Raw genomic sequence first — 144,179 nt, 5'->3', positions numbered from 1 at the left:
ACCAACATCTTGAATATGCATAAAATCCGGAGGTCAAATATTGATTTTGTTCATTGGAACTTGTGTAACTTCCTTGGTCTGTGTTGAATAGACCTTCGCCATTGGCTTGTTTCCACAGGATGGAGTTTGTAGGTTGAACTAACAGTTGGTCCATACATTCATTCATTTGATGATGTCACACCTTCACCCAGTCACTCAAGTTATCCTCAAAATATTTTTAATTCTGGACTAGTTTTAGACCACTATCAAGACTTTGGAATTTGAGGAGATCACTCCACAACAAAAGAACCTTGTAAATCCCATGCCTTCCCGTCGATTGTTGGAAGCCTCATGTGTTTGCAGAAGGAGCCCAGGTGCAAGGACGACCTGCTGCTTCACTGTGAGATTCAGAAATGCCCAATCAAGCCTGGGACTCAAGCTGACAAATCTGGAGAAGAACATTCTCAACATTCGAGCAACAGATGGCTTTGGCCCTCACACAGCTTTGGCCAAAGTGGTGGAATCAGTGGATGCTCTGTTCAGGAGAAATTGGGAACACTCTTGACATTCCTCCTTTGTTGCTAGGCCTCAGGTTTACACTGTTTTTTTTTTCCACTCTAACCTAGCATTCATCTGTGCAGTTTTCTGTGGAGCTTTTATCCCTTTCATTGACACAGCCTCTGGAAAACGACAAAGCGCAGCAATGAAAAAGAACACCTCCACACAGCATCTGTCACTCCAAGCCAAGACCTTCAAAATACTTCATTTACAGCATTCTGTACGCTGTGTATCCAAAACTTTTGAGAACACACATTCTACTGAGCACCTACAGCTGTGTTTGGGTCTAAGGCCATCATCTCCAATGCCAAGCATCTGCCAGAATTGTATACAGCCCCTGCATCTCCTTCAATGAACGGTGGAGCTCCACAAGAGGTAAGACTTGGTATTTTTGCTCCTGAGGTTCTTTTATAGCAACTGCCCCCAATATAAATATATGTATATATACACAGTGCAGTGTCTTGAGTGCTGAGTCTGGAGTAGCAAAGACAGTAGCTCTGTTCTTTTTATTATAGGTCAGCGGGGCATCACAAGGATTATGGAGTTGTGATTTTAAGGTAGAAATACTACCTAGTGTTACTTTAAAATAAATCTATTAAAATAATTTCTTCTGGTGGCCCCTATTGTCTTTTTTTGCCCCCTATAAAAGTATCTGTATGCAACCACAACAGTATATGTATAAAATATATATTTTTTCCTTTTAATTCATTTAATTATTTTTTTATACATTATTCATTAATTCATTTATTTAGTTTAATTGATTTTATTAACTCTATACCAATTAAAATTGGTTGGGGGGGGGGCTTTCTCTCCTAATCCAGGGGTCCATGAGTAGCCTTAACTATATGTGATACATTTCTCACATTGTATTAATGTTAATTTTAAATTATAGCAAAAAATAAAATAAAAAAAAATATTATTCCAGTAGGTTGTAAAAAAATAAGAATATCTGAGGATGAGAAGGAAAAGTTTTATGATACAGTCCTTGAGTCAGTTCCACCTTAAGTAGTGTAACCAACAGAAAATATAAGTCAGTGTTACCCACATATGGAGCAGGGATAGGGCAACGTCCTCATCTCTTTCTTGATTTTCAAGGTCTGGAGGTTTCCCCACTGTCCAAATGCCTCTACATGCCATTTCTCATGGAGACAGAGAGCTCCTGAACCAGTTCGAACTGTAGCTTAGATTGTTTCCCATTTACAGAGCCAGTGCTGGGTACAAAACGTACACTTTTTTTTTTCCAGGACACACAGAGGAGAGAACTAGCAAATGGTGAAGAAACATTCTGTTCCTTTTTGAAAAAGTGTATTGGATTTAAATTGTGAACATCACCTTTAATACCTTCCACTTCAGAAGAAATGTTGGAGTGTGACAAACCTCTTTTCCATTGTTTTATTACAACAGATACATGGAATTGTGGAATCGATTCCCAGTGTCTCGTATGAAAACAAATCTATGTTAATGAGTTCTCCCCCAAATGAACCTGAGATCAATGCTCTGGCCTCATATTGGAGCCAAGTGTTCAAGCGCCAATAAAACCGATTCAGATTCTGAATTTATGAAGCTATTCTGGAGTCTTCCTCATTGTCTGGCGGAGAGGTAGAACATATAGGCCGGGCTGATCTTACAAGATAAAAACTCGCTCCTTTTAGACGTCTAATCCCTTGCCGAGAATTTATGAAACACCTCGCAAATCTCCCGGTACTCTCCTGCTGCACAGGCAGCGATACGGCCACACAGTACATGCAGGAGAAAGAGCCTCGGAGGCTAGCTTAACTGAAATGGAGAATTGTTGTCATAGTCCCCTGGAGAGAGGGAGACTGAGAGAAGAAAAGAAAGCTCAGAGGAGAGAAATGCTGCAAGAAAATGCATCCAATTACCACACTGCATGACTTCAAACTAAGAACAAAATCATGCGCTCGCGGTGCCTTTGGTGGAACTGCAGAAATAAGACCAGCGATACTAGCGCATGTATAACAGACTGAGCTACTGGGGTAGTTATCTCATACCGGGGGCTTGATTAGTGGGCACAATTCTTTCTCCACAAAACGACAGTCCCCCAGTTTTTTGATGGACCCTGTTTTATCATGTGATACAACAAATGAGGGGTATCAATTGAGAGTGTGCCCCTCTTTGCTGTCAAGAGCCTTAACACCTGTGGGATTGATTTACACTGGAGTTTTGGAGAATTATGTCACAAAAATTTAATATTTATAATTGTTTTGGGAATAATGACACATTTTTTACTTTGCTCAGCCTTGTTATAAAAGTATTGCCACTTTTTTTATATAATATTTTCGTTGTATATTTTTTTTGTTTCTAAAAATTAAGAAATAATTCTTGAAATATTAAAAATAAAAAAATAAAAAATATATATATTAAAAAAGAGAGATTTATAGCATGATTTTGGTCAGTGCTATAGAATTATCTTCATCATGTGAAGTCTTTGTGACCTTCAAAGCTGGTTTAAAAATGTTATTATATTTCATATATTTGACTGTAAAACTAGTTCCATGCTTCCTACAAAGGTTTATGAAGACTAGTTTTCCATTCCTGGATGTACAGGTGCCTGTGCAAAAAGACTGGTGATTGGTTGACCGATTCATTGATTTTATTTAATTAAACACTTCACTATTTAACATTCATTCATTCATTCATCCATTCATTCATTATCTGTAAGCGCTTATCCAGTTCAGGGTCGCGGTGGGTCCAGAGCCTACCTGGAATCATTGGGCGCAAGGCGGGAATACACCCTGGAGGGGGCGCCAGTCCTTCACAGGGCAACATAGACACACACACACATTCACTCACACACTCGCACCTACGGACACTTTTGAGTTGCCAATCCACCTACCAACGTGTGTTTTTGGATTGTGGGAGGAAACCGGAGCACCCGGAGGTAACCCACGCAGACACAGGGAGAACACCACTATTTAACACATAGTGCTAAACCTGCAGTGTATAGGTACATACAACGCCAGCCAGATGTCTTTTTCTGTTGTGGTCCCTAATGCATCCCTGCATGTATTTGTCTAATGAGAACATAATTTGAAAGCTTAAATATCCAGGTAAGACCTGGAATTAAGAGACAGACTTTATGTAAAGGTTAAATAAACACCAGAAAGGATTCACCAATTAAACAAAGTGACAGTCTGATCTTGGCGCCAAATGTGAGACGGTAGTTTTCTATTACATGTATACAACACATTCTCCAGCGTTCTCCAATAATGATTTCACAGTGAAAGAAAACACCTGCGGTGGTGCAAGTAAAGTCAACAGTAACAGCTTCTGCAGAGGGAGTGGAAACTGTACATGAGGGACCAGGAGAACTGATAGATGCCTTTAAACCAAAAGATCAGATGATGGGACTGTTTGCCAATAGGGAATCCATTATTAAAGTACATCAATATAAAATGAGGAGCTCTGGGCCAACTGTAATGTTATGAAAGCCCATGAAAACATAATGTAAATGTGCATGGGCAAAAAAAAAGGCCTGACAGATGGGAAAACGTGTGTGTGTGAGTGTTAGTGTTGTGTGTGTTTCTGTGGTGAATAAGTGCAGCTTTGTGATCATCACAGTAAACACTTCCACCCACAGAGAAAAGGAACAGCAGCAAAAGGAGCGTTTTTCCTCCACACCGACGTAATGAATCTCCCTCATTTCCCTGTTGTAAGCACCGCACAGCTTTGTGGAAGCATCCAGGGAAGGCTTTGATATTGTAGCCTCAGATCTCTATTTACAGTGTGGCATTGTGGGACGAAGCGGGATGCAACACCCTGATGAGTTTGGTGCATCGCATTCTCTAATATGGAGCTGAGAAAACATGAAAAAATACATAAACACAGCCTCAGAAATGGTCCCCCTCCCCCCCCAAAAAAAAGATAATAATAATTAAAAAAAAGACAACAAAAGAAAAAATAAATCTCACTACATTGTGTCCAGTGATTCCAGGTAAGTTCTGGACCCACCACACATTTGAGGATGAAGTGGTTACCAAAGATGAATGAATGAGAGTAGTAGTTAGGTCTCCTTCAATCGCATGAAGCTACAAAACTAGGACGTGAATCTATTCTTGTCATTGCACAGCTGTATATTCTTGGAGAAGAATAACACTAAATACATAAAACTTGAATGGTGCACAGCTGACGTCAAACTGATCTACTTTTTAAACCAGAATGCCTTTTAAAACCCTGTGGACAATGGCGGACAACTCAACATTCAGCAGATAAGTCATATGAGGACACATTCATCAAGGTGAGTGTTTCTAAAAGCTCCCATAGACCAGCTTAAAAAAAAACAAAAAACAAATGCTGTGCATGACAGAACAAAAGCATCAACCCTACAGAATGATAACAAGAAATACATTATGTGGGCCAAAATGCTACAGCCTTCTCTTTCTTTTTTCCCCTTCAGTAAAGAGATTGTCATTATTGCTTTTATTACACTGTTATAATCATGTTCTAACTGAAAGGCTGGATTCTTTGGGGAATGATTTTAAGAAGTGCTTGTTACTGGCTCTAAGAAGTGTTTTAAAATTGCAGGGCCACTTCTGGAAGACTTGTCAGAAGAAATGTTCCTCAACAAGTTTCAATGTTTCCCAAGTTGACTAAGACTTAAAGAAAACTAGCTGACCTCTGGAAAGACCTGGAAACCACACTGGGATGTTGCTTACCTGACAGTGTCATACCTTTAGAGAAGAAATAATGTTTGTCAATGGACAGCCTTAGTCACTGAAGGTCTGTGTTGTACTTGACAACCCCGGTTGCAAGTCTCTCCAGGTTCTGAGTTTCTTATTTGAACTTGACCTTATGCTCCCAGTATGTGCACTTGAATCCAACTTATGTCTGTGAGAAATTGTTGATGTGAAAATCTTTCTGGTGCAACTTCATATCCTCCCATACCATCCTTTTTTATGCTCAGCTGTTCAGACCCCTATTAACTTCTCTAGCCACCAACCACCAGATGTGACATAGATATAGTTTTTGGGCTAAATCCAGTTGGTTCACCGTGGTCTTTATTTTGCCCAACAAAAGCAATTGAACTTTGTGCTGTGGTTGGTCCATTTTGTCCAAATTTAGCCAAAGACAGATGTCAATTTTCAAGGCATTCCTCACTTTTTAACCAAATTTAGACATAGAGGGCTATGTTTGTGTAGATGTCTTTTCAGCTTACACCTTTTCACCAAGTTTCAATGTTCTTACAATATCTGGCCATCTTTGGAAAAAACATTTCAATGTCAACAGTTGTTTTCTGGGTCGGTAGAATCTTAGTCAAATCTTGAAAACCTAACCTGAACTTGTTCAAGCTCTAGCTAACTCCCCTCTGTCCATTAATTAGATCACTTTTTATACTGACAATGGGCAGTTCATTCAATGGATGGACCGTTGCTGGGAAGTAGAGCCTAGTATCAACACTCACAGCAAACCACCCACAGAAGCTGGGCTGAGTTACATGTCACATTTGACTCTACTACTCACCATTTTGGCTGTTCTCTAACATCTAATATCTAGCAGCAGGGTGGAATTTCTGAGCGAGTGGCCTTCACACCATACACCATACTTTTATGATGAGGAAGGAAGACAGAAATATCCTCTGACATCTTCAGTTCAGAGATAATGACAGTAACAATGTCTAGCTATTACCAAAGCAGCCCCTGACCTTCTGCAGCAAGAACATAGGCTTGAAAAGAGTTTGGCACATAAGCAAACAAAGGTAGGGTTACAACTTGCTGTACAGATCTCTAGAACCTAGTGGACCACCCCCCTGTGGAATACTGCTGGGATAGTTCCCTATCTTAAGAACAGGATGGGTTTCTACTCTTCTGATTGAAGAAAGGATAGACTGGAAGTGAAATCCATATGATTCCACATTACCTGAATGAACGGACGAACGGAAAAGCAAAACCAAGTGTCCGTACTATGGACAATGAAATGCATGATCTACAGTGGTCTCTTCCAGACTGATTAATATTCTAGAATGGTTTCTAACCCTGTTGCCTTCAAACTGTAGAAATGATTTCAACAGCTGCCTTTATTGCAGTGGTGTGTGTAGTGAGGTTTGAAATTTGCTTTCCCAAAAAGAATCAGTTTTATTATAACTGTACCAAACATAAAGCAGCCTTTGCAAACCAAATAACAGACCAAACCAGAGTCAGTCCAGCACAGATTTTATTATATTAATGCAACATTTGATAGGCTCAAAACAAGAGAAATACTCAAGCACTAGTTCTAGATCCCTAGCAACAAGTATTGAAACTCATATAGGTCTATCTTTGTGAAATGAAGTAACCACTGTCAACAGAATTACATTACACTGGAATGGTACTAAAAAGCATGCCAATATCTCATCACTAGGATCATGGCTAAAATTGTCAAGGTCATGCAACACAGCTGTCTTATTTGTGTTCATCAAGGATGCATCAGTAGAGTTAACTGTCTGTCTGTCCGACTTCTGGAAGATACAAAAACAGCTAGAGTCTCTTGTTTTGTCTGCGCTGTGAACATGATGAACACATGATGCTAGGCGTTTGTTAGAAACTGTTCAGAAACTGACAAACCTCAACAAACTTGGAGGAGAACACTCCACCACCAGTACACTTGCCTCAACAGATGCTGAGTAGTTTATATGGCTATCATGTGACTTTATGACACTAAACACACTGTAAATTTTTATTATTTATTTATTTTTTTTTGGTCAATCATAAATTTTACATTTAAGGACTGTTTTGTTTACAGTACATTTATGTTAAAGAGACAGATATACACTCTAAAAAAACATGGTATTTACATAAAAATAACAAAGAAACATTGTTTTGCTCTAAAATTAACATGTAAATTGTGTGACAAATTAGAGAAAGGAGATATAGCCGTATTTAGATAAAGCCAAACTGCATCCTGTATTCAGCCCTTAAAAGGAACTATGGCTGAAAGGACTAAAGAAATGTTCGGTATCTGTGTGCCACACGCGGAACACAGGCTGATGGTGAACTTTCCTGACCAACACACGTCTCGACATAATATCCACAGAAACACACACACACAGTGATCACCCCAAAATCAGTAAGTCTCAAAGACAGAAAAAAACAAAGAAACTATAGAAAATATGGAGAAGCAAAGCATGCTGGGAGCTCCGTAATGAGTCTCAGCTCCTCCCAGTCCTTGGACACTTGTACCGCCCCCTAATGGTTTGTGTGTTTAACAGTGAAATAATGTATTTTTTTACAGTAAAGAGATGTAAAAATGTGTATTTTGGCTGATACAAGTATTTACGGTATTTCACTGTTTTACAGAAACTGTTTTCAACCTTTTTAGAGTTTACTGTCATTTACTGTCATGGCTTTACAGTTTTCCACCGTAAAATTCACAGACATTTTTTACAGCGTACCAAACTGCCCCCCACCTTCTTAAGCTGCCCAGATGTTTCATTGTAGTTCCATATTTGTGTATTTGATTCCCAAAGCCATGGTGCTCAAGATCGCTAAGGTCTACTTCAGACTTTGTGCCATCATTTAATTTGTCCAGATATTCTATTTTAGACTTTTCAAGGCATGGGTCTTATTCTATATCATTAGTAGCACTCTGTTTGCCCTCTCTCACATATTCATAATAAGCTTTAGAATGGAATAAGCCTGAGATGACAATCTGTTCTCTATCTATTATGTGTCTGGCTCCCTTGATAAAACTGGACAAGAATAGGTCAGGAAAGGAAGGGGGCCACTCTTTCTGAATCTTCTTACATAACAGTTAGTGTGCACAAGTGGGAAGAATGTACTGAAAGACAGCTTTTGTAAGGCTACATGAGACAAACATGAACATCTCATGACCACTGACATATCGGCTCATTCCACTAAGTCTCAGCTGTGGTCAGCTTTGTGGTAGTTGTTATGGAGGTTGTGAGAGGTCCATCAAATAAATATTAGGAACGCTATATGTAAGTAATATATTTGTACACAAAACAGACATGAGCTCATGACATGGTTATGACATTAATTTGAGATGATTATTACAAGGCTATGGCATGTTTATGACATGGTTTTATATATATATATATTTTTTTTGATGTAAATTATTTTAATTAAAGTTTTAGTTTCTTTCATTTTTGTTGTTGTTGTAATACAGCTCTAATAATAACGTGTCACATTTAGAGACAGAAAAGAATTAAAGCTTTATAGGAATGAGAGTGCAGTGAAAATCCACGTGTTTGTGCGGTTTTATGCAGAAAATGATGATAATGTGTGGAACTGCGTGTTCTGTGGTAAATTGCGGCGGAGATCTCTATAACTACAGCAGCTGAACAACAGCCATTTGCATTCAGGAGTGAGCCAAAGAGGACTGCACTATTATTTTATCTAAGAAAACCTGTATTCTTTGCAATATGGACAATACTGTAGCTTTTCTCAATTATTCAGAACAAAACAATGTCAGAACAATATGAGCTTTTATCATTTGCTTTATTTTTGCTGCAGGATTTGAGCCAGATCATTTATATTTTCTTTATTATTGTTTTTAGGAAGGTAGTGTTTTTTTTTCGGTTTTTCATCCATTCTTCCCTGGATTAATTTATTTTATCTTTATGGACATTTCCAGCCCAAAACACACACTCCGCATCTCCTCTTCAAATAGCAGAAATTATAAAGCAGTTTGCTTTGGGCAACGTGGCCAAAAGAAAAAAAAAAAAAAAAAACTGCAGGCTCACAATAACTGATTATTTTTAATACTCGCTGTTTAAGGTTTTTTTTCTCCTTCTCACGATAGCCTTGAGGAATATTAAGCAGCACTTTCAAAAATGTGTGTTGTTCAGAATATGTGCAGGCATGAAGGATTTCTTCAAAGAGCCTCTGTTAATAGACGCCGTAACACTCTTCGTTTTGAATTTGGGAAATTTAGACGGCAGTGGAGTCTTGTTGCATCCAGTAGAAACCTCTGGTTAAATTAGGACAACACGGCTTTGTTGATTTTTCAAAGTGAAATAAAGCTAACAGGCAAGTGTCATGTTTTATTTTTGTTCATTTTTTTGTCCAGCAAACGTTCCTATCTCTCAGAAGATACAAGCCGTTTTGCATTTCAATATAATGTTACAGATTAATGACCCCCCCTTTCATTGAATAACAAACATGATTAACATGTCATTGTTAGTGAAATTATCAGTCAGGGCCATGGATGAGAATATTTGGCAGTCTCTACTACATGGATTCACAAAGTGAGTCTTTCTGATGTCATAAACATGGGTGGGGCTTGAGATGCAGGTTTGATGGTGGATGGTGATAGAAAAAAAGTAGTGTTATAGATAATTCCCTTCTGCATTAAGGGTTTGTTGTCTTTTGAATGTGTGTGTGTTTGATTGGGGGAAAAATATTGCAATGAAAGCACAATACACAGTTTGTATATATGTATATATATATTTTTTTTCTCAATTTGTTAAAGGGGTAGTGAGCACGGTGGTGCTGCAGGTAGTGGCACTGTCACACAACTCCAGGGTCCTTGGGTTGTGGGCTTGAGCCGCTCTGGATGACCCTCAGTCAGGGGTTTGATGTGTTCTCCCAGTGTCAGCATGGGTTTCCTCCCACAGTCCAGAAACAAACGTTGGTAGGTGGATTGGGGACTCAAAAGTGTTCGTAGGTTTGAGTGTGTGAGTGAATGTGTGAGTGTGTGTGTCGCCCTGTGAAGGACTGGTGCCCCCTCCAGGGTGTGTTCCTGCCTTGCTCCCAGTGATTCCGGGTAGGCTCCGGACCCACCGCGACCCTGAACTGGATAAGGGTTACAGATAATGAAATGAAAAATTAAAAAAGTTAAACTCGCCCCTTTTTCTAATGACTCTAATTTAAATAATTAAACATTTAAGCCATTACTCTGACACCTAGGGGTCTGGATGTGTCAGATATTCCATCCTGAACCTATTTGAAACATGACTGCCATCATCTGTGGGACCCACTCTAAGGAGCATAAACTGGTTCACTCAGGGACCACAAAGAAAATAGAAAACAAAACAAAACAAAAAACATACGAGTCATAAATTATTACTTTAAATCAATGTTCTCATTGCGTGGTTAAAATTACTTTTCGTTCTTTTAAACTCTTTTGAGCAGATGAACAGTCATAAATTTGTCATACTTATTTTTCACTTCACGACATCAACCAAACGTGTCCTCACCAAGGGACCCCCCAGTGTCCCAGCTGCCAGGACGCTCACAACTGTTATCTGCCGATGTAATGAAGTATTGGAAATCTTTCAGAAATAGACTCTTTAAACTGCTTTAAAACTCCTGCAAACTCAAGGTACCCCCTCCTCCAAACGTCCCCTCAGAATGAATAATGTCTCTTTTGGAAATGAGCTCACTGCAAAGATAATTAATTTTACTAATTGATAATTCATTTCGCATGCTGTTAAATTATTAAGTACTGCCCTCAGGTGGAAGAATCAATTACTGCAAATTTACTTCAGATTCTGCCACATGATGAGGAGTCTAAAGAAGGAGCCCCCCCACAGACACACACACACACACACACACACACACACACACACACAAGACACTCTGCTTATCTCACTGTTTCACTTCATGACTGAAAATGAACTGGAAAAAAAGGAAAATAAAATGATGAAATGATGCAACCCCTGCCTCATGCTTCATTCTGTTTGGCATTTTTAAAGCTTCGAATTTAGTGCAGGTACATTTTTATATAAAATATACACCAATCAGCCATAATATTAAAGCCACCTTTATATTTTCTCAGCTCCACTGACCACAGCAGCACTGTCTATTTCTACTATTACATACTCTAGTCCATCCACTGCTTTCCATTGTTTGACCCATTTCTCCCTGACTGGATCAGACACAGCAGTGCTGCTGGACTTTTTAAACCCTGTGTCCACTCTCTGTTCACTCTATGAGACACTCCTCCCTCGTTGGTCCACCTTGTAGATGCAAAGTCAGAGACAGTAGCTCATCTGTCGCTGCACAGTGTGTTGGTCATCCTCTAGTCCTTCATCAGTGGACAGTGGATGCCTCGGTGGACTTTTCTCAGTCCAGCAGTGCACAGCTGTGTCTGATCCAATCAGACAAACACAACACACTAATACTCCACCACATCATTCCTGCTCTGTTGTGGTCCTATGGAGGTCCTGATCTTTGAAGAACGGGGTGAAACAAAGGTGGCCAACAAAGTATGCAGAGCAACACGTGTAATTCTGTCTCTATCTGCGGAGCATCAAAGCGCTCCTGTGTGGTCAGTGGACTCTAATTGCTGTATATTTTGATCAGATGGGCTGAATTATGTTGTTTGTTGCTGTGGTAAAGTTAAAGAGCTCTGGGAATTGAAGGTGGGTTTGGGCATTAAAGCCCAACACGTTTGCGAGTTTGACTTATTTTGAGACGTGTTTTCAACAGTTTCCTCTGGAAAGTTGCTTTGAACGTTGCTTTGATCAGGCTTTGATCAGCGTTTCTTAACTTTGTCAAGCATCTAATTTCGCACAAGAAGTTCTTAGAGATTTGACAAGGTCTGATGTTGATGTGATGTTGGTCTGACGCTCTGGGAGTTCTCTTCAGCACCAGAAATAACAGAACTATCACATTAGCAAACTGTATTTATCCGTTCATTCATTTACCTTTGGTAAATATTTCATCTTTCTCGGGGTGTTATAGGTACGAAGCCTAGCCAGAGTCACTGGACACTAGGCAGGGTGCCAGCCCATTGCAGGGCATCACACAGTCACCCAGAGAAACCCATGCAGACACAGGGAGAACACCCCAAACTAACCTAAGCTGGGAATCAAACTGAGGATCTATGTTATTCTCAGTGACATTTTCTTTCTTTCTTCCTTATTTTTATTTATTTAAGAATGTATTGCTTATATGTGAGAATTGTTCATTCATTCATTCATTCATTCATTTATAGTCTGTAAGCGCTGATCCAGGTCAGGGTCATGGTGGATCCGGAGCCTACCCGGATTCAGACATATCCAGTATACTAGGTGTCAGTATAATGGCCACATCAGTGGAGTATATGACTGGTCTTTTCAAACTTTTGATACATAGATATCCTCATCGTCATATTCTGTTTCAGCATCATCTCCCCTTTTTCAGCTTCTTTTTTATCTACATCCTCATCTCCATCTTCATCCTCCTCTTCCTCAGAGGAAGCAGTGCGTTGAGATGATGATGATGGTGATGATGACGATGATGAGCTGCAGAAGAGTGAGGGTTCTCATGAGCACATCTTTTTTTCTGTTTCATTGAGAAGATTTTTTGTCTTTTTCTTCCAGCAGACACGATAACTCACCTCTGTGCAGATGCTCAGTGGCTCTAATTACCAGGAAAGGTACGCAGAGAGAGAGAGAGAGAGAGAGAGAGAGAGAGAGAGAGAGAGAGAGAGAGAGAGAGAGAGAGAAAGGGCAACAGCATGAGTGATGGAGTGATGCATAATTCAGGTGGAGATGGAGACGGAGGAAAAGGAGAGATGTGAGAAACGAGGGTGGTTGAGAGGAGTGTGAGAAAGAGCGGCGGTGGGTGAGAAAGCGAGGGTTAGAGAGGGAGGAGAGAGGGAGGGCGATGGCGTAATTTGGTGCATTTGGTTTGATTTGGTTTGCCGCCTGTGGGCCAGGATTGGTCGTGTGTGGCAGTGGAGTAGAGTGGAATCAACTTGCTGCAGAATGACACACGTGCACTTTTTGTATTCAGCACTGACGTTTGATTACAACTCTAAGACCCCCAGGGGCTTTCAGAATAGAAGAAAAATAAAAGTCTTTGGCTGGAAGTGAAAGAAGAAAGATGGAAAAAAGAAAAAAGGTCAGAGCGAGCTCCTGGTTTGGAACTTCACGTGGCATAGGGGTGCGATAGAGGAAACGCGTGTGTACGCCGAGGAATACGCCTACATAAGCTGCTGCTAATTGGCTCTGCAGCCACTTTTCCCAAGAACAGGCTAAAAAGTGTGAGCAGGGAGAAGAAGACGAAGAAGAAGAGGAAAAAAATTGGAGAAACCTTGGCCGTTGGCACTGGAGCGTTGCAAAAACCTAATTCCCGACTCCGGAACCGTTCCTGAAAATAGGAAAACACACATAAAGAAAGCCCTCATCTTTGTAAGATTACAGGTTGTTTGTTCTATTCATGGAAGCATCAGATAAGGCATTTGCTTTTATAAAACAGCAAAAAATACTAATAATAATTCCCCACTGCCAAAACCCCAGGACTAGCTTTGGGTGTTTTAAAATATTTCTTAATTTATTTATTTAATTTACTGTTTTCCAAAATCAAGATGAGGCCACACGCACGCTGTGTTTTATTCATGTATTATCAAATAATGCATGTGTATTAAAAGCCCACCGATGCCCCAGGTCTAGCTCAGGGTGGTAACAAATCAAAAAGCCTGCGAATGGTGTGCAACGAGCGCTTGATGTGCAAATGGGGTATTGTTTATGTTTATAAAGGTTTTACTGCTGAATGCAAACAGAGACCAGTGCTTGCTCTAATTCCTGGGGTTAGATCAAAAGTCAGTTTGCATAAACAATTGAATTTGAACCGTGTTTATTATATATATAAAAAAATGCTATTATTATAATACCCTTTGTTGTATTACTACAGTGATGAGTAGCAACAATATCTCGAAAAAAATATCAGTAAATATATCACTGACCAGGGCAGTACAGTCTCAGAAACGCTGTCACTGTGGTGTCGACCTTTCACATTGACTATGGTTTGACCCTCAAGGTCATGCCCATTCCCTTTCCCAAACCCATTTCAACTCCAGACGTTTATCTTTCAGTTTAAAACAGTTGTATGTTGTAATACGAAATGAGAGGAGTAGGCATCTGAGGTTATGGTAAGTGTTAGGTTTAAGGTTAGGGTTTCAACACTCTCTGGAGTGAGATATGCATACAGCCCCTGCTGTTTTATTTTTAGTCTGTTAGAAACTTATAGTTATGCTTAGGGTTATGTTTAAGGCAAAATAAAGGTGGAATATTTAATTGTTCACATTTTGCAGCCAGGAATGTAAGTAAACTTCCCAGAACATATTGAGTACATATATTCCATCCATCCATTCATTATCTGTAACCGCTTATCCAATTTAGGGTCGCGGGGGGTCCAGAGCCTACCTGGAATCATCGGGCACAAGGCGGGAATACACCCTGGAGGGGGCGCCAGTCCTTGAGTACATATATTATGAATACCAATAATTCTTTTTATACATGGTACAAAATCTGGGGATGATCTTTTAGTCAGATATGTGTACATTTACCCTGAGATCAAGCCATGCTTAACCTTGATTTGAATCTGTGTTTATTGCATATTTAGGTAATGCTTTATTCTGCTTTGATAATAATGTAGTAACTGTAAAAATCATAATATATACATGTTGAATATGCTGTTATATATATATATATATATATATATATATATATAAATATATATATATATATATATATATATATATATATATATATATATATATATATATATATATCAGTCACACAGCTCCAGCTCCTGGAGGTTGTGGGTTCAATTCCCGCTCCGGGTGACTGTCTGTGAGGAGTTGGTGTGTTCTCCCCGTGTCCGTGTGGGTTTCCTCCAGGTGACTGTCTGTGAGGAGTGTGGTGTGTTCTCCCTGTGTCTGCGTGGGCTTCCTCCGGGTGCTCCGGTTTCCTCCCACAGTCCAAAAACACACGTTGGTAGGTGGATTGGTGACTCAAAAGTATCCGTAGGTGTGAGTGTGTGAGTGAATGTGTGAGTGTGTGTTGCCCTGTGAAGGACTGGCGCCCCCTTCAGGGTGTATTCCTGCCTTGCGCCCAATGATTCCAGGTAGGCTCTGGACACACCGCGACCCTGAACTGGATAACTGGGTTACAGATAATGGATGAATGAATATATATATATATATATATATATATTCCATATTTATATATATGATACTTATTAGCACATTTAATATTGCCATTTCTAACAGTATTAACTATCACATAGTCATTGCACACTTTAGACACTACAGCCGAGTAAAACCAATGTTCATTTGTAAAGGTTTAATATGAATAATAACAAAAGCAAGAGAAAATGCACAAATTTCAAATCAATTTATGTAACTACTATGTAATAAATTAACTTGTTATACTTTATAGTGGATAAGGCTAACCATATAGTTTGGAATATGGACAGTACACATTGCAATATGAAGATAGGTTTGTTTAATTATATAATTGCACATATATTTATAGGCATTACATGGTTATTACTTAATACTATAACAAATAACTATAACACGCAATGTTTGATTTCATAAAGTATATTAGCATCAAAAAGAATGCTACTAATAAGATTCACAAGTGATAAGAATCATGACAAAAGCAAGTTCAAGATCAAAGAGTAATTATTTTGATATTTATTAATATTAAAATCCCTTTTCCCGAGCGGTAATTAGGTCTCACATGTGGCTGAGTGGAGGTAAACAGTGTCAGAACAGTTGGAAACACTTCACTATTCTTAAAAAGCACTAGTCCCACAATTTCCAACTGTCACCAGCAACATGACGGATGTGTGTTTGTAGATGGAGCTGTTTTATTTTCACAGGAGCTGGAGGCCTCTTTTCACTGCAGGTGTGTGAGGGAAGACGTCTCATTACACGTGAAATGTCCTCAGCCCGGCGTCCGGATCCTTTTGCACGGACGTGTGATGTCGGTAATTGACTGAGTTTGCGTCTCAGAGCAATTTGAGAGGCACAATAAAAAGGGGAAAGGAACAACTGGGTGTAAACAAGTCAATAAGCTGTCAGAGGAGCTACGTGTGAGTAGTTAGCGAGCAAACTATAATTGGCCAAGGAGCCCACGATGTCTGCCGATATTCTGACCAAAGCTAGCTACAAGTAGCATCCTTGACATCTTGCATCTCTCACCTGGAACCTTGGCAGTTCTAACAAAGAAGAAATGCGAGTGAGCTACAAGAGTCTCTAGTACACAACTACTATACAAATCTGCTATGTACATAACTTTATTTCTACAACTAAATCAGGTCAACTTAGTCCATGCCTGAAGTTTACAAAATCAATCAATTTTCCAACCCATACAGTCCATACACAGTATGTGCTGTGGCCTTATTATGTGATGTAACATTAGCTGACAGTCACATCTTCAGCTTTACAGCAGCTCACACAACAGCCCCACCCATTCACAACGGAGATTTCAGCCTGGTCTGCTTTCCTAGTGAGGACCAATGCAGAACACCCAATCCCGAATGTACTCTGCAGAGACCAAGTCGATGCTTGAGGCAAGTTGATCTTCCTCAGCTGGGACAGGAGCTCCACCCTCCACTGGACTTTCTCCATAATGCAGACGGTGCTGGTGTCCCACTTGGTCCCTGGTGGTTGTTCCTGGGAACATGAGGAACTCCACAGCCATCAGAGTCTTGTAAAGAATAGTGAGGGTTGACATGTAACCTACAACTGATTCACATATATGTTTAATATGTGTATGTTCATTGAAATCCAGAAAAGTGGATGAGAAGAAAACATTTGAATAATTGAAAAACTCCAACACCATGTTCTCGAAACATATTAAGATATTAGGATAGATGTCCATCCATGAGACCCTATAAAACAATGTCTGGTTAACTTTTAAAACAATTCTGAGAGTGTTTATGAATAACAGCTAGGAATGATCAAATACATATTACAGATTTCAATGTTTTCTAGCAAGATTTAGCTTAACTTTACAAAGGAGCAATCTCTAAATAAAAATGGTACTCGTAGATTTAGCATTTTGATAAAAATAACCATTATAAAACAACAACAACAATAGCAATACTAATATTATATTAGTATATATTATAATACTAATAATATATATCATGCTATTAAGTAAGAGTTAAAATTGGTAAAAAGGCTAAGTTTTTATACGCTCAGGTAACTCAGTTAGAGACTCAATTACTGGAAAACTAAAAAAAAAAATATTGCATTATATATATAGTTATAAACTGTTATTTCTGTATTAGTCTGTATTAGTTACATTAATCTTGACCGACCTGTTTTTAGGTTTTACTTTGCATACAAGTACTCTATAAATTTGTTTATTGCATCACGACTTTTTGACTTTGTCAGAAACTTCTATTTCAACAAAATAATTAAAAACATACTTTTTTCTAAATTATAAAATCCATCCATCCATTATCTGTAACCGCTTATCCAATTTAGGGTCGCGGGGGGTCCAGAGCCTACCTGGAATCATCGGGCGCAAGGCGGGAATACACCCTGGAGGGGACGCCAGTCCTTCACAGGGCGACACACTCACGGACACTTTCGAGTCACCAATCCACCTGCAACGTGTGTTTTTGGACTGTGGGAGGAAACCGGAGCACCCGGAGGAAACCCACGCGGACACGGGGAGAACACACCAACTCCTCACAGACAGTCACCCGGAGCGGGAATCGAACCCACAACCTCCAGGCCCCTGGAGCTGTGTGACTACGACACTACCTGCTGCGCCACCGTGCCGCCCCTAAATTATAAAATGATCTTATTAAAATTATGACTTTTCTGTTAGGGTCAATTTCGACCCAGGTATAATTTTAAATCAGAAAACAAAAACAAGTGCCAAATCTGGAATCATAAACACACTGTACACCAACAGCCTACAGCTGGCTCCTCCTACAACCACTCGAGCTTCAGTTAGGGGCTTCTATCTTTGACTGTTTCACCAAACAAGGAAAGACAGACATGTCCAGACATGTAAGGCCTAATCAGTTTAGAGTTGGTGTTTTGTAGAGTGTACATCTCCAGTTTACAGTGTGCAACAATGAACAATTAAAACCAATCCTTTCATGGATAAGAAATACTAACAAGGTCAACAAGAGGTTAAAAACAACTTGGTTGATAATTGTTTTTAGGGTGATCTTATGGCTGATTTAAGACACGGGTCAACATCGACTCATTAACAAAAGAGATAGTAACAGAAAAACACACAAGGAAGGTTAAAAACCAGGTTTATAATATAATAAGCATATTTCAAGTGTCATTCATGCGAGTAGTATATAACTGTTGAAACTGAAGTTCTTTACAGTGGACATTCAGGTCATTATTTTTCCCAATGTCACTGGCTCCTTTTCTGATGACTTAGTGATCTGGTCCCTTATGACTTTCTTTGAGAGTCTTCCATTATCTGTGTCCATTTGCACAGGGCTTTCCTTGTATCTGTACTGACCTTGACCTGACTGTATCTAAATCCCTGTGGAATTAGAATCCTGTCCAGCTTTATTGTATTAAGGTGATGGGAGGATGATTGTAGAGTCAGGCGTTTTCATTTTCTGTGGTAATCCAGAGAGGATAGCTCCCAAAAAATGAGTACATACATGATGAAAAGGAGGGCCTCGGATATTTGTACCATTTCTACATTATGATTCATAGAAATTGTATGAACATTAACCACTGGGGGTGGGATTTTGTTAAATGCTTGTAAACTTTCTGCTATAAACTTGGAGTGGAATTACAGAAACAGTGCTGTAAACTGCAAACTGGGAGAATGTTACACAGGAGAATGGGATTTCACACTGAGTAACTCTCAGAAATGTATGTCTATGTGCACAAACACATTAGTCAGATAGATGACCATTCAGGTTATGACTTGGCTGAATCCAGTCTTAAAAGAAGGAAACCATGATTTATACAGTGTCATGTGAATGTGATGCACTAGTTGTTTCTAGATCTGTTATTACTCGCTGGGTTCCAGCTTCTTTTTTTGTCAGATTGAAAATATTACAAGGTGACTCCTGGCACCCTGGCTGTTATTAGATTATTTAGAAAATGAAAGTGTGAAATTGCGTAGTCAAAACAGGTCTGTGGCCTTGGCCGCGCGGTCCAGATGGTCTGTAAATAACCGCTAAGGTGTGATGATTAGAGCCAGGAGCCGAGGCAATGTTAACGTTACATCTGTAAACACGACAGAGGGTGAATGTCGAATAAAGGTGAGCAGCCATTCAGAGCTCAAGGTTTGTCGTTTGGATAAGCTTTAAAGCACTTCTTTTTTTTTCTTTTTTTTTTTTTCAATGAAATGCAATTATTATGTGATTGCTTTCATACTCTCCCCTGCAGTGGGCTAACACTGAGTGTCCTTCAAAGGTCTGATGAAGACTTCTGTTAGCCTTGAACTTTGAATAATAATAATCATAATAATAATAATGAAAATAAATAATAATAATAAGAAAAAGACCCAATAGAATAATACTCCCACTGATTGGGTTCTGTACTTCAGAGCCTTGTTTATTCAGACTCACCCTATTCTGAGTAATATTTTTGCAGTAAGAAGCACACTACATTGTGTGCATTATGTATTTATGTAAAATATTAATTAAAACTTATCACTTGCAAAATATTCATAATTATTGTGTGGGAGGAGCTACGAGGTGCACGAGGGAGCTCCCAGAATGCATGATGGCTGCCCTTTTTGGCTAGTTTTTGGGTTGTTTGGGGGTTATTAAAGAGGTGTTTGTGTTGTGTCTGTTTTAGGATGGGAGGTGGGGGGGGGGTAGAGGTGGTGTGTTTCACCCTCCAGGAGTTTAGGATACAGAGAGGATACGAGTCTCAGCCAGTTCCTCCATACACCAAATTCAAATTGCTGCTTGTACACTTGCTCTGCCCTTGTAAGGGCACTAAATAAAGGTTGCTTTAGCAGTAATGGCTCAGACTTGTTTACCCTCCTCTGGTAGTGCTTTAATCATCAATCATTTAGAATTTAAATTACCTAATATTTAAAGGTATATTTATAAACTTCAGTGCAAATTGCTACCTCAAGTTTTTTGAGTGAATTCTTCAAATGTATTTCATGTACAGTCAAGATCTTCATGGTCGCTCAACTCCACAAAACCATAGCTACCAGTAGCAACCCTGATCCCGCATGACTCCACTTCAGGGATCCGTCAATTGGGCAGATGTTGGTAAAGTGACCCTTTTGAAAAGGGGAAGATATAAAGTTATAAAAAGGGGAAGATATAAAAAAAAAAAACTCTTCAGAATAAAATCTAGCCCAAACTGCATGATTGCAGGCTGCCTTGGATCTTGAGTGTCTGTCAGTTATGCTGCATTGTGCTCAAGGCCTTTTTGCCCCAGACCCCCCCCCCCCCCCCCCCTCCACACACACACACACACAAACCACATGGGCTCTCAATGGAAAGCCCAGCATGAAACTCACTGCTGGGTTCCCATTAGCTCACTCGGAAATTCAGATAAGTGTGGGATTAAATAAAAATAAATAAAACAAAACCAAATGAAAACAAAACCTTCCTAACAAATATTTAGAGGGCCTGACCCTCTCCTAATTCAGCTACTGATGGTATCCAAGCTCTTGGAGCTTCCTCCCGCAGAGGCAGATCATCTCTGTGGTTAGACAGTATGTCCTGATTTTGGGAGTACCTCTGCTTTTAGATACATCGTTCCTGTTGGGAAGTAATCAGACACTCACTGTTCACTTATTAGACACGCCTTTGTGGTCCACCTTGTAGATGTAAAGTCAGAGGCAGTAGCTCATCTGTGGCTAGTGTTTCTACTGCTGCATCTAATCCACTTGTAACATACAACACGGTGTGGCTTCCTTACACAACATTGGACAGTGTTAACTTGATGGTACATAGGTGGTCTGTTTACACCTGGCTTTAAGATACATTTTTGGTGATTGGATCATGTTCAGATTTCTTTCGTACACATTAAAAGCCAACTGTAAACATCCCCAAGGCGCAGTGTGATCAGATTACAATCAGATCACTCAAACCAAATCCAGCAGTCGTCAGAGGTGGTCAGACATGTTTAAACAGAGAGTATTTTCTGTGTCTGGAGAAAATAGACTTACACAAACATTGGTTGAGAGGAGGTACAGCGCAAGTGTGTTGATTTTCTGGAGACCAGTGGCTGGGCTTTTTCACAGATTAACTTGAATGTTCGGCATCATGTGTTGAAGGAATAAAAGGAAGTATGTGTGCTTAAATATGGACACATTACTTTCCCTCTAGTCTTGACTTCTCTATCATGTCCAAAAACACATCTGGAGAGTAGTTGTGCCAACCACTGCAGAAATCACAGCAGCTGCAGGACACAACCTCGTCCTCCGCCAGTGCAGATGATACCCTGCCTGTTTTAAACGTTTATTCCTGATGTTTGAGGGCATACAATACACTGGGAGCAGCAGGTGAGAACAGTTTTCAACTGGATAGAAGTTGGAAATGATGTTGTTGTGTTCATACATTGGGAAGTAAATTGGGAGATACATTTTAATGCAGAATAAACAGAATCTGTATTGTATCCATCCATCCATAAATAAAAATAAAAATTAGGGCGGCACGGTGGTGCAGCAGGTCGTGTCGCAGTCACACAGGGACCTGGAGGTTGTGGGTTCGATTCCCACTCCGGGTGACTGTCTGTGAGGAGTTGATGTGTTCTCCCTGTGTCTGTGTGGGTTTCCTCCAGGTGCTTCGGTTTCCTCCCACAGTCCCAAAACACACGTTGGTAGGTGGATTGGTGACTCAAAAGTAGGTGTGAGTGTGTGTGTGTGTGTGTCTGTGTTGCCCTGTGAAGGACTGGCGCTCCCTCCAGGATGTATTCCCGCCTTGCACCCAATGATTCCAGGTAGGCTCTGGACCCACCGCGACCCTGAACTGGATAAGGGTTACAGATAATGAATGAATGAATGAAATAAAAATTAGATACAATTACATAAATGTATGATAGATTATAGCAATATAAACAATATTTCATCATGCTTTATTTGCAAATGTAAATTTTATATTTACACACACAGACTGTAAATAACTCATAGCATTTATATTAAAAACCATGAGAGAAACATGGTTTTGCCATGCGTTCCATCTCTAAATATTGTGACAAATGCGAGGACTGAGATTGAGACGTAGCCATACTGCAAATAAGAGACTTTGATATAGCCCTTAAAAGGGTGTAGTGCAGAAAGGAGCAAAGAAGACAGGCAGTATTTGGGCTTGATGTGTGACAAGATTCAAGGGGTTCCACACTTCAGTACTCAAACACAGGCTGACAGTGAACATCCCTGACCGACAGACATCTTGTCAAACATCAATCTCAAACATGCACACAAAGACATAATAATGCCCCCCAGTGCAACCCAAAATCAAAAAGCCCCAATAAAAAGAAAAGCCCAGAATAAATCCCAGAAATAAAGCCCAGAAATGAAATTCACAGAAAATGTGGAGCTGCCCGACGTGCTGGGAGCTCCCCCATGTTCGACTAGTCTTTGGCCACTTGTGCAGTCCATAACAGTGTGTATTTAACAGTGGCATTTTGTATTTTTCACAAAAGATCAATGTAAAAAATGTAACTGTTGTCTGTTATATGAATATTATGGAATATTTACAGTATGAAGACAGTGCAAGTGAAGATTACAGAAACTGAATTCAAACTTTTTAGACTGTACACTGCACAATTTTACAGTCATAGTTTGGCTGTTTTTTCCACCAGTGACTTTTAAATGACTTGACCAGTTGAAACTGTTGAGGGCCCTGCATCTGCGGCTGAAACATGACCCGACCGGAGGCTAATCGCTTCACTGTGTGCAACATTAGTCGATGAACTGAAGAGATAATCCCATTATCCATTACTCATCCTCCCATATTTAACCTGTTAGTATGCTAATCCAAGCTGTTAAAGACTCTGTGGAAGTATTATTTATGCACCCATTAGTCCGACATGGGGACCAGTGGAAAACAGTGGCACGTCATTTGTAAAGTAGAGTATTCCTGGCTGCCAAGAGTGGAGTCTCTCTCTCCATTGCTAGACCTCAATTAAACAGAACAAGAAAATAAAGAAAAAAAAAAAAAAAAGGAAAAAAAAAACATAAATGGAAGGGGTTTGCACTGGAATACGAATGCATTAAGTATCAGAAAGCTTTTGCCTGATGCTCAGGAGAACCTAATCACACACTTACAGCGCCAAGGTTACTAAGCAACCAATGGAAGAAAACAATCCACTGCCCATGGCATTTATACATGGCATTAATGTTGTCTTGGACATATACGTGTTTTGAATTTGAAGTTGCGCAGTCTGTCATGCAGAGGGGTTATTTTCTTCTTGTATGTTCGGAGGGAGTGAAATACAAAGCAAATTACAATGGAAATTACATTTTAGGTTTTTAAAGGACACTCATTAGGAACAGGGTGGGGGGGGGTGATGAAACATCTTTGTTTATTAATACTCTAATCAGTTCTGCTTATGGTTGCTCTCGGCTAATGTTCAGCTCATGGAAGCAGAATGCTGGTGCTCCAGACTCAGGTCAATAGCGTGTTTGCTTTGTAATGGAATCGGGAAGTGAATGTCACTGCTCTTAACACACAGCTATTGTGTAACTGCCATCGTGACAAACTCTTATGAACCAGCCGTGGCTGAAAAGTTAAAGGAGAGGGAGAGGGAGTGGAGGGGCACTGGTTTGTTCTGCTGGACTGACAGGATAAATTAGGGTGGGGGTGGGGACAGTGATCTCTCCTCCCTCAACATTCACAGCTGAATTATTTTTGGGCATGACAGCCAACGCCACATTGCATCTTATATACAGGGGTTAGACTATGAAAGTGAAACACCTGTGATTTTAGTGTGGGAGGTGTCATGGCTAAACTGGAGCAGCCTGGTGGACAATCTTCATTAACTGCACATTGCACCAGTAAGACCATGTGCATCCAATGGTTCAAACATTGTGTCCTGAAGGCGGTGCCGTGTATCAGGACGACAATGCACCAATACACACAGCGAGACTGGTGGAAGACTGGTTTGATGAACATGAAAGTGAAGTTGAACATCTCCCATGGCCTGCACAGTCACCAGATCTAAATATTATTGAGCCACTTTGGGGTGTTTTGGAGGAGCGAGTCAGGAAACGTTTTCCTCCACCAGCATCATGTAGAGACCTGGCCACTATCCTGCAAGAAGAATGGCTTCAAATCCCTCTGACCACTGTGCAGGACTTGTGTATGTCATTCCCAAGACGAACTGACGCTGTATCGGCCGCAAAAGGAGGCCCTACACCATACTAATAAATTATTGTGGTCTAAAACCAGGTGTTTCAGTTTTATTGTCCAATCCCTGTATATATAGTGGGTCATTTATCAGTTTTTAATATTTGTAGTTTGTATTAATTCATTGATAAAAATTACAAAACATTTTGCCATAGTTCACATCTTCAAACCTATATTTTTATTTAGTTCTTGTCTAGCTTTCTTTGTGAAAAACAAGTAGTTTGTGAATATTTTTCAACATAGTTTTCATTAACAAAATTACACTGCTATCTATCCCTCTATCTGAAATTGTCACACAATGGAACACTCTTAAAAATAAAGGTGCTACAAAAGGATCTGTGAGCGATGCCTTAGACGAAGCACTATTGGTTCCCTAAATAACCATTTTTGTTGATATGTTTAAATAATTAAAAAACCTTAAGATTGAGTGATTTGTATTTAAACCTTTGAAAGGTTTTTCACATAAGCCTTTCTTAAACAAACATGGTTCTTTATGGAACCCAAAGTGGTTGTTTTATGACAATGCTCAAAGAAACCTTTGTAGCACCTTTATTTTTAAGAGACTAAGAGGGCATTTATTGGACATACATTCAGAAATAACAAACACTTTTATGTGCCTGTGGAAGAATTACAGAAACAGAGCTGTAATCTGTTTGTGAGAATGTTACACAAACACAACACACTGCAGTTTCCAATATTTTGGAGCTTACTTTAGGTTTAAAATTAAGTTTAGGGTTATGTTTAGGATTAAGGATAAGGTTTGGTTAACGTTTAGGGTTAAGTTGTTAGTGATAGTGTGAAACAAACAAGAATCACTGCAATTTCTAACCTTCTGTAGCTTAGATTTTGGTTTACATTTAGGGTTAGGGTTAGGGTTTGGGGTAGGGGTAGATTAATATGTAATGGTTGGGTTTAGGGTTTAGGGCTAGGGGCTGATTTTTCACGTTGAGTAGAAATTCATGTGAAACCTACATCAGATTTGACACTCACATTTTCATGTCCATAAAAAAACATCTTCTGAAAAAATAAGTAGGATCTGGACTCTCTTCAGAGTCCTAACCCCTAGCTTTTCCAGCATCAAGGTGAGAAAGCTCTAATTGGTGACCAAGTGTCTTTTGGACAGAGCTGGAGCCTCCAGAGACTTCAGACCTCCACTATGTGACCAGGAACACAAGACAAGTTTGAGTGGGAGATCCGTGTCCTGCTCCGGTCCACTGAGAACAGATGGGTCACCTTTGGCTCCACCAGCCTGTAAACAATGGAAGTGCTGTCAATCTCAATGAACATGGAAGCGATGGCCACAGCTGGTGGACAGCTTCTCATCTTCATGTAGCAATTGAGCCTCGCCATTTTCACCTGACACACTCCGCCAGCCATGATGGAATGATTAGAATTATGGCTCCTCTTTGACGTGCTTGTCAGGTGCCAGTCTCGAGCGTGTCTGGAAAACAAGGCCAGCAGATGAATTCACCTCCTCGTTTTGGGCATGAGAAAGTCTGGGAGGCTTTTTTGAACTCTACCTTCATCTATATTCCTTCAGTAACAATGAATCAATTTCTATGTAGCAACATCGAGGTTACATTCATTTTCCTATAAATCAAATGTAGAGTGGGTTTCCAGAACAATCTCATTTGTAAATGAAGCAAACCTCACATAGGGTCGCAACCCCTGGGCATTAAAGTGTATATAAACCCTCTTCAATTGAGTGGGGGAGTGTTTGAAAAATGCATGTTAGGGGGTGGAGTACAAGCGTACAAGGGGGCACAGGGCCTGTCAATTATTCATCACTCCAATTATCTTATGCTAAATATGGAGAGCTGTGGTTAACTAAGGCATGCAAAGGGAACAGTTTTGAGAATCTCTGGTTTAACGAAGGCCCACGTCCTCCTTCTTCAGTGCTGAACATGGAAAACACTGCATATCACAGGGACTTGGCTCTGACTGCAGGCAGAGTGTAGAAGCCAAGGAATAGCCAGGACTCATCACCACTCTGGTTTGCCCTTGCTGTAAACAACGGAACCAAGGAGGAACCTACAATAGAAATGTAACCGTAGCTAAAAATACACAATATTTGAATTAATTTGGGCTGCTATTTGTTTTTCCATTAGGCAAGTTTGGTCCCTTGTCTTTGAACCACATACTTTTTTGTACCTGCTTGTTCATGATTCAAAGATGAGTAAGGACTAAACATAAGGTGTAAATCTAGCAGAGTGCTGATTGGCCATAAACATTGTCAGTCACAACAAAATGCAGACATCCGGCATGAACTAGGCCTCTGTAAAACCTCCAAGCTACAGCAGAGATCATGTTTGTTTTTATCCGACACAATGGCTGCTCATAAAATCATGCCGTGGTCTTTTGAAGAGGTTCAAATACTCCTTGGATCAGTGGCTGATGAAAGAATCCAAGGAGAGCTGGACAGTGCAACAAGAATTTGTTGGTCACGGAACAAAAAAAAAAAAAAAAAAACATGCAAATATATATTAAGCAAACAATGCTTAAAGTTCTGCTGCAGTTGTTGTAGTTTCCAAAGCCCATTGTTCCTATTAGAGATGGTGTTTCTGAATGTCAATAACTACATTTCTGGGTGAGGGGAGCTAGTGGAAAATGAACCGGGTACCGGGTACCAAAACAAAAACCAATAAAAACAAGCTGAGCAGAGTGGTGTAGAGTAGGTACCATGCAGTGGAAAAAACTCAGTAATATTGTTAAGTATGAAGTATTTGTGTAATCCTTACATGTGGAGCATTTTATATATTATGTATATAGGATGTTTCCCAGCAGTCATCTAGCAACAATGTATTTGCCATTGCTCATAATGGAGCGTGCACATGTGTGTTAGGCTACTTATTTCATCATTTGTCTTTGTTTTTTTTGTTTTTTTTCCTGAGCAGCCAGTTGTTTGAAGAGATGAAACTGGAGAATAGTAGCATGTTAACTTTATGTCAACTCTAACTTTATTGCTACTGTACCTAGTAGCACAAATAAATTGTATTCAGTACTTCACCCCAAGCTGGGTTCAATCTGAATTTGGCAGTGGAACAACATCCATTCCCAAGTGACCTTAAGCTAGCACTGGCCTTAAGATAACTGCATGTGGACCTCATATTCCAAACTTCACTGCTGCAACATCCTCCACTCATGCATTAGCAGCTATTTAATAGATTTCCTTTGAAGAAATGAAAAAAGGGAACAAAGGAAGTGGGATAGAGCGTGAGAGAGAGAGATAGAGAGAGAGGAGGGAGGAAATCATATTTGTGGAAAATGGCCGTGGGCATGAAATGCTTCTGGCAAGTCACTTGTGCAGATCCTGTTTTCCTGGAAGGCCTTCCTGCAGACAGCATGGGTTTCATTCATCTGCCCATGCTCTATCTCTCTCTCACTCTCGCCTTTTTCTTTCCCCTCCAACCATCTGCAGAGTGCTACAAAACACAGCAGTTGATGCCACCGCCCGTGCTTCGGCGACTTTAGCCTCCCTGCTAAATTAAAACCATTAATTGGCTTCCTCCGTCATGTTACATCTCTAATCGACAACTCCACCGCTAGTTCGGCAAAAAAGACAAGCCCAAAATTATTCCCGTCATGCGACAACACCTCCGGCAATGACGGCAACAACAACCAAAAATAACACAGCGTCCAAAGTCGGGCACGTTAGCTTGCATAAACAGTCAATGATCTGAGTGAAGGTCATCTTGCCAGGACACGTGTGATCAATAATGCAGCAGCCATAAGTCATAAACCCGAAGAAAGTGGCGTCTGGCATCGCACAGATCCATCAAAGCCGACCAGCCTGAGACACGGAGTTTATCGAACTCATAAAAATAGTCGAATTGTTTTCAAGTGATTTATTCAAGAATCCAGCAGCAGTAGTCGGATCAATCACTCATAAATGCCTTAATAAAATCTTATCTTGTGAAGCTGCTGAGTAAAAAATATATAAATATATAAAAATATTAATGTGACAATAAAATAACACCATCCTTGGAGCTTTCACTAATCTGGATTAAGCATCAGCACTTTATTAACATCTCATATCACTCCATTTTCTCAAGGCTTGGAGTTTGATGGTGTTGCAGCATCATGTTTGATCATAATTCAAATTCCTAGCATGAGCTATACAGTGTATCTAATAACTGAGTAATTACACCATAACAACAAGTGTAAGAACAGGGAAAGTAGAGGCATATTCACAGTTCTAGATGCACTACAGTAGAGCAGCTAATTTAAAAACACATACCTCAATATACGCTTGTGTAAGTCAAAGAGCACACTTGATACACTGTTAGACATTTACAATTGTTGCATGAATCATTACTATGTTAGTACACCATTATTAGAGACAATTAACTTGAAGTGGGACGAGAGTTTCATTATGAACCCTTGAGTTGAAGATCCTGGGATACCTCCCAGTTCCTCCTGGATGGAATGTCCATTTTGGCCATTGTGAAGGCCAAAGCCATCTGTTGCTCAAGTGTTCATAATTTCCTCACCAGGCCCGTCATCTGGAGCTCCAGGCTTGATTGGACAATTCTGAATCTCACAGCGAGGCAGCAGGATGTCCCTGCACCTGGGCTCCTTCTGCAAACACACAATTACAGTTCCAATCAGCGGGGAGATGGCAGCCTGGTGGGGGATCCATTGTGGCGTGAGGGTTTTGTCTCATGTTTTTAGACGTTTTATGATTGAGGTTCTCTGTGGAGATGTCATATTTAAAGATCCTGCCGAAATATCATGGAAATAGCTTCATGAATATCAATCGTGTCACATGGAGATTGTTTGGGATGGAGCTGGATCCAACCACACTGATCCACTTGTAAATGCTTGGATCAGGAATGTGAGCTGGATACAATCAAAAGTCTTGCTTCCAATAATTGTTAGAAATAAGCAGATTACTAATCCAAGAGTAAGCCATTAGAGGCTGCGTGTTACAGTGACTTTTCATACAATGCATAGCTTAAGTGTATGGGTGGGGGGGGGGTGATAAAGGGGTGTGCAGAGGGTGATGCCTTCCTAGCATGGAAAACAAGCTTTAATTCCCATATCCTACCCCTAACATAACAGTGTAAAATACTTGTGAATGGGTAAAGGTTGGAATTACAAAACCTGAACCCCTCTGTGGTTGTGAACACACACTAGTCACACACAGCTGGAGCAGTGGGCAGCCAGTTCAGTACACAGATAGCAGATTGGGGTAAGGTGCTTTGCTCAAGGGCATTTTAGATATGGATGTTGAGGGGGGACAAAGCACTGTTTTATCACTCATGCTCTTATTTATTTATTTTTTTCCTGGCAGTCCTGGGAGTTAAAGAAGTGACTTTTTTAGCCCCAAGCTTGCTTCTCTAACCTTTAGGCAATGCTGCCCCTCAGTCTATGAATGATTACATAGAACTATCTGTGCTTGTTGACCTTGTTGGTGAAGTGGTTAATATTATTTTATTAAACATACAAAAAATACAATGCAGTAATGACATCTTTTCATTTGACTTTTCTAAAAACATTAGTTCCCCAAAAATAGGTCTAGCTTTGAGCATGAAATTTCACCACGTGGTAGCACTTAAAATAACAAAATATAAAGAGCAGAAGTAAAAAACTAAAATAAGCAACAGACAGTGGAGTAGATTAAAAAAAAAAAAAAGATAAAAGACATTAACAATAAATGAAACACCAATAATTCATAGTCATTTTATGATCACTGAACTCCTGTCCACTGGTGGTGCTGTTTCTCTAAATCTACAGTGAAGAAGATCTGAAGAAGAGCTACAGATATAGCTCTGTCTTTGAGAGAGTTACACAACCACACACTGCCGTCTGGAAATGGGTTTATGGTGAGGTTTCGGTTTAAGGTTTAGAGTTAGGGGATGTTTTAAGGGTGATGCTGAATACTGGGTTGCCAGAAATTGTATGAGTGCCAATTCAATTTAACACACATTGTAGAAATTCTTTATTTTGCAGCAGATCAATTTTTTTACTGATGTTTATGTAAGATTTTCGGTTTATTTTCTATTGTCTGCATTACGATGACACTCTCACACTGGGTATACACTGTTTCTGTATTAGAAACCCTGCAGGACTGCAAATATACCTGCAAATCTTTGGAAACTAAGTGCATTAGCATTCAGGTTAGACACTGAGAGCGGCCGGTTGGTCTGTTGGGGTGGAAATTCCAATATGTCCTAGTTCTTTCAGAATGTGATACAAAGTTCCTAAGATACTTTCCAACTGAGTGACACCTGTCCTCATTTCACCCTCGCCTCTGGCACCTCCCATATCAACATTTTGCAGCTTCCTAAATGTCAAAGAGACAGTTAGAATCAGGGCAGCTGAAATACTGCTGATTCATGGAAAATAATTTGTGTCTTGTGCACATTCAGTCAGCCCTGGACAGTTTCCTTTCAGAAAGCGTGGAAGGCTATTACCTTTGGAAGAATATTGTCCTTTATGTATGTATTTGTATATTTGTGTGTGTGTTTGTTTGTGTGTGTGTGGCATGTTAGAGCCAGTAGCAATGCCGTAGTCACACAGTGCCATGGTCTTGGGCTTGAGAGTTTGAGCCTTTGGACACAGTTACAGACAATGAAGGAATTTCCCACACACTCCATTAACACAATATTAACAGATCAAAGTGGATCAGACACAGCAGTTCTGCTAGAACTTGTATGCACCTCAGTGGACAGTGAGTGGACACCATGTTTAAAATCTCAAGGTGCACTGGTGTGTCTCATTCAGAGAATGATCCCCAACCCAAATCATACCTGACCTTTGAAGAGCATTGGATATGGAAGTGTACAGACAAACAGGTGCATTACAGTCTGTAACTGTAGAAATACAGAGTGCTTCTGTATGAACAGTGGAGCTGATAAAATGGACAATGAGTGTAGAAACAAGGAGGTGCTAGTATTATGGCTGAGTGGTTTACTTAATGCACCCTCTATGTCATCTACCTGTCCACCATTCAGATAATCTATGGTCACCAGTGCTGACCAGATGTATTCAGCAACAGATGGAACACAGTGATGCAGTGGATATATAAGGTGATGTTTCCTACTCAGGGTTTCCCACATGTGTAAATCAGGTTATAAAATTCAGCCAATTTATAACAGTTATTTAGAGCACACATTACAAAAGAAGGAGAGTGAATCCTGCATATTCAGAAGCAATTTTTTTGATAAATCTGGGATGAATTTGGAATAAAATGGCATGGCCAATGGAGTAAATTCACTGCCCAGCCCTGCTTACTCCAACATTGCAGAGGTGTACCCTTTAACTGGGTAGATTTGTGCCAGCTGTACCATTTGGCATGTAGGGCTTCCCTGAGGACACCACTGGCAGGCTTCCCATTGGCAGGAAGCTTGCTAGAGTTCTTCTCCTTCTTGTAGCTATGTGACTTTCTGCCCACTCAGGGGTATGAAATGGTCATAGGTTGTGGTGTTTGCAATCTCCTCCAAATGTGTTGAATCATTTAATTCACAATGTACAAAGATCATGGTGTAAACAACATGGGCCCAATAACAGGTTCCAACTAGCTGTTGGAGCTATTTAGAATAAGACCACCCTCATAAGCTCTTAGTTATTGGTTTACAATATATTTATTAATGTTATTAATTTACAATGTGAACATGTTCAAACTCATTAATAATCCTTTAAAACATAGAGAGAAAGACTTATGTTGACTTAATTGTTTGCTAAATTGTGAAAGTGGCAGATATCTTGAAAGTCAGTTTGTGAAATATCTAGGAGAGAATAAATATAAATAAAAAAAAACAAAAAAAATAAACAATCAAATCTACTGAAAGTCTTGTAAAGCAGCAGAAGAGCAGAAGCATTTAGGAACCACAGAAAATCAGCCACAAAATGGCAGAACACATAAAACAGAGCAGGGTCAAGTTGTCAAAAAAGTTGTCTCAACAACTGCAGAGTTCAAAATCTGCTGTTATAGCAACAAACAGGGGACCAATTACATATCACTGGTTGTGGGTATTGAAAGGGATGTCATATCGGCTTCTGTAGGTGTATTGTGTAGGTGTCTTAATACTTTTGTACATATAGTGTATGTTTCTGGCAAGATCCAAGTTCACTATTTAGCAAACAACAGGTCACTGGTGCCCTTTCTATCTAAGTGTTATATCTGAATATTAGTGTTTTTTATGTGTGTACAAATTATTTATTAACCCTTGAAAGTTTGATTTTAAATTATTTATAATAGTAGTCGTCTTATAAAGCAGTACCCCAAGAGAATACTCCCCAACATGAAACAATACCGGACTGGAAACAAAACAGAAATTTGACCATTATGTTAGACACTGTAAAAATGACAGGAACAAAGTGGGGATTTAATGTGCAATGTTTTTTTCCCAGATCATCATTAGTGTGTTTTCTGTCCCCATTACATTACTATGATACTCCGTCACGCACCTCATGTCCTCGTCACTCTAACCTCTGTTGACTGTTGCATTCTGTCGTTATTACAGCTGACGTGTGCACTTTGATACGTCTCGAGTGGCGCCTAGCCATGGTGTCGGGAATTTGAATCCATTAACATTTCATTCAGCCTTCACCTGCTGCCGACGCTTGATGCCATTTCCAATACGACGCCACTTACATCAGCAATGAGCGAGTTGAAAGACCCTGTGCGAGAGTGCAAAAAACAAGACAGGCACATCAGAGCATGTTCAAATGGAGGATTATTTCAGCGGGGCTTTGCTTGGTGTCGACTTTAATATATAGGAAGTGAATGGGGAAATTACTCGCAATTAATACACAGTACACACCTTGTCAGTTTCCATTCTTCACGACCAAGAAAGGAGCAACACTATCTTCTAAAATGAGTAGAGGTTTGACTGAAACTATTTTATATTTGTATTTATTTATTTATTTATTTATTTATTGTCGTTATTGAATGTTCACTGTACCAGATTCCAACATTTTGGGAGCTTAGTAATAGGGTTAGGTTTACGGTTAAGGGTAGGCTATTATTTTAAGTTTAGAGTAAGGTTTAGCTGAAGTTTTAAGGCTGAGGTTTCACTCTGGGTTGCCAGAAATTCACATGAACCTCCCCAAATTTAAGTAGTACACTTTTCACAAATTCCAATTGTATGTAATATACAATGTACAAAACCTGGGGCATGCACTGCATTCTTAAAACCCGGAGAATCTAGCACAGAGGCAAACATTTACGATGGACCCGATTTAGCCTGAGGTGAAAGATTCCGCACGCACCTTTATTTATTGATCTGTTCATCCTTTATCGTAATAGGTCGTATGCATGTGGCTCCAGAACCCCTCCCAGCATCTACGCCTTTGGACATTCATCTCAACGCTGTCTTTGATCCCCTCCTATACCACATCAAAGTAGCGCTCCATTCAAAAAGCAGTGTTTGCCATTCTCACCTTGGCTCAGGCTGAATTCCATCGGTTGCTCTCCTCTGTCTTTGGTCTTTGCTCTCTTCTTTCTCCAAATGCTTGTGCTCAGTTTCTGGAGCGCCTTTAGTTGGGTCTAACGACATTTGGAGCTAAGATTTTGAAATATGGCAGTCTCATCAGAGGCAGTGCAATAAGCAAACATTGTGCGGTTAGGTTTTGTACCAAAAGTGACAGTATTAATCCATTATATATAAACATAAAAAATTACAACAGACAATGTTTAGATTGACATCACTTGCTGGTAATTTCATGGCCATGAGGTCATTATCTAAACAGGTTTTGCTGATATGTTTACAGTAGACAAGACTTCAAATTGTAACTTGTCTTTTGGATATGAAGGCCATGTGCATGTTAATAGTTGGACTCAGTATTTTGATTGGCTAATGTGTGGGGGCCTAAAGCACTGATTGTTTGCCACTGGTAAGCCTGTGCTCAATTGCTTTAAATAAAAAAAAATATATACAAATAAAACCATAATAAAAATAATAATAATGACGTAAAGCATCAGCTGTCAGGTTTAATTTCTCGTTTTGTGGTTGGCTTTGTTCTGGTCTCATGTCCACTTCCCTCTTGTTTTCCTTAGCCACACCCTGCAGCTGTGAGCTCTTTGGTAGTCATGTGACTGAGCTGACATACATAGCCCATCATGTCTCCATATATAAGTTAAACTTAATTCATACACCATATCCCAGCTTGATTTGAAGACAATGCTGTAAGACAAAAGTACTTTTTACAATGTTTTTATCATGCTATTGTCTCAAACATTACATTCATAGTCACATTTTCATCACTAAAATAAATAAATAAATAAATAAAGTAAAAATTAAATAAGCCAATAGCATATAACCAGTGGTTTAGACACAACTACATTCACCAGTCAACATAATGAAGCCTTTGTTAGAAAATAAATAAATAAATTAATAAAAATAAATATTAGCTAATATTTCAAAGTCAGATTCAGTGAGAAAAATGTGTGAGATATTCAGGTGGCAAAATAAGAGAGTGAAAGTTTTAATTTTCTATGGACAGGTGCCCATCCATTGTTTCCCTGCTTAAAACACTGTACCACAGCTCACAGTCATTAGCATGTAGACACAACAACTGGTCTCAAACCAGTCCTTAGGGACAAACATCTGGAGCATGGTTTTTGCTCAAACCCAGCTCTGAGAACACGTGTGTAAAACCATAAAGAACATTCAGTACATAGTCCAGGTGTGCTGTGAGCAAGGTCGGCATGCAAAGCAGTAACAAGACTATGGTATGGTTGGTACTGATTTGTTTAGCTTTTAGACAGTGTTATTGATGTAAATGTAAGCAATAGCAGGATTATGTCCTCCATCTGAACCTCTGAACACTTCAAGTCAAATGTCATGTTTGGACAGAACCAATACAAAGAATTAACATAAAGATGAGCAGTTCTGTTTTGTTGCCAAGTTCTAATTAGGTACTGACTTTGATATAGACTTTAATATATTGGAAATGATTGCTCCAATGCTACAACTGCCAAATTGTAGTAGATGACATCATTTTAAGCAGTATGGCCTTTTAATATAAAACTCATAAATAAGTATATCCATTAAGGGTAATGGCAAATGGGATACCACTGGTCTACTGGCGATCCAATATACTAAGCAGATTTGTTGTTCATTGTGGACCTGTGTTCTGTGTTCTACCAGCTGAACAGTATCAATTAGAATCTACCTCTGACAAATTGATATTTGTCTCTCTAAATTGTGCATTTGGGTCCCACAGTGTGTAAGGCATTCACTTGCTTAAGGGCAATGTCACCCTCTTCCTCTCTGTTGAAGATTCCCCTTGCCATGTGTTCCCTTGTTTCAAAATTCCAATTTTCAGGAATTCCTTGGAGTCCAGCGGGGTTGAATCTGAGGTAGCGTAAGCAGAACAGTGGTATGTCACCGACAGATACTCTATGAGAAAACTATGTCAAGAAGTTTTACTTTGGTGACTTTATCGGCAAGTTGCTGAGCAATGGTTAAAAATAAAAGTGCTTACTGGGTGACTCATGTAGACTCTAATTTTGTCAGATTACTGAACGGCTTGTACAGTTGTTCAATAGAGTATTGGCTAAATCTTATGTCCTGAAGCTATCAGTTTATTTTGAGCATGTCTTTTGTCCAGGGGCATCTAACTGGATAAAACTGGATACATAAGACCTTCTGAATTTCACGGTGAGCTGCGCTTTGACTTTTCCTTGCTCGGAGGGACGACGCTTGGTCAGGGCTATCCCAGCTGAAGACACTTTGACAGTAATAGTGGTATTCTACAGTCTGTAACAGCAAAGTCAAGCTGACATGAGTTTCTTTGCTTTACCCCTCTGCTGACTGTTCGGACTAGAGACTGACCCAGTGGGCCAGCCCAGCTATCAGAACCTGTTTCCTCCTAACTAGGGAAGAAAAGAATAGCCACTGAACTTTTCTAACTGTGATCTAAGCAGAAATAGTTAGACACCTACACACATTCCTGCCGTTAGGAGTCCACAGAGGTGCCCACTGCAGTTGCGTAAAGGTTTTACTAGAGGAGAACATTGTGTTTCTTTGATTTTTTTGTATGATTCTTTTCTGTATGAAATTGCACCAAAGGCTCAGCACATAACAGCTTATATCCATTATACACTTTGACATGGCATAGGTATGACAGCTTCCACCATTGTGGGCTTTGATATTCTGTGCGTTTTGGTCATCTATAATTCAGCAGTCATGTATCCTTGGGTTTTACACAGGCAGTGAAAAAGAATCGCTCATGTGCCCATGGCCCATGTCATGCTCTGATTCTTGGTAACTGTCTTTGAAGGGATCTATCAGAAAGAAGAAAAAGCAAAACTATAGTTGTACCTTCCAATACAGCAATGGACAATGCTGGAAGATAATGGAGGCTGAAGTATTTGCCAAGTGAAGAAGTAGTTTTAAGGAAAGTAGTCCATAGTCAGTTTCAAAGAGGACATATTATCTAAAAAAAAATGTGCACATCCATTTGGGGAATCTGGAGCCCACCAATTGTCACGGATCACGAGGCAGACTGACAGAGGCGGACGCACTTGCTAAAACACGGAGGGTTTATTATAACGAAACAAAGACCACACGACAAGAAAAGGAAGCAAAACGAAAGGACTTAACTGGGAAATAACAAAGACTAGACTCGGGTTAGAAAGGAAACAAAACAACATGACTTAGAAAACAAAACGACTGGAATAGGAGAGGGAAAGAGACAACACGACAGGACTCGGAACATAGTATAAACACGACATGACGGGGCAACAATACCATACGAAGTGAAGTGAAATGTGAAATGAACGACAAACAGGACGTGAGACAAGAGGGCTTAAATGCTGACACAAACGAGACACACCTGGACAGATAACAAGGAGGACGGGTTAACACATGAGGCGGAACAAAGGCGGAGACTCGAACATAAACAAACATAGCCATGTGCTAAAAGGAGCACATGACCGGGGACAACAGACTTGACAGGACGAAGGCGTGACACCAATGCTCACACTATGATACAATGCCATCCAGTCTGTTTTTTTGTGATCTGGCTAAGTCTGTCAATATAGGACAGAATGAGTTGTCCCAATTGTGTGCTGCTTTTAATGTCTACTAGATCAAAAACTAGAATCATCCCACCTCCTTTTATGAGTCTCTCCGAACATTCCCATTTAAAGAAACAGGAAATGAAACCTGTCCTAATGAACAGGGCTATTTGGACAGGGGGAGAAGACACACTACACCAGCTACCCTCATTATTCTGAGGTACTGACATTATCACCTGATGTGAGATGCAGTCACTGAGAAATGTGATGGAGGTGAGCTGGTATTTTAAACCTTTACACTGTAGTTTCACTGTCATTTCACTCACTAAGAAGAATGAATATTTTACACAGAAACCACATTATTTCAGTAGTACCAGTGCCCTGTGTTTGGAGTAGTGACCCCCATAGTACATACCAACTGCATTTTTGGAACTATTATTTAAAACCAGCTAGGAAACTGGCATTTCATGTAAGTAAATACCAACCGTTAAGATACACTTACCATGTTATTACATATGTGTTACCATAGGTAAAGTGCATTCAACTTCTACTACACAAAATCATGACAAAGCATGAGTGTGTGAGTGAATGTGTGTCTGTGTTGCCCTGTGAAGGACTGGTGCCCCCTCCAGGGTGTATTCCTGCCTTGCGCCCAATGATTCCAGGTAGGCTCTGGACCCACCGCGACCCTGAATTGAATAAGCGGTTACAGATAATGGATGGATGGATGGATTTATTGGTGTGTTGGGGATGTCACTGCAATCAAATGGCTGGTGCTCGGCACTTCTAGTGAGACATCACATCCTATTGCTCCAGCCTATTTGTTCTCACCCTCCACTTCTGGAGTCATAGCAACTACACCTGTAGGACAACCCATGGTAGGGTCATGGTTTTGCTGCAAAAAAAAAAAAAAAAAAAAAGACACTTTTGCATATATAGGAAAAATTAATTGAAAAAAAAAGCAAAACAAAATGCTGTTAGTGTTTGAATCATTGTTTTCTTGGGTAGCATTATAGTAACAAATATATATGCAAAAAAATATGCATAAAGTTTAGTATTTTTCAAGACATATCAATAGTCACTGTGCTTAATAATATAAAATTTAGTGTAAAGTTTTTTGTTCATTTCGTACAGCCTTAGATTACATACATATTAAAACTAATCTAAATGTGGTCAAGTTTCATGTGTACAGAGAATATGCTGCCAGTACTGGCGTTCATAGTACAAATCTGTGAAATGGTACACTGCCATTCATCTGCAAAAATGATTCTTTTAAACATCTACTTTCTAATTTTATTTAGACTGAATCGTAAGCAAAGATGTGATTAATAGTGATTTACTATTTTCACTTTTATTTCTAGCCGTGTTTTTCTTAAACAAGATCTTGGAACAAATTCCCGGCCAAATCCTGGACAAATTCTTTGCCCTCACTAATGTGGCATCGTATATCAGCGCTGATATTTCTCACATGTCTACAAAGCTTGTTTCCAGCTACATGTAAATCATAAATAAACAAACAAACAAATAAACAAATAACCAAACAAAATCACAGAAAGTGCTCCCTGATGCCTTCGGAAACGAAAACCCTTCATGTATAAGTCATCATTCCTCGGTGCCCTAAACCCACTGTCCTGGTTTGAATACCTCAGTCAGCTGCCAAGATTGCCCTCCCTCCTTCCCCTTCCCCCTTCCTCCTCCCTCCTCTTTTCCCTTTCCCCATCACAGCCTTTATGAATGGCAGCCAATCAGAAAGCGACCCCCTCTGCAAACTGCATCCTTGTCTTGCAAAAGCAAGAGTGAGGATTGAGCGAGTGAGCGAGAAGGAGGGAGGGGGGGGGCGGGGGGGGGTTGAGCGGAGGAGCGAGGGAGCTACGGAGAGAAGGAGAGAGTGAGAGAGCGAGAAAGAGAGGGAGGCATGCAGCTGGAGCCTCACACACAACTGTAGCCAGTCTTGGAATCCAAGCGCTGCCAAGAGGCGAACAAAAAAAGAGAGAGGGAGCTAGTGTCGCACTTCAATGAGAATGACATGCACTTGAAAGAGCGAGGGGTGCTTTTGCTAAGGTAAGGACCACCGTGATCTCGGACCTTGGACTTGCAGCTTCACCTTTAGAGTCTAGGATTGGGGATTTGGGACTTATAAAGCTTTTGTGATATCATTTGTAGAGTTTTAAGAGGAAAGTATATGAGGTGTCTTAATGCTGTCACAGTGATGATGATGATGATGATGATGATGATGATGATGATGATGGGGTTCATAACAGCTAGAGGTTGATTGGCTGGTTGCTTAGTTCTTGCTGAGGTCCGTTGGTACTTGCCTGCACTCACTATTCCAAGATCAACTCTGAAACTTTTACCAACCTTCCGGTCTCGATGTTTTCCCAATCCTAGCAAGTGCAAATCCACAGTCTTGGGAATATTTGGGAATGTTCAGGGATGCATTCCAGCAAGCAAAGGCAGTGAAAGGATTTTGACAGTCTCTCCAAGCTCAAGCTTGAATCAGCAATTAAGTTGCGTAGCTGTGCCGTGTGAAAGAGCGCTGTTATCTTACCGACGGCTTCAGATTTCCTTCAGGTGTTGATTCGCAAAAATGCATGTGTGTGTGTGTGTCTGTGTGTGTGTGTGTGTGTGTATGTGTGTATGTGTGTATTTTCTTCCCCCTCCCAAAACCTGTTTGATGTTTTCCGCCGAGGATATTAGGCTAGGGGGACTGCTTTGATGAGTGAGTCACTACTGCCTCTTTCTCTCTCGCTCTCTCTCACTCTCAGTCTACGTCTCCCTCAATGAGACTCAGCCCAGGGTTTTATCTCGGGATGTACAAATGCGCAGACATGCTGGCAAAGCTGTTAAACACTCAACCTGCACTTGTAGACAGCCTCTCTCTCTCTAAATGCTCCAGAGTGTTCTTCTCTTTCTCTCTCTCTCTTTCTCTCTCTTCCAGGCAAAAAGATTGAGAGACTGGATTCTTTTGCCCGTTACTTATTGGAGTGGCTTTCAAGCAAAATAAAGTGCAGGGTCAAATAAGTGGTAGCTCCAGCAGATAAGGCTCCCCAGAGACTCTGACTATGTACAGAGGTTTGGGTATGTACAATTTGTTTCCCTTTGCAAAGCTACATGCTGTTAAGTGGCCCCACTCTGATATCCCTGGTGTAAATCTATCTCGGTTACTTCGGGCCCGGTTTACGCTGTTTGATGTTTTATTCCGCTCTGAGTATGAGCTGCCAGAAGCCGAGGAGTTGTGATTTATACATCTGAGCCCCGGCGCATAATGGCACGACTGTTTCGCCCAAATTAAAGTGCACATTTCCTCCCAGCCGGTGTCACTTGTATAATTGCCTTTCAACGCCGAGATGAAGCATGAGACAAAGTCACTTGCACTTCGATTCCGGATAGTATTCTCTCTCTCTCTCCCTCTCTCTCTCTCTCTTTCTCTCTCTTTCTCGATGACTCTGTCTTCTCTTCATACCCTCTCTCTCTCTCCTTCCCTCCCTCCCTCCTGCCCTCCCTTCTTCTGCCTCAGACTCTCCGTTATGAAGAGGAGCTTGGCAGTGAATGCAATTTGTCTCATAATGAGATAAAAGTCAGAGACAATCAATTTATTTCTTCCCAGAGCAATGCGATATTAAGTACCCCTCCCCTCGCCTCTCTTCCCAAAGCTCTTGCGGTGGTACACAACTGTGGAATGTTTCCTCTGCCTGATAAAGTGGCCGATTCATACATCTTACAGGAGGACGAGAAGCGACCACTTATGCATCCAGGCGAACTCATCATACTCAAGGATGTGGTTTAACCGTGCTAAAAGCAGTCACTAATTTCACTCTAAATCCATGGGTGCAGTACCACAGAGCGATCGCGGTGCAGTTAACAAGGGTTTTCTGTGTGCAACCTTTGAATACTGAGCACCCCGGAGGTTCCCTATAGTCCATGTTTTGGACACAGAGTCTATCATTTATTTAATGAGACAAGACCTCCTCAGCCTTCCAGGACTCTCAGGAATGGAAGGGGAAGTGGAATCAAGAGACAAGTGCCGCACCTCCAAACGATCGCCTTGATTCTATGAACCTGGCCATATCAAAGCCAGCTGCTCCAGGCAGGCCATCAACATGCAGCCGATTTGATCTGTATCAAAGTTTCCAAACAAAGGAGACAGGGGCATTAATATTACAGAGGAGGCAGCAGCTGTGAAAAGTGTCCAGTGTGAGAGATGGAGAGATGGGCGAGCCAGGTAGGGAGAGAGAGCAAGACACAGCAAGAGAGAGAGAAAGAGCCAGAGCACACAAGAAAAGCTCTTGGGCTCCACCAAGTGGACGCTACCAGTAGTGTAGTGTTACCAGCAAAGTGGAGACAGAAGTGAACAAGGAACTAGAGAGACATTCGAGCAGATAAATAGCAGGCATACCACTCATGTAACATCGCATTCCACCATCAAATAATTCTGCATTTGATGCAATAACATTACATATCCTAGCGTCCTACCAAGACCAACATTCTTGCACTCACGGTAGCTTTGTAAATGATTAACTGATGATTTGGATGATCTACCTTGCCGTACGCTGGTTTATCTCTAGGCTTTCAAAAGTATCTTCTCTGATTATTATGCTTATTATGCAAGCCACGTCCAGGATTAATATCCACTATGCTAATGACATTCATGGAAAGGGTTTAAACTATAGCCCTAATTAGAACATTCAATCATAATAATAATCAAAGAGGTTTAATTGTTACAAAAGGGAGTTGGTTTCACACAAGCCTGAGGCCAGAAAGAGATTAACAGTGGAGTCGTATTATGCATGTTGAAGGATATTTATACAAGCAGCCATTTAAAGCATTTTCACTCAGCAGAAAGTCATTAGGTGACGGCTAGGCTTTTTCAATTACAAAAGCAATCCCCACGTAATTTCAGGGGCTTTATTATTTCATCTCTCATTTTAACCCAGACAGCAACATTCGAACTTTCTTCTGGTATATATTGATAAATGATTTCAAATGGACACATCAAGTATGGACAAGAAATTGGGGGCAGGGGGAGGGAAGGAACAGCATTGTTTCCTCCCACAAAGTCCATGGCTGAGCTACACTTGGGCAAGGCACCAAACCACCAACTGCTCCTTGGGCCATTCTGGGCATGTGTGTGTGTGCTCACTGCCCATTGTGTTTGTGTGTTAGTGTGTATGTGTGTGTTCACTGCCAAGGCTGGGTTAACTGAAGAGGCACAATTTTTGGTGGTGACAAAATGTTATATATATTCTGATAAAAAAAAAGTGCAATTAGAATGTCAGGGAATAGAAACAAACGTCAGGGGCATAACACACATTTAGACATAATAGCAAACAACAGACAGTAAACAGTACAGACAATGAGGTCTACAATGAGGTCTTTTATATGAATGCCACATTTAGCAATACGAAGATATGACTGATATACTGACAATTCTTAAAATAGACCCATTAGTCTTTGTTCTTTGGCCCTCCTTTGTGGTCCATCTGTTTTCAGTTTTCTAAAGCAGCTGGTCAAGATGCCAATAACTTTCAGTGAAGTATTACAATCACAAAAAAAAAAAAAAAAAAAAAAAAAAAACTAAAACTTTGGCTAAAACAAATGTTAAACTACAGCCACTCTCCTCTGAAAGCTCAGTAACTGTGGGCAGATATGCTGAGAGGCTGTGGAGGAAGGTGCCATTCTGCGATTGACGCAGTTAAGATGTGGTGTGCTTCAGGGCTAAGTCTTAGGCCCCCCCTTGTTTTTTTTTTTTATTTTTATTTCAGCTTTCTCTCTATACTGCTTGAGGAAATGTAGAGAAAAAAAAGAAAAAAAGAGAAGAAAAACGACCCCACAGGAAAGGAAAAAAGAAAGGTAACGGCGAGGTGAGGGGTGTAAGTCGCCGTTAGCTGAGAATTGCACATGGTCTGTCATGCTGAGACGCCCCGTCTAAAGCCAGAGCAACAAACACAGTGGCAGGCCGCTCGGCCGGAGGCAATTACCGCATCAGGCAGGAAAGCTGCTCTGCTGTATTTTTTATATCATTATTGTTATTTATTTATTTATTTATTTTTTTACTTCGGAGTGAAACGAGGGGGTGGAGGGCATGGGATTTGAATCCGAACGCTAGACACGCTGCTCCACATAATCAAAGTCAACTGTATTGATTTGGTTTATATGAGCGGCTTTGCGCACACTCTAGTGCATTTATGCACCTGAGCTTTGCTTTCAGCAGCTTAATCCGCGGATGAAAAACTAGTACGCGAAAACAGATTTGACACCGGGGAAATGGCGGGGGGGGGGAGTGGGGGGTGTTGGTGTGGGTGGTGGGTGGCGGGAGGGGTACTGAGGCCTGATGCTCTGTGAATAAGATTTGTCTCATGGCTTTATTGAGTTGCGCCGCTTGTTTTCTTGGATTATTCATTGTTAGTGCTCAGCTCCTGCGGGGGTTTTGCATGAGGGGTGCGATGTCAATAGCTCTGACGGAGGATGAGGAGCAGCCCGCTTAGAAAAAGAAGAAGGAGAAGGAGTAAACAAAAAACTTGGTTGTGGATTTGGCTGGAGAAAACTCAGCGGTGTAATCAGCATCTTCCTTAATGGCCCTGACACCTGAATCGATGCGTTTTCTATGGGGCCATGCCACGGGCTTCATCTTCAATGGAGCAGGCTACACGTCAGGAGACTGTTATATTAAATTTTGATTTGATATCAAAGGGGCTCCATTGCAATAAATTTCACCATGAGCTCAGCTCAGCTCTGAAATCCAAGCTTGTTTCCTGATGTATATCCAGCAAGGTTAGGTGAGATATAATCAACTCTAGGGTATTAAAAAAGGTTAGTGTGCAAATGTGCTTTTTCTCTCTGGTTAAATTGAGTGGTAAGGGATAGTAGATAAACTCCTGCAAGTGGACATTTACACAAATCTGTTTTCACCAGTCTTGGATGGACTTAAGTCAATTCAATTGGAATATATATAGTCATTTCATCTATGTACAGTATGTACAGTACACAGTACTACGATGAGTAAGTATATGTATATATATATTAATTATAGATTCATTTCATGTAATAACCACTAGTTCAGTGCAAGTACCCATTAATTTGGAAACTTGGAGACCACCCCCCACACACTGTGAAGCAAGACCACCCTGTAGATTTTATGTGGGCTGCCTTTTCCATAGAGTGCAGACCCTTAAGAGTTGTCCCACCTCCTCATCTGAGTCTCTGAACACAGTGGTCTTTCATGTGACAGCTCAAAGGCAAGGTCAAAATAGAACAAAAACAGAACAGAAGTGGAGAATGTGAAGTAAGGATACTCATTAAAATGGTGAAAAGAGGTACACAGTGTAAAGAGAACAGAGTGAAAATTGCTACAAACCATTGCTGCTTCTTCTCGATCTTCACTCCTAGGCTTCTGCTCTGAATTGAGCTGGGGCTCATTCTCATTAAAATGAAGAGGCATTGAAACCTGTCCTTCTGAACAGGGCCATTTAAATGAGGAAGGGCTGGGATGGAGGGGTCAACAGTGCTGTGGTGTTAGATTCTTGTGGCATTTTATCAAAAGCAGGTCACAGGCATTTCATTAAGACCCATTAAGGGGGTATAATATATATCCTTTAAGCATTGTTCTTCTGTTTCTAAAATTTGCCTCTAGAACCAACAACTCAAGAATCCCCACTGATCAAAACAATATTTCATACATGAACTGAACTCCCTTCAGTCTTAGCTAAATAATCATTTGCAGAAGAAATACATAAGATCTTCATCTCATACCTCTTTAACACATCTCTCTGCACAGAAAGAGAAAAAAAAATGCTTTCCTCGTTTGTCCTCAGAACTCAATTAAAGGCTTATGTTAATCTCATCTGTTCTCTTCAGGGGGGTTAGGCAAAGAAACTTGGGATCCAGCAATCCTCCATTAATACAGTATTGAGCTGCTTTATTCCTTCAGAGTTGATCTTGAAGACACGTTCCCTTTGGGGTCAATCAGAAACCAGAAATACGGAAAAATACTAGTGCAACAAGTTCCGCAAAAATGAGCATGTATATTACTAAAAAAATATTTTACGTAATATTTGTGACTTATTTACTATGATTTGTAGCTATTTTACGTTTAGTAAATGAGCTCCCATCCATTGGTGCCGCTGTTTTAGGAAAATCATTTGAACTATATGTTATGTACCTTAGGTAGAGCTGTAGAAACAGTGCTCTAATCTGTCAGTGAGAGCATTAAACACATAAAACTGTTGTTTGTTATGTTTTTGAACATAGAGTTTTAGGGTTAAGCATACATTAGTGTTAGGATTAACTATGTTTAGGGGTGGGTTCTTCAAGAATGTTTTTTCAAGCTATAAGCCATCAGAATTTCTTGTGAACTCCTGTCATTTCGGATTTTTGGAAGCTTAGATTTAGGTTTAGAGTTAGGGCTAGGGGTTAGGTGAAATCAAGCTGAAACACGTTCTGATCATTTCTATTTGTCCATTCATCGTGAAATTGTCACATAAATTGAAGCATTTAGTAGACTGAAAATTGTGACACAAGTTTTTCTGTGGACAGTAACAATATATAACCAGTACATAACTGATATATCTTTTCATTAAAAGGAAGTTGCCCAAAAGGATTTTTAAGTGATGCCATTGTCCAGGCCTGTCCACAAGAGGTGACAAGGGGCATCCCTGTCTTTAGAGATTACCTTGCATTAAGGAATATTCAGTGGACACTCTGGATCTTGAACTCACCAGAAGCTGCTCTGTTAAAAGGTAGCATTATGTAAAGCAAAAGGAATTACCTAGAACCTGCTTTTTTAAATCTATCTAGTTCATGAATTGTAGAATATTATTACCCGTCATCATCAATTTTGAAAGCATCTGCTTGACTTCTTGAAGGCTGGAATGCATGCAACAAAAACATGACACACTTTTTTGTGTGTGATATCAAAGAGCTGCCATTAAACTTAATGGAACGTTGCCTCTTGACAGGAGTTGCCATGACCTTTAATAAATTCAGACTTCTACCCACTTTGATTTTTTTCTTTCTTCACAGGGAATCAAAGGAACATCAAAGTGAGCGTCTGCAATGCCAGAGTTGCTGATCCAACCGTTTAGACCCTTTGCCATTCAGTGCTGCCTTCTTTATTAGATTATTCATCCGGAATTGTGCCTGTCCCGAGGATCAATTGGATACAGCTGTTGATGATAGTGATGATGATGATGATTCACTTCCCCTGGCTGTTCCTGCTGTTCTGCCTCCTCCCTCTGGGCTCGCCCGTCATGCTGGTGGTGCGGAGTCGAGGGACAATCCTTCGCCCTAACGGCCAAATCCTGCAGCCAGAGGGTAGAGTTCTGCACAGATCCAAGCGTGACTGGATGTGGAGGCAGTTCTTCCTGTCAGAGGAGTACATGGGAAACAACTACCAATATGTCGGCAAGGTAAGGGAGACCAAGATAGGCAAGACATCGGGGGGAAAGATGTGAAGGATTGTGAGAGAAAAACGACAAGCTCCCTTTCTGAGGTCTATGTTGCATGGCGTAGTACTGAATATGAATGTGCCACTTAGAAAAATTTAAGATATTATGAAAGTAAAGCAAAGGAAATGTGAATTACACACTCACCCAGGCATGAATATTCAGGCGCAGAAAAAGGCAGAGAGACAGTAGAGGAGGGGTGGGGGTGAGAGGGGAGGGATTTGAAGCAGGATTTAGAGGGAGAGGGTGGGTGTTGTGTATTTTGTACCAGGCTTTGAGCTGGCTTTTTCCGGCTCTCATTTCTAGGACCAAAGTGGCTCCCTAGAGACCTGGCGGGAATTGACAATTATGGGCTATTTCATTGTGTCTCGCTCTCAGTTTTGCACCCATTGACTTCCTACTCATCCAATGGCAATAGTTGTGTGAAAGAAAAGGGCTTTCAATTCATCAAGCTGCAATTCACCAATGTGCCATATTTATGCCACATTAACCATAAAAGAGAAGCCAATACTGGTATCATCGGTGCACTCTCTGCCCCTCACATGGGCTGATCATGATGTATAACTCCCAATAAGGGAGTGAAAATGTCTGTCTGGTTGGTTCAGTGCCGCATTTAAGATACAACAACTCATAAAAATTTGTTGCATAGATCTGGCCTGGCCCAGTCTGTATTGTGCGAGTCCTGTGCAAGGCAGGATATAACTGCAAGCACGGGTGACTTTTTCTTTTTTCTTTTGAGAGGGAATTTGGCCCCTTAAATTAATGCTGAAGCCAGAAATAGACAAATGCCAGGGTGGCCCTGGGCAACAGTAGGTGTGCACAATTATTCTTTCTAGAATAATAAACAAATGCAAACCTTAGGGGTGCAGAGGAATTGATTTCGGCACTGGTTTTGTTTTTTTGGCAGATCCAGTGCATGGATATTGTTGCTGGGGGGAGGGGGAGGGGGGGGTCATAACAGATGTAGAAATGTTTATAACAGAATGAAATGTAGATTCTCTAAGACATGGTGTTAACATTATTTGTACTATAACTAAAAACAGAGTTCTACATTCCCAGTGTTTCATCACTGACCTGTTGCAGTCAGCACCACCACAAAACAACCCCCTGTAGGAAGGATAGCACTAAATGACGGAGAGGTATCTAGGTACCTCCGCCTGAGGGAAGCACAAAGATACAGAAAAACAAGTGTCCTGTATCGGTTCAAATCAGAAAATGGCTTTTAGTGTCCAAATACAGAATGGTTGGCAAAACTAATCACGTCCCCTCATGTTCCAGCTCTGAATCCAACTCTCTGCAGTGTGTGTTTGTGCGCCGCAGTCAGAAAGGAGTGTGTGTCCACGAACATACACTTGAACCCGAGCAATTAGCTCTGGCTGACTGGGTGGGCCTTGTTCCAATTTGAGTGTGCCCCTTTCATAAAATTGAAGTCAACTGGCCGGAAATATGGATTGTTTTCACATGTATTTAATTATTTTATTTATTTATTTATTTTATTTTTGGACCCCAATGGAAATTAGAATTTGTGAATTAGTTTTAATTTATTTTTAAGGCACTGTACTGAAATCAGTGGGAAGGGAGTGGGGGGTGGTTCCAACCTTCCTCCAAAATTAAATGCATTTTCTGTAGTGCTGAGCCCAGATTAGCAACAGCAAAGACACTAATCCCTCAATTACAGGTCAGTGGAGCATCACAATGATTTTAAAGCTGTAAATGTAAGGACTACATATTACATAGTACTCCTTTAATCATGGAATATGACAAAATACTAAAATTAAGCTGGGTTTGGTTTCCATGTGAAACGAATGCAAATAGAAAGACATTTACTCATTAAACAGTGATACACACTGGATAACATCTGCACCGTAGACACATGTGCTTCATGTGTCCCAGCTATGTACTTATTTGGTTTTATTCTTTATAAAATGCTGTGTTTGTTTAAAATGGTTGCCAGTCTCACTCATCTCCCAAATAGAAGTGATGCGGATTTGACCCCAAAAGATTCGATCAAAGACCATTCCTGCAACTCCAAGTGTAAAAGTTAAGATTGACTCTATAGAATCAAGAATCACGTGTCACTAAACAAAAAATTCAGAAAGGGTAACTATAGCAACAGTGTGTCAAGTTGTTATACTTATGAATATTGTACATGCAGATATACAGTTTGATGAGTTGGCTTGCCTGCCAACATCATTTTCAAATGTAACCCATGAGTGCGAGGTCTACGTTTGCCAGTCTAGAAAACGACCAGGAGGTTACTATGTATTATCCAACTTGAAATCAAATGGCTTATTATTCTGTAATTGCATATTATTTAAAAGGTCAGGGTCCTGGTTTCCTCTCCACCACACTACAGCCTGTGAAGGACAGTTTGCAATGGCCTTTGTTCAATAATCGGATAATAGGTCTTAAACTTGTGGCTTTAGGGGTTTGAGGTAGTTGTATTCAACTCACGCTCAAGGTTAGTGTACACCACTGTCCGCTGTTGTCCCTATTCATGCGTATCCACTAAACCTGGTTTTAAAAAAAGTTCACGGTTTAGTTGAACCATTTGGTATTCACTATTTATGCACACACTGCACTGTTTGTACACACTATACATTTTTCCTAGTTCACCATTTCTGACAAAGTGATTCAGTGGTGTGCAGCTTGTATAATCTCTATAGAAAAGTATGAACTGCAACGGGATGCTCTGGAGCAGTTGCACATGAGTCCAAGGTCACCATGGCATATGCCAACCCAGAAACAACCACGAAACAGAATTGATAGGGTTACAGAGAGTGACTCTGGTTGTAGAAGGGACATTAATTGATTAATTGTCTAATTAGCATGTCCTTTCTGATCTAGGCTTGGTCCATTAGAGCAGGGAAAAGAGTAGAACATTGAAGGTGATAGTACCCGGACTCTATAGTTAGGAATCATTGCTTTAATAAGCTTTTGAATCAGTAGATGTCAAAATGAAGTGGCTTTATATTAGTTTGGCGGCAAGAGTGGAGTAAAGTGTGAAATTCCTACATGTTTGAATATGTGACTTGGTGAATGTGTGAAACTGTCCACAGGCGTGAGGATGAGGGTGACTGGATGAGTGGGGTCCAGTGATTCAAGTTGGGGTTTTCCCTCCCCTCAAGCTATGACATAAAGATGCCTTAAAAATCTGGAAAGTTTTTATCTGTTTACAGTACACTGAGTCCTGCTACTTTTAGTTAGTTTGTTTTTTTCTTTTGTTTTGTATTGTTTTTAAACACAAATTCACCTGAAAGGACCCCGGGACTCCTTTGTCTGGAAAGTTCCATTGACCTGTGGTTTGCCGCTAATGACTGCTGGTGAAGTTTGGCATGCGATTTGCTTTGAGTGTGCTTGATGAGTGAGTGGCTGAATGGTACTGGACAGCTGGACAGTAATTAGGCCAGCCTGGACTAGCCAATGGCTCTTTCTAAGAATAGCCAAGCGAACTAACATCCTTTGGTTTACCCATCTGTAACTCTGCTGTCAGTCAGATTGAGAAGAAACTCTACTTCATCAGATTCAGCAAACATCTTTCTACATGGTCTTGTTTGCATTTTAAAACTCATTGTAGTGCATCATAGCATTTACCATGTTCTACACAAATAACTTGACATTCTTTTATGAAACCTGGCATTAAAAATGTATAAACATATATTTTTATGATGTTTTACGTAATTATAACTAGTTTTAAATAACTATATAATTCATTATACATTCATAAATCATAAATACTACATGTTACTCTATTCCAAGGAAAAATAGCATACATTCAAATGTTATTTTTCACTGGACACACAGTGTTTTATTAAAAACATAACAGATTTTACTAGGATGTGAAAACATAGATGTCCAGTGATATGCCCTGAAGGGGTTCTGAAACACAAAGGGCAGGGAGTGTGGGTTGTGTTAGGTGCAATGCTTTGTAGATTTGGGCTAGACTTGTTTGTGAATGCAGGAGACATTATTCTTTCTGTTCTTGTTGTTGCAGTAGAGAGAGTCTCCATCAGGTCAGTTGTGTAAGGTGCTGCTCCTTAGCGCCATGTTTGGTTCAGTGTCTTGGCTGGGATGTTGCGTGCATATACATAAATCATGGCTGCAGCCCACAGGCATGAGGTGAAATATATAGAGCATGGCTCTATATAGCAATAAATATATAGGAATATAGATATCTCTGAAAATGTCTCTATATAGCAAGCTGCACATCTTAAAAATAAAAGGATTGTTATTTTGGTGATATATATATAACCCTTTACAAAACACATATGGTGGACCATTTAAAACCTATTCTGCGATTTGCATATTCATTCATTCATTCATTCATTATCTGTAGCCGCTTATACAATTCAGGAATACACCCTGGAGGGGGCGCCATTCCTTCACAGGGCAACACACACACACACACATTCACTCACACACACACCTAAGGACACTTTGGAGTCACCAATCCACCTACCAACGTGTGTTTTTGGACCGTGGGAGGAAACCGGAGCACCCGGAGGAAACCCACGCGGACACGGGGAGAACACACCACACTCCTCACAGACAGTCACCCGGAGCGGGAATCGAACCCACGATTTGCATATTTCATTATGCAAATAATAGTTTTAAGCACAAAAAAGGCTTCCCTAGAAAATCCCTTGCTTTTTAATCATTTAAATATGCTAAAACTTTTAGATGTAAAGTAAGAGACAGTAGCTCATCTGTTGCTGCACAGTTTTTGTTGTTCGTCAGAGGACACAGGACACCATACACAGGATGCTGTTGGCAGGATATTATTGTGTTGGTGTACTATTCTCAGTCTAGAGACACTTAGGGCATCAAAAACTCAAGCTGCACTGCTGTGTCTGATCCAATTGCACCGGCACAATGCACATTGTCAGTGTCACCGCAAGTGTTCTTTACGGAACCAAAATTGAAGTAACGTAATAATATATTTTCAAGAGTAGGACCATGCTCAAACCCCTCCCTTCAGTCCTATGTATACCCTGCAAACTCACGTTGTTTCCATGTTGGACAAACTCGCTCCCACCACCTTCCCATTGATTCAGCCTTCATGGGTGGTCCATACTAGCAAAGTGGTTCTTCTATGGTTTGGTGAATCTTCCCTCTTGCCAGTAGTATTTGGCTTCCAGGCACTGCAATTAAAATGTAGTTAATCATTTAAAACAATGACATGTTGTGCAGACATGACTTTTCCAAATACATTTACCTTTAAATTAAAAAAAAAAATGTTTTTCAGAAGTTAAGGGACAAAAACAATAGATATGACAACAAAATAAGTACAGTTTGTAGGAAAATGTAAAACAAAAGTGCTTGAGAAGCCAAAACATGAAATACTCATAATGTACTTTGGTGGAAATTTAAGTTTTAGTCACTTTTTGACACCAGAAAACCGGCACAAAGTCTTAACAGATCCTCTAAAGATCTCAAAGTTATTTGTCTGTTATATATCTGAGAATATCTAGAAATTTCCATATCTCTCAGAGACAAAAGCTGACCCCCCCTGCAGCGTCTCTATTATTCTGTGTCTGAAAATATCATTTCTGATGTCAGATCTGCCAAAGTCCAATGGGGTTTCTTTGAAACAGCTGCTGGACACTTTTCTGAAATGGAGATGGTTCTTGTGATTTTGAAAATGGGCCTCTGTAACAGAAGTGTATCTGTGTTGATATCTGAAAATGCTTCTTTCGGCCCAAGAACTGACTGAAGTCTTGCACTTGACATAGCTTCTCGATTATGGAACCAGGCTTTGTAGTTCCTTTGGAGCAACTTCTGTCCTTCTAAGACTGCTGTTCCACCCAGTATTGGCAATTTCTGAGACGGAAATTGGACCATTGCTCAAGAAGAAGGCATTCGTCTTTGTGCCGGCCGCCTGGGACCAGATATTCCTTTAGTTCTGACAAAAAAAAAAAAAAAAAAAAAAAACCCTCAAACATCACAAACAACAACCTCATAGAAATGGAGGAAAGCAGATGTTTTCTCTTCGCCAAGGTCCAGGCTTTGTTCTAATTGCATAACAATGTTGTTATTGTTGTTGTTGTTGTTGTTGTTGTTATAACTTTCCCTTTCTTTACACAAGTTGCATAAATAAACAGCTGCAGAGCCAAGCTGAAGAGAGAGGCTTTTTGAAAATGGGTCAAGGAGGTGTGGATAGAATAATGCTGTAGATTTTAGGGTGTTCTCTGTTGCTTTTTTGGAATCTGTTCCAGAGAGGTAACTGCATTAAAATGTATGCACATGTGGTCCAATATTATCTCTATGGCATGTAATCATCCTATATCTCTTCTGAAATCATAGGTTTAAATTGGGGGATTGTCCCTTTTCAAAAACGTTTATTTGTGTTCAATTAGAAGCTCTGCATCTTTTAAGTTGGAACGGCACAAAACCAACTGTAACTTGTTCATTTTTTCTTGTTGTCTGTAAGGTTTTATTCACTGTTGGAATTACCGCGGAAACTCATTTGTAACTTGAGCTGTTTTATTTCATAGCACTTTCTGTCTGCGTCTGCTTTCATGCAGTTAGAGATCACCTGAATTTGGAGTGATGTTACCCAACTATGGAGCAGGAATAGAGCAACATCCTCGCCTCGTTTCATACTTTTTCACATTCCGAGGTCTCTTCGGTTTCCAAACACCTCCAGATAACATTCTTGCATGAGCAATATAGCTTCTGAGCCAGTTTGGACTGTGACCTTTTTTTCCCAGACATTTGTTTCCCATTTACCAAGCCAAGGGTGTGTACAGACACGGCACCATTTTCCATTGCACAGACAGACTTCATAAAGTTTTATCCAATCATGATGTGGTGTGCACAACACACACTAACACACAAAACCATATTAGTGTCACTGTAGCACTGAGAATGATTTACCACCCAAATCACACCTACTCTGTGCTGGTCCTGACAGGGTAAGAAAGTATTCAGAAAAATAGCTGGACTACAGTCTGTAACTATACAGCTAAGTGCTCCTGTGTGGTAAGTGGAGCTGATAAAATGGACAATGAGTGTAAATACAAGGTATATGTTCCCAATCTAGCGATTGTTCAGTGCATATAGACCTTAAATGAATTGTTGCCCAGATTGAGATGTCAGATTTTGTTTAGAGAGCATCATTAATAAAGACTCCATTGTTTGAAGCCTGCAGATGTGCAAACGGCTTGTACAAACCTGCAGAAAGAAGTGTTAAGTGTAGTATCGGATGCCACACTGGAGGTTTGGACACCAATTGTGCCCCGTGCCTTGGCCACTCGTCCCGTCCAGCACACACAAGAACTTAATCACGCATCGCTCCACAGAATGTGGCTGTGGCTTGAGCTTCAGGGTGAATCCGTTCTTTCCAGTCAGTGTCAGGTAACCACAGAAGAGACCTCACTTCACCCATGTGCTTATGGTTTCGTACACACTCAATATTCAGGGTGAATGGCGCACAGAGATATTGCACGTTTCTCCCTGTAGCCAGGCTTTTCTGTTTTTAGAGTGAAATGCAGTTGCGGACTTAGCGGATTATGCAACACGGATTTTAGCAGGCAGCTTTTTTGTCAAGCTAATCTGGTTATGATACTGAGAAACGGAACATAAATAAATAAATTGAGAGGGACTCTGCAATGGAAAATAAAGAGAGATAAGTCGCTGGCATTGAAAGACACCATTTTAAAAAAATATATAAACCAATAGCAACAAAGCTTAAAACATACAAATATTGAGATACGAAATGCTCCCTATACAATTCTAAATGGACTAAAAGCTTCATTAGTATTTAATGGAATAAGTCCCGAAGACATGTGCTTTGAAACTCTTATTAGCTGCTATTGTCCCCTGAGAGCTGCCTTTCTGAAAGCTTTTTCGCATAAGCCACAATATGAGTGCAAACCAGCACCAGGAGTCCATCAGGGGATACAAGAGAGCCAAACATCAAATTAGCATTTCCAACATTTGCTCCACAGCATGGGTAGAGAATCAAAAATACATAAATATCAGTGGAGGTTCATGCCTGAGAGGATGTCCCATGGTGGTAGCCTCACCTTTCTTAAGAAAACAGTACACACCAGCCTTGTCTAAAGGTGATTTCATACATATTTGACTTAAAGTGCATTTTTAGTGTTTGTATAATGTGAACCAAATATAGTTGACATTCATAGCATGTGTACAGTTTATATTGGTGGACATTCATTTGAATATTTGGCAACCCAAAAAATCAGCCTTAAAACATCATCTGTCCTAATCCCAAATTAAAACTTCAGCTTAAAACTTAATCATGAACTGAACAGAAATCCATATGAATCCAACAGTTTATAGCATTGTTTCTTTGGCTCTTCTTCAGGTACATAAGATAGTTAGACTGGGATTAATGAAACAGCACCACCAGTGGATGGGAGCCCATTTAGTGATCATAAAATTGCTACATGTTATAACAGAGCATAACATACAAATACTATGAATATGTTCATGAGTATTTAATGAGTATGTAATGAGTGCTGTTATTGGTAAAATACAACTCACATGTACGAATCTTTGGAGGTTTGCACAAAATAATATACAAAAACAAGCATAAAATGATACAACTTTTTAATATTTTCTGTTTTTAAATATATAGCTGTTTTGATGTATAACTCAAAAACATGGAAGAAGGGCATGTTTACCAATGTGTTGCATCACTTCTTGTTTTAACAGCACCTTAAGTGCCTGGGAACTGGGGAGACCAATTGCTGTAGTTTAACATTGAAATGGTTTTTAGTATCTTAAAAGCTTGGTTTTATTTGTCATATTACTTGTTTCATAATGAAGAAAACAAGAACAGAGACAAATGACAACTGAGCAAATACAACTGAGACCTACCGTTTCTACTCCTCATTCCTCACTCCTGGGCCCCCTGTCGTTTGGAGTAAACAGAGGCTCATACTTATTTAAAAGAACAGAAGCTGAAACTGGTCATTCTGAACAGGGCTTTGTTGACCCATTGGGTTCCCATGTGGTCCTCTTCATCAACTTTTAGGATGTTGTTTCTGGTCATGTTCATGCAGGAATGATTGACAAGTTTCCAAGTTTTAGTGCTCACTGAACCATAGACTGATGATCTCTTAAAATAGTTTAGAAGAAGGGGCAAGGACTCCATCCATGATGTGTCTCTTTTGTGTGTCTCTCTGCAGCTTCGCTCAGATAAGGACAAAGGGGATGGAACGGCGAGGTACGTCCTCTCTGGGGAAGGAGCGGGCACCATTTTCCGAATCGATGAAAAGTCTGGCGATCTCCACGCCACTCAGAGGCTGGACAGAGAAGAGAAGTCGTCCTACACACTTCAAGCTCAAGCTTTCAACAAGAACACCGGTCTCCCTCTGGAACCTGCCACAGAATTCATCGTCAAGATCCACGACATCAACGACAACGAGCCCAAGTTTACCAAGGACGTGTACACGGCCAGCGTGCCCGAGATGTCTGACGTGGGTGAGGGGCTTAATCATGCCTTTTCTGCTTTGTTTGTTGTATGTTTTTGGTTTTTCCTTTAATGTCAGGATTGGAGTTTCCTCTTGGGTGCCATGGCGCTGCACTGATCCCCCAGAGCTTATAAGGTCAAGGATGGCTCAGCGCCTTTCGCTTTGAGACTTTTATTTTCTTGACAAGCCCATGGAGCATGAAGAATGTCAGCGAGCTCAAGCGCTTGGACTAAAGTGTGATGCTAGAGTCTCACTGCAGTCCTTCAAAGCAGTCTCACGTCCACTAGGAGCACGTGAAGTGCATTTTGTTTATCTGCACCTGGCTCCATTACGGCATGACAACACACTCGAGTAGTTAGAAGGTCAAAGCTTAAAACAGGGGTGGTGAATATTTATGTAACAGCATGAAACAAATGGATTTCTCCTCTTTAGGAAATCTCCCTAGCTTTAACAAATGCTCTTTGCTTGTGTTTAAAGACTCTACAGCTGTCCATAAAGGTTCTGTATAATACATTCTAAAGTTTAAAAAATAAAAAATAAAAAAGGTTGCACCCAGAAGAGATCAACCAACTGGAATGAAACTTGGTGGGTAAGTTTGACATCGGGAGACATGCAAATGATTCAAGTCTCACGCTCGGCCGTGCATGTGACCTGAGCAAGGATGGGCCTTATCTCTCTACCTGACTGACTATATAAGGTCGTCCCATTGCATGTGCTTTTTTTCTTCTGACTTCTTATTGGTAGCATCTTTTGCGAACAAAATATACTTCGGAGAAGGCTTTAAAAGCAAATCGAGCAGTTAGAAGAGTTTGAAAAGGGTCACATCCAAAGGCTCCTGGAAGCGTGATGGTCATATTGACATATTGCGGCATACAGGTCGTGTGGATATAACCATGGGCAGCAGTGGATAGAAGACATGAACCAGTGACATGAAGGTTATGGGAGACCTACACTGACCACAGAGGGAGAACCAATGGATTGTTCAACGTGCGGAATGACCCATCGGTTACAATTACAGACATGCAGTAAACAGTGATGCCATCCATGCACCGTCCTGTGTTTGCCAGCACCTTTGGCAGATGGCTGCACGACGCAGGAACTCATTCACTCAGACTGTTATGATGAATGCCCTTAACACCATATCAAATTCGCCAAAGTCTGCAATGGTGTGGTGCTGGACTGTCATGGAGTCACTCAGAATGGCAGAGGGTTATCTGCGGTGAGCGTCAAGATTTTTTTCATGCGTCACACGTCCAGAAGGCCTGGTGTCATGGTGTGGGGTGTACTTTCATACAATGCCAGATCCCATTTGGTTTTACAGGCATGGGACTGACAATCACAGGACACCACTGGGAACTTCTACAACTCCATGCCGAGTCGTCTAATATGTTGCGTTAGCAAACAGAGCTGTCTGAAACTTTTTTTTTTCTTAAATAACTAATAACTAAAATGGAAAAAAACACATCCTTGAATGTTCTGTTTTCACAAAATTGCGTGTATTCCTTTATTCATTCTATAATTTTGTACATCTTCTGTAATAGTTTCATCATATTCAGGGTAAAGGGCATTCGTCCACTGCAGGGAATAAAACAGAGACTCGTCTCCTAGAAACCAAAACAGACTCTTCTGTGACATTGAAAGGCCTTGTTTTTAGAGCCTAAAGGCCTGACCAATAGAGGACCTAGATTATCAGTGCCTACCTAGGTGCTCCAGAAGTGTTATCATATATTATTACTTCTGCAACTATTACTGCTACTACTAATAACAATAATCAATATCATTATTGTCATTTTCATATTTATAATCATCTCCATCAATCAATATTTTAATAATCACCATCATCATCACATACTTCATTCCCATCAGCACCATCATCACATTCACAATCAGCATCACCTTTACCTTAATTAGATTACATCATCATCATCATCATCATCATCATCATTTTGTTCAGTATCTTCATCACCATCAACATCATCATCTTAATCATAAAATCCACCAACATCTATATCACTGACTTCATCATCATCCTCATCAATATCATTGTCATCCTCATAAGTGCTGTTGTGTCCTTCTTGTTGTTTTATGAGACAGAGGTGTTAGTGTTCATTAAGGCCCTTGGCCCCTGGCCCCTGCTTTGTTTCACTTTTGTAATTGGCTGTCTACACCTCTCGTTTAATGGAAGATTGATGGAAGGAATTAATGTGTGGACCAGAGGCCAGATGTTAACACATTTTTTTCTGAGCTAATGCTGTGCTCTTTAGGTGAGGGTCTTCTGTTTGAACAGGAGGTCTGAGATTAGTGCTGAGGAAAAAGTGTCAGCTGATTAATCTCTGGATAAAGACACTAGGAACACTGTTGTAGTGGGATGACCTGAGGTTACAGTTACATTGCAGCACTTTTTCTTTATGGTATGAATCAGACATTATCGTAACTCCTAGGGTCCTGGAAATGTAAGAGATGTGTTTTAAACACATTACTCTCCTGGGTAGGGGGCCTACTCTATGGAGCATAAACTAGTTCAGCCAAGAAAATCAAAGCAAAAAAAAAAAAAAAAAATTAAAATAAAAAGATATATTATTCCCTTTACACTGCTGCTACATTATAGTGATGGAAGTGAGTGGCTGTTCCTTTAAAGCCGTCACCTCTGAGCCGCTGTCCCTGATTGGGTGACGTTGTGGTGATAAGAAGGGAATTAAAATGAGATGTAAAGTAGAAAATGTGATAAGACAAGCAAATAGGATTGTCTTAGTTTAATACAGTGCACTTCGGCTTAAATGAGGCCACTGCACCTAAACTGGGTTTCCTTCATACATATATTTGCATGCATAAATAAAATTATGCGGGCCAATTTATCGAAGAAGTTCGCCGGCATCTGATGAACTGCACTCAGTGGTGGGTGAAAAAATAATGAAAATCTTCTATAAAACAATACTTACTTCCTTTTTTTATAATGAGTTACACTTTTAAATCCAGATTCTGAAACTGGGTCTTTGTGGGTTCAGTTTTCAAGAAATATCTCACTTATTCACTCCCCTACTGTTTACTTCTTTGGACACAGCCATCGCTGACCACATATGATGCACTTTAATGATGTGACATACCATGACCATGGTCAGCATCACACCCACCTGAAGTCTGGAAATGGAAGTGCAGTCTGTAATGCAGTTAGTCAGTTACACATAGATGCAAACTTGACTTTTTTAAAACAAGAAATGTGTCTTTCACCTTCATTATATAGATTTACATTCTAGGTTTTGATCATTTGGAAAAGGACAATGTGTCCTGCTGTGAGCAAAGACATTCCACAGCAACACACTGTGGTCATTTATTTGACCAATTACTGCTTATGTTTATTTTTAGAAGCAGCATGTGCATTTTATATATTATGGCACATGTGTATTATGTTCTTTACACACCTTCATACACTCCTTGAATGTATGAACACTAAAAAAAATATTTTCAATTCAGCAATCTGTGTCTATCCAATATATGATTAAATTGAATGTTGTAAATTGTTCTTTATCATTAATAATAAATAAATAATTAAATAAGCAAGTAAAAAAATGTGTGACTGAGTGAGTGTGTGAAATTGTCCACAGGTGTGTGTGTGTGTGTTTGTGAGAGAGTAACTAGGTGGTGGTGTGATGCTCTACAATGGACAGTGGTCCCATCCAGTGTTTGCCCCTGTCATGCGTTCTTATGGTCGTGGGTAAAGTCTGGGTCCATTGTGATTCTGATTAGAATGAAGCATTTATAGAAGATGAATGAATGAATTAATTAATGAAGGAACAAATGAGTGACTATGGATGGGTGGGTGGATGAATGAATGAATGTGATAATGATTATAAATTATTTTTATTTAGGTCAATGTGCTTACTATCATTTAGAATTCAAAACCTTATTCTGACTTTCATATTTCCAAAATCCTTTCCTTGCTCGGTGAAAGATGTGCCATTCCCTTTTGGCTCACCTCACTGAAGCGCTGTCTCCTTTGTTTCTAGGGACTTTTGTGATTGAAGTCAACGCCACAGATGCTGACGATGCCTCGTATGGGAACAGTGCTAGGCTTGTGTACAGCATCCTACAAGGTCAGCCATACTTCTCCGTGGAGCCTGAGACCGGTGAGTGTTTGGGACATATAGAACATATGGCTGATGTTTATCATACACTGCCATGATAGAGAAAAGGAAAATGAGATGAGTTCAAATTAGTCAAACGTGGCCATGACTTTGAATCCTACCTTGTGGCTTTTGGCAGTCACTGGACGCATGTTAATGCAGTAAATACCTTATATCTTATTAATGACAACATTCCTGGAGAGCCACACTTGACAAGGACACCTCTGAAAGCGAGTTAATGCTCTAATGTTGATGTTAAAAGAGATGTGTCACACTGTGTATAAACCTGTCATCTGTATTTGGACTGCTGTAAACTTCAGTGATTCTGTTGTGATAATTAAGAAGGCATCTTAATGTCTGAGTCTGCAGCTGGCTCTTTTCTTTGATTTAACCCAGTCATTCGAGTTCAGCTTGGTCTCAATGTGGATTCATACATATTTGACTTGAAGACCGTAGAAAGGATTTGTACAATGGGTACTACACTCTTCAAAATAAAAGTGCCACAAATGGTTCTTTCTGCAATGCCATAGAAAAAACACTTTTGGTTCCATACAGCGTGATTTTGAGTAATAATTTATAAATTGGTAAAGAGCATTTACATCAAGTGAAGGTTCTTTAAAACATTAAGAGGTTGTTCACACGTACAAACCCTTAAACACACATGTTTGTTTATTAATCAAAAGTGGTTCTTCATTTGCAACGCTCAAAGAACCCTTTGTAGCACCTTTATCTTTAAGAGTGTAAATACAATCCGCACTCAAATTGTGTACTACATATATATGTGAATGTTTACATTATTTTTGTTGGTTACCTAGTGTGAAAACATAGACAGTACACTCAGTGATCATAAAATAATTATGGATGATGATTAATCATAACAGTCCTTTACAATCATATATGTAATATCTGTAGATCTGGTTGAGGAGTTGCCATTGTATGGTACAGTTCGTGTTACTTTATCAAAACCTTACCACGTTGAAACCGAAAGGGAAAAATAAATAAATAAATAAATAAATAAATAAATAAAAATAGCATAGTATTTTCTTTCTTACTCAAAACCTTCTTGCTTCTTACTTCTTTCTTTTATTTTGACAAAGCCATCTTTACGGGCCTTTTATTTATTTATTTATTTTAAATAATGTTCTTGATTATTTTTATTCCTCATAAGATTTCCACTCAAAATTAAGAGCAGCTGATGCTGACAGAAATGGAGATACAAGGATTTATCTGTAGAGTCAGTGAGAGGTCTTGCAAAATCCAGAGGTGATTTTCCTCATACAGTGGATCCCACTGATTCCAAATCAATCCATGATTGATTGTCAGTCAGTGATGTTAGAATAACCTCTGAGGGGTGAGGGCCTTCAGTTCAGTGAAGAAAAGCAGACCACTTTCGCATTTAGAACTGGTGTGGTGATCTCAATCACAGTTCCCATATGAAGACATTAGCACTGCATTGAACTTCTGTAGAGCACATTTAATCAACATGATTGTTATGAAATATTAAAATGTGTTATATAATGGTATGATTAATTCAGTGCTGAAAATTGGACTGCACACTCTGCAAAAGCTGGTTTTTGATGGTTTATCAGTAACAGGGTTTTTTTTGTGAAATCCACAAAGTAGGAAGAAATAAGTGTGTGTGTGTATGTGGGGGGGGGGGTGTACACACACACACACACACATATATATATATATATATATATATATATATATATATATATATATATATATATATATATATATATATATGATATTTTGTGTGCTTTCATTAGGGTTTTGACTTGTTTTTAATATAAATAGAAAATTGTTGTTGTTTTTTACTATATTAATTAATCAATTAATATAATCAGTTCAGTGAAACACAGAGAAATAACTTGAAATTGCTTAAAAAAACTAAAAAAAGAGCTCCTGGTGAACAACGTGATGGAATATTGTCATTTAAAGAAACGTGCTGAATACTCCATTCTGAACAGTGCAGTTTAACAGGGGGGATAATTCAGCTCTGGTGTTTGATCCTTGTGGTATTTTAACCAATATATGTCACAGAGGTTTTATTAAGACCCCAGAACGGTGTTCACTTTAAGGAACATTAAGGAACAGGATCATTGAGACCCAGTGTTTTGACTTTTAAAGGTACATTTACATTGTGCATACACTTACTCCACAATCTTATGCCGTCTCTTTATCCTTATTTCCTGAGCAGGGATTGTGAGGATAGCTCTGTCCAACATGGACCGCGAGGTGCGAAAGGAGTACCAGGTGGTGATCCAGGCCAAGGACATGGCGGGACAGATGGGGGGTCTCTCCGGGACCACCATGGTCAATGTCACCCTCACAGATGTTAATGACAGTCCCCCTCGCTTTTCCTACAGTAAGATATGGGTGTATCATATTTCATTGATGTTTATAATCAGCATCAACTTTGTGACATATGTGATGTCTGAAATTTGCTTAATTAGCTTAACACTAGAGCTACGTGACTATGAATGAGTGGAAGTTAATAGCTACCAATTAGCATTGATCAAACTGTTAATCTAATTCACTAACACTTTATATGGGTCTTGTATACATACACATATTTGTCTCATTTTGTCTCATTTTAAAGGCTCCTACCATCTTAGCACTTATGAGTCGGCGGAGATCGGCTCCACTGTGGGTCGAATCAAAGCCATGGATGGAGACGAGGGAGAGAACGCTAAGCTGAAGTACAGGATTGTGGATGGAGATGGGAAAGACTCACTGGACATTATCACAGATGAAGAAACACAAGAGGGTGTTATTGTAGTCAAAAAGGTAAAAATGTTCAACACGGGCAAACATTTTGATTAGTAATCATTTTAAAATCACTATCCTGTACATTAACTGTGGGTCTAAAAAACTGTAATTACACAGTAACAACATGTGTAGCAACAATATAACAATAGCTAAGGTATCTGTTGAAGAGGGAATACAATAGAAATTAGAAATGTATGTATCCATGTGTATTGTGTGTACAGCAGGGTTTTGCAGAATAATATATATATATATATATATATATATATATATATATATGTGTGTGTGTGTTATTATACATTTATTATGTTTTAACCTGTAACTAATTGAGAGTGGGAACAGGTTTCTGGAAAGAAACTGATATTATTTATGTTCAAAAAATGATTATTTTTAATCACAGTTTCTGTAATAAATGGATAAAAAAAAGAAAAAAAAAAAAGAAAAAAAAAAACTCATTAACATGAGAGCCAAATTTGGATTTAGCTAAACCCACATTCCGTGCAAAAAATATCATTGTTATTCTTTATCCTTGCCAGCTGCTTCATTAAGACTTATTACTGTCACTGATATTATATATATATATACGTGTATCAAATGGGTTCCAATTCAAATGCCACAGTGTCCAAATCCTTAACTGTAATTCACTGTCACCTGTGTGTTTGTGACCATTCAGCAACTGGACTACGAGGACAGGAGGGTGTACCTAATCAAAGTGGAAGTGACCAACACACACACTGACCCCGAATTTCTGCACCTCGGACCCTTTTCAGACACGGCCACCGTTAAAGTCACGGCTAAAGATGTGGATGAGCCACCGGTCTTCAGCAGTCCTCAATTTGTTTTTGAGGTCAATGAGGACACACCCAAGGGGAAAATAATTGGGACAGTCTCCGCCAGGGACCCTGACTCTACTAATTACTCTCTACAGTAAGAGACGTTATTTTTTTATCCTATACTATATATATATATATATATATATATTGCTGTCTATTATATAAGCATTAGAAATGCTGCTTGTGTGGGTTTCCTCTCTTTTAATGATATATTGAAAGTATATTACCGTACATATTCACTGTTAATTATCAATCTCATTCCAAAAACATATTCTACTTCTAGGACATATTATTTATTATATACATGTTTAACATAATAGATTAAATTTATAAATAGATAAGGTTTACATTTATCAGGAATATAATTCCATGACATTGATGTTAAGATGCCATTTTCTCCACCACTTTCGAAGATACAAAGTTCTGTTACAATGCACTTGAATGCAGAAGCTGAAAATTAGTTTGACCTGCATCAAAGTCATTCCAGCTTAACAATTGTTTGCAGGTTCACTATAGACCAGCACACTGATCCTGAAAGACTCTTCCACATCGACCCCAGGAACGGATCCATCACCATGCTAAAGTCTCTGGACAGAGAGGTGTCAAAGTGGCACAACATCTCCGTGCTCGCCAGCGAAATAAGTGAGTTGACTCCAGGGAAAAGAAAACACAATCACCAACAGAGACACGCAGAGTATCATTTCCCCAGCCTCAACATTTTCCCTATTCCTCACCTGCCAATTTCCTCCTCTCCTCTGCAGATAACCCCCGTCAAAGGAGCAGAGTTCCCGTCCTGATAAAAGTACTGGATGTGAATGACAATGCGCCGGAGTTTGCCATGTCTTATGACACGTTTGTCTGCGAGAATGTAAAAGCTGGGCAGGTAAAAGGAGAAAAATGAATTATTTTATTAAATTGCATTTCCCTGGATCATTCGATGATACCTGTCCTAGTATAAAACTTTAGCCATCCTCTGCACCTGTTAACTCTTAGGCTTAAATGTGACTGAGCTCACAGGTGCATCCTATTTTGCTTTTTTATATAAGCTCTGTCCTGGTAGTCTGAAGTCACAGTTCAGTTTTTTTTTACTTGTATTTATTGATGTTAAACAATGGTCTTGCCAGCATTATTTAAGCTTGTGCAGCTCTAAATTGTCATTATGCATTTGTATCCATTTAACTTTGAGAACGGGAAAAGCTTCCACTTCCACATGCACCCATGCTTCAGTGTGACATACTTAAGATCTAAGGTCCAAAATTACAATCATTTTTACTTCCTCCATACATGGCAATCTTTCATTCACCTTGTACAATCCTGACAATCTTGAGACCAGGCTATAAATTTGCCCTCATCAGAGAATTCTGGTTTCAGTCTTGACTTGTTTTCATTAAACACAGTTCAAAACCTATTTAAAAGGTGAAAAAAAAAAATAATAATAAAAATAAAAATAAAAATGCATCTTAATTTGTAAATGTAGAGTCTACCAACAGATACACTATGCCACAAGACCACCCAGGTTATTTTCTGTGGTTTGCCCATGCCATAAAACATAGAATAAAGCAAAATATTATTGTGTTGTGCTGTGTTTGGGCGGCACGGTGGTGCAGCAGGTAGTGTCACAGTCACACAGCTCCAGGGGCCTGGAGGTTGTGGGTTCGATTCCCACTCCGGGTGACTGTCTGTGAGAAGTTGATGTGTTGTCCCTGTGTCTGCATGGGTTTCCTCAGGGTGCTCCGGTTTCCTCCCACAGTCCAAAAACACACGTTGGTAGGTGGATTGGCTACTCAAAAGGGTCCGTAGGTGAGTGAATGTGTGTGTGTGTGTGTCTGTGTTGCCCTGTGAAGGACTGGTGCCCCCTTCAGGGTGTATTCCCGCCTTGCGCCCAATGATTGCGGGTTCCGGTTAGGCTCGGGACCCACTGCAAACCTGAATTGGATAAGCGGTTATAGATAATAAATGAATGAATGAATGAATGTACTGGGTTTACATAGAGTGCGGACACTTTAAAATTGCCCTACATCAACTGCTGCTGGGGTTTTCAATCTTTGTGGCGTTTTGACCAAAGAATGTTACAAACCTTTTATTAAGTCCCTGGAATTCTGTTTACTTGTCGAATAATGGTTCAATTTGTCCCCTTTAAAAAAAATCACCACTTTTAGTTTCAAATTTGAATTTTACGTACTGTCAGAAGTTTTTGGAGCTGAGTTCACTTTATTACATAGAGTCAAACAGGGAGTAATTATAGGGCCCCTGAATATGGCTGTAGAAATTTTGAATATGTAAAAACACCAGGGCCTCTTCGCTTGAACAGCATTAAATACCCATGCAGACTCTGCCATAATGGAACTTTTCCATTAGTGGAAGTGGATTTGCAGTTGATGAAAGGTGGCCAGCAGGCAAATGGATGCCTGGTCTAAGACAATGATGTCCAATGCCCTCTGTGCTAAATTTATCAAAAGGGAATAAATTGAGACTGTTAATGCACTTTCAGTAGGAGGGCACACAGTCAATGTCATGCTATTATCACTCTGTCGACCTCTTGATGCAATTGTGTGGGAGGACGTTTCATCTAATCAAGACAGTGTTGGGACAGAAAACACGAGAGGACAGCTATGGGAAATTCTGGTCTATTCACTGCTCTACATCAATCCCATGTACATCTCCAAAACAAGTGAATATCTTACAAAAGAACACGCCAGATATACATAACTCAACCTCTTATGTGCCTGAAGAAGGGTTCAGAAGCAGTGTATTACACAAACACAACACAATGTTGGGGATTAAAAGATATATTTAGGATTCAAATTAAACTTAAGGCAAGGTTTAATAATATATTTAAAATTCTGGTTAGGTTTAGGGTTAAGATTAGGACTAAGTTTCAGCAATAGCTTAAAAAATGTTGCATTTATGATTAAGATTAGGATTAGCATTGTGTGTTAGGGTTAGTTTTAAGGTTAAGCTTAGGATTATTACCAATCATAGTGTTAGACTACATAGTTTTAACTCTGTTTTAGTAAAATATGTATGATTTCATCATCAGACCATGTTTTAAAATGATATTAAGTCACCTTAAGGCCAGGCCGTCAATCCAATGTCTTGTGAAGGTTTTACACAAAGTAGGGGTTTATTGTGTGCTTAGCAACATTATTCTAACCTTGGTAGGTGACCTAACCTTGTTAGATCAATGATGTGGCATAGTTTTAAATTCCCTAAAAAGGCTTTAAGCAAATAGAGAGCTAAAATTCACTGGCACTGAATTGCTTGGACCCGATAATTGCCAGTGAGATTTGTAATTGCCATATTCATATGTCTACAAAATAGACACTGGCTATTTGTATTCATAATGAAATTAAAAGTTCAAACATTTGCAGAATGAATGTTGTATACTAGTGTTACTTTTAAATAGATTTGACTACCATTTGTATTATTTGTTTTCCTTTCCAGATAATCCAAACCATCAGTGCCATAGACACAGACGAGCCTTTGATTGGTCACAAATTCGTATTCAGCTTGAGCTCCAGCAATCCAAACTTCACCATCTTTGACAATGAAGGTGAATCAGTATTCCCTTTGATGTCTGGCATGGGCTTCATGAAAAATGCATTGACCGTAATATGGTCCTTTTTTTCCTCAACTCTCTTCCAGACCGCAAGACTGTGTTTATTTGTTTTTCCTTGTCCGCAATCGATAGCGCTCTATGCTCACTGCCTGAACATTCCCGTTTCAGATAACACAGCGAGAGTTCTGACGAGGAGAAGTGGCTTCAGCAGGCAGGAAGCAAGCGTCTACTATCTGCCTGTGGTCATCTCGGACAACGACTATCCCATCCAGAGCAGCACAAGTACCCTGACTATCAGAGTATGTGGCTGTGACAGTGCGGGGAGCATGCGATCCTGCAGCGTGGACGCTCTACTGCTCTCCGCCGGACTCAGCACTGGAGCCCTAGTGGCCATCCTTCTCTGCATAGTCATCCTTCTTAGTACGTAGTGACCATAACAGGGTCATCTTCCCCAGTATATACTCACCTCTACAAAGTCATCCACCTCAGTATCCACTCACCTTTACAATAGAAATACTTTTCAGTACATTTTGACTGCAGTTTGTTGATCTTCTTCAGTATGTACTGACCACAACACGGTCATCCTCCTCAGCATGTGTAATCCTCCACATTGCCATCCACCTCAGTTTGTATGGTCCAAATATAATTTCATCCAGTCATAGGCTGTGTCCCAATTGTTTACTATACACTAATATTAGAGTATATACTATGCACATGTGTGTTTGATAGTGCACTCTGTAGGAAATAGGGCACTATTCGGGACAGAGTCAACATTTTTCAGATGAGAGAAGCTCCTCCCTTTCCATTTCCTGTTGGATTTTGGGACAAGGGTACCTATAATTGCCATAAAAGTTAGAAATAGTATTGAGTTAACAATTGGGACACAGCTATACACTCCCTAGTACAAGCTGATCTCAACATGGTCACCTTACTGACCACAGTTTGGTCATTCTCCTTAGTATGCACCGACTGCTTCATAGACGTTCTTGCACAATTGAAGGTTGGCTACAATATGTAATAACATACTTGTTCAACATGAATAAATCCTAAGAATGCGGAAGGGCTTGGTATGTGTTTCTTATAAATAGAAGACTATTTGTGTTGCATGTAAATTCATCTTCTGTAATCGCTTCATTCTGTGTCATAATCATAACTGTATTATTGGTTATTGGTCATAATTCTCTACCTGGAGTTATTGGGCATGAGGCAGGGACACCCCATGGACACAGATTGGAATTGCAATTTATTTTCTTGTTATTCTCATTCCAGTGATTGTGGTGCTGTTCTCAGCTCTACGAAAGCAGCGGCGGAAGGAACCCCTGATCATCTCCAAAGAGGATGTGAGGGACAATGTGGTCAGTTACAACGATGAAGGTGGTGGTGAGGAGGACACTCAGGCATTCGACATCGGCACACTGCGCCACCCAGAGGTCATGGAAAGCAACAAGGTGAGGAGGGACATCATCCCTGAGATGCTCTTCCCTTTCCACCGGCCTTCTCCCATGAACGAATTTTCGGACGTCAGGGACTTCATCAGCAGCCGGCTTCAGGAAAATGACAACGACCCTTCTGCACCTCCTTATGACTCTCTGGCCACTTACGCTTACGAAGGAAACGGGTCAATCGCAGAGTCGCTAAGCTCCTTGGAGTCTTCGGCAATGGAGGGGGATCACGATTACGATTACCTCGGCAACTGGGGGCCTCAGTTCAAAAAGCTGGCTGACATGTACATAGCGAAGGACACTGCTACATCCCATAATTAGCCCAATAGCCATGGAAACACTCGGTAAACATGGCTCTAATCATGGGCTAATCATGAGCTGACCTCCAGACTCTGGATGGATCTACGTCACTTGTTTTCTACTGACCCTTGCTGACTTTCACTTTTATTATATGACGGATTCTTTGTGGACAGTTTTTGTGCCGGTTTTGTGCTGATGAGAGGAGTGATAGTGATCTTTTGTCGATGCTATTTGTTCACTAGATGAATTTAAAAACTATTAATCATCACTTGAAGCAAGATGGATAGTTCTATGGTCTGACCTTGGCGAAAGAAAAGGAAGAAAATGAATCACGCAACAAATCCAGCTTCATTCGCTTGTGTGAAAGATTTCAATTACTTAATTTTACCAAACTGTGAATAACACTGAAAAGCAACTTCTAGATGTTATCATAGAAATGCTGCAAGAAAATCAAACCAACCAACAAACAAAACACACAAACACACACTCTGGCTTGTTTCTGAATGTTGTCCAAGTGTTTTATATCCATATTTTTTATGAATATATTTTAATAAAAAACACAAATGCACTTCTCTCCTCCATGTATTTTGTAAACCACTAGATTACCGTTCCTGAATTGTCCAGAGCCGGTACTAAGGGTATTTAAAATAAACAAGTGGATTTGGATTTGTGAAAAAAAACCCTCTCCTTTTCATAAACCTAGAGCCCTTCTAATGAAAACAGAGTGGAGTGAGTCAACAGGAAATCTAGACAAAAATAATTTAAAAGATTTAAAAAGATGCCACTGTTACAGACGCCCACGACAAAGTGTAGGCCTTAGCAATAAGTTTTCTAAAAGACCAAAGGGAAAGGTCAAGGGAAATGTCTTCTTTGAATTCACAGCCTGAGCTTTCAATCCTGTAAAAAAAGGACAAACAGAAATATTAAGAACCCCACTCACTAAAGCTCTGAATAACCTACTGATGTGCTTTTTACTTATTGCTTTGTCAGTTGCTTTATTTATTAAATATCTCTGTGAAAAAACTGTCCAATCTGACTCATGGTGAAATAGACTTGAAAGATATGGCCTTGCCCAAGAGTCTGCATTGGGAGCACTGGGTTGTGACAGATTTAGGGTCAATAGGAACCTGCTGAGATAAACCCTAATTGTGATTCATTAGTGAATGCTGCAAAGTCAAGAACTAAGATGCTTACCACTGGTTTTGCAATTCAAGTCAAGACTTGGGTTAATCCATGTGGGGAAAACACTCGGCGTGTTTAAAAATACCAACTACAAATCTTAGCAAATTGATCCAAATCAGAGGGAAGCTATTATGACTGTCTAGACCCAGGAGCTATTTATAATAATTCATTACCTAGGACATGTGGAAGAGGAAGAGTTTGGAGGTAGCATATAACGAGGTCTACAAGCCATAAGAATCCTGATTCTGTTACCATATCAGAAACATATATAAAACATTATAATGGGGACACAAAGGTAGTGTTACTGTCAGAGTGACCGTGTGGATTTCCCCCAGGTGCTCCAGTTTCCTGCCACAGTCTAAAAAACACAACCACACACACATATGTAAATTGGCCATGTAAATATGCCCATGGGTGTGAGTGTCTGATGCCCAGTGATGGACTGGTGCCTTGGCCAGACTGTGTTCCTGCCTTGCGACCAAGTGACTCAGGGTAGACTCCAGAGACACAGTCACCCTGGACTAGATAAATGGATACAGACAATGAATGTGAACAAGGAAACAGTAGATACAAAAAAATATATATATTTTTTTCTGAAGATAAAAAACAGCTTTAGAGTAACTAAAGTATTTAGAGTATTGTTCTTTTGAAGCCTTACCCACTGCGTAATTTTATTAGTTTAGCAGTGACAAGTAAAAAAGAGCAAATTTTCCAAATGCTTGCAATGTAATAGCCAGATGTCTTCATACAAATGTTATATTCATTAATTAAACTAGGTGCCCCGTTTCCATAAATCAACACAAGCTGTCTGTTATAAGCCTGAAAATGGGCTACAGAAACAGTGCTGTAAATTGTTGTTGGAGAACATTAAAATGGAGAAATATTTGCCACCTCTAATCTTTTGGAGGGACCTTAGAGTTAGTGTTTGGGTTAAGGTGCAGAGTTATGGTTAGGTTTGTGGTACAGGTTAGGGTTAGTAGGGTTAAGTTACTTGGGTGAAGAGATAGGAATAGTGTTAGGTTTAGAGTTAGGTCTGCATCAGAAATGTTTGTGTACATCCAAATATATGAACTATTTATTACACTGACCTTCTAGTCAAATATGCTGCACACAACTTTTTTATTATTATTTCAATAAATTTAAAGTCTCAGTATCCTGGTTTACAATGACAACGTAGATTTTACAGAAGGATAGTCAGGTTTAGCCCTGTGAAGGACTGGCGTCCCCTCCAGGGTGTATTCCCGCCTTGCGCCCGATGATTCCAGGTAGGCTCTGGACCCCCCGCGACCCTAAATTGGATAAGCGGTTACAGATAACGGATGGATGGATAGTCAGGTTTAATGACTCTTTAGAGAGGAATATTTTCTAATTGGCAACATTACCACGTATCAACAGGATTTGCATGTAACACTATCATAAGAAATACCTTATAAAGCCAGAGTTAGAGAATGTTATAATATAACAACATAACTGTAGCTGCAGGCAAACCTTCAGGGCATAACTAGGGTGTCATTAGAAGACAATTTTATTATTGTTTTTTTTTAAACCAAACAGGATTTTACACTAAGCACATGTGGCACCAAATGTGGCAAGTCCTTCAGATCCCTTCAGATATTTGCCGCTTTGAAATAATACATCTCATCTTGCTAAAATAATTGGACATGCTTCACATCTGGATGCGTTTTGAGGAAAAAAAAAAAAACAAAACAAAAAAAAACAAAAACTGAAAGGCCCCAGTAACAGCTGACGTCCCTCTTTTTAGTGTCTCATTTTAGAGCTGAACATCAAACTGGAACATAAGAGGCTTTTGTTTATGGACAACGTGTATGAAACCAGAGCGTTCTATAAAGCAAACATTTTGAAACTGAGCATATGTTAATTAACATAAGTATTATTTCATTATGGGAGGCATGGTGGTTCAGCAGGTAGTGTCGCTGTCACACAGCTTCAGGGTCCTGGGGTTGTGGGTTCAAGCCCTGCTCCAGTGACAATCTGTGAGGAGTTTGGTGTGTTCTCCTGGTGCCCATGTGGGTTTCCTCCGGTTTCCTTCCACAGTCCACATAACACCTGTTGGTAGGTGTATAGGCAACTCAAAAGTGAGAGGGTGTGTTGCCCAGTGATTTCAGGTAGGCTCCAGACCCACTATGACCCTGAACTGGATCAAATGAATGAATGAATGAATGAATGAGCATTACATTTACAAACATTTGTATGACTATTTCCTGATTTGTACTATGTGGAATAAATATTACTGGCACACGAATATATGTGCTTCACTAACATCTAACTCTGAACCTAATCCTAAATGTAAATGTACCACTCTCTCTAACTATAACCTTTTACTTAACCCCAAACCTAATAGTGCTGTGTTTGTGTAATCTCTTCACAAACAGTTTACAGCACTGTTTCTGTAGCACTTCTACAGGTTAGAGAAAAAACGTCTCTGTGGTGATACTTTTTTCTGTCACAGTGCAATATCTATCTATCTATCTATCTATCTACACTGTAAAATCTAATTAGTTAACCTTACTTAAAAAAAGCATGCAAACCGATTGCCTTAAAAAAAACTAAGTAAATTGGAATAGGAACTGTATCTTGTATTAGCAAATGCTTATTTAGTATAGTTTACTTACACTTCGGTTTAATTAACTTAAAAAAAAAAAAAAAAACTGTATATACTACTTAATAATATGTTTCATATGTACTTCAGATTTAGTATAGCCTACTCAGATTTACTATTTCAAACAGCTAAATAATTTCAATTAAAATGTATTATGTGTATATTCAAAATAACTCATTAATCAAAGTTGGGCTAACTACAGTGACATTTTCTGCAACTTAGAATTTGTCAGTTGTGTTTACTTGAACAGCAATCTGAATTACTTATTAAAACCATGCAAACCGATTGCCTTAAAAAGACCAAGTAAGTATTACTTGTGTAACTTAAGTACTTTACACATCCATAAAACATGAATGAAAAGCAGATTCCGTACACTTTAAAATAAGCCCATTTACACAATAAATCAAGGTTTTAAAGATTGTGAGACTGAGATTTTAAAGTTCAATTATACGTGTTTTTATTTGTTTTTGTTTTTTTTTTAGAATAAGAACAAAGGCTTAAAATAGGATTGGCATTGTTTTACAAGATGACAAGATGTGTACATACATGCCAGCAATTCAATAAATAAAATAAAAAAACAAAATTAACATATACAGACAAACATAAATTGCTGGTAAACCTGGGGCTGTTTATTTGAAAGGAGAGCCTTAATTTAGTTTAAACATTAGAAACGACATTAGAAAAAAAAAGAATCCACTTAAGTGAGCTGTCCTAGACTCACACTTGATTAGCCATTTAACTCAACAGGAGATTTTTAAGAGTTTGCAGCTTAGGTGGAAGTTTGTTCTCTCCCAAGCCAAGCATTGCTCTTTGAATGAAATTGAACGTGTTTTTCATGGCTTTAAGGTAATTTAAGTGCAAAGCATATGCCAACCCAAACAAGAGGCACATGGCTTGAGGCAGATTCTGTAAATTGTCCATTACAATACCTCCCTCAACAATGATGGCAGTAGACACTGAGTCAAGGTGGAGATGATTTGGAGAGGGAGGCATATCTTCACTGATGACAGTCAGCACCCCAGCAGACACTTGTGCCCAGGCCTCATCACTGTCAGAATCCTGTATAAAAAAACAAACAAAAAATAACATTACATCAGGGAAATGTTGATAGGCATAGCCATTTCTCAAAATATAAACTGCCCTGCCTATACAGCCTTCCAGCCTTTCCCATGAAGTTGTCATAAGCAACAAAAAACAAATGTGAGGAAAGTATACCTGGTCATTTGTTTATTAAAGAAATTGATCCAATATATATTTAAAATAAAGTGGCAACTGTATTTGAGCATTTATTTTCAGTGGTATGACCCCCTTGTGCAAATCTGATGGTATTTTAGGTGAAATTTTTGTCCGGAAATTCTAAAATGTTCAATCATACCTTGAGTGTGATATGGCCAACTTCAAACCAGCTTTTCAGTGAATAGCTCACCAACAACTGCCACATCCACTTCAGAGATTAGTAGAAATTTGTAGAAACATTCCTTGATATGTGCATGTTTTAAAAGTGCTAGTGAAAAATAAATGTTTTGATATGAATGTATATTTTTTTAAAATATCTATTCAAGGTTTAATACCTCAGGGTCTTGTTCACGAGTGAGGGAAAGATGGAGCGTGAGATTGACAGGCGGATCGGTGCAGCGTCAGCAGTAATGCGGGCTCTGTACCGGTCCGTTGTGGTGAAGAGAGAGCTGAGCAGAAAAGCAAAGCTCTTGATTTACCATTCGATCTACATCCCAACCCTCACCTGTGGTCACGAGCTTTGGGTAGTGACCGAAAGAACGAGATCGCGGGTACAAGCGGCTGAAATGAGTTTTCTCCTCAGGATGTCTGGACTCTCCCTTAGAGATAGGGTTAGGAGCTCGGACGTCCGGGAGAGACTCGGAGTGGAGCCGCTGCTCCTCCACGTCGAGAGGAGCCAGTTGAGGTGGTTCGGGCGTCTGGTTCGGATGCCTCCTGGACGCCTTCCTGGAGAGGTGTTCCGGGCATGTCCAACGGGGAGGAGGCCCCGGGGCAGACCAAGAACACGCTGGAGAGACTATATGTCTCGACTGGCCTGGGAACACCTCGGTATACCCCCGGAGGAGCTGGAGTCGGTGGCTGGGGAGAGGGAGGTCTGGGTTTCTTTGCTCCGACTGCTTCCCCCGCGACCCGGACCCGGATAAGCGGTGGATAATGGATGGATGGATCTATTCAAGGTCATAAAAAAATTTAAAGTAGCATTTCACTTGTTTCACCAGTACACAAAAGTAACAGTTCAGGGAAAAAAGCAATATAAAAGTTAAAAATTAAACTTTTTATTTACATTTCAGATGCTAATTACGACCTTGCGACGCAGGTCGTAGATTACAGGAGAACTTTGGAAGTGCGGCTAACCAGTTTTAAGGTGGAACCCCCGTACAGTGACTATTCGGGACGAATACACGTTGCGTTGTGAATGACTCTGAATGCGTTGTGAAAAAACATTGCACCTCCCCATGGAAAACTCATTGAGCTTAAGCCTTACAGGTCTTCTCAGTCTATTTCCCTTGGCATATCTATAAGACCTGCTGTTGAAACTAAATTTAATACTGAAACTAAAATGTTTTTCATAGCTAAACGTACTCTAATCAGTGGCAGAGGGCGGCGGGTAAACAAGTTATAGGCGGCTAACGTTTAGTCAATTTACTATCACTAAGTCGCATATGTGAGAGCTTAAATTGTTTCGCTTTATAATGTACAATATTCAATAATTTCCTAAAATATAGTAGATCTTATGTGAATAAGCGGATGCTGGAATCTAGTCTGTAAAGAATTTCAAAGCAGTTAAAAAAATGACCAACTTCACACAGTCTGGGGGAAGTTTTCCTTTAAATTTGGCTAAATGTATTCTCTGACTTGACTCCAGCATCTTCTTATTCACAGGCAATCTACTAAACTTAACTTTAAAATGTGTATTTTTCGTTTTATATTCTACAGTGTGACGATATGATAGCTAAACCCGTTTATGCTAGCTAACACATCCACGACTAGCTAGATAGAGCTGTGGGAGTATTCAGTAATAAAGTCACACAATTTTATTTCATTAAATAAATGAAAATAAAATAAATTTTAATTCGTTGCTTGCTTGACAACTTACCTTACTTCAAAAGACAAAAGCAGGCTCCACCGAAGTCATCCACCGGCCATTAAACCAGTTCTGGGCGGGAGACTGAACGTTGAGTCCTGCGCATGCTCACATCGCAGACTTTATTACTACTTGATTGTTTTAAGCTGTCTGCACTCAAGACAATAAGTTAATTGTTTTTTTTTTTGTCTCTACAATTAACGGTAACTTACAAAAAACTAGTAAGAAGTGCATTATCTTCATAACCAAGTAAAGTTAACTAATTAATTTAAGTCATCACGGCTATTACATTTTACAGTGTATCTATCTATCTATCTATCTATCTATCTATCTATCTATCTATCGTTTGAGTGGATTTAGTGAAATAGCACCACCGGTGGACAGAAGATTAGTTAGTATTCATATTTACTTTACATGCACATAATAAAAAATAATATACAAATCCTATGAATGTCTAGAGTGCTCTTTTTAAATAACATCTGTTCTCAGAAGGTTCCTATGTAGTGTAAGTTTTTCTTTACATACTTGCTGGCTGTTTTATTTGGAAAGCTGGTCTCTGACTTCTGCAGCGCTATACACTACACTAAAGGTAAGTGGAGATAAAAGGTTTAATTGTGTGTAGAGGTAGATTGTACTCACTGGAAATATTTGGCCTGATTAAACGTAGCTCATAAAACTTACTCCCAGCATCTTACTCCAAAGGATGACACCACTTGGATATCACGAGTAATACGTAGCACTACATTTCAGAGCCCTGGTGACCACGGTGAGGACACGGTTGTGTCTACGCTGGCGGACATGGAGCAGCACCTCCGAATCATGCCTTGATTGAGGCTGCAGAAGAGGGGGTGGAAATTGCTCTCTCTCGCCAAATATAGTGCATTAATAATGCACTTCAAAACATCGGATGGTGGTTGTGAAGGGTTCTTCCCAGCTGCACGCCCACCAGGAAAACACTTTAATCATGTTTGATGGTTTAGGCAAGAGCAGGAGCCCATTCCAAGCGAGTGTCACTCCAGTTGATGTGGCGCTTGGGAAGCTCTGGTCTTTTAACACGGTAAACACAAACAATGCTGCATTTTAATATTTCTATTAAACATTTATGATGCTTACCCTTCTGAAAGCAGAGCTAGGGATTCTACTGATGACAAGCATTCATGATTGGTGGACGACAACGTTTGTGAAGAAACTGGGAAAAATCAGTTGATAAAGGTATTTTCTACTGTAATATATGTGTAAGTTTGGTCTCAAAGTGAATTCATTTATTGATTGATTGATTGTTTAATTCATTCATTCATTCATCTTCTGCAACTGTAAAGCTAGAGCCTACCTGAAATAACTCGACACAAGACAGGAACACACCCATGTGACTCTCACTGACGGGCAATTCTCCACAGCAAATACACCTACCCCAAGGAAACCTAAGCAGATACAAAGAGAAAACACCACACTCTTCAGGGAGTATGACCTGAGACAGGTATCAATCAAGACTGTTGCTGTATAATTCTTTAACACACACAGCGTGTATTCGTTTTGGATTTGTAAAAGCAAACTTCCTCCCATCTTGTAATGTAAGTTAATGTAACCAGATTTATTTTGGATTTTAATGTGTCCCTTCATTATAAAATCTGAACCGCATCAACATCTGAAAAATAAAATTTGGAAACGCACAATGTGGTCACATTAAAAACATCAAGTAACTGTACAATTCAAGCCCGTAGTTACTCTGTCTATCCATCACTGCTCAGTCTTTGATTACATAAACACTACTGGACATTAATTATTTTGGTGGTAGACGATTCTCAGTCCAGTGCAACTATTTCAATATTTCAACATGTGCCAGTGTCACTGCTGTATTGAGAATGGTTCACTGCCCAAAACTTTCCAGCAAAATCTATCTCTGTAACAGGAGAAACTGTAAAATTGTGAATTAACCTGATGCCAGTTTCTAATCTGTAAATTCTAAATTATATAATGTACTTCAATGACATTGTGTATAATTATGCTATTTCATTCATAATTCAATTCAACGCACGATTTGATCTTTGGAATATGTTGATTCTGAACAGCATTCAAAGTGAATCTCTCTGTGAATCCTGAAATCATTTGAAAAGGGTTAGTGTTTGCATATGGCAGATTACAGCAGCAGAGGGCACCACTGACTGAGTATTGGACACATTTTTCAGTTCCAATCTCCTGCCAATGTATTCAACCTTTATTAAACCTAATTAATAACTTTAATCTTAGTTCAGTGGATGGGAATTGTTTGTAATCTGTGAACCCTTCACGTAGAGTATTCCAGAAGGTGGAATTTAAACTGTTAGCACTCCTCATTTGTCAATTCAAGTTATACATATTAAATAGTAATATACAGTCTTCACCACCAGGTGGTGGAAGGGAGAATGGCTCAGCCCTGATAAAGAAATCATAAATATATTTAAAGCAAATTAAAGTGCCAAACCACTTTAAAGACGGTAGATGCATTAATTCATTAATTAATTTTATTTACTCCCTTTTTTAAACCAAATAAATTCTTCAAATGGATCTAGGTCAGAAAAGGAATCCTTGAGATAAGACACATGTATTTTAATTATTGCAACATTATTTATGATCAAGCATATTTTTATTTTATTTTATCTTTTAAGAAGTGCCATTTGAGTTACGAAATCCAATTTCCGAATACATAGTGCATTTAATTGTCTTATTTTAGTGTAATTACACATTAACTAATGTGCATAGCCTCTGATAATAAAGTTAACAGGGCACATATAGCCTGGCCTATCTATTGTAAGTGAATTAATGTCCAAGCTCTTGTACTTTATGAAGCTAAGACAAATTTCTGCAGCTGTTCTTTATTTATCCTCTCAACCCGAGTCTCAAAAATAACACAAGGTGCGCACTCAGCAGGCCTGCGGTGGAGGAGCTAGTTACCTAGCCTAGCTGGATGCCTTCTGCACCTGTAGTCAGTCACTTTTTGTGATTTTTAGCTCTCATCTATCAACTCCAAGGTAATAAAATATTTCCTAGGGTTTTAGGGGTGAAGCTGCATTCATGAACTGATAGATTTCAGAAGCTGAGACTAGCCCTTGGCTCAATTTGACCAATGACCAGCGTCGCTAAAGTCATTCAGTAAGTAATTGATGATGTAGGGATTTTTTTCACCCTCTTAGAACTCCATAAACAAACAGAAACCATTAGAACTCTCTTCCTCCATCACGCTGCGCTGTTAGGAATGATGAAGCAGACGGAAGCAGCTGGTAGTGCCGGAGAAAAACTGCATCAAATCCTAAACTCTGAAGACCTCTCTCACTCAAGATGATGTGTTTATGAAGGCAATGTCACGACTCAGTTTTTGATGAGGATTAGGGTTTGAGCAATCAATTTCACATCACCATATGGCCATGTTTCATCTCTCCTCCAATATATTTAAAGGGTGGAAATGGGTCAGGAACCCTGTACTTGGTGCTTAGTGTGATTTTGATAGAACAGGTTTGTAATTGTACCTTTGTTTTTCCTGATTTAAAGAAGAAATAAACTGTACACATGAAATCTACACACCACACCAATTAGCATGGCAATTACCTCCTTATTTTTGCCCTCGTTGTCCATTCTCTCTGCTCCACTGATTATACAGGAGCACTTTGTAGTCTACCGGTTCCTCTGCATACCTTGTGAGCCCTCTGTTTTTCAATTATCAGGATCCCCAAAAAGCATCTGGTGAACTACTATCAGTTCGGCATTGACACTCATGTTTTGTGCTGATATGAGAGGATCAGACACAGAAGTGCTACTTGTCCACTCTACTTTGTAGATGTAAACTCAGAGACAGTAGCTCATCTGTTGATGCACAGTTTGTGTTGGTTGTCCTCAAGCCTTTAAGGTTGGATTTTGGTTGGTAACTGGAGTCCAACTGAGGTGTCACAACCATACTTGATTCCCATGGCTTCACTTGTAATTAGTATATTTAAAAACACAGAAAACTTGGCACAAACTTTGCATGCTTGGCATCATCTGTCTCCTGTTGCTGGATATAATTGTCTCTCTGAGAATGAACAGGGGCCGGCCTCTTTGTCCTGTCACTGTTGTGAATGCAGGGTTACCCTACCTCAAATATTCCCATCATACCCAAACCAAATTGCAGCACATTTTGGCCTGGTCCATACACGCATAGGGTTTTCCTTCATTGTCCCCAACATATCCACCCAATCAGTGCTGTAGAAAAACAATAGTGTTCTGTCCTTCACTCTGCAACTAAAGCAGCTCACTATACAGCAAAACAGATGTCCTCGCCATTGTTTTGCAACAACTACCTTTACAGTTCTGACTGGCTCTCCTGCAAATCTGGCAGCATTAGGAGTGGGGTTTGTGTGTTATGGGAGTGCTGGATGTAGCAGTAGCCATAATAGCACCCTCTGACAACAGTGTTCATCATAATATAAGAGAACATGGTATCAGGTTTAAATATATAAATTTAATACCGTAAGACCATATCTATTAATATGTCGTGTGTATAATGAGGATACTTTCCTCCAACATCATTTGTAGTTACTGTACATTCATTAAAGGGAACCCCCTAAACTGAACTGGTGGCTCAGTTTCACTGCATAGACTCAAAGTTTGTTTGGACCAAAAAGACAGGTACAAAAACAGAGTTGCAGCATTATACAAACACAAAACAATGCTTTTCTAACTTTCTGGACTTTGTGGTTAGGTTTTTAGTTAGATTTTTGGGCTAGGTTCATGTTTAGAGTTATATTTAGGTTTAAGGAATGTGTTAATGCAGATTTTGGTTCTGGGGTTGCCAGATATTCATGTCTCATTTGGATACAATTGACAAATCCTGAGAACGGTCTAATAGGAAAACACATACCTTTTACACCAGTTTGTAAACTGTTACTTTTATTTAAACATGTTATATTCATGTTAGCAACATTAAAAACAGCACTTTCAGCATCTGCCACCACCCAAAATACCCTCCTATAAACATAGGAGACAATGGCACATTTTCTGATGTCAAACCATAGGAGAGAGTCACACAGACTCTTTACAGGAGAATACAATTACAAAAGGGGTTTTTGAATATCTTTGCCATGGATCTGTTGGTTTTTAGTGATTGTACACACAGGTAATATTTGTATTTAAAGGGCCAAACGTATAGAAAACCTACATTTTAAAATGTACCTCTGTATGTGTGGAAAAGACCTCCACTTCTTTAACTTTCAATGTCACGCATAAGACACGAGACCAGAGTGAAGCAGATGTTCCCATGAGTAATGAAGGCAGAGCATGGTGTGGACAGTGTCCACCACAATCATATGCATGGAGCTGATAATGTTAAAGGTTACAGATTTGAAATGTCTCGCTCCTAGAGAACAAGCCGATTGGTGAGCCAATGTGTTGCAAGTCTCACGTTTGCTCACTGGCATTTGGGACCGTGTAAAAGGACGGTATCTCCAGGCTTGTGTTGACATTGCCCAGTTGACATTCCTATAAGAAACCTTTATGTTTTTGTTTTTTAACATTTCCTTGTTGGTTTTTCACCCGGAAGCAATTTATAGTGCAAACAGAGTGAAGAAGATTTGCTACAAATTGCTATACAGGATTACAGTCAGTGTCTTATAGGATTTACATGAGGGATCTGCATGCACGTCAGCGTATTTAATTAAGGTCGGGATGAAAATTCAAAAGCAAAGTGCTCCCTAAGGTAAGATTTCCGCTCACGTCCCTGCTGAGGAATGTCTTTATTATTGTGAATCCTTGGGCGCAAACACTTTTGCATTTCCATTGCAAATCACCAGCCAAACAGCTCTGCAACATGTGGATACAGTAGCTGTTGTCATCAAAAAATAAGATGCGTCTACTCTATTTCACAAGGACATCCAAAATCAATTCCAAAAGAATGAGACTAATTGACCCCAATGCTACCGATATAAGAAAAGGGAAATTTAACAGCATCAATCATATCAAACCACACCATGTACATTTTAAATCTTTGGTGCAGTGGAAGTTTCCACTCTCTTCGATCATTTACTGGTGAAACATTGAACAATCTCTTTGTTGATTTTGGCAAAACTAGCTATTTCTCCGTTTATCTCCTGGCACACCTCTGTGTTTGAAAGCGTTATGCAACATCCAAATCCACTAAACATCTTTAAACCTTTGCTAACAGCCTTTTTTTCTCACCAAGGACTGAACAGAGAATGGGATTTTTATAGGATTATGCTTGTTTGCATATTGTGTATATTATCAGGCTAGATTTGCATTCTTTGTAAGGTATGATGTTATATAACATTGCAGTGTTAAAGCACACTCCAATATCTGTTGGAAATGGAGACAGGATAAAATGCTTTCCTTGCTTTTGGCTGAATTTGAAAATTTTGAGTTTGGGTTTCATAACACCATCCATGGCAGACAATTTGAGAGAGCATGAGTTTTTTTTTTTTTTCTCAGCAAAGGTAAGATGTTCTTGAAACTTCATCATCGTCATCATCACAGGCTTCCGAAAGCAAACAAAAACTGAGCTAGTAGTTAGTGTTCTTAGTGTTTTCCTCCAAGTGTGCTGAGTTGGCCAATGTTTCTTTTTTTAAAGTCCTAATCCTTACATTGAAGGAACACTAGGTAAGACTTGATAACCCTAGGTTAAACACAGAGTTGCAGAGTGTTATTCACTCTGCTTTAACAGCATTTATTTATTTTGCATTTTGCTTAATATAGCACTGCAGAAACTGCACTGCTGAGTCTTGACTATACTCTAAACCTAGCAAAGACACATGATTATATATATATATATATATATTTTCTCCTTGTGTGAAGAGGGACAGAAAGAACCCCAATAGAGAGATCTTCAGAGATTCAAAAATAATATAGTAAGGGGGAGTGCAAACACTCTCAGACTGATATTAGCGGCTGTATCACATGACCCACATTTAAGACAAAAACACAGCAAGGCTTGGCTCCCTCTGAGCTCTTACAAACCTCTCTGCCCAGGTGTAGGGCATTGGGCTTGATTGGCCCTTGGATGTGCACGCCGTCTCCTTCTGCTGACTGGAGGTGCCCCAGGTGTGTGTTTATTTCTTACACCTTCAGTTATCTATAACACTGGCTGTACATGGAGAAACAAGCATGAAACTACATTTACTTTGCATTACTTTCTCAATTCCTGGTCAAGTCATTTACTAATGTTTACTTAATTAGAACATCCTTTATCAGAAGAGCAAGCAAAACTGTTACACCCTACACCCATGGCATTTCATGGCCCAGTTACCATGCTAACATGCTCTCAGAACCCGATTAGCATTGTATAAATGGAATCATGCTAATGCTAAAGCCTCTTCTCTAGCTTTTTTTATTCCAGATAAGTGCTTTTTGTTGAAGCAGTCCTTTAATATTCCTCCTGCAATGAGGCTGAGGACGAACTGGAGAAGTTTGGACTATGACTCACAGCAGATTAGTTCAGTAATAAGGCAGACCTATTAGGATTTTGACTCCTAAAGCTTTTTATTTCCCATATCTGTGACATGCGGTTTATTCAGCCTGGGGTCACTTGGATTTTCTTCCCTTTGGATGCAATTTAATACAATCCACTGAGATTTTAAATAATATAAAAGCAAGACAAACGTTGAGGTCAATTTCAGAAATCCAAGCTGAAATGTAAAATTCATTTGATTGATCCTTTCTCTGAACTGAATGTATTAAAGGGAAACTATTATGAAATAAAAAGAACATTCTCAAAGAATGTGCGCATTAATGTTGGGATTTGGAGAAAAAGACCACCCTGTCTGTGTTTAGTGGGTGGAATTAGAAAACATGATCAAATGAGCAGTTCTGATTTTATTTTAGGGGCGGCACGGTGGTGCAGCAGGTAGGTGTCGCAGTCACACAGCTCCAGGGACCTGGAGGTTGTGGGTTCGATTCCTGCTCCGGGTGACTGTCTGTGAGGAGTGTGGTGTGTTCTCTCTGTGTCTGCGTGGGTTTCCTCCGAGTGACTGTCTGTGAGGAGTGTGGTGTGTTCTCTCTGTGTCTGCATGGGTTTCCTCCGGGTGACTGTCTGTGAGGAGTGTGGTGTGTTCTCCCTGTGTCTGCGTGGGTTTCCTCCGGGTGACTGTCTGTGAAGGGTGTGGTGTGTTCTCTCTGTGTCTGCGTGGGTTTCCTCCGGGTGACTGTCTGTGAGGAGTGTGGTGTGTTCTCCCTGTGTCTGTGTGGGTTTCCTCCGGGTGACTGTCTGTGAGGAGTGTGGTGTGTTCTCTCTGTGTCTGTGTGGGTTTCCGGGTGCTCCGGTTTCCTCCCACAGTCCAAAAACACACGTTGGTAGGTGGATTGGCGACTCAAAAGTGTCCGTAGGTGTGAGTGTGTGAGTGAATGTGTGTGTTTGTCTGTGTTGCCCTGTGAAGGACTGGCAACCCCTATAGGGTGTTTTCCTGCCTTGCTCGCAATGATTCCAGGTAGGCTCTGGACCCATCGCGACCCTGAACTGGATAAGGGTTACAGATAATGAATGAATGAATGATTTTATTTTTTTGTTTTCCCTTTATTTTTTTTTTTCCTTTTATGATGCCAAGTGGGATGACTTTAGAATTGACTTGCCCCCTTTATCTGAACCTGTCCAATCACAGAACTGGACACAATGACAATGACAATGAAAATTGCAAAAAAAAAAAACAAAGGCAGGAAAGAAAGAGAACAGAGATAAAACAACACAAGTTTCTGTGTACCTCGCTCTATGCTGCCATTTGCTCAGGGGTGAGATGTTTGTGGCTTATTGTCATTTAAAAGGAACAGGAGCTGAAACAGGTCATTGTGAAGAGTTTGACAGGGGGCAAAATCCATTAGGCATTTTGATCAAACCTTGTCATACATTTAATTATGACCCACAGGAACTGTTTTATCTCGGGGGAAAATACCTACAAATGGCATTGCTGTCCAATCAAATATATGTGTTTTCAAAATCGCAATTTTACATGAGAAGGAAAAAAACAAAAACTAACTGCCAATTAAATGGAAATCAATGTAAAATGGCTATTTTCCAAATAATTAATCAATAAATATCTCACAAAATGTGAAGGACAGCTGCTGTAAACTAAAAATTGTCAAAGAAAAGATACATGTTTTGCATTGAACAGTGACGATAAGACCCCTTAAAATAATCAAGATAAACAATATTTTCACACACACTTGGCACATCCAGCTGCAAAGAACGCACACAGACTCCTGTGAAGTCAAAAGACACCCACCGTCTACTTGAAGTGGAAAAAAAGATGCCAGCAGGGAGCCTGAAATTACCAACATGAAATATGCATATGAAACTTTAATATTTCCTTGGCTTGTTTTCAAAGATAGGGGGAAAATAACCGCTGGAGTCAGGTGGGACTTAATGTTTTATGAGAGTAGCCCACAGTGACCTGGCGTCCCGGCAGGCAGAATACCAGGCACCTGGTGGGAAGAAGAATTCAAAGGACTGAAGGAGAGAGAGACAAAAAATAATGGAAATACAAAACACTTCAGAATGTGGTACTGGCACCCAGATCTGAAACAGACATTTTGTCTTCCTCAGTGGGGAAGATTTCCAACACGTCACTGATGTAGACCTAGTCTGCGCTCTGAAAAGATTTTCAAGATCCAGATTTGCCTCTTAAAAAAGTTATATGACTAATCCCTCATCAGGGGATCACACGTTTAGTCCCTGGTGTTGCCTCAGCCATCACAAGGCTGAAAGTCCAAAAATAAGGCTCTCCCACTCCACGTCTCTCAATTTGATGCTGGACAATGTGGGCGGCCATGTTGTTGACCACCAATGATGTTTTGTATTGCTGACATTTTCAACAGCACCAAATCTTACAAGGAATGGAAGCTTGCACCACCAGTTAGCATCGTGCTAACTTTATAAATTGGCCTATGTTGCTCTGCATACTTTGTTTGTCCCCTTTCACCCTGTTCTTCAATGCTCAGGACTGCCACAGGACCCCCACAGAGGAGGTATGATTTGGGGGGTGTATTGTTCTCAGTGCTGCAGCTAGTGGTGCATTACCAGTATACAAGTGGATCAGACACAGTTGTGCTGCTGGAGTTTTTCAATACCTCAGTGTTGCTGCTGGACTAAGAATGGCCCACCAACCAAAAACATCCAACTGACAGCGCCCTGTGTCACTGATGAAGGACTAAAGGAATGACGAGAGAGAATGGACCATGAGTGTAGAAGCAAGGAGGTGGACATGATGTTATGGCTGGATACATAGCAAATTCACCAGTGTTAAATCAACACTATTAGAGTTCAATTAACATTGTTAGTGTAATAATTTAACACTCTTTAGTGCTAAGTTAACACTAGTAGTGTTGATTTAACATTGAAGAATTTGCTGTGTATTTAATACACATTTTGTAAATACTTTAAAAGGTACCAAATCGCCTGGAGACCATTGTGGTTGTAAATCTGTCCATTTTCACAGCTTTAAAGCCCCACTGCAAAAGTTCAGAAGCAAACTTAAGACACTAGACATGTGTTAGTTAATGGACAACATTTGAAGTAAGGAAAAAAAAAAAACTAAAGCCTAATTATCATTTTAAGGTTATGGCTAGAGTCTTTTTTAATTTATTTAGTTTTTCATAATGACTAATTAAGCGATATACAAGAACATTACTGTATTTCTTTGTAAGTCCTGTGAATCCCTTTAGGAGATTTGATTGGTTACCTGCATACATGAGCCTCACATTCAAAACTCTGCTGGTATTTCATCAGCAGGTCATATATAAAGTCCTGTTTAAACTCTTATTTCAGCATAAATCACTGACATTGAACCTTTCTTGGGCTAATTAGGAGCGAGCGGTCCGGTGAAAAGTTGCCATGGGAACGGCCAGATTCATCAAAGTGACAGTGCTCGTCAGATCTATTCATCATCATAAACTGCGCTAATGGAAAAGAATATTAGTGGAAAAGAAAAGCTCCGGCAGAGTTTCACACAATGAAGAAATGATCGGGGGCTGGAGGCAGGTTAACGGCTAAAGGCCAAGAGTGAACTGGGTTTCAGGGTGGACTCTGACAGAAAGCCTTGAAGTGCTTGATTTTTCATGAAGTGAAAATGTGATTAATCATGATACATTTCAGAAAACTGTACGATTAATTACATCTTTTTTTTTTATCCATTGACAGCACTAGTTACAATCATTAGACTGGTTTTAAAGACACAAGAAATGATCAGTCTGTACTTTGTGAGCTCAGCCAAAAGCCTTTTCAAAAATGATGCCATTGGTGCCATTGAGATTGTTATTTGGCAAAACACAAGCAAACAAACTATATATATATATATATATATATATATATATAAATAATAATAATGATTCAAATACATCTTGAAATATTCAGTGTTCTCTCTTGTACTGTATTCATTTTTTTTATTTTTTGGCTTGACCTTCTTTCATGACTGATATTTACTGTAGAACAAACTATTACATTCAGTAATTCAATAATTTGTTTATGTTCTGGAAATTATTCATCTGCAACCTCTACATGACCAGCCCACCACAGGACATCACACTTTCACTCCAACTCACACACTCCTGCGAGCAATTTTACACACTCAATAGAAGCATACCTATGACCACATCTGTTATTCATTCATTCATTATCTGTAACCCTTATCCAGTTCAGGGTCGCAGTGGGTCCAGAGCCAAAGCGGAATCACTGGGCGCAAGGCGAGAACACACTCTGGAGGGGGTGCCAGTCCTTCACAGGGACACACACTCACACATTCACTCACACTCATGGACATTTTTGAGTCGCCAATCTACCTGCAAATATGTGTTTTTGGACTGTGGGAGGAAACCAGAGCATCCGGAGGAAACCCACGCAGACACCCACCCAGATTGGGACTTGAACCCACAACCTCCAGGTCCCTGGAGGTGTGTGACTGCGACACTACCTGCTGTGCTACCGAGTCGCCCATATTTACTTACTTTGTAAAAATTAATATATAACTCTTACATTTACAGTAGTAAATAAAAGGAACCTAGGGAGGTTCTGTACAGAACTACTCTGTAGCACTCCTTTGTCATGCTTCTGCTGTAGATGAGTGATTTTGTGAGAGTGTCGGGATGCCGTCAAAAGCAGCTGATCGACGAGTGGCAGTGGCGAAATAATCAAAACATTTTATTCCTAAAAATTGCTTTTGGGCTGACACTTAGCGGCAGTCAGATGGAGATGGGGTATTTCCAGCATTATTGCCAGAGTTGCATGGTAATTGCCAGCTAGGAGCTGCTGGGCCTTCCAAGCAAGATGAGAACAGGATTTATGATGGGGGTGTCATATTTCACGCATATTTATCTCCGGCCTGAAAATACGAGGGCACTCTGAATTAGGACACGTTGTGCAATTGAATAGCATGTCGATAGCATGGCACCATATCTATTTTCAGACATTCCCCTAGCTGTTAGATGTCCTGTGAGTTGTTGTATGCCTTGAGTGGACACTCTGGCACTAAAGAACAACAGCTAGAAGGTGTCCCGTAACATAATGGCTTTCTTAAGCTGTGCAGATACACTCAACTCAAGCATTAGAGTGAGAAATTGAGGGAAATAGCGTGTAATCCAGCAGGCTGCTAATGTTGTAGTAGGTTTGTTTTTGTTTTTTTGTTTTTTTCAAATTGAAATATGAACATTTATCACCTAAAAGCTGGATTGTACCTTTGAACTGTAATGTAGCACATGGTGGTCATGTGACATAAGTGTGAAATCTCTACTTAAACCCTTCATACCCATGTACACTCCAAATCTTAGCATAGGGGCTTATATCTCCATCAACTCCTGGTGTAGTAGGGCTTTCAAATAATTCCAAACACCAAAAAATGACTGAGATTTTAGAGAAATTAATAATATTCATTCATTCATTCATTCATTCATTATCTGTAACCCTTATCCAGTTCAGGGTCATGGTGGGTCCAGAGCCTACCTGGAATCATTGGGCGCAAGGCAGGAATACACCCTGGAGGGGGCGCAAGTCCTTCACAGGGCAACACAGACACACACACATTCACTCACACACTCACGCCTATGGACACTTTTGAGTCACCAATCCACCTACCAACGTGTGTTTTTGGACTGTGGGAGGAAACCGGAGCACCCGGAGGAAACACACGCAGACACAGGGAGAACACACCACACTCCTCACAGACAGTCACCCGGAGGAAACACACGCAGACACAGGGAGAACACACCACACTCCTCACAGACAGTCACCCGGAGGAAACCCACGTGGACACAGGGAGAACACACCACACTCCTCACAGACAGTCACCCGGAGGAAACCCACGTGGACACAGGGAGAACACACCACACTCCTCACAAACAGTCACCCGGAGCGGGAATCAAACCCACAACCTCCAGGCCCCTGGAGCTGTGTGACTGCGACACTAACCTGCTGCGCCACCGTGCCGCCCTGTTTAGATCATTCATAAATTCATAATGTGTGTACAAATGAGATGTGAATATCGGGCAACCCTGTTTGAAAAAGCAGATTTAAAAATGGCATTAAACCTAACCATAAACCTAACATTAAAGATAACCTAAAAAAGATCCAGAAAGTTCGAAAAGCAGTGTTTTGTGTTTTTAAATGTTATTGCTAACAGAAACCTTTTATGTTTTAGATCTTTTATTTTGTATGTCCACTTGTCATCAACATCAATGAAGGTAATGAAACTATGGCTTCTTTTGGCTTGTTCACTAAAATAATGCACCAAGCAGTGCAGATGATAACTGAATATGAATGTAAGGACATACATTGTGCACTGCACATGGCTTAGGGATACAGATACAGCTCACGTACATTTATGAATGTAAACAGAGAATATAATCAAATCAAATCTAAACCATAAAAACTGGAATTGATTAATGAGGCTTGTAATGTGAAAGTAGTTCTATTATATTCTATTCTAATAGCACTAATAATATCACAAAAATAAATAAAAAATACACTTATTTCAGCTCATTGTCCTCCCTGGAGTTACCCTAATGTTCATGTCTTGCGTCCTGTACCCTCATGGAGCTCTTATTAATGAGATGATGAGTTGGGTTAAGTGTGCTGGGAGCCCCAAAATCACAAAAGCAAAGTACAGGGCCATTTCAGACTCAGAAGGCTGTTGGGCCTTTCATTACTTTGGGGAATGTTTCTGCACAAAGCGCCTGGAAACAAGTTCCTCGGTGATAAAAGGAAAGCAAAGTCTCCTCAGGTTTGTCCTTGATTGAGTTAATAGAGCCTGACAGTGGAAGTGTGTCTGGCCTTTCATAGCCAATGGGCATAACATAGTGATGGTACGCTGCTGTATTTCTATTCTAATGTAGTGTAAGGCCATAAGGATTCCTATACCACCACCATACATTTACATATATAACAGTGGCTTCTCTGTACATGTTGCTACAGTGCAATCAAAAAACTTTTTTTAATTTTTTCTGCTGTGTGCTTGGTTTGTTTAATCTCGTTTTTCACAATTGTAATTAAAATAATGTATATATATATATATATATATATATATATATATATATATAATTCAGAACATGTTTCCTCACAATTCCACTCTTCAGTTTGTTTGCGTGTTCAAACCTGGTCTAATGTGTTTACAAAACCCCGGTGTCTGTAAATGAGTACAAAAACAAACCGTCTCTGTCCAGTATGCTAGGTTCTCTCTCTCTCTCTCTCTGCTCATGGCAGAGAAATCTGGAGTTTTTTAGACAACAAACATTGAAAAGCACAAACTGAAATGAGAATTGCTCAATTCCTGCTTCATTGATGGGTAATATTGACTGTTTTGGATCACTTAAGATGGAAATGTCTCCAAACTTGGGAAATGGCTAGCTACATTACCGAAGTCCTACAAAACTAAACAGCTCTACTTACAAATTAGTCTTTGTAAATGTACAAACAATTTATTTTCACTAAAATATACCGTTCCAACTTATAAGACATTGAGCTTACAACTGTTTTTTCCCCCCACAATCATAGACATTCCCTTTAAAGACTTTGACCCCAAGCACTTAATGATGACGATCCAATGGTGTCTAGTGCAGGTAGCAATGGCCAGATTGGTGGGTTGTTAGGACGTTATGGTACAAAAATAATATATCTACACTATGGTTTGTGTGAGTTATTTTAAAGAAATCTAGCAAAAGACACATCATTTTTTTGTAAACAATAGCTGTTGCAATCCTGTGACTCATGTCCATTGCCAAACTTCTGCCTGCCTCCGCTGAGAAGCGTCTGATTCTTCACTTTCTCGTCCCGCTGTGAACTCTTCAATTGCGTTGACAGTGTGTTTTTGGGGGTGATCGTTAGCCTTCTGCATGATGAAGCACTGGCAAATGAGTCCAGAGGCCTTTTCTAACACATAAGCAGTGACTGTTTGTTTATATTTCTGAGGTCCTTTCTGTTTGCATGCAGTCATTATTGGAGGCAGCCTTAAAGATGAACAGACTGGGGCCTGATGCAGTCGTGCAAATCTAATACACCACACCAAAACTCTGCTGTGTTCCACCGGAGGAAAAGATGTGATGTTGTTTTTATGAACGTTGCTATGGGTCTCTGTTTTTTTTTTTTACAGTGTGTGTTCATCACAGTTCCTTCTAGAACTGTACTGCCTCTCTTCTTGACGTGAGTAGTGTTTGTTTACAAAAAGCGTGGCTTTGTTAGAAACAGCACTTAAGGACAGCAGAAGGAATAAACAGTAAAGGACCATTTGTGTTCACTTTACAGTCATTACTGATACGTTGATACACACTGCTCACATACTACACTTTACCTGCAAATCAAATCATGAAAGACATATTGTAAATGTTAATAAGTTCAAGAATGTATGAGAATGACTCATACATTTAAAATGATCTAACCATCAAAGCAAATGTAACTATTTAATGTGTCCTTTATATTGGCATGGATTTTAAACAATACGTTCCCTAGGGAGCACAGCTCAGATAAAAACAAACACTGTGACAATGGCGGAGCTGGTTGTCTGTGAGACCAATAAAATACATTCTGACATGTTAATTAACATCACCAATGAGATGATCATCCATCCATCCATGATCTGTAACCCTTATCCAGTTCAGGGTCACAGTGGGTCCAGAGCCTACCTGGAATCATTGGGCACAAGGCGGGAAAACACCCTGGAGGGGGCGCCAGTCCTTCACAGGGCAACACAGACACACACACATTCACTCACACTTACGGACACTTTTGAGTCACCAATCCACCTACCAACGTGTGTTTTTGGACCGTGGGAGGAAACCGGAGCACCCGGAGGAAACCCACGCAGACACAGGGAAAACACACCACAGTCACCCAGAGCGGGAATCGAACCCACAACCTCCAAGTCCCTTGAGCTGTGTGACTGTGACACTACCTGCTAAATCTAAACCTGCTTAATCTAAACCTAATCCTTAGTCTAACCCTAAATCTAAACCTAAACCTTAGTCTAACCCTTAATCTAAACCTAAACCTTACTCTAACCCTTAATCTAAACCTAAACCTATCTCTAACCCTTAATCTAAACCTAAACCTTACTGCAAACTTGCATTTATCACTAAAACCAAACTGTAAACGTTAAAAAGTTTGAAACAGAAGTGTAATTTGTGAATGTGTTGTTGCCACAGCACCCCATTGTGGATAAACTCCCAATTCTGTAAGTGGGAAATAGTGGGTGTATTAATAGACCATTCATTAGCATGGGTTTCAGATAAATGCTGTGTACATTCCAAGCCAAATCTGTAAGAAATGTCTCAAAAGGGTGGAAAAGCAAAGGACAATGCGCTCATGTGTTTGATTTACCATCCAATTAAAGCCAAACGTCTAAAAGAACGGCAATATTACAACATTATAGCTGCACTTTGAAAGTGCTGGACGTCAAGCCTGGGTGAACCGTCACGCTTTGAATATTTATACTGAGATAAGTCATTAGTATGGCTTTAATAAAGAGTAATTGTGTTCTGCTTTTATGGCGAGTGTGGATCCTGAGAGGAGGCTCTGACCTTGCTGCTGTCCATCGGCATTCAGTTACGTTTGCGTTCTTATTTGCTCGCTGATGGGAGCACATCAATCACATTTAAAATCCAAAACCTCTTGTCTTCGCTGCTGCAGCTACAAATGAAACGTTAGCTGTGATCTTCTGCAGAACATCGAGGCCACTGGGTGGAGGATAGTGGGCTCTTTTGTGTCTGCGTGACTGTGTTTTTTTTTTTTTTGTTTTTTTTCGTTTGTCTCCATCCCTTTTTGCCAGTGGAATATGAATGTGGTCAGAGACTAGAGTCACGCTGTTTGCTTTTATTGTCGCGGCTGTACCGTCACACATGCCAAGCGGAACCGGTTTTTAGGAGATGATGAAGCAAATGATATCAGTCTCTGTGAATAGCCCTGGGTGCTTGGAGACTATTAAACACTGAGCGACAGATCACTGGACATGTTTGATGACCTTTTCGATAGGGAAAAAAAAAAAAAAAAATCATGAGGAAAAAAATATCAAGTGATGAACGATCTGACCCTCCAAATATGACACGTTTCACATTGAATCTGAAAGAGGACATTCTAGAGAAGGCCTTGTTTGGGTTCTGACCTTAAGTGAGTGGATGAGGCATTTGTCACTAGCAAAATGCCATTTTCTGGATATAGACAACCTGTATGGGTTATTATTATTATTATTTTAATATTCATTTATGTATGTATGTATTTATTATATATTTTAATGCATTCAATGTTTTTTTTTCTTTGCTTTTTATTATTTCCTACACTATAAATGAATATGGATGACATTAAAAGTATGAACGGTAGTCACGTCACCTGGAATGGTTTTCAGTGAACAGCTGTGGCCTCGTCAAGAGTTAATTTGTAGAACTGCTCCCTTCTTAATGTGTTTCAGACTGTAACTTTGGGTTGTGCAGAGGTAGGGGCTGGTACACAGTTCTACACCATCAAGGACAATGAATGGACCATTATCCAGATGAACAAATATCACGTTTCATGGATGAGAAAATGTCACTGCTATGAAAGGCATGTCTTATATATCAGAGGGGAAAGTAACATGGAAAGCAAGACAAGATGCTTAGAAGCTGTATCACCATCAAGAACCTCCATGGTGTTAACCCACTGAAAGGTGCTATGGTCTACATGTAGACCTAAGGGTATTACAGGTGTGTGAAATGGAAGTTAACATATCTCTTAACTGATTTATCTTCATTGGTCATTATTCTTCTCGTCCAAGTACGTTGAGCTGCAAACACATGCAAGTCCTCACCTTTCTCCCAGGGCTTGGTAGTACTGGGTAATAGAATCAGTCCCCGAGAGCAGATGGAACTGGACATGACTGAATTAGTTAATTCATTTATACCTTCATTTAAAATAACCAATTCATTCTTATCAGGGTTGTAGTTTTTCTAGAGCCTAAGCTCATTGGGTGTAAGGCTGAAACACACCATGAATAGGGTACTAGCCCATTACAAAGCATCACGCACTTAACCTTCCTCTTGTGTTAGGGTCTTGACTGACCTGTTGTAGGTTTTAAATGCACACCATAGATAAAAGTCCTCCATAGATTTGTTTATTGCATCAAGACATTTTGACTTTGTCAGGAACTTCTATTTAAACAAAACAATTATTTATTTATTTATTTTTACTAAATTATAAAATGTTCTTGTTAAAATTATGGCTTTTCTGTTGTTAGGGTCAATTTCGACCCAGGTATAATTTTAAATCAGAAAACAAAAACCAAGTGCCAAATCTGGACTCATAAACACACTGTACACCAACAGTCTACAGCTGGCTCCTCCTACAACCACTCAAGCTTCAGTTAGGGGCTTCTATCTTTGTCTGTTTCACAAAGCAAGGAAAGACAGACATGTCCAGACATGTAAGGCCCAGTCAGTGTAGAGTTGGTGTTTTGTAGAGTTTACATCTCCAGTTTACAGTCTGCAGCAAAACCAATCCTTTCATGGAGAAGAAATACTAACAAGGTCAACAAGAGGGAAGAAACAAATTGGTTGATAATTAATTGTTTTTAGGGGTTCCTATGGCTGATTTAAGACACGGGTCAAAACCGACCCATTAACATAAGAGATGGTAACAGAAAGCTAACACAGGAGGAAGGTTAAACACTTAGACCTGTGGACAGTTTCACAAACCCACTAATTCACACAAAAGTGTGTCACAAAAATGATTTGACTATTTACATATGTGTTTGGACTGGGAGAAAACCTGAGCGCCAATGGGAAACCCCTGCTGAAACAGGGAGAACACATAAATCTCCTCACCAAAAGTGACCTGAGGATCAGACCCTGGAGCCCTGGGATCTGGAGATGTCTGGAAGTGATGCTACCTGCAGCAACACTGCTGACCTGTGACTAGATTAAGGGGGAAAAAAAGATGCAAAGGGCAGCTAGCATTTTTCTCAAAAAAAAAAAAAATAGAAGTGAGAAGTGAAAAAGAAATCTTACACCTAGGAAAAAAGATGACAACTTTCTTTTCACCTTTCCCACACATCGGTAGAGGTCTGTATTTGTTTCATCTGTCCATACCACTTTGTTCCAGAGCTGCACCCCTGCTCACTTTTGGATGTTCTAACAGCGAGGTCATGGACTGGAGTCCAATTATGATTCCTGAAGTGTGTGTGTGTGTGTGTGTGTGTGTGTGTGTGTGTGTGTGTGTGTGTGTGTGTGTGTGGAGATGGTCTTAGAGATGAGCTCAGCGCCCAGCTTGCATTGCGATTTCTCTTTGTTTAACAGGAACGTGCGGGGGTCTGCAGTGCTGCCGAGATGAGGCCTAGCTGCTGCTGCCTGTGGGAGGATTTGGTCCTCTCATTATTTCTCCATATTCCCTCGCTCTACTTTTTTTTTCCCCTCTTTTCTCCTGAGGCAGGCCGGTGATGGTTGCTTATAGGTCCATTTGCAGTCCCGGCCAGATCGTCGGTGACAGGCCAAAGACAGGTGGAGGTGTTATGAAAGGATGGACTTGGACTCGTACATGACAGGTGAGCTCATGCTTAGCTGAAGACATGGCCGATAGCTGTATGGCTGAGAGAGCCGCTTTAGGCTCCTTGAAATACAAATGATCCACGCATCCACAGACACCTAAGACATTATCTCAGCGCATGCAGCAGCAAAACAATGCATCTAGCAAACAAACATTTTAAAAGCCCTGGCAAAAAACAAGGCTTTGTTTATCAGTGGTGATGATGGAGCTGAGCTCCAGAACTGTACCATTGTAAGGCAAATTATGAAGTGTAATTTATAGATTATTCTTTGCTGGCAATGTTTTTGAACTTATATTTCCCAGAATACGAGAAGAAATTATATAGCAATTATTTAATACTTGCAGAAAATCCAGTGCTATCATGCATTTATTTATTTATTTATTTATTTATTTATATTGCCCTAGGACCCTCTCATATTCCACCTTAAGTTCCGAACTGTGTTAAATGTAAATATTTAAGGTTGCAGTTTGCTTGAGGCTAATTGTTATAAGCTTCCATTTCCTGTTAGCCTCAATAGAGCCATGTCCCGGACACGGAAATTTGTGTAAATATGCTACTTTCCCCTAAACTAGCCTCATTTCTCCAAAGTGATCTGAAAATAACTGAAGACTCAATGAAACCTGTTATTACAGGTTTACCGCTGGGTCCAGTGTCACTGCCCTCCCTCTGACCATTGCTGTTAAGTCCTTGAGTGTGGCTCTTAACATTAAATTGTTCCAGGGCTGCTGCTTCTTCACCTATAATCATGCCTCCAGGTGCACTGGCCTTGAGAAAGCGTAATACTGCCCTACTGTGGTTTAATAAATGTTTAATATACAAATAATAAAGGTAGGAGCCATCGTTCTTGGTCGTAACTGTGCCTTCCGGCAAAGCAAGGTTCTTTCCTTTAGCCGCGAGAATTCCTAGAATGATGAATCCCATTAGTTTGCTTTAGACACCTGCTTTAGATTGTGGTTGTATTTCATCTTACAGGGACGTGTCAGCTTCCATTGGAACATGTACAGTCCTGAAATTACCTTGTTGGACAGAACCTTGACCTCTTGTGTCCAGAGTCCTGCCCTAGGCCTTCTGTACAAGCTCTAACAAGTCATTACATGGACTGTACTGGACACAGTTAAATGCTGTTGCCCTTGGAAACGATTCAGCACACACTAATGATATCAGTGCTACAATGCAGCCATGGGACTTTATGGAAGCAGAAGTGTAAGTAAGCTGACGAGCAACAGGAAATGTGGTAATGGTCAAGGTGTCAATTTTACCCACAGCTGGAAATGACCACAGCTAGGTATATGTGGCGTAGGAACAGTGGACCAGTCATTTTTGTCATTACATGAGATGTAGAAACTGATTTCCAATTTAGCATTTCTACCTACTATTGCTGTGAACTAGGAGGTATGAAGCTCCAGGGTCCTGGGGTTGTGGGTTCAAGCCCAACTCCAGCTGAGTGTCAGTGAGGAGTTTGGTGTGTTCTCTGTGTCTGTGTGGGTTTCTATAGATATTTCACATCATGGTCAGTAGGTTGAGCATGGTCCACAACTGAAGAAAGTCCAGGAATTGACCACTGACAAAGGCCTACAGAGAGATAAACTGCTTTAAAAGACACAACACCAGCAAAGGCGCATTCTAAAGAAGGACTCCCTAATGAAATGCTATAAAATGCTGTTTCCTTTTCACTTGAAATCATTGATTGACCATCATTTCACAGCAAATCACTCGTAAATCCCAGCACATCAAAGATTAATGTGCTTTAAGCCTTCGTTTATATGCTGGGGTGTGCTCTTTGATCTGCATAATCAGACTGTGCGAGGGGCGTGCAGATCAGCGCAACAATAGCAGACTGACTGCTTGCGTTTCCATGGCGATAAGCCCTGGTTCGTGGGGAGATCACGTCATGTCAGTGTAGGGCTCAACCCACAGCAGACTTACCTTTTACAATGGCCCTGACAAATTTGTCCTTTGCTTTTGACTTTGAGCCTAGGAATTTGCACCTGTATTGGAAGCTATCCATCTCCCTCATGCCTTCCAGGCAAGTTGTAGCTCTGGGACAACAACAGGAAACTAAACTCATGGAAGTTCAGGACCGCCAGGCTTTAAAAAAAAAAAACACAAAACATCCAACACAAAGAGGCCAAAAAAGTTTGCAGTCCTAGAAATGTGTGGGGCTCCAGTGACAGCAACAATTCATTCTTACACAGGCCATCGATCCCACCCAGTAATCAGAGCTCCCTCTCAGTAAAAAGCACAAAGCAATCCCGGCATGGAATGTACCGCAATTTAATGTGTGAGGGACAGCGGCAAATAGGAGTCAGGATGAGTAGATGGGTGATTTAATTGTGTAGTCACTGCAATGTCCCCAGTGGTCGCTGATGTGTCCTTATTTTGTGGCCAGCCAGAGGCAATTAACTCTGCTTAGGCGCTCGCTAACAGTTTGTCGTGCTGTAGCGCGAGATCGCTCAGTATGCCATGGCTCCCGCCGTCTTCACGCTACTGAGCTCTGCAATACGTTTTGTAGAGGGATTAGGGATGGGGCATTTTTCATTTAGGCCCCTTCATACAGCCATTCCACTGTTGTAGACAAATTGAGAAAATGACTTGACAAAATATGGGAGTGAAAGGGAATGTTAAACATTACAGCTACATCCTTGTATCTACATTCATTTTCTATTTGATCAGCTCCGAAGATCAAATAGGAACAATTTGTAATTCTATAATAACAGACTGTGGTCTGTCCATTGCTCTGCATGCTTTCTTGTTAGCCCCTTTCCATCTTGACTTCAATGCTCAGGGATCTTGTATTATTTGGTGGTGAATTATTCTCAGTTCTGCAGTGACACTGGCATGGTGGTGGTGTGGCAGTCTGTGTTGTGCTACATGAGTGGATCAGTCATAGCAGTGCTGCAGGTGTTTTAAAACACTTGGCCCACGCATGTTCCACTCTGGTAGACACATCTACTTTGCTGGTCCAGAGACTAGCTCATCTGTTGCTGCTTGAGTTGGTGTTAGTCGTTGTCTAGTGCTTGGTTAATGGTCACAGCTCAGAAAACTCTCGAGCAACTACACATGAGTCTAAGATCCCCATTCCTAATGCCATGGGTAATGCCCTATACATTCCCCTGTACTTAGCTGGAGAACAATGATCCAGAACAATTGAACATCAATATTAATTTGTGGCTGAATGCCATCAAATCATCACAACATTTGTAAAATATCTGGCATTAAACCTGTACAGAAGAGAAGAAGATACTGCTGTGGCAAAAAATGGGTCTTCTGAAATGGATTCACTGATTTGAATTCCCTTTTAAAGACCACTTTGAGATGAATGCCCCCTGTCTGGACTGACCTGATGGAGTTTACTGGACTCTATGTGCCCTAAATGACTTCCATTACAGAGTCCATTGCTCTCCCACTATGCTCAACCCATCAGTGCACCTCCATTTCTGCATCCTGCGTGAAAAGAGATAAAAACAAAATAACATGTGGAGGACTTTCTGGGCCCCCCTGAAGACTCCCATAGACCCCTGATAATTTCTTGCCTCTGTGGCTTCTTTATTTCTCTCCTGTTGCTGTACACAGTAGCAAACACGGCTGAGCACATTTAATCAGCACTCCTCTAAGAACCACAGATGTCCTGCCCCATCCCAGGTGGGCGTCAAGTCCAAGAATGCCGAATGGATCCTCAGGGGGATTTCAGCCATGGCTAATGTGCTAAGCCAAGTATTTGGAGAAAAACAAGGTCGGGATTTGCTCTTACCCGCAAAGGCCAATTTACTGCCCATAGTCTGATCGAGGGGAGGATACCAAGAGAAGCTCAGGCGGCAGGTGGTGGAGCTCATGTAAGTAAAGCCGTGAGACTTTAGTCCCCCTTCCCTTCCCCCCTTCTGTTAGCAGCACACTCGGAAAGACTTCAGAATGCTCCTGGACAAATACATTGAACACTTAATGAGACACGACAGCTACAGGCTGACCAGTCGTGAAAAGGAAGGAAGAGATGAGCCAAATGAAAGGGCTTGAGATGTAAAGACTGGGGAGGTTGAAAAGAAAGCCACACTCTTTTGATTCATGATGACTACAACATTTTTAGTTTGTTTAGTACTGCCTGACTTGCCTTGGACAACTTTAGAGTGCTTGGTATTGTACATCATCTGGTACTGATGCTAGCTATGTATTTAAAAAAAAAAAAAAGGCAGGCAAATAAGCATTTAAAACTGTGTTTATTCTTGAAACAACACACTTTAAGCATTTGGGAACTGAGGAGACCAGTAGTTTGTAGATGTATTTTTGAAAGTGAACCTTTATCTGATTCTTTCTTGTTATAGGATTTCAGCTGCTCAGTGGCCCAGGGAGTTTTTGCAACAGTTGTTTACATTGGAAGACAGGTCTGAACTAGTTTAGGTCCCATACTTTTTCACTGAGGAGCCATGCTTCTGTATTCCACAAAGAATGTGAATTGGCCTTGTATTACTGAAATAAACAAGGCCTTCCCTGAAAAAAAAAAAAAAATTGTCTAGATGGCAGCATTTTGATTCAAATCCTGTATTATATTATTCAGCATTAACGGTGCCTACACATATGTGATAGTTTTGTGTTCATTCATTCATCCCCTCATTTATTTCAATGACCACTTCAGCTTGTCCAGGGTTATGGTAGGAGTGGAGCCTACCTGGAATCACTTGGCACAAGGGAGGAACACACACTGGACCAAGCGCCAGTCCTTCATCATACACACACTCACACACAAATTCCCTCACACACTCACATGTATTCAAAAGTTATGTTTTTTTTTTGATTGAACTGGAGGGAGAACACACCAATCTCCTCAGCGAGTGACCCAAGGTGGGGTTTGAACCCACAACACCAGGACCCTAGAGCTATGTGACAGTAACACTGCCTACAAATGATTATTATTTATTATGCTCAAATATGACCATAGAATAAACACACACAAATGTCACTGATATTTGTTATTTGTTAATTGTATCTTCTGTGAATTCCCTCTACAATCTCACACCTTGCTGTTAAATAATAATATTAAAATAAAAATAGGACATAAGTTGTGAATAAGTTGATACAAATACATGCTCTGCAGTCTCCACACTCAGTTTAAAGGCAGATTATAGTGTATTTTTATTTTAAATTATTAAAATAAGCCAGCTTCAGGAAATCGATACCCTGTTAAATAAAATAAAATATAAATATATATCCTCTCGAAGGGTTGTGGCCATTGACTCATGACAGTCAACATTCCACCTTTTCCTTGGCTCCTTCCCAAACCATCTGCATGAATTAGGGTGTGCTTAATGTAAAGGATATGTAAATGAGGCCTGGTTGCCTAGTGCTTGATTTCACCCACTGAATCAGATTTATAAACACGTTTCGTATAAACATTTCGAGAATCAGACGATGATTCGATCATACGCCATTAAGCGTGGTCAAGCCCATGCTCCTTTTACACAGTTTTGATGAAGGCCCAGTGTGATTAGCGTTTAATGATCCCAGTAATACAGCAGGACTACCCCAGCCCATCACTGAGGTAAGGACGGGGGGAGTTATTTGTGTAATGAAAAAGCGGAACGGAATTGAATCAATGGTAATGTAGTGCAGTGGTATAATGACAATCATGTTGAATTGAATGGAGCTTCAGAGCTATAATGGTAATGTAATGTAGTGGTATAATGACAATAAACTGAAATTGGACTGGATTGATTGGAGCTGCAGTGGGGTGTGTATGTGTATATGTGTGTGTGTCACTGAGGAATGGAGTGATGAATGCAAGTGTGCTGGGTTGACAGAGTTTGAAGGGGTCTCTCTTGGACTTGCTGCTCATTTCCTTCCCAACGGAGGCCAATCAGGGCCTCGGCGAAGGAAAAGAACCAAAGGAACCGAAGGAATGAATCGTGGCTGTCACATCTCATTCACCATGTCTGGAGCTAAGGAAAAATTAAATTCTCTAATGTGCTTTTGTCTGTCTCTCTCTCTCGCTATCTCATAACCATGTGTTTTATTCTTCCCCCCACTCTCTCTCGCGCTCCTATACTGCACTGGATTGCCTTTCAAATACCCTTATTCTAATGACAACCCTTCCCATCTGTTGCAACTTTGCACGCAATCCCCCACTGGCTTCGGTTCAAAAAGCAATTTTTTGACATTGAAGTCTTTGCTTTACAATAAAGCGTCTCTTGATGTATGTAGACTTTTTAAATATAAGTGAGTGCACTGCAAAGTGCTTTCGCTGCATCATAACACAGAGACTCCTGCTAGGCCAAGTGCATGCTGGGAAATAATGTAGGGAAAATTGTTTGCTATATGTGCACTGAGATAAGTGATATAACAAGGCAAATCCTGATTTTTTTTTTTTTTTTTTAATGAAGAAACATGTTAAAAGGTGCCATAAATAACAATATACAAGTCATTTTTGAATAACAATTTCACAGGTGTTTATATAATACCACCAGCAAATACCATTAATGCAATACTAAGTTATATTATATATTTTTTTATATATAATGCAGTACAGTATTATGTTGACTCCTCGTTTTACCCCCAAGTACTAGCTCTGGCACTCTAATGGTTAAAAAACTGGGCTTGAGACCAGAAATTTGTTGGTCTGATCGCTTCAGCAAGCAAAAAAAAAAAAAAAAAAAAAAAAAGATTGAGGGGAGTGTAGTAACAGCACTGTCTCCTCCCTCAACTTCCATGACTGAGGTGCCCTTGAGCAAGGCACCTAATCCCCAGCAGAGCCCCAGGCACTTCAGGTGTGAGAGTGTTCACTGTCCCTAGCACACTAGTGTGTGAGTCTCTGTGTGTGTGTGTGTGTGTGTGTGTGTGTGTGTGTATTTACAGCTACTGGTGGAATAAATGTGGTGCCACAGTTTGTGCAGTGACAATTAAAGCATGTCTGTGCTCATGTAATTATTATAGCTTCTACTGGTCCTATTGTGTTACTATACTTCTGTACTAATTACCTCTTATTACCTCTTACGTCATATTGTGTTTCAAAACATTCATTCTATTCTCTACATTGATTTAAAGTTATTATATCTAACCTTCATTATACTACACCTCCAATAAGGCCACGCTGTACATAGTGCACTCTGTAAGGCCTGTTCTCTCTGGAGAGACTTTTCATTTCTGAGAGAGTACATGTTTGTGTGTGTGTGTGTGCGTGTGTGTGTCTGAGAGAGAGAGAGAGAGAGAGAGAGAGAGAGAGAGAGAGAGAGAGAGAGAGAGAGAGAGAGAGAGAGAGAGAGTGTGTCAGAGTTTGTGTCAGAGTTTGTGAGCTGGGTGATCAAAGGCTGTGGCTTGTCTCCACCAGGGCCTTGTGTGAGATGTGTGAGATGTCATGTTTATGCCTATGAGCGGGGACTTGACTCTAATTAGATTTGCTGGACCTATGGCATTGGTCTAACTGCACACAACCCCCCACTAACCTCTACCACACCCTCACCCACCCCCCTTCACCAACCCCCCCCCCCCCAAACCCAAACCCCACTAACTCGGATTCAAAGAATCTTTCTAGAGCCCACCATGTGCTGGGAGGATTAACTCTGAGCACATCTCCCTCTCTCTCTATCGCTCTCTGTCTGTGTGTGTATGTGTGTGTGTGTGTGAAGGAGAGAGAGAGAGAGAGAGAGAGAGAGAGAGAGAGAGAGAGAGAGAGAGAGAGAGAGAGCCATCTGCTCAAAGGTTGATCCCAGCAAAGGATTCCCGCAGATGAGTGGCCGTTGCTGAATGAAGGTAAGAGAGCACTTTAGTGGAGAAAGCTCTAAGCCCACGCACATTAATAAGAGCACAAGTGCCGTCCTGCCCCTGCTTTAGCATTACCACGCAACAGCACTACCATTAGCGTGCCCAGTGGCTTAGCTAGTTTACTGTTGTAATTAAGCTGCGGAGAAACGGGATCATGGCCTCTTTTTAATGGTCCATGGACAGAACCAGGACAGCGTGTTTGCTTACCGACTCACTCACAGGCAGCTGACGCAGTTTTACTCACAGTTTTAGTAAGGCAGTGTAGGATGTTAGCCTTAGACCTTCCACCGCAGGGGCACGTTTCAAAGCTTCAAGGGGCGTTCATCGCAGCGAGTACTGGCTACTGCAATATTAAATATGGAGAAGGCTTATTTGCAATAAAAATTAAATGGTCTGCCAGTTGCATAACTCTAATAAGAGCTCTTCAGAAAGTTCTACTTTGGTTTTGGGCACATACCTGAAAGAAGGCATTGGTCTCTAGACATGACCGTAGTAGGAAGTCTGGGTCTAAAATGGACAAGACTATAGACAATTACAATTTCTTTACACAATTTTACACTTTGAGATTGGCACAGGTTTTTTTTTTATTCTTCTTTTTTACACTCTACACTTGGAATTATTCACCCCTGCATTGCAGAACAATCTGATATTTACATAGCACATTTTACATAGTGGGGCGGCATGGTGTCGTAGTCACACAGCTTTGTGTGGATTCGATTCCTGCTCCGGGTGACTGTCTGTAAGGAGTTGGTGTTTTCTCCGTGTCTGCGTGGGTTTCCTCCGGGTGACTGTCTGTGAGGAGTGTGATGTGTTCTCTCTGTGTCTGCGTGGGTTTCCTCCGGGTGACTGTCTGTGAGGAGTGTGATGTGTTCTCTCTGTGTCTGCGTGGGTTTCCTCCGGGTGACTGTCTGTGAGGAGTGTGATGTGTTCTCTCTGTGTCTGCGTGGGTTTCCTCCGGGTGACTGTCTGTGAGGAGTGTGATGTGTTCTCTCTGTGTCTGCGTGGGTTTCCTCCGGGTGAATGTCTGTGAGGAGTGTGGTGTGTTCTCTCTGTGTCTGCGTGGGTTTCCTCCGGGTGTTCCGGTTTCCTCCCACAGTCCAAAAACACACGTTGGTTGATGATTGGCGACTCAAAGTGATCGTAGATGTGAGTGTGTAAATTAATGTGTGTGTGTCTGTGTTGCACTGTGAAGGACTGGCGCCCCCTCCAGGGTGTATTCCCGCCTTGCGCTCAATGATTCCAGGTAGGCTCTGGACCCACTGCGACCCTGAATTGTATAAGTGCTGACATATAAAGGATGGATGGATGGATTTACATAGTATACTATATATAACTGCCTCTTTACTCTAAAAATCTCAATTCTCAATTTTGGTTCTTATAACCCTCTATACGATCATCAAAGGATTTCACTGCTTGTTGTATCGTGTATGACTATACATGTATTATTTGTTTACTATGAGCAAGCTAACACTTGTTAGCATTAACGCTATTGTGTGTGCAAGACTGCCATTGCTATTAAATAATATTTCGAACAACCCCAGCTTCACAAACTGTAGCCTAAATCTGCCAGAGGAGTTTATCTACCACTGCGTATGAAGCTTATTGGTTTGTATGGTGTGTTACTAACAATCACACATCATGGCTCTGATCAGACCAGCAAACATCCAGTCAATGGTGATTATAGAACACTTTATTGGTTAAATAAGGCATGTGTACATTAAGAATATTCTGTAAAACCAGAATTCACAACATATATAATTAACTGTTATTCACATTTGCTGTAGTTCTTGTACACTGCAATTGTGAGTAACCACATTCACGCAGGAACACAATTCAAAAACATCATTCAAAGCTTAACAACATGACTGATCATTAGGCAACAATAAACAATACAATCCACAGCAATTATCACAACCGTACAAACACAAGCTAACATCTACCAACCACTGCACAGATAAAACCACAGGACAGAAACAAACAAGCCCTCACAGGAGAACTTCAAATCACACAAGCGAGCCTTTATTTTACTCTCGGCATGAGCCTTTTTGTAGAAACTCCAAGAAATAAAAGGGGCCGAAGAGACGGGGCATTTTTATTTTCAAAAGCAATCGTGAGAATAGTAATAGATTGTTATAAATAATGTAATGCTTTAGAAATGAGGCTATTGGTATACAGGGCTCAGTCGTAAACATTGAATTTTACTGTTTAAATCTTTTTCAAATGAGCTCCTCTAATTAGAATACCAGGCTTGTTTTTCTTGCCATAAAAAAAACAACCCTTTTCCATCAAATTCACATGACTTTATCTCCTCTTTTCTCAAACAAACATGCTGGTGTTTGTCACTTTCCGCACAATTCCATTACATCAATTATTTATGAGTTTGAAGTGATTTCTTTTGGGTTACAACACACTCCTGTTATGGTCCATGGTGGGTGCTAACTTTTAAGGCCTCCTCTAATTCTCCCTGAAGCTATGCTGAAAATATATGTTTGTTCTGATCTGATGTGAATTCAAGTGTTAATGTAAATTTCGCTGAAGTAAATAAATTCGCTTGCTGCTGGGTAAACGCACTTTGTGTATGCAGTGATTTCCCTCCATTTACAACAATTCAGCAACTTCACAATGTTTGACAGAAACAATCCACTTCCTTTTATTTCTTTCTCATACAAAAGCGCACATGCACAAGTTTACAGCCCTGCTTCAGTGCCAACACACTTTTGTTCCTTTAAGCAACAACAAATCCTGCTTTACTCTGAATACAATCTGCTCTTGAATAACACATTGTACACCACAGCTGTCAAGAGTTTTGTCCACTTCAGCAGTGGAGACTGAGGCTTGGGTTACCTCAGGTCAATCAACTACCAATCAAACTTCACAGAATAAGGTCAAAGGTTAAAACAATGGGTCAGAATCTAGTCTTATTTTCATGAACGTTGTGAAGCATGTAGCTGTTCAGGCAGTTTATTTTTCTACCGGTTTTTGGTCATATTCCTTCATTGAAAGTGACACAAAACACTTGAGTAAGATTAGTGTGCATCATTAAAAGAGATGAAACTGGCTCCTTCAATAAGTTGCAATGTTTACTGAAGGACTTACTGTAAAAATATTTCACCGTTAAAAATTTCAAAATTAAAAGCTAACAATAGTGATTATAATCTTAGTAGGGCGGTGCAGCAGGTAGGTGTCGCAGTCACACAGCTGCAGGGACCTGGAGGTTGTGGGTTTGATTTCCGCTCCGGGTGACTGTCTGTGAGGAGTGTGGTGTCTTCTCCCTGTGTCCGCGTGGGTTTCCTCCGGGTGACTGTCTGTGAGGAGTGTAGTGTGTTCTTCCTGTGTCTGCATGGGTTTCCTCCGGGTGACTGTCTGTGAGGAGTGTGGTGTGTTCTCTCTGTGTCTGCGTGGGTTTCCTCCGGGTGACTGTCTTTGAGGAGTGTGGTGTGTTCTCCCTGTGTCTGCGTGGGTTTCCTCCGGGTGACTGTCTGTGAGGAGTGTGGTGTGTTCTCCCTGTGTCTGCGTGGGTTTCCTCCGGGTGATTGTCTGTGAGGAGTGTGGTGTGTTCTCCCTGTGTCTGCGTGGGTTTCCGGTTTCCCCCCAAAGTCCAAAAACACAAATTGGTAGGTGGATAGGTGACTCAAAATTGTCCGTAGGTGTGAGTGTGTGAGTGAATGTGTGTCTGTGTTGTACTGTGAAGAACTGGCGCCCCCTCCAGGGTTTAGTCCCGCCTTGCGTCCAATGATTCCAGGTAGGCTCTGGACCCACCGCGACCCTAAATTGGATAAGCTGTTACAGATAATGGATGGATGGATGGATAATGAATGAATGAATGAATAAACTTAGTGTGAGAAAATAATTTACACTGCATATATTTATAATGTTTTTATCCATACAAAATATGGATAAAGTATATGAATAGACTTATAAAATGTTTCCTTGTTGTGTTAATTTTTATTTATTCAGGGATTTTGCTGGAGTTTCTCTAATTAATTGTCTCTATTCCCACCTGTCAGAGAATCTTCACTGATCACACACATTGCCACCAGCCTCCGGAGCATGGAGGCGACCATGTGTTTCCGCCGAGACACATGAGGCAGCCCACCACTTCTTTTTTTTCAAACTGTGGCTGATGAAACGCAACCGAACAGTTTAGCACATTGGGAGAGAATGCACACTGCTCAGATCTGTCACATCACATCTGTCACACACTGATGAGGGGAGAGTGGGCTGTCATAGCCACCTAGACAGAAAAGCCAGTTGTGCTGTCTAGGGCTCTTGGCCTTAGACAGATAAGGCATCACTTGGAATTGAACCTGTGATCTCATAAAGGTAGGGCCAAAGGGTAGTTTTTTTGTTTTTTTTTGTCGTTCATACGTGGACAGTGTTGGCTGTATTGTGTCCAGCAATGACACCGAGTGCTCTAAAAACTCCAGGAGCACTGCTGTGTCTGATCCACTCCCACACAGTACACACTAACACACCACCACCATGTCAGTGCCACTGTAGCGCTAAGAATGAACCACAACCCAAATTATAACTGCTCTGTGGTGGTCCTGTGGGTTTCTGACCACGGAAAAGCACGGTATAATGGGCATAAGAAAGTATGCCTACAAAACTGGTGACCACAATTATAAGACTTTCTCTGGGTAAGTTATTATTTGTTCACATAAAATATTCCAGCACAAATTTGCATCCCATGTTGTTGCTTTCAGATTCATCATACGCTTTGAATTAATATTAGTCTTATCAAAAAAAGCCTGGCATCAGATGTAGAAGTGTGTCAGTTTTCTCAATTCCAGTTCAAACAGGGAAATTGCAGTTTTTTTTTTCTGAATAAATGAGAATGAGAGTTAGAATCTGTTCTCAATGCATACAAAGTACATTGTGAATAATCTTTTATACCACTTTAATTGATAAACTGGCTTGCACGTTCCCCACAAAAAGGGCTGGGATTAGTTTGTATGCGATAAGCTTAAGAGGCTCGGCTCTCGATTGTAGCCTCATGAAATTAGGGTTCAGCCTTTTCACGTTGCCAGATTGCTCTGAGTAAAGTGCATTTGGCATTGCTTAACAAGACGACAAGTGTAGAGAAAATCCAGATTGAGTCTGGCTATTTGGTCTTAGAGAAATCCAATGGAGATTCATTAAGAAAAAAGCTTGCATTGGTTTATGTTGTGATTTCTGGCCCAGTGGAGGAAGTGGCTGTTTCTCGTAGCTAAAGTGCTCCCTGACAGAGTTCATTACCTCACCCAGTTTTTAAAACCTTGATTTTATGCTGGTTTCAATGAGATATTTGAACTTATTGCCACCTTGACTCATGTATAAAGCTAGATGTTTGTTAAAAGGGGAAACTCTTCTATTTCACATTTTAAGTTTTCTTAACAAAAAATGTTTGATTTCTATTTACTCCAGACATTTTTTTTTTTTTTACATCAGTTGGTTGAATCACTTGTTAAACTAATTCAAATTACCCTCAGCATACACAGTCTCATTGGACTCCATTTAATCTATATTACACCCAATGTACACACACCCCTTGGCAGACACAGACAAGATTGTCACTTGTAATTATTTTATCAAACCTATTGTTCATGAAAAGGCATTTGCGGAGGCTAAAGCATGTAGCTTCTGTATCTGTTTGGCAGGCTTGAAGCACACCAGTGTCTTCCTGGGACATGTTCTAACAAAGGCTTTATCCAACTCAAAATATGTGGCTTCCAGTCCACAAAGAAAATAAAAATGTTCATCACATCCTTGGCCATCATGTTAAAATTTAGTTTGCAAAACATTTGAAAAGTAGAACAATTCTGAAAACTGGAAGTATTCAAATAGAAACTGTTGGAACAGCCCACAAATCAAACTATACATGTCCAAAAAAAAAAACGGGTCAAATATGAAAAGACTTTAAACTTTCCCTGTCCATTAAACACAAAACACTCATGGCGCTCAACTTTAGCCTTGAATTCCCAAACAATTCAACACTGAATGCCTTGTAGTGACTTTAAAGCACTGTGCAAATGTCAGATATCTTCGTTCGTTTATTCATCTTCCAGTCTAAGCAGGCATTAAGTACAAGCTATGAATTTTGCAAGAGGGTCTTGCTGAGAAGATTAGATAAAAGTTAGTTGGGAGTTTCCAAAAAGTAGATTTAAGAACATTAAAATGCACAAAAGCATGTGTCTTTGAGAAAGAGTAGAAATCACACTCGGCTCTTGTTTTAGACACAAATCCACTACTGATCTTTCCACTCTGAAAAGAACAGTATAACCCTATGGGTCTGGAAGAATGTGGAGGTGTGAAGAAACCCTCTGTAAGAAAATGAAACAGGAGAACATGAACAGGAAAATTATTTGCATCTGCCGGTGTTCACAAAACAATATCTATCTCTCCTGCATTCGTCCCTTATACTGAAAAAGTGACATAGATGATTTTAGTTGAAATTGAATACATATAAATGGTAGTTTTTGAACAATAAACTTTGGAATCGTAATTTGAATAAATGCTGTTTGTCTCTGGACCTTCACTGTGTTCTAAATGCATTGCTTTGGAGTTTGGAGTGTTCTGGTGCTGCTGGCTATCATCCCCAGTGTATTCATGTGGAAAAGAACAACGTGATCAGAAATCAAGCTGTTTAATCCAGGTACAAGGACATAATCTGTGTGTGTGTGTATGTTTGTGAGTGTAAGCAACAGAGAGACATGCTCTACACTGGGCTAACATGATGCATTATGATAATGATCTGGAAATAAATGATGCGTTCTGTAAATCAAAACTGGAGATGTTTCATTACACATTAACCACAAACAACAATAAATCATCTGCCAGTTTAGTTGCTGAGTGACTTAAAAATGAAATATATTTATGTGCAAACATCTGCAAACATGTGCAAGAGTCTTGCACAAACATCTGCAAACGTTCAGACAAAACATCCTTGCAAGTAACAAGCCAGTATATGCAACTATTAGCTGACGTTAGGGAAGTCTGTTGGGACCAGTGATGAGACTGAACTGGCAGGTAATGTTCTCCTGCAAGTGTGTTGAGCCACCCTGTGATGTAATGCCATGGGACTGAGACTTCCAGACTAATAGAGACTCCTGAAAATCAAGAACTCAAAAAGAGGGGACCTCTGCTGGGTGGAAATTCCAACTTGGTGGAACCTGAATGGACGATCACGGGGGATGACCGTCTACGCTGAGTATGACCAGGTGGTAGAGCGATGTTCCCCAATGTCAAAGATGTCCCGTGAGTTAAAGTTTGTCTCTTTTGAGTTGAGGGTGTGAGGTGTCACATCTCTTAATGCGAATGGGAAGACCACCATGTTCCCACCAGGTGGGAGTTTCCTCTTGTCAAACGTTCACACCTTTTAAGCTTCAACTCTGAGGTCGCACAAGTAAATCAATGGAATCCCTTGAGACACAGGGGGGTTGATCTCAGTGGCAAAACAGAACTGGCCTTTTAGGCTCTCCTGCAAGCATGTTGAGTCTACTTATTACACATTTCAATTGTTGTTATATCAATAATTATAATAGTAATAATCCATAATTGGGTGGGGGGCTTGCTTAATAATGTTTTTTAAGGAGAGAATTGACAGCAGCAATATTATACATTCATTCATTCATTATCTGTAACCCTTATCCAATTCAGGGTCGCGGTGGGTCCAGAGCCTACCTGGAGTCATTGGGCACAAGGCGGGAATACACCCTGTCCTTCACAGGGCAACACACACATTCACTCACACACTCACACCTATGGACACTTTTGAATCGCCAATCCACTACCAACTTGTGTTTTTGGCCTATGGGAGGAAACCAGAGCACCCGGAGGAAACCCACGCAGACACAGAGAGAACACACCACACTCCTCACAGACAGTCACCCGGAGGAAACCCACGCAGACACAGAGAGAACACACCACACTCCTCACAGACAGTCACCCGGAGGAAACCCACACAGACACAGAGAGAACACACCACACTCCTCACAGACAGTCACCCAGAGGAAACCCACGCAGACACAGAGAGAACACACCACACTCCTCACAGACAGTCACCCGAAGGAAACCCACACAGACACAGAGAAAACACACCACACTCCTCACAGACAGTCACCCGAAGGAAACCCACGCAGACACAGGGAGAACACACCACACTCCTCACAGACAGTAACCCGGAGGAAACCCACGCAGACACAGGAAGAACACACCAACTCCTCACAGACAGTCACCCGGAGCGGGAATCGAATCCACAACCTCCAGGTCCCTGGAGCTGTGTGACTGCGACACTACCTGCTGCACCACCGTGCCGCCCCACAGCAATATTAATAATAATAAAAAAATAATAATGATAAAAGCACTAAATAATAATAATAATTGTGTTGATTTCTGAAACACAAATATCATTGCTGGTAATACAATGTACTCCACATACACGTATACACTAATGTTCTCATGAGCATGGTCTCTTTACAGGCCATGTGTGTGTGTGTGTGTGTGTGTGTGTGTGTGTGTGTGTGTGTGTGTGTGCATTTCCATGGCAAATATTCCAGGCATGAACAAATGCTTCAGAGGGAAGTCTCTTTCAAAATAGGTCAACCCCACAACGAGGCTTCATACATCAAAAGCTATTAAACATTAAACAGTGGCGGGGGGCTTGCTGTTAAAAAACACACTTTTGTGGTGAGGTCAATTCTTACAAGAACTCAGGTGGGATGTTTTCTCAGAATTTCCGAAGAAAATTTAAATGCATTCAGCAACAAAACAAGCCTCCTGCAGTCAGAGACTATGGATATACACATGTGCACTGCTCCTACATTTCCCTTATACACACTAACACACACACACACACACACACACACACATACAGACACACACACACACACACACACACACACTGAAATTCTGGATGTGGATGTGACAGAAATCCTAAGAGGGGTTTTCTTATGGCAAGGCTCCATTTCTCTTGGGGTTAAAACACACACACGGGTTTGTTGCTGTGAACTGCGGGGACTTTGCCTAGACTTCAGATGGTTAGGTGCAGATTTACCCCAACCGTATCCATAACTACCACTCCCCTGACCTTAACCCTTACCCTAACCCTAACTTTAAAAGATGGCTTCACCTTAGTATGTAATTATTTACACTATGGGTACTTTTGTTTTGTGACAACAACGTGAGTGTGTAATATGTTTTTTTTTTGTCCCCACAATGTAATATATGTCTAACACAAACACACCAAACCACCAAACCAACCAACCACCCACATACACAACCACACACACTCTTCCACACTCAAAAACACATTCCTGCCGTGTGTGATGGGCTGCTGTATTAATCCACGGATGGTGGGGAGGAGAGAGGGACCCCCGCAGGGACATGACAGCAGGCAGCCACACACACACACACACATACACACACACACTCACACACATACACTTATACAGTAATGTAACACACTTCTAGTTCACAAAACAGCACCCAACACAGCCAAAGCTGCACTATATCTATGAAACGACGAAACGTGTACATGGATGTGGATAGTGATCGCAGTACATTTCCCAGTACGTTTATCGGTTTAATAACTGAGAGAGTGAGAGAGATTACAGCTATTATATGATGTTTTAATATGTACAAAAAAACTATGTAATTACGTATCTATAACACGTCCAACACACAGTTTTATCTCTGCACATGCCATAAGAAGCTCCACACTGCAACTGGAACGGTGTCACATTAAAAACACGTGACTGCAATAAAGACGCTGCAATACAGTAGTGAGAGAGATGTTTGGATGAAGGTGATTAGTATTCATTGGCCAATGTTAGATCTGTTGATTCATCTACAGATCTTCATGATTTACTGAAAATTATTAAAATAATGATTAAGGAATGATATATTTTATGGCATGGGTGCACGCGCGCACACACACACACACACACACACACACAGATACACACACAAACTTCACATGCACTGAGTGAATGAGCTCTCTCTCTCTCTCTCTCTCTCTCTCTCTCTCACTCACTCACCCACTCTCTCTGTCCCCGCCTCCCTCCAACACACTGCAGCTCTCAGCACTGGATGCAGCCACACACACTCTGAACTTATCCACACACACACACATTCACTCTACTGCTGCGCTAAAGAGACCCTCACTCTGAGATCAGAGAGAGAGAGAGAGAGAGAGAGAGAGAGAGAGAGAGAGAGAGAGAGAGAGAGAGAGAGAGGTAGAGATGGAGATAGAATGAGAGACAAGAGCAGGAGACAGAGTGAGACAGAACACAACACAGAGAGATGCACAGAAGGAAGGATGGAGAGATAAAGAAAAGAGAAGTGAAGGAAAGAGTGTAGAAAAGAGGGAATAAAATACATATATATATCACAAAGAGAGAGAGACAGAAGTAAGAGAAGCGGAAAGAAAGAGACGGAGAAAGAGATGGAGGGAGAGAGAGAGAGGAAGTGCAGAGGGATAGGAAAAGAATAGTAGAGGACGAATGAGACGAGAACGAGGAAAAGGAGGAAAAAGAGAGCTGTATGAAGGTAGAAATAGAGAGAGAGAGAGAGAGAGAGAGAGAGAGAGAGAGAGAGAGAGAGAGAGAGAGAGAGAGAAAGGTAAGGATACAGGAAGAAAATACAAAGAGTGACAGACCCAGAGAGAGAGAGAGAGAGAGAGAGAGATTAAAGAGTGAGGGAGAGAGTAGCAGAGGGAGGTGTTATGGGCTTTAGACTGACTCTCAGTGAGAGAGAGAGAGAGAGAGAGAGAGAGAGAGAGAGAGAGAGAGAGAGAGAGAGAGAGAGAGAGAGAGAGAGAGTGTTTACTGGACAGAGAGTTTATGTGTGTATCCCCCAGTGTTTGGACTCTGCTGGCGTAAAGCTGAGGAGACTTTAAAAGGCAGAGGAAAGGTAGGTGTAAATTTGAGCGTGTTCTTCCCACGGTGGCCACAGTGGAGGGACTGTGTGCATGGAATATGGAGCGCCTGGTGGGTGCAGATCAGCGTGGCTGGTGGATTACTCGGGTGAAGCCGGTTAAAAGCGCTTTAATGATGATGAATGGCTCGTGCCGCTGGAGTTGAATCACCCCTGAAGGATCGGTGAGCTGCTGAAAGCTTTTTCGGACTGTTTCAGAGGGTCTGTTGTACTGGGTTCTTGTGAACAGAGGAGGTTCCTATAGAAAAGAACACTGGTTTGTATTCTGCTTTCATCCTGGTGAGAAACTGATGAACTTCTACCTGATGAACTTCTGTTTTTGGAGAACTGAGCTGTTGTGATGTTTGTTGCAAGCGTTTTTTTTTTTTTTTTTTCATTACTGTATGTTACTTATGTTAATGAGGGCTGTTACATCACACTTGGGTACCACCTCAGACAAATAGAAAAAGTGAGAGTAGAAAAATGAGAAAACAACAACAGTGGAGAATGAAGAGAACAGAGCTAAAACAACTAAAAAGCAGCATCTTTGTGGCTTCCCTGACCATCCTGCTTGCTCAGGGGTGAGTTGTGTGTGGCTCATTCTTATTTCAAGAAAAAGCCATTTAAACAGGTCTGTTTAGACAGGGGTAGAATGGTGCTGTGATGTTTGTTCCGTGTGGTATTTTGACCAAAGCGTTTCATGGATTTTTTTTTAAATACCCTAGAAGTGTGCTCTGTTGTGGAAATACATCACCAGAGAATACACTTAATTTACAGTTTTCACCACACTACACTGCCTGGTCAGTCACTGCAAGCCTCACTGGACTGTATCTGGAGATCAGAGTCATGTGACCAAGAAAAAGTGTTGTGTTAATTCATTCTGTTTCTGGGTTTGAGTCCCAAGCTTCTGATTTGTTGATACCTAGAGGATTAAGTGTTAATTGAGTTCAGGTTTGGACGTCTGTAATTGTATTTGAGTGTTAGTGCTTTCCAATCGCTTATGTGCTGGTAGTTTAAAAGCAATTATTGATTAAAAATGATTAATTACCACTTAAAACCTATTAATTATTAATTACAGTGCTTCATGGCCTGCTTCAGTAGACAATAGAGAAAGCTGCATGGTCAGTTCTGGAAGTTAGCAAGTGCAAATTACATGAAATGACAACCACTTGCAAAAGGTTACCCAACTGGAAAGGCTTTACTCTGTGTTGGGACATTGCTGTGAGAATCTTATGGCTTGAGGTCAGGAACCAATGGTACATCTCTCTAGACAATGGAGATCTACTACTGCACAGTCCAGTGCTACAGGGGTTTATAGTCATCTAGTCAACACTTGGCATTTGGCATAGTGATAGTTTCATGTTGCTTTGCTACTCAAAGGTTGTGTATTCAATCATCCACTCATTATTCGTCCATGACTACTTCATACTTTTCAGTGTTGTGATGGTCCAGAGCCTACCATGATTCACTAGACAGGAGGCAGGGACGCACCCTGGACCCTGGACACTCACCAATTGTCAGCGTGTGTTTGGACAGTGGGAGGAATCCAAAGCACCTGGAGGAAACCCACACAGACACAGGGAAAACACACCACAGATCTTATAGAGGCCCGATTTAACCAAGATCCAAAGATCCTGGACTTTTGTTAGAACCTAATTATTGTTATGAGACAAATAACCAGTTCCTAAATAACAAAAGCATATGGTTCTCGAAGAGGCTTCACGTGATGTGAAAGTTCCTTTACAGAAAGATTTATACAAACCGTCCCTGTCCATAAAGAACTTTTCTGATGACTGAAAAAAAGAAAGAAAACCTTTTTCAATCATTTTCAATGGATGTCGATGTTTAATATTGGATAATGTTGGGGTGTAATAAAGTATAATATTGGAGTGTTTCTATTGGCTGATTCATCAGGAAATTCTCTCACAATGTAAAGGACAACTGTTGTGTTCAAATGGTGTAGCAAGCTAAAACTCCACAAATATACAGATACATATATTTTAAAGGAGTACAACATTCTTTTGCAATGGAATCTTGCTGTTCTAAGACTACATAAAGATGTCCAGCCAAATAACTGGTGACATTTGTTTGGTGATGACTGCAGAAGATCACTGAACTCACTGTCCTTCAGTTTAGTGGCGGATTCCGACGGTCGACGCTGCAGCAATAGGTTAAATATTTATTCTGTAAGTCCAGTGATGAATAAGAAATAGGGGATGTGCAGTAAATAGGCTTCATTTCCGACACCACTTCCGACACCAGCAGGATGGGACATCGTCCCATTTCTCAGTACACTAACCAATGCAGTGTTCTCCTGCAATTATGTTGAGGCAATGAATGTTGTGCTGCCTACAGTGGGAAACAAAGAGGTGGTGGGCTTCATGTGCCTCAGAGGGGGGTGAGATTAGACTTCACCCTCCAAACCGATAGAGTCATGTGATTGGAGGAGACCTGGAATAATGGGTAAGAAAATGTGAAATGGAAATGACTAAATTAATAAGAAATCTTCATTAAAATTATGCATTTATTCATTAAGTAATCTGTCGCTGATATAAAATTTCGAGTTTTGTGTATACGATTGGACAGTTAGAATTAGGTATTTAATATCACATTGTATTATATCAAAATTGGACAGTATTGTTACAGCCCTACACTGTGACATTCATTGTTTATTTCTTCACACACACACACACACACACACTGCTGACATAAAAGGACTTAATTAAGCCATAGCTTTGTTTCAATTAATGCCCACATTATCTCCTGCAGCGTCTATCCAGTAGATGTCTTGGGCTTTGCCTGACTTCTGTTTGGGATGTACGTGTGTGTGTGTGTGTGTGTGTGTGTGTGTGTGTGTGTGCATGCCTGTGGCTGTCCTTTATTGTCTTTTTATGTTGTGTATCACACAGCATGTCCACATCTAAAGCGGCTCTTACAAAGGAGTTAATTCCTCATTCACGGTGCTCTGTATTATCACACAATGAGTCTTTGTTGTGCGCTTCCCTCTCGGCCATGTTTTGGTCCCCGCTGTCCGAACCCAGCGGCGGTGGACAGCCATTGGACACCCAGCAGAACCCAAGGCTAAACCTTGGCAACGTGTGAAGTTCAGAGCCTCAGACGCTTGGTCCGAATGAATAGCGAGGCCTCGCTCCTTTGAGCTTTATCTCGAAAGGTCCGCTGACTCTGTGAATGCAAGATTAGACGTTGGCATCCGGGGAGAAACTCACACAATGAAACACTACATCTCTTTATTTACTCTGTCTTTTGTGTGGGCTTAGAGTCCAGTGGAGATTGAGAGAGAAAGAAAGAGAAAGAGGGAGGGGTCAAAGTAAGGACTGTACTGTTGAGATGTTATTTTATAGTGGTAGCAGTGATGAAGACTTGATACATTGTATTTTGAACATTTCCCACAATCCAGGTGCGAGGGTTAAAGTGACTGTGTCTGTGAGTGTGTGAAATTGTCCACATGTGTTCGTGTGCAAATGCCTGGGTGAATATGACACCCTGTAAAGAAGTGCCGCTCTGTCCGGTGTGTGGTCTTTGATCCCAATGATTTTAGGATCCTAGGCTCTGGATGTACAACAAACTTGTCGGTACTGATGAATGAATGAATGAATGAATACATATTCTTTAAACTGAGAACCTTACATGGTCAAACACTTCAAATATAGCCAGTATATCAAATAGAAATATGTAGCCAATAGCAGGTGTGGTCAGTGGATTAAATATTGATAGACACCTGCTCATCCAACATTCGCACTAAAATCAAAGGTATCATTTTGGATTCATTCATTCATTGTCTGTAAACATTTTTCTAGTTCAGGGTTACTGCCCTGGGCACAAGCCTAGAAAGCAACTTGCAAAGGGCGTAGTCCCTTGCAGGGCGTTATCCACTCACACATTCACTCACACCTATGGACACTTTTGAGTCACCAATCCACCTACCAATGTGTGCTTTTGGGTTGTGGGAGAGAACCAGAGCACCTGGAGGAAACCCACACAGACACAGGGAGAACACACCACACTCCTCACAGACAGTCGCCCGGAGGAAACCCACACAGACACAGGGAGAACACACCACACTCCTCACAGACAGTCACCCAGAGGAAACCCACGCAGACACAGGGAGAACATACCACACTCCTCACAGACAGTCACCCAGAGGAAACCCATGCAGACACAGGGAGAACACACCACACTCCTCACAGACAGTCACCCAGGGGAAACCCACGCAGACACAGGGAGAACACACCACACTCCTCACAGACAGTCACCCAGAGGAAACCCACGCAGACACAGGGAGAACACACCACACACCTCACAGACAGTCACCCAGAGGAAACCCACACAGACACAGGGAGAACACACCACACTCCTCACAGACAGTCACCCAGAGGAAACCCACGCAGACACAGGGAGAACATACCACACTCCTCACAGACAGTCACCCAGAGGAAACCCACGCAGACACAGGGAGAACACACCACACTCCTCACAGACAGTCACCCAGAGGAAACCCACGCAGACACAGGGAGAACACACCACACTTCTCACAGACAGTCACCCGGAGGAAACCCACGCAGACACAGGGAGAACACACCACACTCCTCACAAACAGTCACCCAGAGGAAACCCACGCAGACACAGAGAGAACACACCACACTTCTCACAGACAGTCACCTGGAGGAAACGCACGCAGACACAGAGAGAACACACCACACACTTCACAGACAGTCACCCGGAGGAAACCCATGCAGACACAGGGAGAACACACCACACTCCTCACAGACAGTCACCTGAAGTGGGACTAGAACCCACAACTTCCAGGATCCTGGAGCTCTGTTACAGAGACACTACCTGTTGCACCACCATGCTGCCCATTCAGCCACATACTGAACTTACATTTTCCAAGCCTTTTCAACACCAAATATGTATTAATCTTGTGTAGTCTTCTAGAGAGAAAAAATAAATAAATAAATGAAAGATATGTGCACGCACGCACAGACACACACACACACACACACACTATAGAGAAAAAGCAGGACTCAGAAGGAATTATAAATGGCACTGAAGCGATGGCAGTAGCTGGCGTCCAGGCGCTGGGCAGAGTGTTCCCTATGGCCAGTGTGTGTGGACTATGAGAGCGTGCATTAAAAGCTGTGGGGCTCATCCAGTGCTGAAGTCCCCGCTGCTGAGTCTTGACTGGATTTGGCTTTGTAGTTCCGCGTGGCCGGTGCCACCTTGCCACCAGCACCATGACTCACGGCCCCTCGCTGGGATCCATTTTGTCCTTGCCGTCCTTCTTTGCAGAGGCTATTGCTTTTTAAATGTCATACCGTCGTGCCTCGAGGGCTTTATAACCCACACTTCCACCCGCCCCCCAGTCATGCATAATGTTTTTGTGACAGCACACAGGTAGACAGGTATGGGCCACATCTGTGTTACTGGGACGCCACATGGCTCCCACACACTTGGCCCCTGACTTCATGAAAAATGGAATATGGGAAATGTAGTTTGACTTAAGCGGCTTTGAGAATAACTGTCTGTCACCTGAGTTATGGATGAGGAGCTGAGAATGAAGTTTGAGTGGGGTTGTCATTGGCTATGTGTACGTTGCTAAAAATAAGACCCTTTAAAGGTTCTTTAGGACAAACAAAAGAGCATACCTTGATTTCAAACATAGTTCTCCACCTAGATCTGTGGTTTGTTTCATTTAGAAAAATGTGTGAACTATTTTAATAGCGCTGTAATGAAAACAGGTTTAATAACCCTATTTCAATATGACATTTAGGTCTTAATATGTATTATAAGCTCTAATTACTGTGTAATTACACATTAACAACACACACAGTAGCAATGTAGTATAAACATGTATATGTATAAACATATACATATTTACAGATGAATTACATTAGTATAGGTAAAGCCAATACACATTTGTACACATTCCAGCTGTTGCTCATGTAATAAGATTTTGATTTGGGAAAACTATATTATTATAACATGTAACTACACAAGTATAAACTGAAGAGTACAAATGTGTAAATACAGATGCAGTACAGCTCTAATTCATCTCTCAATAGATTGCCATTAGTTGCACTGCTGTTGTGTTGTTAATGTGTAAATGCACAGTAATTTTAGTCACTTAATAAAGGGTGTATTGTCACTTAATAACACTTTAAAAATAAAATAAAACATTGTCATTAAAACTTGAAAATACTTGCTGCTCTTGACATTGTGTGACAATGTAATTCATTCATTATCTGTAACCCTTATCCAATTCAGGGTCGCGGTGGGTCCAGAGCCTACCTGGAATCATTGGGCGCAAGGCGGGGAATACACCCTGGAGGGGGCACCAGTCCTTCACAGGGCAACACATTCACTCATACACTCACACCTATGGACACTTTTGAGTCACCAATCCACCTACCAACGTGTGTTTTTAGACTGTGGGAGGAAACCGGAGCACCCGGTGGAAACCCACACGGACACAGAGAGAACACACCACACTCCTCACAGACAGTCACCCGGAGGAAACCCACGCAGACACAGAGAGAACAGACCAACTCCTCACAGACAGTCACCCAGAAGAAACCCACGCATACACAGAGAGAACACACCACACTCCTCACAGACAGTCACCCGGAGGAAACCCACGCAGACACAGAGAGAACAGACCAACTCCTCACAGACAGTCACCCAGAAGAAACCCACGCATACACAGAGAGAACACACCACACTCCTCACAGACAGTCACCCGGAGGAAACCCACACAGACACAGGGAGAACACACCACACTCCTCACAGACAGTCACCCGGAGGAAACCCACGCAGACACAGGGAGAACACACCACACTCCTCACAGACAGTCACCCGGAGGAAACCCACGCAGACACAGGGAGAACACACCATACTCCTCACAGACAGTCACCAGGAAGAAACCCACGCGGACACAGGGAGAACACACCATACTCCTCACAGACAGTCACCCGGAGGAAACCCACGCAGACACAGGGAGAACACACCACACTCCTCACAGACAGTCACCCGGAGGAAACCCACGCAGACACAGGGAGAACACACCATACTCCTCACAGACAGTCACCAGGAAGAAACCCACGCGGACACAGGGAGAACACACCACACTACTCACAGACATTCACCTGGAGGAAACCCATGCAGACACAGGGAGAACACACCACACTCCTCACAGACAGTCACCAGGAAGAAACCCACGCGGACACAGAAAGAACACATCAAGTCCTCACAGACATTCACCTGGAGGAAACCCACGCAGACACAGAGAGAACACACCACACTCCTCACAGACAGTCACCAGGAGAAAACCCACGCAGACACAGGGAGAACACACCACACTCCTCACAGACAGTCACCCGGAGCAGGAATCGAACCCACAACCTCCAGGTCCCTGGAGCTGTGTGACTGTGACACTACCTGCTGCACCACCGTGCCGCCCCACAACATAATGAATAATGAAAAAAATAATTATAATAATAGCCTTGCTATATTGACCTAAATTTAGAAATGCATAGAACCTTCCACACGGCATCACGCCATAATTCCAGGACTGTTTTAGCCTAAACCAGACATTTACTTTTATGTATCATGCTATGTAATATACTGTAATGTAGTATTGCGTTCCTCACCTCATTGGTCCGAGAGAATGCACTGTACATTTCCTTCATCGATATTCTCACACTACACTACCCAGAATGCATTATGCAAATTCATCATACCGCCACTCCGATGAAGAAATCCCGGCTGCTACCACAGCCACTGATGTGGAAACAGAGATGTTATGGTCATCTGACTCTCTTCTGAATTCACTTCCCAGCAGAAAGAAAACTCACACAGCCCACCTTCGTGTGCCATTTCAACATCCGTTGTATGTTTTTAAATATTCCTTCATCTTGCAGCACTTTTTCCACAAGTAAATGCATTTCTGTGTTCTTACTTACATATCTGTGACAGGCTTTGGCCAAACTACCACAAGGATCAAACACCACAGCATCATTCCTGTTCCTTTAAATGTTCCTTTAAATGAGAATGAGCCACAGCTCACCTTCTGCGCAAGTGCCGAGTGAGGACTGAAAAGGGGAAGTCAGGTCTCTTTCTTCCCCAGTTTCGTTTTCTCTGTATGTGATCAGTACTTCATTTTCTCCATGTTTTTTTTTTTTCTTTTGCTAGTTGCTTTAACTATCGTCGACTGTGATCTCACATAAACAAGGGTCCGGTGCTGTGATTATGGAGGTTCAGATGAAGAGGTGGGACAACACAATAGTGCCTGCATTCTATGTAAGATGCAGCAATAAACTCATATTATCCCATGTTTAAAGACGTAGGCAGCTAAGAAACCAAAGTTACCAGTCCCCTAAAACTCAATAAGTCATCTGACCCATATAAACTCCATTTATTAACACATTCTTTTTTTATTTTTTTTTGACACCGAGTCTGAAAACACACTCTGCGCCTTTTCCAAAAGAAATTTTCATTTTCAAAGACCCATTCATGTTCCTTTTTACTTCCTTTAAGAACAAAAAGAACCCCCCGTGTTTAAGGGTGCTCTGGCATATTCCCTCTAGCCCAGACACTTGCAGCTTGCCTAACTTGTGTGCTCCTTCATCATTTGAACAGAAAAGCCCCAGCTGATTGGGCTGACATATTATCTACGTATTTATGATGACATTAACTTGAATAATATCCACCAAACTTTCAGGATCGTGCTGTATTCTGGCTTAACTGAGCTCGTGGGGTTTGTCTTGCTTTATCCACCCTGTGTTATTCCAGAGTAATAAGCCACCAGAGGCTGTGTGTTACAGTCATTGTCCCATGATGTTGAATGGGATGAAATCACTGAAAAAACACAGCCTTGAGCATGTTCTATAAAGCGCTGAAAACTTGTCGCATTTATATGTGCATTATTTGACTTTACAATGGGTTTCAGCCATTACCCATTACACAGTTCCCAATTTGGAGCTGATAAAACACATCCACATGGTTGAAACATCAACATTTTGTTGTTTGAATGTGTTAAACAAGTCTCCAGAGAACAGAAGTTTCATAAAGTTGTTGGTCAGTTTATTTGACTTTCCTCAATGTTGTGTTGATATTTCTTGCCTAAGGATTGATACTATTTTTATAGCGTGGTGATCTTGCCCAAATAATGATTTGGATTCTAGTCTTTCATATGGAAGGCATTGTTACCATTGCTTTAGATGATTTGGTACATATTGGCACTCGCAAATGTGGATTAATCCCAGACTTAACCCTTAATGTAAACTGAAAACTCTAATCCTATCCTTGAATCCAAAATGTAACTGTAAACCTAACAGTAACCGCCAAAGGATTAGAACCAGCACTGTGCTGTGTTTGTATAATGCTCTCAATAATAGATTACAGTACTGTTCCTGCAGCTCTTCTTCAGATACATTATAAAAAAAAAACTTGTGTCAGATAGTATACATGGGTTGTACCCTACCTTTTGCTGTGCATTGTGGGATTGCTGGAGTGTACTGAAAATCGCCCACTATGTTTTCAGACACTATTACAAAATGGTATACTATCCATTAACAGCAAACATATTGTATGTTATATGTGGATATAATGTAACTCCCCTGATCCTAAACTAAAGCTAAACCTAAACCTAGCCTCAAACCTAACTCTAAACTGAAGCAAAAACATAACACTTTTTTTTTTTTTTTTTTTTGTATAATGCTATTGCTAACAGATCACTACACATGTAACAATAAAACGGTTACAAACGCAGTAGAGTTATTAGTTTGTGAATGTATGTAGTGCATGTGAGCGTTTGAAGTGAAACAGTCACTGGTGAATGTGAGCTCAGTTAATGAACACACAGCAACTATGAATTGGAATGAAGCATACACTCCTGATCATACAAAGGACAACATTAATTTACATGTCTCATAGGTTATCACGTGTTAAAATAACTACAAACCATAACAAATCATAACGAATGTCACAGTCATCTGGAGTGGTCTTTTGCAATATATGTGCAAATGTTTTTGAGACCATCTTGCTTTTGCTTCTTATGATATATTTACAGATTGGTTTTGTCCATTAGAAAATAAGCAAGTCCAACATCAAAGCATCAAAGGGATATTTATCCATCAATTTTAGCTGCTCACAGATGGTTAGGGATTCTCAGCAGGAACATTGATAAAAAAAAAAAAAAAAAAAAAAACACATGGCATACTGTGTTCATCAGGAGAGAAAAATACAAATAAAGCACAGATATATTCAGGCGGTTGTAATCAGTCAAGTAGTTCTGTTTGATTTGTTTAATTTTGCTGCACTGACACATGTAACACTAAAAGATTAGAAGTGGAATTAGCTCTGAACCTCTTTAGATGGTGAGCTATTATTAAAACTGAGAGGGATAAATGGAACAGATGTTTGGGCGAAGTTGAGCTTGGATAATGTTTTAAGTAGGGCTTAGTGGGCCTGGTTGTTACTTTTGATGGCAATTGTCTTGAAGTTGAAAGCAAAGCCTATCAAAGCTTCTACGTTGATAATTTTAGATGCATCTACAAGACTCGTTTTATTTGAGTACTAATAAAACCAGAAAGCAATGAAGGCCCTAAAGCATAGTTGTTCTATCAGTTTGTGATTTTAACAACTGGTTAATGGTTCTCTAGCTTAACACTGTCTATCAGTGAAACATGATTGTGAAGGACCTTTTGAACACCTACATGATGTAATAGCTCTACCCATTTTCACCAGAACGTCACTGTACACTTGGTTGAATGAATCTTTAAAATAATAGCATGACACTTAATGCTAATTCCACAATAATTAAGTTCTTTAAAAATGGTGCACAGTAGCAGCTTATAAAGGTCAGTCACCAACTCATCTCCTCAAACAAAGTGCCCTTCTGTGTATGTGAATATTATTGAAAACTTGACGAGAGAGTCTTTATCCGTTTGGAGGACTTCACTTAACATTTTCCACACCTTTGCTCTCTGTGAAAGGACTAGAGCGCTCTGGTTGCAGCTCTACAATCAGATGAGCATCAAGAAAGCCTTGGTGATTGTGCAAATTCCAAAGACTCTCAAGCTAGGACACTGCAACCTTGTCAACAAAGGTATTAACAACTGTTTGTTGACAATGTTGTTTTAGTTTTTTTTTTTTTTTTTTTCTCTAAATAACGTAAAAATTGCCAAGTTAGTTTTAAACTGATTTTTACATTAGGATAATTAGTGTTTCAGTGAATATATGAGAAGTACTACAGTATGAATAAAAGCTTTGTGCATAAAATAATGACTAAAAGTAGACAGCCTCTGACTAAATGAAAAAAAAAAAAAAAAGAATAAAATGTAAATTCCACCTTTGTTAAAAAATAGGCCACTACGTTATTTATCCACAGCTAAATTCCTCACAGATACTTCGGAAGCCTGAGTCTAAATCCAGCTAATCTTATCTTCCAAGCGACATTTCAGAGGACGAAGGAGCACGGCACAAAATTACGGCACTGGAGCGAGGAAAACAAAACAGCCCATGTATCTTCCTGTGTCCCTGGACTGAGTGGACGCTATTACTGCCAGACCCTGCAATCACTCACAGAGAAAAGAGAGCAACAGAGCCGGACAGGCAGATACCAATGTGCTGAAGTGTTAGTAATAGGAATCAAAGAGGCATAGAGAGCATAATGTGTTTATGCTTCTCTTTCTCTCGCTAGGGTTAGGTTTTATTTTTTTATTTATATCTTTTCTGGACACTGTGCACCAATTCCAAAATGACTGTCTCTTAATCTCTTTTGATATGATGGTGTTTTTATCTTCATGAGTTGGTTTTATAGGTTTTCAGAGGCAGAGCGCATGTATAATGTGACTATTCTCGTGATCAAACCCTTGGCCATAAGGCAGAGTTTAGATACAGCCCACTCTCCGAGCCCTAATCCCTGCGTCTAAACTCCAATTGGACCAACTTTACACAGCCTCCTTCGCTGGTAATTGGAATCCACTTTAATCACAGTTATGACACTGGAAGCTGCACGTTGCTGAATGAAGTCTGCAGATTTAATTATGTGATTCCGTTTACTTTTACACTATCTTACTGTAAAGGAGAGTAGTGCCGTGTGGTGTGGTGTAGCACTTCCAAGACAACGACACACACTGCAGCTCAGAGAGAATGGGCAGTGTTCAGTCATTCCAAACATATCATGTCAAAGCTACTATCCACGTGTTATTAATTCTGACCATGGTTTGTGTGTTTTTTTTTATGAGGAATGCATTCTGAAGCGACACAGAGGGAGGGATGTAGACGTTTGACTTTTGAGAGATTTGTATTTATTTATTAATTAATATATTTAGTGCATTTTCTGTTGGATTTTTGTGCTTTTCATGACAGAATCAGTCAGTGTCAGCAAAATAAGACACTGCCTTCAGGGTCTAACGCCCTGTTTGGACTGAATTGGTTCATCTAGGGGATGTTTGTACTGAGACATTTTAACGTCTCAGTTATAAACTTCTGTTTGTGAGATCATTAAATCACTAAACGACTCGCAAGCTCATGGAAATGAGTGCCTCTGGCCAGCGATCACTTTTTATTTTATCTGTCCAGAATTTTGCTTTATAACATATAATGGGGGGCGGCACGGTGGTGCAGCAGGTAGGTGTCACAGTCACACAGCTCCAAGGGCCTAGAGGTTGTGGGTTCGATTCCCACTCCGGGTGACTGTCTGTGAGGAGTGTGGTGTGTTCTCCCTGTGTCTGCGTGGGTTTCCTCCGGGTGACTGTCTGTGAGGAGTGTGGTGTGTTCTCCCTGTGTCTGCGTGGGTTTCCTCCGGGTGACTGTCTGTGAGGAGTGTGGTGTGTTCTCCCTGTGTCTGCGTGGGTTTCCCCCGGGTGACTGTCTGTGAGGAGTTGATGTGTTCTCCCCGTGTCCGCGTGGGTTTCCTCCAGGTGACTGTCTGTGAGGAGTGTGGTGTGTTCTCTCTGTGTCTGCATGGGTATCCTCCGGGTGACTGTCTGTGAGGAGTGTGGTGTGTTCTTTCTGTGTCTGCGTGGGTTTCCTCCGGGTGACTGTCTGTGAGGAGTGTGGTGTGTTCTCCCTGTGTCTGCGTGGGTTTCCTCCGGGTGACTGTCTGTGAGGAGTGTAGTGTGTTCTTCCTGTGTCTGCATGGTTTTCCTCCGGGTGACTGTCTGTGAGGAGTGTAGTGTGTTCTTCCTGTGTCTGCATGGGTTTCCTCCGGGTGACTGTCTGTGAGGAGTGTGGTGTGTTCTCCCTGTGTCTGCGTGGGTTTCCTCCGGGTGACTGTCTGTGAGGAGTGTGGTGTGTTCTCCCTGTGTCTGCGTGGGTTTCCTCCGGGTGACTGTCTGTGAGGAGTGTGGTGTGTTCTCCCTGTGTCTGCGTGGGTTTCCTCCGGGTGACTGTCTGTGAGGAGTGTGGTGTGTTCTCTCTGTGTCTGCGTGGGTTTCCTCCAGGTGACTGTCTGTGAGGATTTGGTGTGTTCTCTCTGTGTCTGCATGGGTTTCCTCTGGGTGACTGTCTGTGAGGAGTGTGGTGTGTTCTCTCTGTGTCTGCGTGGGTTTCCTCCAGGTGACTGTCTGTGAGGATTTGGTGTGTTCTCTCTGTGTCTGCGTGGGTTTCCTCCGGGTGACTGTCTGTGAGGAGTGTGGTGTGTTCTCTCTGTGTCTGCGTGGGTTTCCTCTGGGTGACTGTCTGTGAGGAGTTGGTCTGTTCTCTCTGTGTCTGCGTGGGTTTCCTCTGGGTGACTGTCTGTGAGGATTTGGTGTGTTCTCTCTGTGTCTGCATGGGTTTCCTCTGGGTGACTGTCTGTGAGGAGTGTGGTGTGTTCTCTCTATGTCTGCATGGGTTTTCTCCAGGTGACTGTCTGTGAGGATTTGGTGTGTTCTCTCTTTGTCTGCGTGGGTTTCCTCCGGGTGACTGTCTGTGAGGAGTTGGTCTGTTCTCTCTGTGTCTGCGTGGGTTTCCTCCGGGTGACTGTCTGTGAGGAGTTGGTCTGTTCTCTCTGTGTCTGTGTGGGTTTCCTCCGGGTGCTCCAGTTTCCTCCCACAGTCCAAAAACACACGTTGGTAGGTGGATTGGCGACTCAAAAATGTCTGTAGGTGTGAGTGCGTGAGTGAATGTGTGTGTGTTGTGTGTGTGTTGCCCTATGAAGGACTGGCGCCCCCTCCAGGGTCTATTCCTGCCTTTCGCCCAATGATTCCAGGTAGGCTCTGGACCCACCGCGACCCTGAACTGGATAAGGGTTACAGATAATGAATGAATGAATGAACATATAATGGGAGTATAGACTACAGTTTCTGTGCCAGACACCTCTCAGATTAACATACATGTTTATGTAATTATAAATGTGTGGCCTGTGGCTTTGGTATGAACAAGCCTTTTAAGGACAACTCTATTGAATGGAGCATCTAAGAGAAGTTGATTTATGTATTGACTAATTGACTTCAACAATGATCTGTATTAGGTGAGCAGCACATACCACCAGGTGAGCATTAAGTCCTTATCTTATGAACACTGTATACTATACTACTTAGAAGACAAAGTGCAGCCTGCTTCCACCTGATGTAAACAAACTTGTCTTATATGACTTTTGAACAAGATTAACAGCAGTTTTTGAAATGTTTTTTCAAAAGAAATAATAAAAATAACAAAATAAACAAAATAAACAAAAGCTTGAGAAAGGGGTTTTGTTCCAGCAGTGATATTCTGCACTTTGCCAAGAGGTTTGTTTGTCATTGGGCGGCCTGCTGTAGCATGCTGTCGGCTCTCCTCCTTTGAGGTCCTTTTTGCTTACCTCTTAAGTTTGTGCTCAGCCTCTAGCCTCCTCTCAGTGCGGTGCCTCTGTGAGAAAGCGAATGTGACAGTGCAGGTTCAGTGGCTCTGCTGCTGAGGGCTTTCTGGAAACTCTTCATGTTTATTCAGCAATAAACGTCTTCTCTCGTCTTCGGTAACTGGGCCAGACTCTAAAGCCCAGCCCTGCAGCACTTGAGCCCTGATCTACACCGCGTCGCCATGACTTCACGCACCTCTCACGAATCAGCTTTGGAAAGCATTAGATCACGACAAAGGCCTGTGTATTTTAGACTAGGACTAGCACTGTATATAGAGATATGTATTACAGGACATTTTCTCTCTGAGCTTATGGTGTTCAGAGCAAATATTTAGAGGTGTATGAGATCCATTGTCATTTTGAATAAAAAAGAAACTTAGTCCTAGTTCTAGGCCTTTTGTCTCTGAAATATGTTGCGTAAGATATGACATATGAGGCCCTAGTGCTTTTTGAATGACATCTGAACGTTATTACATTGTTATAGCCTTTTCAGTTACTACTGATCAGTTACTGATTACCATAATTATTATGTTATAACTGCTTGTAAACAAAATACATTATGATAAACTTATGGACGTTAACTCAGTGTCAGTTCACTGTGATGTTAACACTGTTCACCACATTCTAACTGTGGTTACGTGTTAGTGTGCTAGCACTGGGTGGCCTTCATGCGATCAGCTGTCAGGATGTAAAGGCCTCCTCCTGGGATGTGTTGTGTCTTGAAGTCTTCCAGTGTGTGACGTCTGAAGAGAAAAGCAAAGGCTTCCCACTGAGAATACAACTGCAGATGCAGTGTCCTGTCTGTGAGAGACCTGTCAGTGCTTCTGACCGGTTCACGCTAACTCCCCAGGGGCTCTGTCATCACTCGCTATATGAGGTTGTCTAGGAATTAGCATGACACTTTATTTTCCAATCAGTTTTCAAGCACAATTTCCCCATATGCCTTCCTCACAAGGGACGTGCAACTCACATGGAATGAAAACTCAAGTTGCTTTGTAATCCCAGAATGAATGACTTTATGCTCCATAGAGTGGGTCCCCCACATGTGGGAGGCCATGTTTAACCTCTAGGCCAGTAGGAGGTATGAGAAGTGATTTCAAAGTTTGTGAACTCACCATTAGACCCTCGCCACCTGTTTCTGTAAACATCAGCCGCTGCTTATTAGCAGGTCCTCATTAACTTTCATCGGTTATTAGCCACGTTAGCAATTCTGCGGGAAGTATTCCAACAACAAACGTGCAACCTTTTCCAAACAGAAACACATTAACAGTTCTACTGCATGAATACAATTAATTAGCAGAAGCATCCTCCACAGACAGCCCTGCTGCATTTTCACATTTTAATTCCGAGCTCATTTACCCAAATATGGCTTCATTCTTTTGTTATTTTTATCGCTCGCGGAGCTCGCTGCACCAAAGGGCTGAGAACTCGTCTTGTACCTAATTATGCAGATATATTTTTATTTTTTATTTATTAATTTCTTTTCCCCATCCCGACCATTGGAGTTATCTGCCTCCTGACCCCGAGCATCTGGACGGGCTTTTTCGCCACTCATGACAGACCATCTGCACAGTGAGGCCATAAACAACATCGCTGCTGAAGCAGGACTACCTCATTTTAGAGACTAATGCACTGTGAATGGCCATTACATAGCAGTCCTAACACAGCCCTGGAGCCCTGCCAAAACACTTATCTCCCTTGATTTGTGAAAGTTCTCTCTTCATTTTGGTAGAAATCTTGATTCCAAAACAGTGGAAACCTTACATAAGAATTAATTTACTACTTTTGTGATAATGTCATGCTCTTAATGTTGGCTCTAAGCATTATGTCGGTTATGGCAACCTTTCATTTTGTTTATTTTAACTTATTTTAAGGTTTGATTTTAAGCAATTTTGGATCTGAACTTGGGGAATGTGTTTGGGATGCTAACCGCAGCTATCTTTTTAGAAAGAAGCACATTTTTGCTTCATGTCTTTAACTAAGGACCTGTCCAGTGCTTCTTTTTCCCCTGTAGTTTACACTGATAAGATGATTGATTATTGATTATTGTCTTCTGTAACTCTGGGCCATAATTTCTGAAGCCCATGTCTGATGTTCAGGCCAGAAACATATGATTGCAATGTGAATTATTGACGTTCACAGGCATTCCCTCAGCAAAATCTCACATACGACTAAAAGTAGTGCCTACACTGAGATTTGCTGAAGGTGTAACTTTGCTTTGAAAAGTGTTGGGGACAAGATTAAGGGTGTTGAGTTCAAATGAGCAGAACCTGAAAAGAAATTATCCAATAGAAGAGGTGCTTGACAGATTCTCATGGTGAAAAATACAAGAAGTAAATTATATCTGTGTTATTTATTCCACAATCAGTGTTAACAATTGTCTATTTATTTTGATTAAAATTACAAATGCTTTCATTTCAGAAAATCAGTCTGTGTTTACTGTCTCAATGACATTTGAAATAATATCAGCATAAATTTTGAATATTTTCTGATTTCTTTGAAGGAACATAATGTTTTGTTAAATTGATTTAAAGAAGGAGATTAATTATGTAATTATTTCTGAATAAATAAAGTGTAGACACTTTGTAAAGGATGCCAAACTGATAGAAACAATATCAACAATATCAACACCTCCCCCCCAAAATAAAGTGTAATTGTTCCTGTCCACTGCTCTTTTGCTAAATACGCAAACTTAATTTATTTATTTGTTTATTTAAATGTACCAAAATAAGAATTACAGAAACACTGCTTCTAAAGTTTGGAGCTTTCACTCACAAGCTTATGGTAAACGTTAAGGTTATGGTAAGGATAAGTATTATGGGTTAGGTTGGGTTTAGACTGTAGGGTTAGGTAGCATTAGTTACGTGTTATAGGGTGTGGGTTATGGTTCGTATTATGATTATAGTTTTAGGGTTAGGGCTATAAGGTTAGGCCTATTAGGTGTGTGGGTGAGGGTTATGGCTAAGGTTAGTGGCAGGTTTAAGATCACATGTTCACGTTTACATAAACAAAGTATAAAATATATTTTGTACACATTGTACGAACCCTGGAAATGTCCTTTTATTCAAATCTGTTTGAATTCACCCTGAGACCAGGCTGACTCAATCAGTGTTTCTGTTCTTATTCGTATTCTCCAAACTGTCCCAGCTTTTGTTTGGAGCCGAGCTTTGTATTTTTGTTCTGTTTTGCTTTGCTAACATGTTAAAGAGACTCAGGAGGGCCCGTTTGCTCACATTTCCTATTCTTTGCACCGTGATCCGTGAAATCCTTCAAGTGAGATTACATCATGGGTGAGGAGACAAAGGATTTGCACAAATTACAACTCCAAAGGCAGGAGTTATCTAGGAAGAGCGCAGTGAGGCTAACCCTTATTCTGCATATGCATATGATGGAGTCGATAGATCATCTAGTGCCTGATGGGAATATGAATACATATGAACACATGTTCTCTGTTCTCATCTACAGGAGGGACGCTGAGGATTCCAGCCACCCCGGATGTCAGTTTGTCAATGTCATCGAGGTGCTGGGGAATACTCCATCACGGATTTGGTTGCCGTGCGGCATCCGTTGCTTAGCATTCCAAGAACGGATTCTCCTGCTGAAGTTCCACACCTACGTTTTTCCAATGCTCATGGGGAACTGCTTGCTGCTGTTCCTCTGGTGTCTCTTGGACAAAAGCTTCGTTTCTCCGGCGTCCTCTTCAGCTCAGGGGCGATTGGGTAAAGAGCACCACCGAGGTCTGAGGGAACACAAGAGACATGGCATCTCTGGGCTACATCGGGTCAAACGAGGCTGGGTCTGGAACCAGTTCTTCGTTCTGGAGGAGTACATGGGCACAGATCCCCAATACGTCGGGAAGGTAAACCCCTCACCCCTCTGTTGCTGCACTGGATTCTCATAACCTCATTTGGTTTACTGTTCCCGCTTAGCCCCAGCTTTCTGGAGGCATAAATACAGCAGTTTATTTGGCTGAGTACACAGTTCAAAAGCTCACACTTCACATGCGGTGGAAAGGTCGGTGCTGAGAGCTTTGTTTTTATGTGTGCTTTTACTCCCACCATTCTATTTTTTATGATTGACTTTTTGGGCTGAGCAGAATTGCACATTCTGGTGAGATCCTTTCATAGTTCATGGAGTCACTCCTTGCAAAACAACAGAGGATGTGAGGTTTCAGTCAGGTACACGAATTGGCTGAAAGCACTGTGTCATGTAGACAACTCCTACATTCACTCAGACTGCTATTGCCCAAATGTTTCCAGACACATCTTTGGTTGTTCAATTGTTCACACACAGCTTGAAATGAAATGCTATAGTAGGAGAGGTCATCGTGCCACATTGTCACAAGCATTGGCCTGAGGGGTATAAAAACCCAAAGGGATTCTACTGTAAAAATGTGAAAATGCATTGCCTGGAGCAATGGAGCTCCATCCAGTACCTTTGGAATGAGTAGGGGTGGTGAAAGGGGTGGTGCTTATGATCAAGAGCTCATGCTGTCACTTTGCTGTAGAAGTTATAGAATGGTAACATGAAAGTTAGAGCTCATGTTGCTTGAGTGCCTGCAGACTTTATGAAACACAGTGTAACTTTTCCACGAGGGGGTTTTTATAATTCTGTCAGCACTATATTTGATTAAGTTGTTAGCAACCAATCAAAGTAGCATTCAGACCTCTTGAAAAGACCACAGCATGGTTTTACAAGCTGTCTTTGTGATGAGTCAGAAATAAAACAAATGTACTACTGCAGCCTGAAGGTTTTACAAATGGCTTGCTTGTGCTAGATGTCTGCATTTTGTGTCAAGGCTCTCTGACCAATCACAGCTCTGCAGGGTTTACTTATTAGGGTTTAGTCCCTACTCATCTCACTTGGAGTGAGCAGGATGCAGGTGCCAGGCAGCAGATTTACCTAATGAAACAGTAAGAAAGCAGTGTACAGTCAAGTCGAGTAGGTACTATGCAGTGGAAAAGTACCATTAGAATGTAGCTATAGTGTTAGCATTAAAGAACAAAAAGCACTGTCAAAGCTAACATTTAGGAACTTTGAGTTAGGTTTATTGTAAAGTTTAGGATTATTTTTAGGACAAATTGCTGTCATTTTGTAATATTTTGGAGATTAAGATCTAACCAGTGTGAAGTTTAGAGTTAATGATGTTTAAGTTACGAACAGTTTTAAAGCTGATTTTAAAAGTTGGGTAGACATGTCAAGGATCACGGGGCGGACTGACGGAGGCGGACGCACTTGCTAAAACACAGTAATTTTAATGAAACAAAAGATATAACGAAACAAAGACTGGCAACTACGGAAACAACTAGACATATGAAATGAAATGAGGAAAACGGCAGAGACAGACAGACCGAACTAAGAAAAAAGACACGGAAACACTGGAGGCGAAACAACGATACTTAGAGGAAAGAAATGACAAGGCTTGGGAAGAAAAAATTAAATGACATGACTAGAAATGAGAATGACACAAACCGACATGACTTTGGAAACAAACAATACAAATGACCGATAACAGGAAGTAATACAAGGGGACTTAAATACTAAACACAGACAAGACGCACCTGAGACAGTTAATGAGAGGGCAGGGTAACAAAGGCGGGACTAGGGCGGAGACAAGGACAATAACAGACAAAGCCATGTGCAGATAAAGCATATGGCGGGGAAAACAGACCTGACAGTACGAGGGCGTGACAAGACAGAACATCCACATTATTTTTAGTAAATATTTTACAAGTGGCAGTAAAATATAGTACCCACTGGACCAATTTTATAAGTATTTACAAAATATCTTACTATATAATAATAATTATAATAATAATAACAACAATGAAATCATTCACAATTTATCAAAAGGTTATTTTTCCACAATTTTCCATGATCAGTCTTTTTAAACAGGATGTTTTTGACAAGCAATTGCATTCCACTGTGAAGTGGTGCATTACATTTTACAACCGCCTTCACTGATAACCCAGACACAACAATAAGAGCATTGCGCTGGAAGGTGGTGGGAGGCTAGATGATTCATTCAGGCTTGGGTAATCATCTGTGGGGAACAGGTTCTGATCCGTATTCTCCGAATATGCTATGTCAGACATTTTAAGAAGTGCGAGTCGGAGACATTCAGAGCATTGATTTTTGCATTCAGTGCAGAGACAGAAGGTTAAAGGGATCTGATATTGTCTTATTTGTTCCAAATTGAATATGAAGGCCTGTTATAGAGCCAATCGGACCCGGAGCACCTTTAGCTTAAATGCGATCAGGGCTGAATTGAATCATCTTCTTGGCAGTGTGACCGCAATCAAGTCTTGGCCCGGTGGAGTTGTGTCGGAGTAGACGTGAGGCCTGGGAATGGACGCGTGGGGGTTGGGAGAAATTGCAGAGTGGTCCCAGACACATCAGTTGTACAGCAGCTGTGTTATCAAGTCCCTTAGCCCTCTCCACTTTAAGAGCTGCTCTAGATGACACAGTGGAGCCATGCCCATGACCGCTGATTAATCAAACCCAGAGGAAGCTGGCAGCAAGTGGGGGATCAAGCCTTAATTGCAAAAGTTTCGGCCTGATGGACTAAAATAAGCTGGCTTGGACAGCTTCCTTAAACCCAGTGGAAAGGAAAGTACAAGGAACAATCAGCTACATGTAGCAGACATTCTGTTCGCTTAAATGGCTTCAGTTTAAAAATGCAAATTAAGGCATTGTGGTAAACTGTAAACAAGAGCTCCACAAGTTTTATTTTCTACTAAATAGAACACTTCTGTAACTCATATTTAAAGTTAGATTCAGTGTTAGCGCTATGGTTAAGGAAAGTTTAAGATGCTACACTCTTACAAAGTGTTCATTGGGCGATTCCATAGAAGAACAACTTTTGTTTCCATAAAAAGCCACATTTGTTCAAGACTTGAGTGTAAAGAACATTTTAAAGGTTTATAAATCCATCACTCAATTAAACATATTAGCAATAACGCTTCTTTATGGCCCCGTGTACCTTTCATTATTTGCTTTTCCATTTCTTCCATGTATATATACGCTCTCCTCTTAAGCAAAGGAGGACAAACTCTTTATTAACATTGGATGAAGCCAACATTAACAGCAGACACATTTGTCCGTAGCGCACGAGCGCACCTACGTCAGTGCAAAGTAAATGAACCTGGCCTTAATCTGTAGCAGTGCATTTCTGCAGCGGGTCTTCAATGACCTGCATATGCTCTGCGAAGAAGAAGAAACAAAAGAAAGTGGAGAGAAGCAATTATGAAGTGTGATCAAAGGTGGCACCTCAGGAAACGACTGTACAACGTGATCCATCTTCCAGATTCGCTGGTGCTGCAGATATCACACTGTTACATCAAAGCAGATGTATGCATGAAGAGCTCTTAGAAAAGAAAACATGTGAAATTCTAATTAGAACAGTACAGTACAGATTTTGCGCTATTGTCTGCGCTGGTTGTCTTGCATCCATTCGAGTCCGTCAGAGTTCATTTAACGCTGACGATTTCCCTGATTTTACAGAGGAGCAGAAATGAAACCTCTTTCTGGAGCACCATGACACTCGGCTTAATACACTTATGCCTCGGTGTCTTTTAAGGCAGTGAACCCAAAGAAATGTTGATGTTTCGCCTCAGGTTTCACTTCATTCCTGCACTGCAGAGTAAGGGAAACCATCTTAAATCTAGTCATTTTATCTACAGTTTCTCACTCTGAGTTTAGGAGAAAGACAATTCTAAGATTATTATATTTATTTTGAGAAAATGGCTTTATTAAATTTGCTTTTTTGTAGAGTAAAGTGTCTTATTCCATTGATGTTCCATCCTTCCATATGTCTGTGTAGCATTCTCCCATTACAGATTACAGCACTGTTTCCGTAGCACTTCTTCAGGTACGTAATAGAGTTTGTGTGTATTTTCTGAAACAGCACCCCCAGTGGAAATGAGCTGACCATGATTTTAAAATATCTATGACTTATAATCAATAGTATCATCTTATGAATATCTGGAGTGCTCACTTTTATCATATATTTATTAACTTTTAGTAAATATTGCTAATCACTAGTCATTTTATTCTTGTTATTTATTTATTTATTTATTTTTTGCCATTTCATTTCTTTGTAATTTGCCAGTGGAATAAGACGTGTTACACCCCATAAAATGGCTGAAAGAAGATAAATAATGAAAGAATCAATTTAGTTTAGTGCATGGTCCCATTTATTTTGGGATTTGGAGCCCACCAAACTTTTTTTTTACAAGTTGTTCTGGTTTTGGGCCACATCTTGTGCGGAGATCAAACACACAACCAGAATAGTACCACGCCCCCTTCTGAGCCTCTCCATTCAAGCACTGGACCCATGTTTACATGAGAGCAAATATATCAGTTTAAACAGAGCAAACTAAACAATGAGCATGAAGAATTAAGAGTGCTTATTAAACACGGGAAAACGGCTTTAAACAGAACCTCTCTCTCTCCTCACTCCTGGGCTCCCGCACTGAACTGAGGAACGGGTGCTGAATCTCGCTGTTTTGAGACAGCAGGAAAACGAAGCTGTGTTGTTTGATGCTTGTGGAATTTTGACCAAAGAATGTCACAGATGTTTAATTAAGACTCCACGACTGTCTTCACTTGTGGAAATTGGGGTTTAATATTTCCTTTTCCAAACAAGTAAAACATAAATAAAATAGCTTGAAAAATCTTATACTGTTGTTTCTTCTGATGTCCAAATGAGGAATATTAAACTAAACTCATACACTAGAGTAAGTCTGAGTTTGCTCCCCCTATGAGCTCATGTCTTGCAGTGTAACCACGTGGAAGCAGCGAGAGGGAAGCTCTGCAGATTTTGCCCCAGATTGTCAGGAAGAAAAACTTTAGTCAGCTTAGTACTCTTGGATTGCGGAGCCTTTTGGAGTTTGATTAAACCGCATAGCAATTAAGTGATCTGTTAATGTCCCTCATGCTGAGAAGAAACCATCTGTAAAATAAATAAATAAGTCGATAAATAGATAAATACAAGCCCTGGTGTGGCTATAGCAGCAGCATGTCTGTTCTCATGGCATTTGTGGGGTTGGGGGGGTGGGATTAAGACAGTCATGTAGCTGTTGTAAGTTGAGTTAGTTGAGTTGTTGTTGTGGGCTGCTGACCAATCAGGGACAGCCTTCTGATGGTGTATGGAGGAAGAGCCATGTGGTCCTTTTTTGTGAAAAGATGTTTTAATCTTATTTATTTCTATATATTTAAACTCCTATTATTTTTATTTATTTATTTATTTATTTTTATCAAATGCGGTGTTTCCTTGTCAAAGAATATCATGTTTCAAATGGGAAAATGCATCATTAAATAGTCAGACGGCAATAAATATATGGGCACGTCTGCAGTTCTATGCACAACCCACCAAAGCAACAGGTACCAAAGCCGGCCATTCGAAAAAATTCTGTTTAGACAGGGGACAACATTGCTGTAGTGTTTGATCCTTTTGGTATTTTGACCAAAGAGTATTTTTAGTTATTGAAAAGCTGGAATATTCCTGTCACAATTTATTTTTTTGTCTGACCTTTAAATTGAAAATTTATCCCGGGAGTGAGTCCTCTTCTCCCGCCACCTCCGCAATCGGACAAGACGCCGTAACTTAGACTTGCGGAGCCTTGTGCAGATTTATTGGCAGTTGACATCTTTAGCAGCACGCCTGAAGATTGAATGAAGCCCACTCTTAATTTATAGCCCCCATTGACATTCTCAATAAAAGATTAAGCGTATGAATAAGGCTGGACACAGAGCCTTTTTTATCCTTCTATTATGGCTCGTGGATTATCTGCTACCTTAAACCCAGCCCCATGACCCCGGCTAAGTAATGAATTCTTTCATTCGATGGCCTGTTGTACCTCATCTAATGGGATTTTTTAATTAACTTGACAAGGCTTACATGCTGATAGGGGGAACGGCAGTTTTTGAGGATGGACTTAGCCCGGATTCTCTTCTACACAGCTACGCTTCGACGCTGTGGAGGTGTTGCCTATAGAGCTGGGATCAAGTGCGCTCTATTCACTGCCAGCTATAGCTGAAGTCAAGCAATTTGCATCCATTTGCCACATTACAGAAATAGCATCTTCCCTTTACACTGAAAGGGTTTTTGGGTTTGGGGAGAAAAGCGTGGATTGAGCACGGTTCACAGAGGGTTTACTTCTGCCAGATTTAATCTGTAATCCAAGACTAGGTGTAATCTGGTTCCATAATCTGCTTTAAGGGTTAGAGCACTTGGAATTGGATTTATGGATGGATTCAGAATCAGATCAATAAACAAAATGATTGTATTCCAAAAATCTAGATATGTTTTGCAAAGAATAATGCCTAAATAAGCATAGCAATTTCTCACACAAATGACTGGTTATGAAGGTGAATTCTCATCTATTTTACTAAAACGCAGTTCCAGGAAATTAAATATTCAGTATGAAATACAATAGGGACTTCATAAAATGGTCATAAAATGTATTTTATTTATAACTGGGGATGTTCACACACATTTCTGGCAACCCAGCATAAAAAAAAGAAAAAAACTGCCTAAAAACTCCTAAATATAACCTTAACCTCAAACTTGACCATACATTTAACCCTAAGGTCCAAAATATTAGAGCATTTCTCAACATTTACACTAGCTTTTTAATGATCTGCCTAAACCATTATCTTAAACTGAACCTTACCATGATCCTTAACCTAAACATAACCATAAGCATAACTGTAAACCTAACACTAAACAATAACATTTTAAAAATATATATAAATTAGTAAAATAAAATAAAGTAAAATAAAATAAAAAAGTCCCAAAGATTAAATGGGGCATATGGACCCAATGCAGCATATACATCTGATACTAAAGAATATCATTCATTCATTCATTATCTGTAACCGGTTAACCAATTCAGGGTCATGGTGGGTCCAGAGCCTACCTGGAATCATTGGGCGCAAGGCGGGAAAACACCCTGGAGGGGGCGCCAGTCCTTCACGGGGCAACACACACTCTCACACACACACTCACACTTCTGAGTCACCAATCGACCTACCAACATGTGTTTTTGGACTGTGGGAGGAAACCAGAGCACCCAGAGGAAACCCACGCAGACACATTGAGAACACACCATACTCCTCACAGACAGTCACCCAGAGGAAACCCACGCAGACACAGGGAGAACACACCACACTCCTCACAGACAGTCACCCGGAGGAAACCCACGCAGACACAGAGAGAACACACCACACTCCTCACAGACAGTCACCCGGAGGAAACCCACGCAGACACAGGGAGAACACACCACACTCCTCACAGACAGTCCCGGAGCGGGAATCGAACCCACAACCTTCAGGTCCCTGTAGCTGAGTGACTGCGACACCTTCCTGCTGGACCACCGTGCCGCCATAAATTATGTTCCCTATCTAAAATTACAGACTATGTATCCTTGAGGGTGGCACCTTAGTGACAGAAAAAGGTGTTACTACAGTGACAATCTCTTAACATGGATCTGATATTCCTTGTATGTAACTCATTCCTGCCCATTCATATCATGAAACATTCTGAAAGATTTTCAAAACCCTTGACCATTGTACAAGTCTTTCCTTTAACACATGACCAAAGAACTAAAGTGTATATGATCAAACAAACACCTGTCATTATCCTTAAACACCAATTCGGATAACTGAAAGCAGTTATGGTGTAAAGCCAAGGGCCTGAAAATAAATAACCCCAAGGGAATTGGCCTCAATCCTCCTGGAGCGAGCCCCAGCTGCATCAGTGAAAAATGTGAGTGTTATATCTCTCACCCCCACAGCCAGGTCTCCAGCAACCACATGACCAGAATTTTATCAGCCAGGGCAGGAGGGGTCAGTTTAAATCAGATTTCAGAGGATTTGGAAGACCCTTCATCTCGTTCACGGTGGAAAGATGAAAATAGAACATTCCCCAAAAGAGAGCCCATTTACGTGAAAGCATTACTGTGTCATTTCAATGACTGTGGCCTCAAGTGTTCTGATATGATTTTCAAAAAGAGTATTTTTTTGGGGGGCGGAAGATGGTGGGGGCTAGTTTGTGTGCCATCTGTAATATATGTTTGTATGTGTGTTTTTTAACAACATTACCGTAGAAGGAAACAAACCTAAATTTCAGTGGAGGTCAATGTAAAAATATTTAAAAGTAATTTTGGAGCATTTCTATTGGTCATTTCTTGATGAAATGTGAAAGACAGCTGATGTGTTCAAATGGTGTAGTAAACTAAAAATGGACAAAAATAGGGTTACATGTTTTTTATTGCAAAGCAATGACTCCCAAAAACCCACAGTCATGAAGCTTATCCATAGTAACAGCATGCAAAAGGTCCAAAAATAGCCCAATCCATAAAACTTTATGGAGAGTGGGTCATGTCTAGAATTAATTCCATTTCTACTGAAGGGTAAAATGTGTAAGAAAAAATGCCATTCAACTGAACTTGGAAAATACTCAGTGCTTGAAATGTAGTGAAAGACATGATACTATTAACACTTGTCTTTTGTGTGACCAGCTTTGTCTATCTAATGTAAATTCCCAATTATTTCTAGAGGTGTTGTTATCACTGCTTCTTGGCAACTAGTGGCTTGATATGACTGCTGCTATCTGCTGCAAATGTCGACGGAGGGAGTCTGTTTTCATCACCACTGGCCAAAGGCTACCAGCCAACTATCAGTGCTAGCTACTACTGCAAATGGAAAAGGAGAGAGCCTATCACAGAGAGGCTATCACTGCTGGTATCTACTGTGACTGTTAATTTAGTGAGCCCATTTTAAACCCATGGTTCGGTGTCACTTACTGGCTGGCTACCTACTCCCACAACCACTATCTGTGCTGTTTGGTACTGTCTGTGTTGCTGTGTTTTTGGTGGTCTTAGTACTATATTTGTAAGTACTTTTGGGTTAAGTGCAATGTATTATTATTATTATTGTTATTATTATTATTGTTATTGTTATTATTATTATTATTATTATTATTATTATTATTATTATTGTTACAATTATTATTGTTATTATTATGGGTTAAGTGCAATGTATTATTATTATTATTGTTATTATTATTATTGTTATTGTTATTATTATTATTATTATTATTATTATTATTATTATTATTGTTACAATTATTATTGTTATTATTATTATGACTGGTACATCTAGTTTATTTTATTTTATTTTACTGATGTATACTGTACACTCAATTACCAAAGGTTCTTTAAAAGAATCAACCATTGAAAGACACTTGAGGGAACCAAACCAAGAGCAAAGAACCAACTTTATTTTTAGCCGTAGTACTTTTGCCCTACTTATACTTTGCCAGTAATTTGCGACTGATTCCTCTTGATCTCACACTGAACTGTCATGTTACACCCCCCCCCCCCCCCCCCTCAGCTTCACAGTGACCTGGATAAAGGAGATAATTTGGTGAAGTACACGCTATCTGGAGAAGGAGTGGGCTCCATCTTCACCGTGGAGCCTATCACGGGAGACATCCACGCCCTGAGGAGCCTGGACCGTGAGGAGAAGGCTTATTACACTCTCCGGGCCCAGGCTGTGGACGTGCTGACTGGAAGGCCCCTGGAACCAGAGTCTGAGTTTATTATCAAGGTCCAGGACATCAACGACAATGAGCCCAAATTCCTGCAGGGCCCTTACTCGGCTAGCGTCCCAGAGATGTCACCTGTAGGTAAGAGCTGGCTCACTTCACTGGATAGTCCCTCCCCATTGCCCTCGGCACGACGGTGATAATGTGGGAAAGCTCCCTATAATACATATCATGAATGAAAGATGAGGATTTAACACTCAGGCCTGTCCTCTGGGCTACGATGCACAATTCTTTAGAATACTGACATCAAATACAGCGTTATTTCATGTTGAATGAAATGTGTACCAACGATTACAAGGTGTTACACCCTGGGGGAGTTGCTTTATGGGAAGGTACACATGTTTTCCAAAGCTTTGTTAAGATCGTGAATTCTAATTCTATTGTGTTTTTATCATTCGTAAGCTACCTACTTTGTGACCTTGGTATGGAGTAGCAAACAATCAGCTGAAACAATCAAGCCAGTTAATACTGCATACACATGTAGCTGTAAAAAAAAAAAAAAATAGTGGTATTACCAAAATGCTGTAAAACGCTAATGTACTTCACCAAGGGTGGGCTGTGGCCTTGTATATGGTTGACATGCTGATATCACCCACTACACATAGCTTTGTAAATCCATTAAGAAGGAGAGGTCAGAGCTATCCCCCTATGCCTTAGGTAAAGAAAAAAAAAAAAAATAAAAAAAATATATATATATATATATATATATATATTGTTTTTGTGTGCCTTATCACTGACACGGTGTAAACCATGATGGTACTTGACCAATAACAGCCTCCAGCCATGAAA

The 144,179-nt window shown here is 40.5% G+C and overlaps 2 protein-coding genes across 2 annotated transcripts in view; both read left to right on the top strand.

The window, feature by feature from the left end:
• Positions 1-39,458: 39,458 nt before the first annotated feature.
• LOC136675378 (cadherin-10-like) lies at positions 39,459-69,948 on the top strand. The gene is made up of 12 exons (XM_066651884.1): positions 39,459-39,561; positions 46,519-46,904; positions 56,093-56,387; positions 60,382-60,501; positions 62,702-62,869; positions 63,104-63,291; positions 63,944-64,197; positions 64,609-64,745; positions 64,865-64,986; positions 67,548-67,656; positions 67,831-68,082; positions 68,932-69,948. Exons 2-12 carry the CDS (start codon positions 46,668-46,670, stop codon positions 69,423-69,425), a joined length of 2,376 nt encoding a protein of 791 aa, XP_066507981.1. The 5' UTR covers positions 39,459-39,561; positions 46,519-46,667; the 3' UTR covers positions 69,426-69,948.
• Positions 69,949-114,905: 44,957 nt separating this feature from the next.
• Positions 114,906-144,179, top strand: part of LOC136675384 (cadherin-12-like) — a 63,801-nt gene continuing 34,527 nt past the window's right edge. Inside the window, exons 1-3 of the mRNA XM_066651890.1 lie at positions 114,906-114,933; positions 133,244-133,637; positions 143,177-143,471. Coding sequence (XP_066507987.1) covers positions 133,404-133,637; positions 143,177-143,471 — 529 coding nt within the window. The 5' untranslated portion in view covers positions 114,906-114,933; positions 133,244-133,403. The remainder of the gene's footprint in view (positions 114,934-133,243; positions 133,638-143,176; positions 143,472-144,179) is intronic.

Source organism: Hoplias malabaricus, chromosome X1 (assembly GCF_029633855.1).
Source record: "Hoplias malabaricus isolate fHopMal1 chromosome X1, fHopMal1.hap1, whole genome shotgun sequence".
Lineage (NCBI taxonomy): Eukaryota > Metazoa > Chordata > Actinopteri > Characiformes > Erythrinidae > Hoplias > Hoplias malabaricus.
The sequence above is the reverse complement of the archived record's forward strand: the minus strand, read 5'-3'. Positions and strand labels throughout refer to the sequence as shown.

What these genes read in the sequence shown, in the direction of transcription:
- LOC136675378 (XM_066651884.1), top strand. Translation starts at nt 46,668, where the DNA reads ATGATAGTGATGATGATGATGATTCACTTCCCCTGGCTGTTCCTGCTG. An exon ending in ACTACCAATATGTCGGCAAG is followed by an intron (nt 46,905 to 56,092) that starts GTAAGGGAGACC and finishes GTCTCTCTGCAG; the next exon opens with CTTCGCTCAGATAAGGACAA. An exon ending in CACCATCTTTGACAATGAAG is followed by an intron (nt 67,657 to 67,830) that starts GTGAATCAGTAT and finishes TTCCCGTTTCAG; the next exon opens with ATAACACAGCGAGAGTTCTG.